Genomic DNA, 128927 nt, shown 5'->3' with positions numbered 1-128927 from the left:
CTTTTATCTCTCTGATTCACTCTGGGACTTTACTCTGTCTGATTCACTCTGGGACTTTTCTCTCTCTGATTCACTCTGGGACTTTACTCTGTCTGATTCACTCTGGGACTTTTCTCTCTCTGATTCACTCTGGGACTTTACTCTCTCTGTTTCACTCTGGGACTTTCGGTGATTCACTCTGGGACTTTCGCTGATTCACTCTGAGACTTTACTCTCTCTTATTCACTCTGGGACTTTTCTCTCTCTGATTCACTCTGGGACTTTTCTCTCTCTGATTCACTCTGGGACTTTCTCTGATTCACTCTGGGACTTTTCTCTCTATCATTCACTCTGAGACTTTTCTCTCTCTGATTCACTCTGGGACTTTTCTCTCTCTCATTCACTCTGGGACTTTTCTCTCTCTGATTCACTCTGGGACTTTTCTCTGATTCACTCTGGGACTTTACTCTCTCTGATTTACTCTGGGACTTTTCTCTCTCTGATTCACTCTGGGACTTTCCTCTCTCTGATTCACTCTGAGACTTTACTCTCTCTGATTCACTCTGGGACTTTACTCTCTCTGATTCACTCTGGGACTTTTCTCTCTCTGATTCACTCTGGGACTTTTCTCTCTCTGATTCACTCTGGGACTTTTCTCTCTCTGATTCACTCTGGGACCTTTCTCTCTCTGATTCACTCTGGGACTTTCTCTGATTCATTCTGGGACTTTTCTCTCTCTGATTCACTCTGGGACTTTTCTCTCTCTGATTCACTCTGGGACTTTTCTCTCTCTCATTCACTCTGGGACTTTTCTCTCTCTGATTCACTCTGGGACTTTTCTCTGATTCACTCTGGGACTTTACTCTCTCTGATTTACTCTGGGACTTTTCTCTCTCTGATTCACTCTGGGACTTTCCTCTCTCTGATTCACTCTGGGACTTTACTCTCTCTGATTCACTCTGGGACTTTACTCTCTCTGATTCACTCTGGGACTTTTCTCTCTCTGATTCACTCTGGGACTTTTCTCTCTCTGATTCACTCTGGGACTTTACTCTCTCTGATTCACTCTGGGACTTTTCTCTCTCTGATTCACTCTGGGACTTTTCTCTCTCTGATTCACTCTGGGACTTTTCTCTCTCTAATTCACTCTGGGACTTTGCTCTCTCTGATTCACTCTGGGACTTTTCTCTCTCTCATTCACTCTGGGACTTTACTCTCTCTGATTCACTCTGGGACTTTTCTCTCTCTGATTCACTCTGGGACTTTACTCTCTCTGATTCACTCTGGGACTTTACTCTCTGATTCACTCTGGGACTTTTCTCTCTCTCTTTCACTCTGGGACTTTACTCTCTCTGATTCACTCTGGGACTTTACTCTCTCTGATTCACTCTGGGACTTTTCTCTCTCTCATTCACTCTGGGACTTTTCTCTCTCTGATTCACTCTGGGACTTTTCTCTCTCTGATTCACTCTGGGACTTTACTCCCTCTGATTCACTCTGTGACTTTTCTCTCTCTCATTCACTCTGGGACTTTTCTCTCTCTTTCACTCTGGGACTTTTCTCTCTCTGATTCACTCTGGGACTTTTCTCTCTCTGTTTCACTCTGGGACTTTCGCTGATTCACTCAGGGACTTTTCTCTCTCTGATTCACTCTGGGACTTTTCTCTCTCTGATTCACTCTGGGACTTTTCTCTGATTCACTCTGGGACTTTACTCTCTCTGATTTACTCTGGGACTTTTCTCTCTCTGATTCACTCTGGGACTTTCCTCTCTCTGATTCACTCTGGGACTTTTCTCTCTCTGATTCACTCTGGGACTTTTCTCTCTCTGATTCACTCTGGGACTTCACTCTCTCTGATTCACTCTGGGACTTTTCTCTCTCTGATTCACTCTGGGACTTTTCTCTCTCTGATTCACTCTGGGACTTTTCTCTCTCTGATTCACTCTGGGACTTTACTCTCTCTGATTCACTCTGGGACTTTTCTCTCTCTGATTCACTCTGGGACTTTTCTCTCTCTGATTCACTCTGGGACTTTTCTCTCTCTAATTCACTCTGGGACTTTGCTCTCTCTGATTCACTCTGGGACTTTTCTCTCTCTCATTCACTCTGGGACTTTACTCTCTCTGATTCACTCTGGGACTTTTCTCTCTCTGATTCACTCTGGGACTTTACTCTCTCTGATTCACTCTGGGACTTTACTCTCTGATTCACTCTGGGACTTTTCTCTCTCTCTTTCACTCTGGGACTTTACTCTCTCTGATTCACTCTGGGACTTTACTCTCTCTGATTCACTCTGGGACTTTTCTCTCTCTCATTCACTCTGGGACTTTTCTCTCTCTGATTCACTCTGGGACTTTTCTCTCTCTGATTCACTCTGGGACTTTACTCCCTCTGATTCACTCTGTGACTTTTCTCTCTCTCATTCACTCTGGGACTTTTCTCTCTCTTTCACTCTGGGACTTTTCTCTCTCTGATTCACTCTGGGACTTTTCTCTCTCTGTTTCACTCTGGGACTTTCGCTGATTCACTCAGGGACTTTTCTCTCTCTGATTCACTCTGGGACTTTTCTCTCTCTGATTCACTCTGGGACTTTTCTCTGATTCACTCTGGGACTTTACTCTCTCTGATTTACTCTGGGACTTTTCTCTCTCTGATTCACTCTGGGACTTTCCTCTCTCTGATTCACTCTGGGACTTTTCTCTCTCTCATTCACTCTGGGACTTTTCTCTCTCTGATTCACTCTGGGACTTTACTCTCTCTGATTCACTCTGGGACTTTTCTCTCTCTGATTCACTCTGGGACTTCACTCTCTCTGATTCACTCTGGGACTTTTCTCTCTCTGATTCACTCTTTGACTTTTCTCTCTCTCATTCACTCTGGGACTTTTCTCTCTCTCATTCACTCTGGGACTTTATTCTCTCTGATTCACTCTGGGACTTTTCTCTCTCTGATTCATTCTGGGACTTTACTCTCTTTGTTTCACTCTGGGACTTTCGGTGATTCACTCTGGGACTTTACTCTCTCTGATTCACTCTGGGACTTTTCTCTCTCTGATTCACTCTGTGACCTTCGCTGATTCACTCTGGGAATTTCGGTGATTCACTCTGGGACCTTACTCTCTCTGATTTACTCTGGGACTTTTCTCTCTCTGATTCACTATGTGACTTTTCTCTCTCTGATTCACTCTGGGACTTTACTCTCTCTGATTCACTCTGGGACTTTACTCTCTCTGATTCACTCTGGGACTTTTCTCTCTCTGATTCACTCTGGGACTTTTCTCTCTCTGATTCACTCTGGGACTTTTCTCTCTCTGATTCACTCTGGGACCTTTCTCTCTCTGATTCACTCTGGGACTTTCTCTGATTCATTCTGGGACTTTTCTCTCTCTGATTCACTCTGGGACTTTTCTCTCTCTGATTCACTCTGGGACTTTTCTCTCTCTCATTCACTCTGGGACTTTTCTCTCTCTGATTCACTCTGGGACTTTTCTCTGATTCACTCTGGGACTTTACTCTCTCTGATTTACTCTGGGACTTTTCTCTCTCTGATTCACTCTGGGACTTTCCTCTCTCTGATTCACTCTGGGACTTTACTCTCTCTGATTCACTCTGGGACTTTACTCTCTCTGATTCACTCTGGGACTTTTCTCTCTCTGATTCACTCTGGGACTTTTCTCTCTCTGATTCACTCTGGGACTTTACTCTCTCTGATTCACTCTGGGACTTTTCTCTCTCTGATTCACTCTGGGACTTTTCTCTCTCTGATTCACTCTGGGACTTTTCTCTCTCTAATTCACTCTGGGACTTTGCTCTCTCTGATTCACTCTGGGACTTTTCTCTCTCTCATTCACTCTGGGACTTTACTCTCTCTGATTCACTCTGGGACTTTTCTCTCTCTGATTCACTCTGGGACTTTACTCTCTCTGATTCACTCTGGGACTTTACTCTCTGATTCACTCTGGGACTTTTCTCTCTCTCTTTCACTCTGGGACTTTACTCTCTCTGATTCACTCTGGGACTTTACTCTCTCTGATTCACTCTGGGACTTTTCTCTCTCTCATTCACTCTGGGACTTTTCTCTCTCTGATTCACTCTGGGACTTTTCTCTCTCTGATTCACTCTGGGACTTTACTCCCTCTGATTCACTCTGTGACTTTTCTCTCTCTCATTCACTCTGGGACTTTTCTCTCTCTTTCACTCTGGGACTTTTCTCTCTCTGATTCACTCTGGGACTTTTCTCTCTCTGTTTCACTCTGGGACTTTCGCTGATTCACTCAGGGACTTTTCTCTCTCTGATTCACTCTGGGACTTTTCTCTCTCTGATTCACTCTGGGACTTTTCTCTGATTCACTCTGGGACTTTACTCTCTCTGATTTACTCTGGGACTTTTCTCTCTCTGATTCACTCTGGGACTTTCCTCTCTCTGATTCACTCTGGGACTTTTCTCTCTCTGATTCACTCTGGGACTTTTCTCTCTCTGATTCACTCTGGGACTTCACTCTCTCTGATTCACTCTGGGACTTTTCTCTCTCTGATTCACTCTGGGACTTTTCTCTCTCTGATTCACTCTGGGACTTTTCTCTCTCTGATTCACTCTGGGACTTTACTCTCTCTGATTCACTCTGGGACTTTTCTCTCTCTGATTCACTCTGGGACTTTTCTCTCTCTGATTCACTCTGGGACTTTTCTCTCTCTAATTCACTCTGGGACTTTGCTCTCTCTGATTCACTCTGGGACTTTTCTCTCTCTCATTCACTCTGGGACTTTACTCTCTCTGATTCACTCTGGGACTTTTCTCTCTCTGATTCACTCTGGGACTTTACTCTCTCTGATTCACTCTGGGACTTTACTCTCTGATTCACTCTGGGACTTTTCTCTCTCTCTTTCACTCTGGGACTTTACTCTCTCTGATTCACTCTGGGACTTTACTCTCTCTGATTCACTCTGGGACTTTTCTCTCTCTCATTCACTCTGGGACTTTTCTCTCTCTGATTCACTCTGGGACTTTTCTCTCTCTGATTCACTCTGGGACTTTACTCCCTCTGATTCACTCTGTGACTTTTCTCTCTCTCATTCACTCTGGGACTTTTCTCTCTCTTTCACTCTGGGACTTTTCTCTCTCTGATTCACTCTGGGACTTTTCTCTCTCTGTTTCACTCTGGGACTTTCGCTGATTCACTCAGGGACTTTTCTCTCTCTGATTCACTCTGGGACTTTTCTCTCTCTGATTCACTCTGGGACTTTTCTCTGATTCACTCTGGGACTTTACTCTCTCTGATTTACTCTGGGACTTTTCTCTCTCTGATTCACTCTGGGACTTTCCTCTCTCTGATTCACTCTGGGACTTTTCTCTCTCTCATTCACTCTGGGACTTTTCTCTCTCTGATTCACTCTGGGACTTTACTCTCTCTGATTCACTCTGGGACTTTTCTCTCTCTGATTCACTCTGGGACTTCACTCTCTCTGATTCACTCTGGGACTTTTCTCTCTCTGATTCACTCTGGGACTTTTCTCTCTCTCATTCACTCTGGGACTTTTCTCTCTCTCATTCACTCTGGGACTTTATTCTCTCTGATTCACTCTGGGACTTTTCTCTCTCTGATTCATTCTGGGACTTTACTCTCTTTGTTTCACTCTGGGACTTTCGGTGATTCACTCTGGGACTTTACTCTCTCTGATTCACTCTGGGACTTTTCTCTCTCTGATTCACTCTGTGACCTTCGCTGATTCACTCTGGGAATTTCGGTGATTCACTCTGGGACCTTACTCTCTCTGATTTACTCTGGGACTTTTCTCTCTCTGATTCACTATGTGACTTTTCTCTCTCTGATTCACTCTGGGACTTTACTCTCTCTGATTCACTCTGGGACTTTTCTCTCTCTGATTCACTCTGGGACTTTACTCTCTCTGATTCACTCTGGGACTTTTCTCTCTCTGATTCACTCTGGGACTTTACTCTGTCTGATTCACTCTGGGACTTTTCTCTCTCTGATTCACTCTGGGACTTTTCTCTCTCTGATTCACTCTGGGACTTTTCTCTCTATGATTCACTCTGGGACTTTACTCTCTCTGAATCGCTCTGGGACTTTTCTCTCTCTGATTCACTCTGGGACTTTCACTGATTCACTCTGGGACTTTGCTCTCTCTGATTCACTCTGGGACTTTTCTCTCTCTGATTCACTCTGGGACCTTTCTCTCTCTGATTCACTCTGGGACTTTTCTCTCTCTCATTCACTCTGGGACTTTCGCTGATTCACTCTGGGACTTTCCTCTCTCTGATTCACTCTGGGACTTTCCTCTCTCTGATTCACTCTGGGACTTTCTCTGATTCACTCTGGGACTTTTCTCTCTCTCATTCACTCTGGGACTTTTCTCTCTCTCATTCACTCTGGGACTTTATTCTCTCTGATTCACTCTGGGACTTTTCTCTCTCTGATTCACTCTGGGACTTTCTCTGATTCACTCTGGGACTTTTCTCTCTCTCATTCACTCTGGGACTTTTCTCTCTCTCATTCACTCTGGGACTTTATTCTCTCTGATTCACTCTGGGACTTTTCTCTCTCTGATTCACTCTGGGACTTTCTCTGATTCACTCTGGGACTTTTCTCTCTCTCATTCACTCTGGGACTTTTCTCTCTCTCATTCACTCTGGGACTTTTCTCTCTCTGATTCACTCTGGGACTTTACTCTCTCTGATTCACTCTGGGACTTTTCTCTCTCTGATTCACTCTGGGACTTCACTCTCTCTGATTCACTCTGGGACTTTTCTCTCTCTGATTCACTCTGGGACTTTTCTCTCTCTCATTCACTCTGGGACTTTTCTCTCTCTCATTCACTCTGGGACTTTATTCTCTCTGATTCACTCTGGGACTTTTCTCTCTCTGATTCATTCTGGGACTTTACTCTCTTTGTTTCACTCTGGGACTTTCGGTGATTCACTCTGGGACTTTTCTCTCTCTGATTCACTCTGGGACTTTTCTCTCTCTGATTCACTCTGTGACCTTCGCTGATTCACTCTGGGAATTTCGGTGATTCACTCTGGGACCTTACTCTCTCTGATTTACTCTGGGACTTTTCTCTCTCTGATTCACTATGTGACTTTTCTCTCTCTGATTCACTCTGGGACTTTACTCTCTCTGATTCACTCTGGGACTTTTCTCTCTCTGATTCACTCTGGGACTTTACTCTCTCTGATTCACTCTGGGACTTTTCTCTCTCTGATTCACTCTGGGACTTTACTCTGTCTGATTCACTCTGGGACTTTTCTCTCTCTGATTCACTCTGGGACTTTTCTCTCTCTGATTCACTCTGGGACTTTTCTCTCTATGATTCACTCTGGGACTTTACTCTCTCTGAATCGCTCTGGGACTTTTCTCTCTCTGATTCACTCTGGGACTTTCACTGATTCACTCTGGGACTTTGCTCTCTCTGATTCACTCTGGGACTTTTCTCTCTCTGATTCACTCTGGGACCTTTCTCTCTCTGATTCACTCTGGGACTTTTCTCTCTCTCATTCACTCTGGGACTTTCGCTGATTCACTCTGGGACTTTCCTCTCTCTGATTCACTCTGGGACTTTCCTCTCTCTGATTCACTCTGGGACTTTCTCTGATTCACTCTGGGACTCTACTCTCTCTGATTCACTCTGGGACTTTTCTCTCTCTGATTCACTCTGGGACTTTACTCTCTCTGATTCACTCTGGGACTTTTCTCTCTCTGATTCACTCTGGGACTTTTCTCTCTATGATTCACTCTGGGACTTTTCCCTTTCTGATTCACTCTGGGACTTTCGCTGATTCACTCTGGGACTTTTCTCTCTCTGATTCACTCTTAATCTTTTCTGTCTGTGATTCACAATGGAACTTTTCTCCTTCTGTTGTTCACACTCGGCCTTTCTCTCTGATTCACTCTGGGACTTTCTCCCTCTGATTCGCTGGATTTTTTCTCCTTCCGTGATTCACTGTGCCACTATTCTCCAGCCACAGTTTGAGTGTTTTATGTCCTCTTTCATGATTGAGCAGCAGCAATTTTCATCTGCAAATAAGGAGAAGCAGGAACCTACACCAAAATGCTGTCCTTGTGAATCATGGACTGTTGGCAGTTACACAGTTGACATATTGACCAGTAAGAATTATTGCTTCTCTCTCTCATTCTATCTTTGGTAACCAGAGGGAGCTTTTTGTGCACAATGAATATCATTCATCTCATGTTGGACCTGAATGTGGGACAAAGCTGTGCTTGAAACATTTGGGAAAGGCTGTTTTCTTCATTCCTGAGCTTTCTCCATTGAGCTTTCTTTTAATTAAACTTAAATAGAGTCTCTGCTGTGGCATTTGGGCCAGTGCACAGTGCTGGGTTTCCTTTTCCCAGGACTTGCACCATACCCTTCCCCCAATCTCATTTCAGGATTGATAATCCTTTTACTACAAAAGGTTCATAGAATAATTTAATTTTTAAAATGTTGCTGTTAAATTAAGTTCACCTCTCATGGGATTACGATTATCACAGTGGCCAGGCGATTGGGGGATGTTTATAGTTTATTAAAGCTGGATGGACAAGCTTGTGGAAGGTTATTACTTGGACATCAACGTGACAGTTCAGGTCAATTGTGTCTTCCGGACTCATGTCAAGATTCTCTCATTTATTTTGGGAATAACAGTACACAGTTTTTCAGGGTGGGGGGTAAAGCAGTGGGGGTGGGTTGAGGGGTGCTTTCCAGTTGCCAGTTTAATTGGCAGCCTTACTTGACAACCCCTAGACAGTGGCTAATTTCGTGTGTAAGATTTGTGTTAGTTTTCTTTTTCACAAGAAGGGAACTGAAATTCACTGTATTAAATTGAAATTTGATTATAACTGTGCATTTGCTGTTTACAAAATAAAGTCCTTGATTTTAATCTGAAAGAAGCTTCTGTGCAGTTGTGGTGGAATTGCCTGTGCAAAATCCAGAAGTCAACTCTGTGAGGCGGATTCTGCGAACTCAACTCAATTGTACCAATTAATTTTGAAATCTGGGCTTCAGGTCTCTGAACTGAGCACCTGCTTGACAGGATCGCAGCTGTATTTAAAGGGACAGTCCATAAATATAAATTGGAGGTGTTCAGGATGGATGGTGAACATAGAGCAAGGGCAGCCTCCAGACTCAGAGACACCTCACTGTAATTAATACTCGGTGCAGTCAGCAGAAGGAGGAGGGACATACTTTTCCCTAGCAATGTGAGGAAGTAACCTGCTGCTCTCACCAAGAAGCTGTGGGTCGAGGTAGCTGAGAACGTGAGCAGCAGGAGCGTGGTGCCTAGGTCATGAATGCAGTGTAGGAAATGATTTAATGACCTAACCAGGTCAGGAAAAGTGCCTCGATTAGCTGATTCAACTACATCCAGTGTTTTAAACCCCCAACACCCTACTTTCACTCTGTCTTGCTAAGTGTTCTCCATCACATCACTCCATACACCCACTCAACTTTCAGCAGCACCAACGTTCATCTTCCATGCACTTCATCACTTCCCCACTTATCCGTTTCCACCGTTCCCTTCACCCCAATTCTTGTACAATCTGTTGCGTGTGTCTCATAGTCACCCTCACGGAATACACAGCATCCATCGGGTGAAAACCTCACCTTCACTCAGTCCCAGCTCTGTTTTATTGCTCCTTGTAGAAGAGAGCACAAAATGTGAGGAAGAGGGACAGATCTGGAGGTGGACCACCACGAAAAGTCCGGCTCACAGAGGAGGAGGCCCTGGAGATAAGTGATACATTGCGCCCACCTCAGTCAAAGATGGAGAGACAAGGAGCTCACAGTGAGCTGGTGCCAGAATTACAAATATCTCTAATACACATATTCTGACTTTATTTCATGAATGACTGAACTATAGGAAGACTGAATAGGGTGTTTGCCAAGATTGTGAATTTGCCACAACTCTATCTTATCCCTGTCTTTTGTCTTCCAGGGCCTTCACATATATAGCAAGTGTCGCAGGATGTCCATGAGGATGATTCACCAGAGGACCTCATTCCTTCTGAGGGTGCGCAGGCATAGGACTTACATCCATGTACCAGTGCAGATACTTACATTTGCTGGGTCCACTTAGTTAATTGGGTTTTCTCATTATGATTCACACTTCACAAGCGAGCATGAGCAGACACTGGTGACAGGGAGAGCTATGGTGGCGGGGTTGGCGGGCGGGCACAGATGCTGAACTGCGGGAGCTATCATTGACAAGGAGAGTGCTAGAGGTGCTTCAGCAACTTAGGAGGTACTGATAGGCATGTCACGCACACTCCCTACAATAGCGGAGAGGATGGTGGAGTCCAACTCAATGAATAGCGGATCAGTGGCACAGGGAATTGCAAGAATGTCTGTTATAGAGAGAGTGGCTGTCTCCATGGAGCTATATGCATGACTCTCAGATGAATCCATGCAGATCATGACCACAGCTGTGCAGAATTTGGATGCCAACTTGTTGCTGCCTTAAACAGGAATGACCAATATCTTACCCGTCGCCTTGCAATGCTCATCTGCACCAAGCTGCTTTCCTGCAGAGGGCTAGGTGGGATGTGACACTAGCCCAGGAGGGGGATAGTGGTGAAAGGGGACATAGAAGTTGAACACCATAAAAAGCGCTCCCACTTCCTGTCCATTGCCCCCACCTCAGTCAGTAGCCAACATGCTGCCTCATCTCCTGATGGCTGAGACTGCCCCTGCACAGGTGCTGACGGGGTCCTCAGAGGCTCCAAAACCCAGAGGCCAAGATTACTTCAGCAGTTAGAGTAGGGATGTGAGCAGCCTGCCTCTACCTCTGCTGAAACCACAGGGGATGCACCATGTAGAAGCGGTAGGAAGCGTAAGTTGAAGAAATTGTCATTCACCAAGTATTTGACAAAATGTTATGTTGTTAGGTTCCCTTTTTTTAGAATGGCAAATAAAATGTATTGATTAGTGCCGCTTCCATGTCTTGCCCATTATTGCGTATCGAGTGCCAACTCCCCTTTCGCTTTTCCATGCTGAATGTCAACACAGGCCAGCACCTATTGGATGGATGTGCAACGGGTGGGTGAGTGATTGAAGGATTTTTTAGTGTAAAGTGGGGGCTGGGGTGGGGAGGGGGTGGTGGAGGCAGGGTGGGGATAGGGATGGGTGTTGTTCTAGTAGTGGGAGTGAAATTTTATTTGTTATCTTTCTCACTATGTGAACCTTCATGATATTAAGGCATCCCTGGCATCCTGGGCAGCATTGTAAGTGGCTGTCCTGGCGACAGTGCTCCATCTTCATCCTCCTCCTCCTCATCTAGAAGGACAAGGGCAGCAGATAAATGGGAACACCACCACCTGCAAGTTCCCCTCTAAGTCACACACCATCCTGACTTGGAACTATATCACCGTTCCTTCACTGTTGCTGGGTCAAAATCCTGGAACTCCCTTCCTAACAGCACTGTGTGTGACCCTACCCCAAATGGACTGCAGCAGTTCAAGAAGGCAGCTCACCACCACCTTCACAAGGGCAATTAGAGATGGGCAATAAATGCTGCCCTAGTCAGCGACACCCACATCCCATGAATGAATAAAAAAAAGATGCTCCTTAAAATCTTCCACTTTGATCAAGCTTTTTGGTCTGCTGCCTTAATATCTTCTTAATATCTTAAGTGTCTTGGTGTTAAATTTTGTCTGATAATACTCCTTTGAAGTGTCTTGGGATGTTTTTACTACCTGAAAAATAACCCTTAAAAGGTCTGTATAAATGGAAGTTGCTGTTGTACTCTTGTGGAGATGGACAAGGAACAATTAGAGTCACTGCCTGAGAGCTGCTTACCCACTTGATATGGGGTGATTGACACGAAAAATCACGGAGTGGGTGTGGAATAAGTTTGTGTTCCGCTCTGCTCAGCCTGATCTTGTGGCAATCAGGCGGCAATGCCAGTGGTGTAAGAGCAGCCTCTGTTTCTGCCCTGTCAGCACCAGAGCATGTTATAGATTAACAGTAAATGTTTACCTCTTTGTCCTTGACTTTTGAGCAGTCTTCAGGAGAGCGCAGCCACATAAGTATTAATATAATCATTAGTTCCTAGTGTTTCTCCTCCCTCCTCTCCTGAAGTTGCTTGACTGTTGTCTTGGTGCAATGCACTTGATCAGTCCTAATATCTCGTTATGTGGCTTGGCATCATATCTTGTTTGATAACATTCCTGTGAAGTGTCTTGGGATGTTTACTATGTTAAAGGCTCTATATAAATGCAAGTTGTTATTGTTTGGATGGATTTGATTGAAAGTAGCCTGTACCCTGAGAACATAAGGAATTAGTCTGTAGACTAATACACTGACTCACTTTCTCCTCATATTTCCTCTTTCACTAATTGTCTCCCTAAGGCTTTCCCTGGAATTCATTCTTTGATGTTGGGTGAAAAGATTCTGCCTGGTCAGTGAGTGAGGAAAACTGGTACACTGGAATCCATTGAGAAGGCTGAAGCCAGTGGGGGATTGTACCTTTGGAAAAGAGAGAGCTTGGGAAGGTTGAGGCCAGGGTGAGGAGAAGACCTTCCAACAGATAGAAGAAAGAAATTTTTGCCTTCACTCATCACCTTTCATAACCTCAGGACATCCCAAAGTACTTTACAGCCAATGAAGTACTTTTGAAGTTGTAATGTAGGAAATGCAGCAGCCAATGTGTGTACAGCAACTGGAAATGTGATAATGTGATTGGTCTCTCGCGATGGGTGATTAGCCTCTCAGGATGGGTGATTGGTCTCTCGGGATGGGTGATTAGCCTCTCAGGATGGGTGATTGGTCTCTCAGGATGGGTGATTAGCCTCTCGGGATGGGTGATTAGCCTCTCAGGATGGGTGATTGGTCTCTCGGGATGGGTGATTAGCCTCTCGGGATGGGTGATTAGCCTCTCGGGATGGGTGATTAGCCTCTCGGGATGGGTGATTGGTCTCTCGGGATGGGTGATTAGCCTCTCGGGATGGGTGATTGGTCTCTCGGGATGGGTGATTGGCCTCTCGGGATGGGTGATTGGCCTCTCAGGATGGGTGATTGGTCTCTCGGGATGGGTGATTGGCTTCTCGGGATGGGTGATTGGTCTCTCGGGATGGGTGATTGGCCTCTCGGGATGGGTGATTGGTATCTCGGGATGGGTGATTGGTCACTCGGGATGGGTGACTGGCCTCTCGGGATGGGTGATTGGTCACTCGGGATGGATGACTGGCCTCTCGGGATGGGTGATTGGTCTCTCGGGATGGGTGATTGGCCTCTCAGGATGGGTGATTAGCCTCTCGGGATGGGTGATTGGCCTCTCGGGATGGGTGATTAGCCTCTCGGGATGGGTGATTGGTCACTTGGGAGGGGTGACTGGTCTCTCGGGATGGGTGATTGGTCTCGGGATGGGTGATTGGCCTCTCGGGATGGGTGATTAGCCTCTCGGGATGGGTGATTGGTCACTCGGGATGGGTGATTGGTCACTCGGGATGGGTGATTGATCTCTCGGGATGGGTGATTGGTCTCTCGGGATGGGTGATTGGCCTCTCGGGATGGGTGATTGGCCTCTCGGGATGGGTTATTATCTTCTCGGGATGGATGATTCGTGTCTCGGGATGGGTGATTGGCCTCTCGGGATGGGTGATTGGTGTCTCGGGATGGGTGATTGGCCTCTCGGGATGAGTGATTGGCCTCTCGGGATGGGTGATTGGCCTCTCGGGATGGATTATTATCTTCTCGGGATGGGTGATTGGTCTCTCGGGATGGGTGATTGGCCTCTCGGGATGGGTGATTGGTGTTTCGGGATGGGTGATTGGCCTCTCGGGTTGGGTGATTGGCCTCTCGGGATGGGTTATTATCTTCTCGGGATGGGTGATTGGCCTCTCGGGATGGGTGATTGGTGTCTTGGGATGGGTGATATTTATGTGAAACATTTTGACGACCAGACAAAACTGTAACCCAAAGCAGGAGTCTTCAAATGTTTGGCTCTCATTAAGTTTATTAAGAAAGAAATGAAAGAAATTTCCATAGCAGCGTCTCTTTGTGATGATGGTTAGCTTTATCAAATGGCAGCTCACTAAGTTCCAACAGACTGTCAGTTTCTTACCCTGAGGTCATATGTTCAGACATCACTGCTTGGTGATAAAGGATTCATTCAATAGTCTGTGTTAGAAAACTGACAGTGGGCTGTCCCTATAGCAACGTTGGTCAGCCTGGCTCTGGCTAGCAGTGCATGGTGTCGCCATGTGTACAATGGGCATTGTGTGTCATTCGTCCAAATGTGATTGGTCCCATGGGTAATTGGCACCTTATGATATTGGCATGTGTGCATGAATGGCTCCTTAAATCAGTGGTTCCACATGTGACTGCGTCAATCTGTGTCTACATGCTTTTATTGCATCAATGATCTTGGCTATATGTGTGACTGAGTCTAATAATTTTCATTCTTTAACAGGAATACTATAAGTTGGATCTGCGTGTGTGTTTAATGGACTGTGTTTCATTGGGTTCATGCATAACTGGGGATTCCTGGAGCATGTGTGTGCCTGGAAAGTGCATGTGATGGGAGGGTGTGTGTGACTGGAGTGTGTGTGTGACGGGAGTGTGTGTGACTGGAGTGTGTGTGTGACTGGAGTGTGTGTGTGGCTGGAGTCTGTGTGTGACTGGAGCATGTGTGTGACTGGAGTGTGTGTGTGACGGGAGTGTGTGTGTGGCTGGAGTCTGTGTGTGACTGGAGCATGTGTGTGACTGGAGTGTGTGTGTGATGGGAGTGTGTGTGTGGCTGGAGTCTGTGTGTGACTGGAGTGTGTGTGTGACGGGAGTGTGTGTGTGACTGGAGTGTGTGTGTGACTGGAGTGTGTGTGTGACGGGAGTGTATGTGTGACGGGAGTGTGTGTGACTGGAGTGTGTGTGTGACTGGAGTGTGTGTGTGACTGGAGTGTGTGTGTGACTGGAGTCTGTGTGTGACTGGAGTCTGTGTGACTGGAGTCTGTGTGTGGCTGGAGTGTGTGTCATTGGAATCTGTGACTGGAGTGTGTGTGCCTGGAGTGTGTGTGTGGCTGGAGTGTGTGTGGCTGGAGTGTTGTGTGGCTGGAGTGTTGTGTAACTGGAATCTGTGACTGGAGTATGTGTGTGACTGGAGTGTGTGGGTGACTGGAGTGTGTGCGTGACTGGAGTCTGTGTGTCACTGGAGTGTGTGTGTGTGACTGGAGTATGTGTGTGACTGGAGTGTGTGGGTGACTGGAGTGTGTGGGTGACTGGAGTGTGTGGGTGACTGGAGTGTGTGCGTGACTGGAGTCTGTGTGTCACTGGAGTGTGTGTGTGTGACTGGAGTGTATGTGTGACAGGAGTGTCTGTGTGACGGGAGTGTGTGTGTGACGGGAGTGTGTGTGACTGGAGTGTGTGTGTGGCTGGAGTGTGTGTCACTGGAATCCGTGACTGGAGTGTGTGGGTGACTGGAGAGTGTCTGTGTGACAGGAGTGTGTGTGTGACTGGAGTGTGTGTGTGACTGGAGTGTCTGTGTGACGGGAGTGTGTGTGTGACTGGAGTGTGTGTGTGACTGGAGTGTGTGTGTGGCTGGAGTGTGTGTGTGGCTGGAGTATGTGTCACTGGAATCTGTGACTGGAGTGTGTGGGTGACTGGAGAGTGTCTGTGTGACAGGAGTGTGTGTGTGACTGGAGTGTGTGTGTGACTGGAGTGTCTGTGTGACGGGAGTGTGTGTGTGACTGGAGTGTGTGGGTGACTGGAGTGTGTGTGTGTGACTGGAGTCTGTGTGTGACTGGAGTGTGTGTGACAGGAGTGTGTGTGTGATGGGAGTGTGTGTCTGACTGGAGTGTGTGCGGCTGGAGTGTGTGTCACTGGAATCCGTGACTGGAGTGTGTGGGTGACTGGAGTGTGCGTGTGACTGGAGTCTGTGCGTGACTGGAGTGTGTGTGACAGGAGTCTGTGTGTGACTGGAGTGTGTGTCTGACTGGAGTGTGCGCGGCTGGAGTGTGTGTCACTGGAATCCGTGACTGGAGTGTGTGGGTGACTGGAGTGTGCGTGTGACTGGAGTCTGTACGTGACTGGAGTGTGTGTGACAGGAGTCTGTGTGTGACTGGAGTGTGTGTCTGACTGGAGTGTGTGTGTGGCTGGAGTGTGTGGGTGACTGGAGTGTGTGTGTGACTGGAGTGTGTGTGTGGCTGGAGTGTGTGGGTGACTGGAGTGTGTGTGTGACTGGCGTGTGTATGACTGGAGTGTGTGTGTGGCTGGAGTGTGTGTCACTGGAATCCGTGACTGGAGTGTGTGGGTGACTGGAGTGTGTGTGTGACTGGAGTCTGTGTGACAGGAGTCTGTGTGTGACTGGAGTGTGTGGGTGACTGGAGTGTGTGTGTGACTGGAGTGTGTGTGACAGGAGTCTGTGTGTGACTGGAGTGTGTGTGTGACTGGAGTGTGTGTGTGGCTGGAGTGTGTGGGTGACAGGAGTGTGTGTGACAGGAGTGTGTGTGTGACTGGAGTGTGTGTGTGACTGGAGTGTGTGTGACAGGAGTGTGTGTGTGACTGGAGTGTGTGTGTGACTGGAGTGTGTGTGTGACTGGAGTGTGTGTGTGGCTGGAGTGTGTGTGTGACTGGAGTGTGTGTGTGACTGGAGTGTGTGTGACAGGAGTGTGTGTGTGACTGGAGTGTGTGTGTGGCTGGAGTGTGTGTGTGACTGGAGTGTGTGTGTGGCTGGAGTGTGTGTGTGACAGGAGTCTGTGTGTGACTGGAGTGTGTGTGTGGCTGGAGTGTGTGTGTGACTGGAGTGTGTGTGTGACTGGAGTGTGTGTGTGGCTGGAGTGTGTGGGTGACAGGAGTGTGTGTGACAGGAGTGTGTGTGTGACTGGAGTGTGTGTGTGACTGGAGTGTGTGTGACAGGAGTGTGTGTGTGACTGGAGTGTGTGTGTGACAGGAGTGTGTGTGTGACTGGAGTGTGTGTGTGACTGGAGTCTGTGTGTGACTGGAGTGTGTGTGTGGCTGGAGTGTGTGTCACTGGAATCCGTGACTGGAGTGTGTGGGTGACTGGAGTGTGTGTGTGACAGGAGTGTGTGTGTGACTGGAGTGTGTGTGTGGCTGGAGTGTGTGTGTGACAGGAGTGTGTGTGTGGCTGGAGTGTGTGTGTGACTGGAGTGTGTGTGTGGCTGGAGTGTGTGTGTGACTGGAGTGTGTGTGTGACTGGAGTGTGTGTGTGACTGGAGTGTGTGTGACAGGAGTCTGTGTGTGACTGGAGTGTGTGTGTGACTGGAGTGTGTGTGTGGCTGGAGTGTGTGTGTGACTGGAGTGTGTGTGTGACTGGAGTGTGTGTGTGACTGGAGTGTGTGTGTGACTGGAGTGTGTGTGACAGGAGTCTGTGTGTGACTGGAGTGTGTGTGTGACAGGAGTGTGTGTGTGACTGGAGTGTGTGTGTGGCTGGAGTGTGTGGGTGACAGGAACATCTCTTATCCAGTGAAACAATAACCTGGAAAATACCTATAGTGCTCCCCTTGTCTCTATTGCTCCTACCTGCTTCAGTCCCCTCTATATACACACATTTTGTTGATAAGAGCTATTCTGTGTGCAATGCTAGACACAGTGTTAGCTTTCATTTCCAGCTTGTGTCTCAGTGTCCTTGTCTTTGTTCGGTGTGAGTAGTGCAGTGTCCACTTGGACATCCTCCTCGTCAGACTGGACAATCGGGGTCTCGTCCCCGTTACTTGACTCCAGACTGTTGGGGTCTGTGGAATTCGAGGAAGTGGATGACATCCTGGATTTTATTTCTGCAGAATTTGGAACCTTAAGAGTGATCTCACTATTGTAAAACTGTTCATCTGTGTGAAGAAACAAAACCAGTTAGTACAGGAGCTGGAGGGATTAGTAAACACTTAACAAGAAATAAAGATTAGGGCACTTTTCATTTGTTCCCTCTAGTCCAAAATAGACAATATCCACCCACCTGGGGTTATTGGCAATGGGCAAAGCTGCTTCTAAGACAGACTAGACCCTGGGTGACAGTTGCCAGTTCACAGATGGAGCCAGACTCCCTGTATAATGGAGGACTGAGGTTTCTCCCACCTTTCCCAGAATGTGATATTGGGAATTCTATCTGCCTTAAATGCTGAAATGTTGGGATTCCTGTTTAATTCATGCCATAGCCGAATGCTCTAGGCATGTTGGTACAGGATTCCTGAGGCACCCTGACCTATGGTGTGGCATGGAGTGTACCCAAGTTTTTACTGCTGTAGCCTGTTTTCTGCTTACCTGGCAGTGTTGATGCCTCAGAGCCATCCATGCTGGAGTTGAGAAACACATCGAGTGCCTCTTGGTCGGACATGTCCATGAGGTCCACCTGGTCCAACATATCCACATTGACTTCCATGGAGGAGATGCTCCCGATTGGTGCTGAGGGAAGCAGAAAAACCTTCAGCCACGGATTATGGAGATTGCCAAGCTCCCTATCCCTGCCCAGAGCCATGAGTTCACTCACTCTCTCTCGAGTTCTGATTTGATTCAGACACTCTGTTTGCCCTTTACCCCGCTCCTCCCCTGAAAACCTAGGCTAGGATACAGTTTTGTGGGTGCCATTAGCTCTCCGATAACTCACCCCAATGACCTTGTCTGACTTGCATAATAACTAAGAAACTTACAACCAAAGCTGAGTGACCTCTTCCACTCCTGATTTCCACATGTTTTCTCTGTTTGAAGATCAGATTTAATATGAAATAGTCAGAAAAGTAAACTCGATTTAGAGTCTTGCTTTGTTTTATTTGCATGTATGTTTGATATGACTCTGTTGGAAAACACTGTGTCCAGTGAATTATTAGCTTGTGGTCACCTCAGTCTGGCATTAATTACCTCTTTGAAGTTAAACATACTTTAATGAACTCCACCTCAGATAGTTTGGAGCTCTGTCTGTGTCGACTGAGCAGAACCATGAAGGTTACTTGTTTCTTTAAATGCCCCAGTAAAGGCAAACTCTGACATTGCTCTTACTGTCAGATGCCTCTTACCTTGAATCAGGTGGGAAAAGGTAAATTGATAAAACCTGAACAGCCGTTCAATGGAAGGATTTGTTTGATAACTGCCTTTCAGCTTAATGATTTAATTGGCAAAGGTAATCAGAGTCACATGAGTTGTAGCTAATTTGGCTTTAAATATAGGAGGAGTTTGCAGTTTCGACCAGACAGCAAATGCCAAGGCGAGATATTTTACAGTGCCCTCCCAGGCCTGGTGATGAGTAAAATCTGATAGTTTATTGGTACAGCTTGTTCCATTATGAATCTTACTATATATCTAGAATGTTGTATAAATATTATATGTGCTTTTTTATAGAATCTCTTAAGTGAAGAATTTGCACTTATTTTATCTTTGAGTTGTATTATTGTTGAATCTGTGTATTAAAAATAAAGCCTGACCCTCAGGAGGATTAAGGTGTGTGAACCATTTTATTAAATGTCTCCAACTAAACTAGAAATAATGTAAGAGCTAATGCCACTGCTGCATTGTCATCTTGCCATTTGTTCATTAACTTTACTTTCAATTTCCACTGTTACGACCAGGTGAGGAAGGGGTCTCAGGCTCCCCTTCGCCCCTTTCCTGGTTTGGCTGTAACAGAGTTTAACTGTTCAAACACAGTGCTTTTAGCTTTACCTCGTGAGTCCTTGCTCACTGCTCTCTAATTGTAATTGTAAATGAACCAAGCAGACTGGCTTAAACAAGAAAGAGGTAAGTTTATTACCCTTAACACTCTAACTCAGTTAAAATTACTAAAAATGCATGAGGCAACCATGCTAGCAAGCATATGATATAAACACACGCACACAAATAGATACAGAGGAGAAAGAATTAAAGGGGGAGGGTTTGGATAGTAGTGTGGTGACCAGAACTGGACAATACTCTAGCTGTGACCTAACCAGAGCTTTATAAAGGTTCAGCATAACCTCCCTGCTTTTGTATTCAATACTTCTATTTATGAAGTCCAAGATCCCATTTGCTTTACTAACCACTCTCTCAGTATATCTTACCACCTTCAAAGATCGATGCACGTGCACCCCAGGTCCCTCTGTCCCTGCACAATCTATAGAACTGTGGTATTAAGTATATATTGCCTCTCCCTCTCCCAAAGTGTATCACTTCACACTTCTCTGGATTAAATTCCATCTGCTACTTGTCTCCTCATTCTGCTGGCCTATGTCCTGTTGCTCCTGCTTTGGCTCTGCCTTGCTCTTGACTTCAGATCCTGGTGGTTTCCCTGCTGTCAATTCCTTTCATGTTGCCTTCCCTCTCTTGATTTTGCTGCTGTCACTCCCCCTACTGCCAGCCCTTCTACAGCTGATTCCTGCTGCAGTTCCTGATTCCAATGTTGTTGTTCCCGCAGTCCAGGGAATCAGCACCTTTCCACACACAGCTGCTGGCTAGTTGGCTACTAGGATTCAATTGCTGATTGGTGGATGACTGCGTTTTGTTGAGAGGCTACTGGTTGTGAATGGTTACCCTCTAAGACTGGTGACTACTCACTGCTAGTTAGTCTGGATCACTGTATTACTCACAAAGAAGCTCACTGTGATTTATTGTGACTTTGGCTGATATAGACACAGCCACATATTACACATCTCTCCCAATTTTAATTGAATTATTCCATTGCACTCTGTAAACTTGAGGTCATCCAAAACTCTGCTGTTTGTATCAAGTCCCAATCACCTCTGTGCTCACTGAGCTACATTGGCCCTGGTCTGACAACACCTCTATTTTAAAGTCCTTAGAGAGAGAGAGAGAGATACAGCACTGAAACAGGCCCTTCAAGTCTGTGCTGACCATTAACCACCCATTTATACTAATCCTACATTAATCCCATATTTCCTACCACATCCCCACCTTCCCTGAATTCTTCTACCACCTACTTACATTAGGGGTAATTTAGAATGGCTAATTTACCCATCAACCTGCAAGTCTTTGGCTGTGGGAGGAAACCAGAGCACCCAGCAGAAACCCACACAGTCACAGGGAGAACTTGCAAAGTCTGCACAGGCAGTACCCAGAATTGAACCTAGGTCACTGGAGCTGTGAGACTGTGGTGCTAACCACTGTGCCACCCCTATCCTTGTTTTAATAGAGGTTTACATAGTATATACAGCTCAGAAACAGGTCATCTGGCCCAACCAGTCGATGCCTGTGTTTATGTCCCACTCGAGCCTCCTCCCATCTTCCCTCATCCAAATCCATCATCGTGACCCTTTATACCCTTCTCCCTCATATGCTTGTCTAGCTTCCCTTTTAATACATCAATAATATTCGCTTCAACCACTCCCTGTAGTAGTGAGTTCCACATTTTCAGATCCCTCCAAGGCATCGCCCCTCCCTATCTCTGTAAACTCCACCAGCCCCACAACCTCCGAGATTTCTGAGCTCCTCTAATTCTGGCCTCTTGAGCATTCCTGATTCTAACTGCTCCGTTATTGGTGGCTGCATCTTCAGCTGCCCAGACCCTAAGCTCTGGAATGCCCTCCCTTCATCTCTTCACTTCTCTATCTCTCCCTCCCTCCTTAGATGCTCCTTAAAACCTAACCCTTTGATCAAGCTTTCGGTCACTTATCCTCATTTCTCCTTCTGTGGCTCTGTGCCATTTATTTTGTCTGATAATATTCCTGTGAAGCACCTTGGGAGGTTTTCTTACATTTAAGTAGTTGTTGTTGAAGTCATCAAGGAAAATGTTTTATGAGTTTTAATTGGATGGTGTGTTTTTGCAATTGTTATATATTATGCACTCACTAAAAGATTCATATGATATATATGCATAAGATTAATAAGTTTACTGTGTTACAACTGAGGTGGGAGGAGTGCACTGTCTTTTCTAGTTCCACTTCTCCACAGGTCCCAACATATATTTAAATGTTTACCCAGTTACCGATACGGTCAATCATAGATTCTACTCTTTATCCCAGAATAAAATACACCAACCAGGTTTTTTAATAAACAATAAAATTATCAGTTTATTATAAAACAAGACTTAACCAGCAATGAAGCAAATAATTAACACACAGATTGAAGTGTGAAAGTTCCCTTTTTACCTTAGCCCCTCACACAAACACACACACACACACACCAGTTAACTGAAAAATCAAGAGATTTTCTCTTTGGAGCTCTGTTACAAAAAAAGACAAAAAAAATACTTTGGCCAAATACTTGTTAATTCTTAAAGAAAATAAAAGATGTGGAAAGATGTCAGTTGCCCCTTTATTCTGGTGTCCCAAATACGCGTAGACAGCTGTCACTGGGATCTTTCTAGAACATTTCTTTTCAGGCGACGTTGAGGATCAGTTTGGCAGGCTTTCCAGGAGAAACATGGCAACAGGGGTTTCTGGCAGGCCTTTCAGGAGGAATGCAGCATCAAAGGTTTTGGTTATCACACTGAATAAGCAAGGGTTTTTTTCACAAAGATGGAAAAGAGATGAAAAAGGCTGAGTTGGGGTTTTGTCCTTGGCAGGTTGATTTTTAAACTCCTTTCAGAACACTGCCAACAACCCAACTAACTGTCCAAAGTGAAACCAAAAACAATATCCCAAGAGTCAAGCCTCCTGCCCCCTATCAATCTTGATCTGTCACTTCTCTGTAAACATCCTCTCCAGGTCAATAAACCCTGCTGGGTACTTATCTGAAGATAGGTGACTACCAGTAAGGGTGTTTACAAACCAAGTCCAAAAGACATTCCAATGATCTCTTTTTTAAAAAAAAACAAAGTCAGGCATCTATAGAATCCTTTTCAGTTTTAAAATCCAAGCCCTCAAAAAAGTTTAACAAAAAATGGAAGCACTTTCATAACAACTGCAAACTCTGGAAAGCAGAGCAGTTGAAACGTAAAAAGTCAATATATTTTGGTGAAAATGCCCCTCCCCGTATCCCCATGCCCAATTTCCCCCAAATAAACCTTCCATATGATCAATAGTATTGCCACTATTGTAATTACTGTAGACCTGTGGCCAGCACAGTCCCCACTGCCAACACTTTCATACACCAGTAATCAGAATAAAAGATCAGTGGTTAAAGAAAAACTTATGCTGTCATCTTGCTTTAGTCTCCATGCAGCCCATCTTTGAAATGGGAGACCCCAGTCATCCCACTTCAGCACAGGGATGATTGCTGCTCTGAAACATAGAATCATAGAATGGCTACAGCATTGAAGCAGGCCATTCGGCCTGTTGTGACCATTCTGGCTCTCTGTGAGAGTAACTCAGCTAATCCCACTCCACTGCCTTTTCCCCATAGCCCAGCAAATCTTTTCTCTTCAGGTACTTACCCAAATCTCTTCTGAAAGCCATGATTGAATCTCCTTCCACTTCACTCTTAGGCAGTGCATTTCAGATCCTAACCGCTGACTGCATAAAAAAGTTTTTCCTCACGTCACCTCTGGTTCTATTGCCAACCACTTAACATTGGTGTCCTCTTGTTCTCGACCCTTTCGCCACGGGGAACAGTTTTTCTCTATCTACTCTATCCAGACCCCACATGATTTTGAGCACTTCTAACAATTCTCCTCTCAGCCTTCTTCTCTAAGAAGAAAAGTTCTAGCTTTGCCAATCTATCCACATAACTGAAATTTCTTATCTCCGCAATCATCTTGGAAATCTTTTCAGCACCCTCTCTAATGTCTTCACATCCTACCTAAAGTGTAGTGCCCAGAATTGAATACAATATTCCAGTTGAAGCTGAACCAGTGTTTTATAAAGGTTCCCTGTAACTTCCTTGCTTTTGTATTCTATGTCTCTATTTATAAAGCCCAGGATCCTGTATGCCTTATTATCTGCTTTCACGACCTGCCCTACCACCTTAAACAATTTGTGCACATATACTCCCATGTCCTCTGTTCCTTCACTCGCTTCAGATTCATATTCTATATTTTATGTTGTGTTTACTCATTCTTCCTACCAAAATGTATATACCAAGTGGGAAGTCAGTCTGGGGTCTGACATTAAACCAGTCCCGTGTTCTAATTGGCATAGATTATTTGGCTACCAAGTTAATATATGGGACTCGCTCTGAACATTCACCAGGTCAATGGAGGAGTTCAGAGTTCCAGCAGTACTGCAGTACTGAGGGAGTGCTGCACTATCAGAGATGCCTTCTTTTGGATGAGATGTTAAATCGAGGCTCTGTGTGCCCTCTGAGGTACACGGAACGATCCCACGACATTATTGGAAGCAGAGCACGGAAGTCCTTTCTGATGTCTTGGTCAATATTTATCCCTCACCCAATGTCACTAAAACAGTTACCTACTCATTATCACATTATTGTTTGTGGGATCTTGCTGTGCACAAATTGGCTCCACTATTTCCTACATTACAACAAAGACTTACACTTCATATGTGCTTCATTGGCTGTAAAGCACTTTAGGCCATCCTGAGGTCATGAAAGGTGCTGTAGAAATGCAAGTCTTTCTTCAGCTGCAAGGTGAGAATGATGAATTTGAACCCCTATCACCTCTATCACTGTTATCTCTCTATCATCAAGTTCAATAATTCAGAGTCTGAATTTTACTTACGCCTCTGGTGCTCAATTTGCAGGTGTGCGGCAGTGAGGTAGAAATCTGCATCAGGCTGAAACACATCTTCAAAAAAGCTCTGCCTGTCTCTGAACTTCATCTGTGGGGTATGATCGGTGTCCAGCGGCTTTGGAGTGTGGTCTGCTTCAGCTGGAAAACACAAGTATAATGGGCACACAACATACATCAGCACTGTGTATATAACAACAACCTTACACTCTAGAACTGGGAGCATGCCATGTCACTGAACCTAGTCAACAGCTGTATGGCAGTGAATGTCCATCTGTAGAGAGATTAGGGACATCAAACTCTGCTGATCATGTTGTCATATCGATGAGATGGCATTGATGTCTCCAGTAACACAGGGTTAACCTAATGTCCTGTGTCACCTGGAATGCATGCTGGTGGTGGCATTCATGTACATTTTATTGAAAGATTAGTGACCTGAGTTAATGTTTAGGGAGTGGAAGAGACTGTGTTAATGTTCAGACAAAAGAGGAAGTACTGACTTAATATTCACAGAGCGGGGACAGAGCGTTAAAGGTCAAAAATGGGTTAATGTTCAGGGAGTGGGAGAGAAAGAGTTAATGTTCAGGGAGTGGGAGAGGGAGTCAGTTCATGTTCGTGGAATGGATTAATCTTCAAAAAGCAGGTTAATGGTCACAGAATGGATTACTGTTCATGGAATTGATTAATATTCACTGAAGGAGTTATTCTTCATAAGAATGGGTCAATGATCATGAAATGGGTTAATCTTGAGGGAGTAGAAAGATTGATGAATGTAATTGGTCCAGGAATGAAATGGTTAATAGTCATTATTTGTACGCATGGGTGTGACCGAGTTAACAAATGCCTGTTGTATTCTGTAATGTGATCATGGGTCATAACTTTTAATTCCGAGAAAAAAAGTGTCTGGAACTAGAGTGGGTTTGCACAAGCTGTTACTGATGGCTGGTTGAGCAGACTGTTTGTGAGGCTGGTGCAATGGATAGTGCAGCATTGTGATGGCAGGGGATTGAGCAGAGTGTCTGAGCTCTCACCCTGTCTCCAGTACACTGATTGATTTGGTGAGGTAAATGAGACACTCGAGCATAGGAACTTAGGACAGCATCGGGCTGCTTGTGCCTAAAAGCACTACGTCAGCAAATGTATGGTTTTCAGACTGTCTGTTGGTCTCTATCAGCGAACTGTTCAAATTTAGTTTGAGGAATTCTCTCTCCACATAATCCAAGAAGGTGTCATGAAGAAGGGCAGTGCTTGGTTTGATTTCACGCTGAATTTGGTGATCTTAGATTTGAAGTAACAGGACGACTAAATTTGGCCAAGACCAATCACTCAGGTTCACAGAAGGGAACTAACATCACTAGCTAATAATTCCTGCCAGGAAGTACCTGGACATCAAGTGAGTACTAGACTGACTATGGCTCCCATTTTTTATGTGCAGTGCTCCTTGTGATCAGATGCCCTGGAAACACTCACTGTCTGGATTCACATGTGAAGACTGGCCACGTTGCTGGTAGAACTGGAAGGTGCTTAATGTCTATAAAGGCACATCCCATAAAGAGCCAACATGTTCAAGAGAGGAGAAAATTGAAGGGATTGAAGGGTGGGTGGGGGTGGGGGTGAGGTGGGTAAGGTGGCAGGAATCATAGACGGTGATATGGCCGAGAAGGGCCAGGGCTGTTAAATTAGGAAAGACTCTCAGAACCAATTTTGTTTTCATTGGAAGAAGATGAGGGAAACCTGATGCAAGTCAGTATAACAGGAGGAGACACAATGTGGATGAGGAAGGCTATTTAATCCATAATAACTTATCCATCTTGAAAGACAGTAAAGTTCCACTCCCATGACAACAGCCAATTCCTTCTTAAATAATTCCAAGGATTTCACCTCCGGTTCTCTATCTGGAAGTCTTTTCCACTTGTTGATCACACATTGGGTGAAGAACGTCCCAATATCAGTTCTCAACTTTCTTTTTGTTAGTTTGAACCTATGTCCCTTGTTCTACTCTCAGTTTAACTCGAGGTTGTGCTTGGCATCTATCCTGTATTGTTGCCTCCCTCATATGACTCTGTAAAGTCACCCATCAGTTCTCAAATGTGAAGACTGATAAGCTCAGGTTTCTGGAGTCTTCCTACAAAATGCAATCCCTCTGACACGAGGAATCAGTTACATAGCTGTTCAGAGGGCTGCTTCCAGGGTTTGAATGTCCCCTTGAGTCTTGGTGACCAGAACTGGATGCAGTGCTGAAAACACTGAGCATGGCTATGTCCGACTTCTGCTTTATAAACTTGAATACTGGATTGCTAGTTGGATTGCTGCTGTTCAGTGATTGGACGAGTTTCATTGATCAGCAACTTAACAGGACCAGCCATATAAATACTGTGGCTGCAAGAGCAGCTCAGAAGCTGGGAATACAACTGCAAACAACTGTGAAAGCCTGTCCTCCATCTACAAGGCACAAGTCAGGAGTGTGATGGGAATACTCTCCACTTGCCTGGATAGGTGCAACTCCAACAACACTCAAGAAGCTCAACACCATCCAGGACAAAGCAGCCTGTTTGATTGGCACCCCATTCACAAACATTCACTCCCTCCACGACGCACAGTGGCAGCAGTGTGTACCATCTACAAGATGCACTGCAGCAACTCACCAAGCCTCCTTCGACAGCACCTTCCAAACCCACAACCTCTACTATCTAAAAGAACAAGAGCAGCAGGCACATGGGAACACGTGCAGGTTCCCCTCCAAGCCACACACTGTCCTGACTTGGATCTATATCGCTGTTCCTTCACTGTCGCTGGGTCAAAATCCTGAAACTCCCTTTCTAACAGCACTGTGGGTGTACCTACACCTCCTGGACTGCAGCGGTTCAAGAAGGCAGCTCACCACCACCTTCTCAAGGGCAATTAGGGATGGGCAATAAATGCTAACCAAGCCTGTGACACCTACATCCCATGATCGAATCAGAAAAACTATTCTGATTGCGAACCTGTTTGTAGATTGTTCATATAGGTACAGACTGAGCTAATCAAATATTTCATCGGACTAAATGGAACAGTTAATGTGATGGTTGAATTGCATCGAGTGCCCAGTGCCTGTAGAATCAGGTCCACAATGCAAGGACAGAGGGAGCTGGGAGTCTGTGTGTGAAATGTAGGATCATTAGGCCCTGACTTGTATTTTATGTAGGCGATATTGTCATAGTGCAGCTAGAATGGCTAATGCTCCAGCCACAGAGTGTGTGTCCTTTGCCTCTACTGCCATCCCTGCTCTTTGGCCTGCTCCCTGTGTCCATTGCCTCATCCTCTATCACTGCTGTCTGACATTGCTCTCTGTGTCCAGAGTCATGTGATTTGGAAGAGCACCAGTATATGCTAACCATGAACTGAACTCAGTGTACCTGGTGTCTTCAGATCATTGTATGTTCACATTGGCACAACAGATCAGTGCCATTATCAGCCTGGTGATTCTTTGTGCTGCCTGCAAGGGGATAGGAGGAATGTTATCTAGAAGGCTTGAATGAAGATAAATTAGGGATGGATGAACATTCTGGGGTTTTGCTTGACATGATTGAAGATAAGGGAATGTTTCTCTAGAACTTTCAAGAGGCTGGAGGGATAATGTACAGCCCATGATGAACCAGATTTCATGGCCAATGAAAGGAGTTAATCTAGTAGGTTTTATTCTGGCTTCAAGAGATTAACATTCTCTGCAAACTGAACGACACAAAAAGTGGTGTTTGTTGGAAGACATGGAATGAGAGCAAGTTTTTGGATTGTAAGTGATACAAATGAACAAAGAGACTGTGAAGAACATTAATTGCTGCTGGGATATAGCTCTGAGCAGTCAGGGTATCATGGATTAGGTGCCTCTGTGCATTTCCAAGGTGCAATGTGAGCCATATCCTGGATAATTACTATTTTATTTTCTATTGTTAGTGGTTTGTAATTTCACAGTAACAGAATTGGTTTCATTCAGTGCATTGCAATAAGAGATGGGAAACTATTCTTCTATCATTTTGTTTTGAATTGTACCCTATTGCCTCGGAATCATGAAGGTTCTGGGTTCAAGTTCTTGACAATGTTATTGGAGCTGGCACTGCCTGGTTTGATTGCATTGCCAGCAGTTCTGTCCTTTAGCTGAAATGTTAAAACAAGATCCTGTTGATTCTGGTAGTTCAGGTGCACATAAAAGACCCCATAGTTTGACTGGAAGAAGAGCAGGAAGTTCTCTAGGCGTCCTGCCCAACATTCTCCCTGCAACTAACACCACTCAAAAATAGCTCAACTGGTCATTCATCTCATTGCTGCTTGTTGGGATCTTGCTGTCCAAATTGGTTGCCATGTTTGCTTATATAACAACCAATGGGCAGTGAAGTGAGTCCGAGCTGGATGTGAACTGTTCTGAAGCACTTCCAGATGCTTCTGAGAGATTTGAGGCATTAGGTAAATGCCAGATTGTTTCGGTGAATTTTGAAGTGAGAGTTACTGGAGACTTACAGGAAAATACCCAGACATCATTAATCTGGTAGCAGTTGGGAAATACTCGGCGATACAAATGTATGCAGGCAGATCTGTTTGAATATTACTCCCAGAACTACTGGCTACAAATAATAATGAAATTGGTGCCATGGGGTGGGCATTGACCCTTTCCTGGGACCTGGCTTTATGTTCTACTCTGTGCTGGCTATGCGGCTCCTAAGAAAGAAACCTGAAATTGGACAGGCTCAATCCAGTCCCTATTCTGGCACTCAGATATGGCCCCCGGGGTTGGGGTGTGGGGGTGGAGGCAGGTGTGGGAAATGGAAAAGTATCAAATACCAGGGGTGCCTTTTCTGAGGTTGGATAAGTCCAGAGAGCTTTACTCTACATCTAACACTGCCCTTACCTAGGAGTGCTTGATAGTGATTTGGAGTGGTTATATGAATGTTCTTCCCAAACACTACCATCTCACTTTGGCAAGTACAAATTTCCCTCCCCATACAAGGGAAAATAAAAATGGACTAACTTACAAGCAGTAGAGAGGAATGCAGATTGTTGGTGAATAATTGCTGGACATGGAAGAATAGGGGACATAGGTTTAAGGTGCGAGGGGCAAAGTTTAGAGGGGATGTGCGAGGCAAGTTCTTTACACAGAGGGTGGTGAGTGCCTGAAACTTGTTGCCGAGGGAGGTGGTGGAAGCAGGTACGATAGTGACGTTTAAGAGGCATCTTGACAAATACATGAATAGGATGGGAATAGAGGGATACGGTCCCCAGAAGTGCAGAAGGTTTTAGTTTAGACAGGCATCAAGATCGGCGCAGGCTTGGAGGGCCGGATGGCCTGTTCCTGTGCTGTACTGTTCTTTGTTCTTTGTTCTTGCTGTGAAAGTATCTCTCAGGCTAGGGTTGACAAACTAAAATGCACACAGTGTGTGACTCTGTGGGAGAGCTTCTGTTCTTTATAGAATTTGAGAGACTGGTTTCTGTGTCCTGAAAAGCTGCTTGTCTCATATGATAAAGGATGACAATTCTTCTGATCTCGCCACACATCAGTTCAGTCCAAATCTTCAGCGTCATTCTCATTCTCAAAACAGAAATAGATGCAGAAGAGAGGAAGACTCTCCTGACTTCCGATACACATTTAAGTGAGTGGCATCAGAGGATCAAACAGGAGTTAGGTCCCCTTAAGCTGGCCAGAACTTAGAGTATCTGGGGAAGGTCCCAATCCTCCAGTGGCTCTCCAAACCAGAAGTGATGCATTGACTATGTGCTAGTATGTTGGTGTGGTGCTGAAGTATTGGCTTGTCGTGATGATATGGTGCTAATATGTTTTTTGTTGGTATTGTAATGTGTTGTGTTGATGTGCTGGTATGTTGTTCATTGGTATTGTAGCATGTTGTGTTGACACAATGTCTCTAATGTCACTGTATCACAGATGCAGCACACAGCACACAAACTCACCAATACACCAGTGCATGTTACTGATTTGCTTCAGGAATGTTTGGAGTTGGAATCACAGAAATGGTCATCATAGAAATATAGAAGCACAGAAACATGGAAACATACAGCACAGAAGCAGGCCATTCAGCCCTTTGGTGTCTGTGTTGGCCGAAAAAAAAATCCAGCCTAATTCCACTGTCCAGCTCTTGGTCAATAGCCTTGTAGGTTACAGCAACTTTAATTACACATATAAGTGTTTTTTAAATGTGATGAGGGTTTCCGGCTCGACCATTCTTTCAGGCAATAAGTTCCAGATCCCCATCACCCTGAAAAAATTCTCAACTCTCCTCCAACCCTTCAGCCAATTATTCAAAATCTCTGTCTCGGTTATTGTGCTCTCTGATAACGGAAATAGGTCCTTCCTATCCACTCTATCTAGGCCCCTCATAAGTTTATACATCTCAATTAAATCTCCTGTCAGCCTCCTCTGTTCTAAAGAAAAATAATCCAGCCTATCCAATCTTTCCTCATAGCTGAAGTTCTCCATTCCCAATATCCTTGTAAATCTCCTGTGTACCCCTCTAGTGGGATCCATGCTTCGTGTAATTCAGTGACAGTCATAGCTGAGCTCAGGAACTAGGACAGGACCAAGGCCATTGATCTGCAGTTTCCATGGAAAGGTGAGCATAATTGCAGAATAAGGTCACCCAAACCTTAGATAATCCCATTTGATAATAACAGTTACCGTGAATCAGTGGCCCTTATTATTAATTGAGAGATTAATATGATCCACAAGACACTGATAAGAATCTTGGAATTCCATGTAATAAAAGTGAATTTGATTTATTCAGTTGTGGTAAAACAGCCTCCCTGATCTACAAGTCAGCGTTAGGGGCTAAGCAGATGGTACTGTCTGATAGAGGTTATAGGAGCAGCAGAGGGAATGAAACCTTTCTGCTGTGGGTTGTTGATGGTCTGGCCTGTACACTCCTGCCGTGGGTTGTTGATGGTCTGGCCTGTACACTCCTGCCGTGGGTTGTTGATGGTCTGGCCTGTACACTCCTGCTGTGGGTTGTTGATGGTCTGGCCTGTACACTCCTGCCGTGGGTTGTTGATGGTCTGGCCTGTACACTCCTGCTGTGGGTTGTTGATGGTCTGGCCTGTACACTCCTGCCGTGGGTTGTTGATGGTCTGGCCTGTACACTCCTGCTGTGGGTTGTTGATGGTCTGGTCTGTACACTCCTGCTGTGGGTTGTTGATAGTCTGGCCTGTACACTCCTGCCGTGGGTTGTTGATGGTCTGGCCTGTACACTCCTGCCGTGGGTTGTTGATGGTCTGGCCTGTACACTCCTGCTGTGGTTTGTTGATGGAGCCAGGCCTGTGTGCTGTGCTTTGAATACTCCCTGATTTCAGAAGCAAGGAATGTACTTGAGCTCATTGTTTACTTTACTGGGCTGTCTGAGATTGTACAGAATTGGTGCCAAACATGAGCAGGAACAGCAGTTAGTGAGAGAGTTGAGCTGACTCACATTCCACCCTTACACATGGGTGGTTGGGGGCTGTTTAGAACCTGCCTCACCCTCCTCTATAGGGTTTGAAGTCTGTTGCTGTCTCCTACAGGAGTCTGGAGTTTGATCAGGTGCCTGGAGCCTGGTCCCTCTGTATGTGAATGGAGTGCCCTGTTCTTGGATGAGCTGATTATCTGATTTAGGTATATGTACCCTGTTAAAAGTTCCCAAAGATTAATAATTTTGACACTGGGCCAGTCCAGTGCTATTCTGTGACATAGCATGAGCAAACAGTATCACCCTCCCTGGAGCAACACAGATATTTATCAGGTCATGCCAGAGACAGTGTTGTTTTCACAGCAGTCCAGGACACCCTTGAAACAGGGACTCTTCACTCTTGTCACCCAGCGGAGAGCGGTCAGCTGTGGCTCAGTGGTAGCACTCTCACAGGTTTAAGTCCCATTCCAAAGACTTGGGCATATAATTTAGGCTGACACTCCATGGAGTACTGAGGGAGTGCTGCACTGTTGGAGGTGCTGTCTTTCAGGTGAAACATTGAACTGAGGTCCCATCAGCCTCTCAGGTTGATGCAAAAGATCCCATGGCACTATTTCAAAGAAGAGCAGGGGAGTTATTCCTCAACCAACATCACAAAAACAGATTATCTAATCATTTTCACATTGCCGCTCGTGGGAGCTTGCTGTGTGAAAATTGGCTGCTGCATTTCCTACAACAATGACTACACTTTAAGAGGACCTCATTGGCTTTAAAGTGCTTTGAATCATCCTGAGGTTGTGAATGGGGTTTTAGAATTGTAAATCTTTTTTTCTTTTTGAGTATGTCACCATGAGCACCGTCCCGGCACATCAGTGCATAATGGCATGCTGAAGCTGGAGGAAGATCAAAGAATTTTAGCGTATGAGGAGGGTGTCATTTTGCGAATAAGAAAAAAGCCTTCTATCTGAGTCAGCTTCACCTTCTCACCAGCTCTTCAGTTTTTCTCTCGAGGGACCCAGCAATAACTCTTTTTGTATTGGATTAATTGCCATTGCCAGGGCTGCTACCTCCTGACCTTCTGATGTCATGCAGACAGCAGCAACACCAAAGGCCAGGTTTAACTGCTGACCTCAATGAATCTGACAAATCACATTGGTGTTGCTGCTGACCGGGTGAGATCTACACGTTGGGAACTTGGCACTACAGGGATATAAAAGCAGCTTCATACCTCTTTGACCTGTTGTATACTTCAATGTCCTTCTCTGGTAACTCATTTTACAACTTGTTTGGATAAAAAGTACACCCTGATTACCCCTCTCACTATTATTTTTCTAATTTTTAACTTGTGTTTGCTGATACTGAACTTTTCACTGCTGTGAAAGACATGCTTGAGGCAGTTTTAGAATTCCCCTCCATAATCTTTAACAGATTATGAAGCTGTTTTTATACCGGAGACCAGATTCCAGCAGAGCTTTTAAAACTCTCACCCTTATTTTCAAATCCCTCCATAACCTCACCCCTCCCCAACATCCTCCCTCCCCACACTCCTCCGATTTTAATTGCTGCATCATTATAATCCTGCTTACAGTTGCCTGGACCCTGAACTCTGGAATTCTCTTCCTAAACCTCTTTAAAGACACACTTTAAAACCTGCCTGTTTGACCAAGTTTTTAGTCATCTGCCCTAATATTGCCTTATGTGGCTCAGTGTCAAATTTTGTTTGATTGTGCTCTTGAGAAGCACCATGAGACGCTTTACTATGGTAAAGATGCGATATAAATGCAAGTTGTTGTTGTAAATGCTGCTCTCCCCTGCTCCCTCTTGTAATGTATTGACCCTCCTGTAAACCAGCTGCATTGCCAGAGCCCATCATTCTACTCCTGAAACGATTGACTGCAGTATTTTGTCCAATGAAGGTACACAGTGTAGTGATGTTATGACATTGCAATGACAGAAATTAAGTATTTTCGTTTTATTTTAGCTCAGAAGAGTTTATTTTAACTCAACCACAAGTGATAAGAAGGAATTTAAACACCAGCTACAGTTATAATCCATGTGCCAGAGTAATACAATACAAATGCTGCAGGAGCTGTCTGCTGTTGTGTTCTAACTGAAAGACTGGAGGGAGAGACCAAGCTACATTCAAACAAACCAGTGCTGTATCTCTAAAAAAAAACCCATACTGTGATTGGCTGTATTACATGTCTCACTCACAATTACTTTTTAAATAGTCGTTTGGTAGTACAGAACTTGACTATTGTGAAAACAGACATTTTGTCAAAGCTTTTCATCTTGCACTCATCAGGACAATTCGTAAGAATACCAATGTAAGGGAAAGCAACAAATTAATACTATATGAGAAGAGAGTGCTGATTGGTTGGCAAGTGGACTCTGATTGGTAGAGGCATTGCCATGGAGAATGCACCAGTTTATGGTGATTGACAGTTAACTGTCAAGCTTTGTTTAAAATTTAAACCAGGCAGCTTGACTCTGATTGGTCAAGGCATTCCCTGTGGAATGAACCGGCGAATCGCTGTCACTTATTTTGTTTAGCTGAAACAGGTGCAATGTGCGCACATGTTCTTTCTGTCTGCAAAGAACAGGGCCCTGTGTATTAATATATGTAGCTTCCAGTACGCGCAAATGTGCCACACTGCGAGCCCGACTGACAACCTTAAATTGGTTGTCAGCGTAATTCTTAATACACTGAGGATTATTTAGCAAATGTTGTCCAATCGCGGAATCACATCTAATGTTGGACACTGTGTTTTGAGTTTTGCAAGCACGGGCTGGTTGGGTATGGTCTGTACTTTGCGAACAGTGGAAAGGACATGTTGTTTGATGTGATCCGCCAGTCTTTGGGACACACGGCCTATATACCTAGCATCACACAGCATTGACATTCATTTGTGTGATAGGCAGGACATCTTTTTGGCTTGATGGCAGCATTCTGTTAGTAGCGAGCACCACACGTGTTGCTACTGCATAGTAGCAGTGTGAAACAGCTAGCTTCACCTGTCGCTCAAATTTTTGTGATACCTTACCCTGACAGGGTAATCTGAGATAGAGTGGGCACTTTTCAGGGCCAAAAATGACGGCCTTAGGCTCGTTCATATGTTTGCGCGATATACAGTGAGAAATGATCTGATCAGGGTCGCCATTGTCATGCAGGATGCCTTTGATTCGCCCTATTTCAGCATCAAGCTTGCATGGTGAACAAATGGCTTGTGCCCTATTTACAAGGCTGCAATAAGGCCAATCTTATAGCGCGCGGAATTGTAAGAATCCCAATGCGTGTATTGATCATTGAAGGTAGGTTTGCGGTCTACCATCCTTTACATGGAAATGTTCGCTAATTTCTCTCCTGAATGGCCTGGCTCTAATTTTAAGGTTACGTCCCCTTGTGCTAGACTCTCATCACCAGCAGAAAAGGTTTCTCTCTACCCTTTCAAAATCCTAAAACCCTCAATAAATGAAATCTCCTGTTAACCCTCTATATCTTAGGGAATAAGCGCCTATTTTTCATAATCTCTCCTAATCTAACCCTTGGAGCCCTAGTAACATGCTGGTGAATCTGTGCTGCAGTCCTAAGGCCACTATATCCTTTGTAAGGTACAGAGTGTCCAATAAAAGGGCTCACATAGAAATAAAGCAAGTACAAGAGGGATGCTAATTCCTGTGAGATCAAACGCCAGTTAGAGTCTCTGCCTTCAGGAAATGAGAGTTTACAAATCTGGGGCAGGAGAAGAAATAATGAATAGTTGAGGCTCAGCACAGATCCTTTTGGGACACCGTCAGTCACTACCTTCCAATTTGAATGTGATGGCATCTGTTTGTCTCTGGAGATGATGGACTGCGTCTGGGGTGTATGTCACTTCTGGATTGAACATTGCCTGTTGTGGCTGTAGAGGCCAACATGTAAGTGGCAATCCCTTCCACAGCTGGCACAGATGAATACCGTTGGCCCGAGCTTGACTGATGTTTATTCCTTCCTCTGGGCTCTCTTTTTTGCCATTAGGTTGTTTCTTTTGTCCTCTGCTTTTTCAACACCCCTATTGACTGCCGTTCTCCACGAACTCCAGTCAGCAGCAAGAGGTTCCTATGCATCGATACTGATCCTCTAATCCTGGTCAACTTGAGGTCTTGCTTGCAGACATTGTTGTATCACAGACATGTGTGACCTGTTGCTCTCGTGCTGATAGCAAGCTCGCCGTGGAGCATGTCTTTGGGGATGCGACCGTCATCCATTCAGCTCACATGACCCAGCCAACAGAGTCGCCGCTGACTCAAGAAGGCAAACATGTTGGGGATCCCTGCACGCTGGTGTACTTCCGTATTTGACACTTTCCTGGCAGGACATAGAATCATAGAAGGTTTAAGGCACAGAAAGTGGCCACTTGGCCCATCCTGTCTGTGCTGGCCAAAAAACGATCCACCTATTCCAATCCCACCTTCCAGCATTTGGTCTGTAGCCCCTGCAGATTACGGCACTTGAGGTGCATATCCAGACTCCTTTTGAATGAGTTGATGGTTTCTGCCTCAATTACCCTTTCAGGCAGTGAGTTCCAGACCCCCACCACCCTTGGGTGAAAAAGTTTTTCCTCATTTCCTGTCTAATCTTTCCACCAATCACTTTAAATCTATGCCCCCTTGTCACTGACCTCTGTGCTAAGGTGAATAGACCCGTCACCTCCACTTTATCCAGGCTGTTCAAAATTTTGTATATTTCAATCAGATTCTCTATTGGAAAGGAGGGTGCTGAGAACACTTGCCTGGTACAAGCAGAGCTTTGTATTTTGGTTCTTCTCAACTTTGACATGACAGCTGTAGCCTTGGCAATCCTGGTGCTGATTTTAGCATCAAGGGACAGGTTGCTGGTGATTGCTGATCCAAGGTATGTGATGTCCCCTAGAGATCAAACACAAACCCTGCCTCCTAAGACTGTATTGAAACAAGAGGTTAGGATTCAGTTGCAATAAATTTGCAGACTCAGAGCTGAACAAGTAGCAATTTGAATCTAAGAATATAGGAACATGAACAATAGGAGCTGGAGTAGGCCACTGGGCCCCTCGAGCCTCTTCCACCATTCAGTAAGATTATTGTTTGGGATAGAAATGCAATACTGTACCATTGTGCCTCCTGGCTTACTGTAGTCATGTGACCTCTACCATGAGGGACTCTGACTGGGGGCAGTCATTACAGTCAGTTTCATTAAAGACAGGAGTCCACACCAGACTGGTGTCCTGTGAGCTCCTAACATGGTGTCAGAGTGGAGCTGAGATTGAGTGTTGAAGAGCTGTTTACAAGCACAGCTATGGAATAAAGGCCACAGGAATGGTCACAACTGCTAAAAGCTGCTAAAAGCTATAGGAAGCGACAGAAAAGGAACAAGGAAACAGCTGAAAGTATAGGGTAAGACAATGGCTGCAAATTTTCCTCTGCCTGTGCCAGTCGAAATGAAAGGTGAAATGAAACAGAACTGGCAGTTTTTCCACTCACAATGGCAACATTATGAAATTGCGACAGATTTAATTAACAAACCAGAGTGATTGCGAGTAGCTACACTTTTATCATTGTTGGGGAGAGACTATTACAGAATCTTTGGCTGATGTGTCTGCAGGAGAAAAAGGCATGTCCAGCATGGGGAAAGCAGTGTTCTCACTGCACGAAGCTGAATCATTTTGCACGCAAGTGTTTGGCTAGAAGGAAGCACAACAAGCAGGTACAGATAGCCACTGGAGAGACATCAGCTGAAGATTCTGACGAATCACTATAGAACATACAACGGGTTACTTCAGATAGGTCGATTATATCGATTATATAAATGGTTTGTGACAATTGGAATGATGACTGCAGAAGGAGAATATCAAGTCAACATAAAGTGCCAGATAGACACTGGTGTGTCATGCAACATCATGACCTTCACAGACCTGTGCAAAGTGGCTCAACATAGCAATCCAAAAATAAAGCCCTTGAAAGTAAGGTTGAGGCTATATGATGGCACCATACTAGTGACAAGAGGGCAAGTTACTCTGAGAGCCCATTGCAATGACAAGAACGAAGATCTGGAGTTCCAGATCATAGACAGCAAGCAAAAGCCACTCATCTCAGCAGAAGCAAGTCTAAAACTTGGACTGGTATCCCCGAACGTGCAAAAAGAGAAAACCCAGGAGATGGCCTACAGGAGCGGGCACCGGCGCTGGAATGAAAACGCCTTTGCCAGTCGCAAGGTGATGTGAGTCAAACAGGCAGCGAGGAAGAGGAAGATCTGGTAGTCGTCTGCTCAGGCGCCCAAGGTGGAGGCTGTGGGGAAGAAACGCTCAGATTCCGCAGAGCAGGCAGACAAAATCAAGGTGAAATGCTAGAAAGCCAAATTTCATTTTGGTAAAACTGCCGAGCCATAGCCAGTCAGGGTACCAACCTTCAACATGCTCAACAAGAGTCAGCTCAAGTGGCAACTTGGGACCTGCATAGAGCAGTTGTCACCTCGATCGTATGCGGTGCAAGTGAAGGACCAGAGATACAATCACAGCCGCAGGCACACACGCATAACTGGAGAAGCTGGCTGTTCCTTCATGGCAGGCGGCCAACCAGGAAGGTGAAAACTGCACAGACCACAAAATAACCATCAGCCCCAGAGGTCCATAACACCCCAACAACGGAAGAGGAACAACAACAGTTACCTTGGCAACAAGTGACAAGGGAACGACACTCGCCAGAGAAAGAAAATTAATCAGATGAATAACCAACGACAACACGCATGTGCACGACTAAGAGACCGGCACGATTTAATGACTATGTGTGCAATGCACGTGCAGAGACGGACAAGAATGACAATGCATGAGAACAGATGTGTGCATTGTGGGTAATTTGGGCAACTCACAGTGTAAATGATAATACATGCAAATTAGTTTTGTGTTTTTTTGTATGAAAAGGGGGTTTCATTAAAGACAGAGTCCACACCAGACTGGTGTCCTTTGAACTCATAACAGTTATGGCTGATATTCTACATCAACTGCACTTTCCTGGTCAATCCCCAAATCTCTTGATTTCCTTAATGTCCAAAAATCTAGCGGTGTCAGTCTTAATATATAAAGTTATTATTGAATCTGCTTCCTCCGCCCTTTCAGGCAATGCATTCTAGATCATCATAATGCACTGCGTAAAAAAAATTCTCCTTATCTCCCCTCTGGTTTGTTTACCTTAAATCTGTGTCTCAGGTTACTGACCCTTCTCCCAGTAGAAACAGTTTCTCTTTATTTACTCTATCACACCCCCACATGGTCTTGAAAGGAAGGCGATACAATGGATTTGATTGAAGACATTTTTACAAAGTTGTTCTCAGGATGTGGGCAGTATGTGCAGTACCTCTGCTATCCTTCTACATATTATCTTTTCACCAAGATTCTCAGCAGTCTGCCAAGTACAAGATGTCTGAGACTCCAAATGTCCAATCCCAAACTGAACTGCTCAAGACCTGTGACTTGGATCCTAAAGTTATAATCCCAATCAGAGCTGATACTCAAATTCAGTCTTTCTGTAGGCACAGTACCAGCTCCTGCAGCCTGGGAAATTGTCGCAAATTGGCAATCCAACAATTCAGATACATAAAAGAAAAATAATGCAGATGTTGGAAATCTGATATAAAATCAGAAATGCTGGAAATACTCAGCAGGTCTGGCCACGCCTCTGGAGAGAGAAACAGAGTTAATGGGCTGGATTTAATAGGCTTCCTGGAGACAGGCTAGAAGGCCAGAGTGGGTGGGGGTGGAGGGCCCATCGCCTTCCCATCGCAATGCAATTAAGTCGGGGGTGGGAAAGGCTGAAGACGGCCTTCCCACACAAAGGCTCAAATTGAAGCCCTTAAGGGCCTCTTTCTGCCACTGCTGAAATTAAGCCAGCAGTGGGGGTCTCCTCTATGTAGGGATGTCGCCCATTGAAACAAGGTGATCTTCCTGTGGGCTTGGGTTTGAGGGCCTCCTCCGTGAGTAATCTGTGGCCCATGGAGAGTTCCTGGCACCATCTCCTGTAACAATGCATCCCTCCCCCTCACCATGCATCGCCTACCTACCCCCACCCCGTCACTGGGGCCTGCCAGAAAGGCCTCATTGACCCCGCCACACTTACCTTGGGTCAGCGATGGGCCTGGTTCCAAGGCTCCTTACAATACCAGCAATGGCCAACCCTCCTGGTGGCGCTGCTGATACAACTGAGCTCCCAGCCCTCTGATTAGCCGGCAGTTCTGGGAGGTGGAATCCCGTCAATTAAGGGAGGTCAGGGTCAAGGTCAGGGCAAATGGCCTGCCTTCCACAGTCGAATAACCTAGCGATACTCATTGTATAGAACAAGGAAGAATTTATACAGTATATTTGTTTTGCACAGGCCACTGAAAGCCCGCAGATATTGACATACTTTTGAGTTGTAGTCGCTATCATTATGGCAAATGCAGCAACCAATTTGCACATAGCGAGTTCCCACAAACAGCAATGAGATACTTGACAATTCATTTGTCTTGGTGGTTCACCATGAGAAGACACCCCACTTAAATGGATTGTTCGTTGCATGTCCATCATCTTTCGTAGATGAAAGGATACTAACCAACCAACCAATCTGTCTTGGTGGTAGCAGTTGAGGGATAAATATTGGCCAGGGCTTCAGCACAGCTCCCCTCCTCTTCTGACAGTGTAACGGAATCTTTTATGTCCCATTGCTGACCCTGACCCAGATCCTGGGAGCTAGGTCATTAGGATAGTCAGGCAGGTATACACAGCTAGAGTTTAACAATAGAGGAGCCCAGTCCATTGAAGAGGTAGAAACCATAATGACATCCAAAACCTGAATTAAATGAAGGAAAACATATATAAAATTGTTAAAATTGCCCTAAGGGATTTTGTTAATGTTCTGTCTGGATAAAGTTGGCAGGAATGGTGAGAGAGTTACTGACCAAATAAATTATACACTGTAGGACCAGGGAAAAAAAAATAATTTTTTGTCCCATGTTTCAGTAACGGCCTTGTCAACAATACACAGAGAGAGTCTTTGTGCTGCAGTGTGACTGAGGAGCAGCCACAGACGAGACATAACTCACTGAGGGCACATGGTGATCCATTCTCTTTGAAATTCACAATGAGATTTTGGTTGAATGAACACAAACATTGCCATCAGTCAGACACAATTGTGGTTGATGAAGGATGTTTTGAGCTTGGTTCTCTCTAAGTTCCTGTCAGTCACCCTTCTGTGTTACATTCACTGTCCAAGACTCATTCTTAAACAAATTGCTGGCTAACCAATTTCTCTACCCACTTGAAGTGACAAGCACTTGACCACATTACTCACTATGTACTGCACTCCCATGTATTCAGAACTACTGCCTGCTCTAGACACTGCTTGTGCAACCCAGATGGACAGCACGAATCATATCACCATCACCTAAACACAGCCCCTCCACCGAGACCTAAACACAACCCTGTCACATCTCAGGCTGAAATGAATCACACTTGAAATCACAGCTTTAACCTTAACAAAGATTTAACAAGTGTTTTATGAAAGACTTCTGTCGAGTTTTGTTCACTGTTTTCACTACAGCAGCATAAGCTTATCTGATCTTACAACAACCCCCAGGTTAGGCATTTTCCCCAAAGCGCAAAGTTATTTTCAGTTTCCCTTCAAAGTACCATGTATCTCTAATACTCAAGCCCACACATACAATCATGACATTCCTCCCTTATCAGACCAAAACATGTCCATGATGTTTGAATGTTATCACAACACACAATCTTCATTTTGTTTTGGTGTCTCCTCTCGTGCCGTGGTCTTCCTCTTGTCTCAGGAACTCTGGTCACGGTGTCAGGGTTAGGAGATGTTGTTGGCCCCTCTGGAACATGGACTATGGAATCATACAACATCCCCTTTCTTTCTAAAGATAAGTCTTATATACTGTAAATAAAAACACATAAAATTGGATAACATCAAAATTAGTTCTACAGGGATAGAGATTATAAAATTTACAAGTATGAGGATAGGGTTTGTGAAATTTAAGAGCGCAGAAGCTTAAGAGTCCATATATCATTTTGGTGGTTTGACAACACTTCCAGATCTTGTTATAGTATAACCTTCTGGGGATGTGGATTTCACCCTTGGCAGTTTTTGTTTGCAGGCATGTTGTCAATGTGTTGGTTGTTGTCCTGTTGTTCCGTCACACCCTCATCGTCAGAGTGTACTGTTTCGAGTCCGCTGTGCACAATTGGAGTATTGCACACTTCTCTTAAATGGCTTCGGTTCCTCTTCAACACTGCTCCGCTAGATGTTGTAACCTCATAGGACCTAGACTCATTGCACACTTTAGATACCTCTGCGGGTAACCATGTTCTCATTGTGGGCTGTATGACCCTGACCTTTTGTCTGACATGTAATTGAGGTAGTTCTGCCCCTGCATGTTGGTCATGCACTGTCTTCATTCTCCCTTGTTTTGCGAGCAGTGTCTCCTGCATCTCAGAAGGTTTGGACAGATGATGACTTGGCAGAATCATTTGCACTTGTCTGCCAACCATGACGTGTAAGCCCATATCCATAGGTGTAGCTCTGAGGTGTAACATGACAACATAAAAATCTTGTTTTATTGCCCTAAGCTTCAGGATAAGTGATTTAACCCTGCAAACCATGCACTTGGCAAAACCATTAGATCTAGGGTAATGTGGTGAGGACGTCACATGGTTTATGCCCCATTTGGCACACATATCCCTGAAAGGTTTGCCCATATACTGTGGCCCATTGTCAGAAATAATTTCTTCAGGTACACCAAATAGACTGAATATGGCACTCAATGTGCCTGCGACGACCACGCTTTTACCTGTCTGACAATTGGAAATTTGTCGAAATAATCAGTGACTAAAATAAAGTCGTCTCCATTCACAGAAGATCGATCAGTGGTGATTTTGGACCAAGGGACTAACAGAATCTCGTGAGTGTGTAGAGGTTCTTTACATTGTTGTGGCTGGTGGCTCTGGAATGCCTCACACATCCTCACTAACCTTTTGATGTCACAGTTGATCGCTGGCCACTAAACAGTGTCTCGTTCCAGTCATCTCGTTTACTCTATGCCCATATGGCCTTGGTGAAGTTGTGACAAGATTTCCTGTCAAACAGCTTCAGACACAATCACTTGTTTTCCTTTGAAGGTGACGCCTCTCGTGATACCGAGTTCATCTCTATAAGGCCAAAAGCACCTGAGGGTTTCTGGTACATCTTTTACCATATCAGGCCAACCTTCTATGATAACTCCACAGTGCCTTCAGTTGTGGGTCATTGGCTGTTTCTGATTGCAGTTGGTCACATTTGTGCTGACTAAAATGCAATAAAGTGCTTTTGAGCACATCTTCCACCTCGATGTCTATGCTGTCTGCTTGTAGATCCAGTGGGACTTCTTCATTCTTGTTCAGGTTTGGCAATCTGCTTAGCATATCCGAGGTGACCATTTTGGTACCAGGTTTGTAGCAGATATCAAAGTTGTACCCCTGTACTTTCACGAAGAGTCACACTGGTTGAGGTAGTGCGCTTGTCAATGGTTTGCACCAGATCGTCTCCAGTGATTTGTGGTCGGTTTCCACAGTGAATTGCTTACCGAACAGGTAGGTGTGGAACCTTGTGATCCTAAACACCAGAGCAAGTGTTTCATGCTCTATGTTTGAGTAATTGTTTTGTATTGCTGAAAACAGAGACATTTTGTCAAAGCTTTTCATCTTGCACTCATCAGGACAATTCGCATGAATACCAATGTAAGGGAAAGCAACAAATTTATACTATATGAGAAGAGGGTGCTGATTGGTTGGCAAGTGGACTGTGATTGATAGAGGCGTTGCTATGGAGAATGCACCAGTTTACGGTAACTGGCAATTAACTGCCAAGCTTTGTTTAAAATTTAAACCAGGCAGCTTGACTCTGATTGGTCAAGGCATTGCCTTGAGGAATGAACCAGCAAATGGCTCTCACTTATTTTGTTTAGCTGCAACAAGCGCAATGTGTGCACATGTTCTTTCTGTCTGCAAAGAACAGGGCCCTGTGTATTAATCTACGTAGCTGCCAGTACTCCCAAATGCGCCACACTGTGAGCTCGACTGACAATCTTAAATTGGTTCTCAGTGTAATTTTTAGCACACTGTGGATTATTTAGCAAATGTTGTCCAATCGCGGAATCACATCTACTGTTGGACACTGAGTTTTGGGTTTTGCAAGCACGGGCTGGTTGGGTACAGTCTGTACCTTGACCGTTGCAAACAGCAGAAGGGACATGTTGTTTGATCCACCAGTCTTTGGGACGTATGGCCTATATACCTAGAATCACACTGGCATTGAAATTCATATATCACATTACTCATTTGTGTGACAGGCAGGACATCTTTTTGGCTTGATGACAGCATCCTGTTAGTAGTGAGCACCACATGTGTTGCAGCGTGAAATAGCTAGCTTCACCAGTTGCTCAAATTGGATTACGCTGAGGATAAACTTTTGGATCCGCATTCAATTGGTTTGCCATCCTGCAGGATGCACACCCCTAGCGCTTTCTGTGAGGCATCGACTTCCAGGATTGTCTTCTTCCTTGGATCATAGTACTGCAGGGTACAGGTTTCTGCTGACAATGCCTGTTTGAGAGACTCAAACACATGCTGATGGTCCACCTGCCATACATATGATACGTCATTCTTTCAGAGTTCTCTCAGTGATGATGCTTTGTCAGAAAAATTTGGATTGTATGGTGCCAAGAAATTGAAAAATCCAAGACATTTCTGTAGATCTTCCTTGTCTTCTGGTATAGGCATACACGTTACATCTTCGACTTAGCTTGGGTCAGGATGGATTCCACAACCTGAATAGATGGAGCCAAAGAAATTGATCTGACTTACATTCACCTGGCACTTCTTGCTGTTAAAAATGAGCCCTTAGTGATGAGCTACTGCCATCAGTGAATGAAGATTTCGATCATGTTCTTCTTTAGTTTTGCCCATTACCGCAATATCATCAGCAATGCATATACATTCAGGCACGCTTTCTATAATTCTGTCCATATGTTGCTGAAACAGATCTTGACTGACAGATAAGCCGAAGGGTAGTCTCTGGAAGCAATATCTTCCAAATGGTATCCTGTAGGTGGTGACTTCTTGAGATTCCTTAGCTAGGTGTACCGACCAATATCCATGTTTAGCATCCAACTTGGAGAAGAATTTGGCTCCTGTGAACTTGGGATTCAATTCCTCTAAGTCTAAATCTTGTGGGGGCATCTCTTTAGAGAGAGGTTTAGACGCCTCGGATCTAGACATACCTGGATTTCTCCATCCTTCTTTAGAACACCAGTCTGTGAGATGATGTACACGACGGATGATGCCATTGCGTTCCATGTCATCTAACCCTTGCTTAAGCTTTTCTTGTACGTGCGCGCTACACTTTCTAGGAGGGTCAATTGATGGAATTGCATCCTCTCTGAGGTGCAGCACGCATTGCCTTTGAAATCTCTTATGGTGTCAAACCTGTCTGGGTACATTTGTGGTAGGTCATGGACTGACTCAATGTAGATATCCTTGGTCTCTTCTGCTCTAGTGTGTACCTTGGTGACTTCGTGAATAGCTATGATGTTGAGGCCCTTACACGTTGGTAGCCCTGCCACTGCTGGACCACTCATGTCTACCAGGTAAAATATTTGTGGTTTCCATACCGACTTGTCATAGCTGCATTGCATTGTTAATGTGCCACTGCAAGGGATGGGTGACCCATTGTATGCAGTTAGCTTTGTAGTTGTTGGTTGTATCATTAATTTCCAATGACTCTGGTACATATCTTCAGGATTCGGACTGGTAGAATATTTGCACTAGCTCCGGTGTCAATCTTAGTCCTGAGTGTGTGCTTGCCAACTTTCTTTGGGCACATGATACTGATATTAGCAGAAGCTTCCAGTTGTTTGACTTCATCAATCACAATGTGTCAGGTTCACAATGTGAAATGCCTGATCATCTCCTGGCTGAGAATCACTCCACTCTGAGTCTTGTCTCAGGTCTATTTTGCTGTGGACTTTGTGTATCGGTTTGTGTTTACACAGGTCTCTGGTGCTCTCCTTGCTGTTGCCATGTTGCTGTGCCTGTCTCCTGTTTGTTTGGTCCTATTGTGACTTCTGGCTGATTGTTTGGAGCCAGATTTCTTGGATAGGCGGGCCCAGTGTTCTTTTGCACCACACACCTTGAAATGCAGGACAACTTTGCGGTGAGTGGGACAAACCACACTTAAAAAGTAAGCAAGCTGTGCTGTGTGACCTGGTTACCATGCCGATACTGTTGGCTGCACCTAGTGCTTGCAGGTGCTGTTGTCCAGCTACAATGGCTTCATATATCCTGCCATCTTCTAGCAGTGCATCAGTGTTGTGACCTTTCTTTTTCCCCAAGAGGTCTTTTGGAAATGCTTCAATAGGTGTTGTGACAATCACCAGCTCTATTATTGGCTCTGACAGCTCAGTTTCCGAAAAATCACATTCGTTGCCCCCACTATGGCATCTACTGATGAACTGATCGATTGATTCCTGTGCCTATTGCCAGTAGGACATCAATTCCAGGTGATGAATTTTAAAATGCACTCTTACCTGAAGCTGATCTTCTAGCACTTTCCATATCTTTGTGGGATCTTTCTGGTCCTCTTCAGATAAGCCACAGGTATTGATTCTGTATAACCCCTCATTTTCAACTGCTATTAGTATTTTCACAGCTTGCTTGTCTGGTTCTACAACTGCTTGGTTTGTGAAGCATAACTGCATTCTTTGTTTAAAAAGTTTGAACTTGGATAGGATACCAATGGCCTTCCAGTTCATGCTGGGAAATTTGATATCCATCTTTCTGCTTTTCTTTTGCTTTCTGTTCTATATTTAACTTTGTTCAGCTCTGTGTTTGACTGCAGCACTGTATTTGTTATGACTTTTCTACTTGTGGTTTGAAACTGGTTTTAAAACTTGTTCTACTAACTCTGCACTGTTTCCCCTTTAAGAAATTCTCTTTTATTTACACTAGCTTCTTTGATGGAGAGTAACAGGTGCTTGATAGTGTTCTCTGTTTATTTTGCTTTCAGCACTTCAGCATGTATGTGTGCACAGCTATCTGATAGGATGGTCAAGGGTTTTCCCCTTTGCTTTTTTTGCTAGAGTTTATTTATCATCTTCATGGTTGAGTAGTTTAATGATTTTTTTCAGCTTGACTGCTTCAATTGATACTTTGCAGCTTCAGGGGTTTCCTGTGCTTTTTTTTTGAATGCCTCCTGTAGTGGTGCCAACTTCAATCAACCTAAAGGAGGAATTAGGTTTTTCCCATTTTTTTTCTCTCTCCCACGGTGGCTTTAAAAAAAATCAATTTTTATGCACTTCAAAGCTTTTTTTTTTAAAACGAGATTCCTCAACTGTCAGCACAATGACTCACCAGATCACAGGAATTTGTTTGCAGCCTGTCATTCAGTGCTCTGTCTCCCACAGCTGGAGGTTACGTTTTTTCTTCTTTCCACTGTTTGGGCCAGTATTTCTTTCACACCTTTCAGGTACTTATTTATAAATTTCTTCACCTGTTTGCTGTTTTGCTCATGGTCTTCAAGGTTATAGTTAGTCTTTTCACCACAGCTGCCACCATGGCATGTGTTCTTTGTGTGATGTTAAGCAACACAATGAGGTACGTGGATTCCAGTGCCTTGAAGATCTCTAACAGGTTTATTAACAGCTAAACTAGTATATACAATCTAGAGCAAACTATGTACAGAACCTTTGTTTAGGGTGTTGCAGTTGCAGAGTGAGTTTGGCTTCTAGTCACATGACTATGTCCTGGCACTTAGCTCATTAGCATACTGAGTTCTTAAAGGAATGTCACTCTTGAAGCGATCATACAACAGAACCAATGTTTCTCCCTCTGGATAGCAAGCTGCCAACAGCATCACTGGCTTGGACATCCGAATTGTTGGATGCAGCTTCACCTCAGCTCCTACATCTAGTTCATCTGCTGTTGTTTCTTTATCACTATGATACTTTTTAATGCATGAAGAATTTCTGTCATACCCTACTCCTTCTGGCGACTGCACAGTCACTCTGTTTCCCTTCTTGGCAATAACAGTGTACGGCTTGGGATAATATGGTGTATCCATCTTACTCGGACTCTCCTGTCTCAGAAATACTTTATCACCTGGCATCACATCAGACTGTCTCGCTCTCCTTCTGTAGTCTGCATAAAACTTTGCAGCACCCTTTTTCTCAGCATCATGATCTTGAACTGCCTGATCAACTATAATGTCCCTCAGCTCGGGTATCTTGGTGCATATTTTGCATCCAAATAACAACTCAGCTGGGCTCTTTCCCATCATCATGTGTGTAGTTGCTCTATATTTGACCACATATGACACCAACACCTCCTTCCAGTCTTTACCCTCAGCCTGAGCAATCCTCATCCGTTTCTCTAAGGATTGGTTTTGTCTTTCCACTTCCCCATTTTCCTGTGGCCATTTAGGTGTTACTGTGTGATGATGAATGCACGTGACTTGCATGTACTCTGCAAAGGTCTGTGAAATGAATCGTGGTCCATTGTCTGCATACAAAGTGACTGGCAGACCATGCCTTGCAAATATGTCAGTTGTTAAGACTGAGGTGGGAGGAGTGCACTGTCTTTTCCAGTACCACTTTTCCACAGGTCACAACATATATTTAAATGTTTACCCAGTTACCGATGCAGTCAATCATATACTCTACACTTTATCCCAGAATAAAATACACCAACCAGGTTTTTTTAATAAACAACAAAATTATCAGTTTATTATAAAACAAGACTTAATCAGTAATGAAGCAAAGCGTAAACACACAGATTGAAATATGAAAATTTTCTTGCACCTTAGCCCTTCATTCACAACACGCTCAAACACACACACACACCCATTAACCGAGAAAAAGAGATTTTCTTTTTAGAGCTCTTTTACAAAAAGAGACAAAAAAGAATACTTTGGCCAAATACTTGCCAATTCTTGGAAAAAGAAGAGACGATATGGAAAGATGTCAGTTGTCCCTTTTTTGGTTTGGCGTCCCAAATACGTGTAGACGGCTGTCACTCGGATCTTTCTAGAATAGTTCTTTCAGGTGACATTGAAGATCAGATTGGCAGGTTTTCCAGGCAAAATGTGCCATCAGGGGTTTCTGGCAGGCTTTTCAGGAGAAATGCAGCATCAGTTTCTCTATTTCTTACACTTGATTCTCAGGAAGTTCTCAGAGATGGAAGAGGGTGCTGATGCTGACTACTCTTTTGGCTGGTTTTCTCCAACTGCCTTCAAAACAGTTCACACTCCAACACACTGTCCAAAGCGAAACCAAAAACAATATCTCAAGAGTTAAGCCTCCTGACCCCCATAAATCCTGACTCTGTAAACATCTTCTCCAAGTCAAAAGACTCCCGCTGGGTATTTATCTGAAGACAGGTGACTTCCAGTAAGGGTTGTTTACAAACCAAGTCCCCTCAGTGTCCTTTCAATGACCCCAGCGAAAAAAACATCCATGGAATCCTTTTCAATGTTCCCAAATAAAACAATGTCCATAATTCTAAAATACATGAGCACTCAAAAAAAAACTTAACAAAAAATGGAAGCACTTTCGTAACAGTCAATCCAAACATTGTTTTCTCTGTCATAGTAGATTTCATTACCACATACTCATAACAGCTGTAATAGTCAATCACCACAAGTATAGACTCTCCAGATGGAAATGGAGCTAAGAAGTCAACTGCTATATCCTGCCATGGTCCAACCAGTAACAGTGTACTGCACACTGATTCTGGTGGATTGGGTCTACTGACAAGTTGACATCCATGACATGTTTTGACAAACTATTCCACATTTCTGTTTCCATCCCTGGCCACCATACTTTGGTTTGTTAGTTTTGCCTAGTACCAACCACTCCCAAGTGACCCTCATGAGCTAGCATCATCAGTCTAGGCCTAAGCTTTTGTGGCACCATAAGTCTGTTACCTCTGAGAATACAATTCCCAATTGTGCACAGTTCATCTTGTATAACAATGTATGCTCTGAATGGGTAATTCTCCCAATTTCCAGTGTGGATTCTTTGTCTGATGTCATTCAATTCTGGATCTTTGTCTGACTCTCTTTCAATCTCTCTAGTTGTGATTGCTCTGGGTGTAGCATGAACTGCCACAAACCGCACGAATGATTCAGCTTCCTTCTCTAGTGAAGATCTGTGTGCTTGTCCTTCAGCTGGCTCTATGATGTCTTGGTCAGTCAGTCCCTTGATCTTTGCCTCAACTTTCCCTCTCGGACCAAAAGTGTTCTGCATGTAGGCTGAGCTACTGGCTTCACGTTCTCGTCAATTGTTAATCTCACTTGGTGGTTGTGCAACTGCTCAATTCCTTGAAACACTGGTCCAAACTCTCCTTGAAGCTCCACATAGGATTTCACAGAATTCACTTTCAATCCAATGTGTAGCACCCCCAAGGCTTGGCCAGTTTCTCTACTCAGAAGAGGCTCACCATCCTCCTCAATTATTACGAATTCTGCCTCCATACTCTGATCCCCAGCTCTCACATTTGCTGTGAAACATCCAACAATTTGAAGCGGAGTTTTAGATGTGTAAGGATAAAGCTTTTTGACACATTTTCACGATGTGCACTTGATTCTCTTTGTTTTCAGTTCCTCCCACAGTGCACTGCTGATGACATCACTGTCACTGTCCGAATCTACAATAATGTTCACTTCAACACCCCCAACCCCCCAACAATCACTGCAACTTTCTCATGGTTGCTTCCTTTGACAGAAAACATGTATCCAGGATTGCTATTTGTGTCCTCACTCTCTGCATCTTCTCACAGTTGTACTACTTCCATCTCTCTTTCCTTTACATGGTTTCCCAGGCTTGCCTCTCTGTTCAGCTTTGCTTCTGCACTTCTTGACAAATGGTCTCTGTCTCCACATTTTCTACATATCTTTCCCTTGGCAGGTCAGAAATCTTTAGTGCCCCAAGTTGCCACATCTGAAACACTCTCCTTCAGACTTTTGTTCCTTACATTCTGGATTCCATTGTGTCACTCGATTAACCTCAGAATTTGTCATGCCGATGGCTGAAATGGGACCAAGTTTCATGCTGTGAACTTGTCTGCCCATTGCTTCTAATGCAGCTGCTATTTTCAAAGTGTCATCCAATGTTACGTCACCTCCTCTTTCCAGCAACCTGCGCCTCAACTTATCTGACTTGCAATGTTGAATCCATTATCGTTATTCAGATCCATCACAACATAATTGCATCCATCCGATGCCTACCCCAAACGAGTCACAAATTGGGCTATTGTTTCCCCCTCTTTCTGTCTCATTTGACAGAAAACATGCCTTTGGAATGTGGCATTTGGCGTCACCACATAATGGTCCGTCAAAGCTTTCACTGCACGTTTATAATCTGCCTTTTCTCCCATGTCACATAACGTTTTAAAGTCTCCCTCACCGAAACACCTGCATTAAACAGCAATAAGGCCCATCGCTGTGTTTTCTGCACCTCCGTCACCCCTTCCAAAGACAGACCACAACTTTCAGCATATGCTTCAAAATCCTTCAGCCACACTTACCATTTCACACTGATGGTACTGGCATCACCCGTTGGATTAAATGGTTCAATTCCCTGAACTGCAGACATATCAGCTCCAGCAAATGCCATGACACAATCCTAAGTATCTCTGAATTTACCTCATTGCCATCGTCACATCTCAGGCTGAAATGAATCACACTTGAAATCACAGCTTTAGCTTTATCTTTAACAAAGATTCAACAAGTGTTTTATTAAAGACTTCTGTATAGTTCGGTTCTCACTAGAGCAGCATAAACTTATCAGACCTTTCAACAACCCCAGTCAGATGTTTTCCCCAAACCACAAAGCTACTTTCAGTTTCCCTTCAAAGTACCATATATTCTCTAATACTCAAGCCCACACATACAATCATGACAAGCCCCTCTCCCAAAACCTAAACACAGCCCCTCCCTGAAACCTAAACACAGCTCCCCCTGAAACCTAAACACAGCCCCTCCCTGAAACCTAAACACAGCCCCTCCTCCAAAACCTAAACACAAGCCCTTCATCAAACCTAAACACAGCTCTCCCTGAAACCTAAACACAGCCCCTCCCTGAAACCTAAACACAGCCCCTCTCCAATACCTAAATACAGTCCCTCTCCATCACCTAAACACAGACCCTTCCCATCACCTAAACACAGACCCTCCCCATCACCTAAACACAAACCCTCCCCATCACCTAAACACAAACCCTCCCTGAAACCTAAACACAGTCCCTTTTCATCACCTAAACACAGACCCTTCCCATCACCTAACACAGACCCTCTCCATCACCTAAACACAGCCCCTTTCCATCACCTAAACACAGACCCTTTCCATCACCTAAACACAGACCCTTCCCATCACCTAAACACAGACTCTTTCCATCACCTAAACACAGCCCCTTTCCATCACCTAAACACAGACCCTTCCCATCACCTAAACACAGCCCCTTTCCATCACCTAAACACAGACCCTTCCCATCACCTAAACACAGACCCTTCCCATCACCTAAACATAGCACCTTTCCATCACCTAAACACAACCCCTTTCCATCACCTAAACACAGACTCTTCCCACCACCTAACACAGCCCCTTTCCATCACCTAAACACAGCCCCTTTCCATCACCTAAACACAGCCCCTTTCCATCACCTAAACACAACCCCTTTCCATCACCTAAACACAGACCCTTCCCATCACCTAAACACAGACCCTTCCCATCACCTAAACACAGCCCCTTTCCATCACCTAAACACAGCCCCTTTCCATCACCTAAACACAGTCCTTCTCTATCACCTACGTATAGACCCTCTCCATCCCCCAAGCCCAGTTACTGCAACACTCACTGCAGCTGTTATGAGGAAAATTGTACTTAGTTAATTTGTTTACCATGAAGCAAAGGCCCAGGGTTGAGTGGCAAATTTGATTTCTATTGTATGCACAGAGGAGCGACTGATCAGATACAGCTACAACTGAGTAAACCAATCAGGCCAATGATATCATTAGAAAGGCCTAAAGACATTCACATAAGTCACAGGATAATGACAGGGTCAGTTAGTTTCCTTTAAGTTTGGATCCATTGATGTAATCAGAGGCTGGAAGCTGGGAGAGAATATATATAGACTTTCACCTGAAATAGAACTTTTGATGCAGTATGTGACCATGTTGAAAGGCTGCTACATCTGATTTTACTTTTGTCAGTTTTGAGTAACAAAAATGGGCTGTGTTGTGAGGGGCTCAAAATTGGGCATCCATGAGGCGCTATGGGTCATCAGCAGCAGCAAAATTGTACTCAACCACAATCAGTGGGCATATCCCCCACTCTACCATTACCATCAAGCTGGGGGAACCAACCCTGGTTCAATGAAGAGTGCAGGAGGGCATGCCAGGAGCAGCACCAGGCATACCTCAAAATGAGGTGTCTTCCTGGTGAAGCTACAATACAGGACTACATGCATACCAAACAGCGGAAGCAGCGTTCGATAGAGCTAAGCGATCCCACAACCAACAGATCAGATCTAAGCTCTGCGGTCCTGCCTCATCCGGTCATGAATGCTAGTGTAGAATTAAACAACTAACTGGAGGACCTGGCTCCACAAATATCCCCATTCTCAATGATGGGGCAGCCCAACACATCAGTGCGAAAGACAAGGCTGAAGCATTTGCAACAATCTCCAGCCAGAAGTGCCAAGTGTCTCAGCCGCCTCCTGAGATCCCCAATTGCGATATCAAAAAACGACTGAAGGCACTGGATACTGCAAAGGCTATGGGCCTTGACAACATTCTGACAATTTAGTGAAGACTTGTACTCTAGAACTAGCTGCACCCCAAGCCAAGCTGTTCCAGTACAGCTACAACACTGGCATCTATCCGGCAATGTGGAAAATTGCCCAGGTATGTCCTGTACACAAAATAAAAGCAGGACAAATGCAACCCAACCAAATACCACCCATCAGTCTCCTCTGGTCTACTTGGCAAAGTGATGGAAGGGTTCATCAACAGTGCGATCTAGCGGCACTTACTTAGTAATAACCTGCTCAGTGATGCTCAGTTTGGGTTCCACCAGGGCCACTCAGCTCCAGACCTCATTACAGCCTTGGTCCAAACATGGACAAAAGAGCTGAATTCAAGAGGTGGGGTGAGAGTGACTGCCCTTGACATCAAGGCAGCATTTGACCGAGAGTGACATCAAGGAGCCCCAGCAAAACTGGAGTCAATGGGAATCAGGGAGAAAACTCTCCACTGGTTGGAGTCATACCTAGCATGAAGGAAGATGGTTGTGGTTATTGGAGGTCAATCATTTCAGTCCTAGGACATCACTGCAGGAATTCCTCAGGGTAGTATCCTAGGCCCAACCATCTTCAGCAGGTTTATCAATGACCTTCCCTCCCTCCATCATAAGGTCATAGGGGGGAGGTTCACTGATGATTGCACAATGTTCAGCACCATTCGCAACTCCTCAGATACTGAAGCAGCAGTGTCCAGATGTAGAAGGACCTGGACAGCATTTAAGCTTGGGGCTGATAAGTGGCAAGTTACATTCGCGCCACAAAAGTGCCAGGCAATGACCATCTCCAACAACAGCGAATCCAGCCATCTCCCCTTGGCATTCAATGGCATCACCAGCGCTGAATCCCCCACTATCACCATCCTGGGGGTTATCACTGGCCAGAAGCTGAACTGAAGTAGCCATATAAATACTGTGGTTTTAAGCGCAGGTCAGTGGCTGGGAATTCTGTGGTGAGTAACTCACCTCCTGACTCCCCAATGCCTGTCCACCATCTACAAGGCACAAGTCAGGAGTGTGATGGAATACTCTCCACTTGCCTGGATGGGTGCAGCTCCAACAGCATTTCAAGAAACTCGACATCATCCAGGACAAAAGAACCCGCTTGATTGGAACCCCATCGACCACCTTCAACATTCATTTTCTCCACCACCGATGTATAGTGGCAGCAGTGTGTACCATCTACAAGATGCACTGCAGCAACTCACCAAGGTTCCTTCGACAGCACCTTCCAAACCTGTGACCTCTACCAACTGGAAGGACAAAGGCAGCAGATGCATGGGAACATCACCACCAGCAAGTTCCCCTCCAAGTCACACACCATCCTGACTTGGAACTACATTGCCATTCCTTCACTGTCGCTGGGTCAAAATCCTGGAACTCCCTTCCTAACAGCACTGTGGGTATACCTACACCACAGCAGTTCATGAAGGCAGCTCACCACCACCTTCTCAAGGGCAATTAGGGATGGGCAATAAATGCTGGCCTAGCCAGTGACGCCCACATCCCATGAATGAATAAAAAAAATATCAATCCTGATGCTGAAACAGTTAAAGAGCCGTGAGTGACAGTACAGAGACTGAAAATGAAGTAAACACTTGTTGTGTGCATCAACTACACTCGATTGCTGAATAATTCAGAAGGACGAATTGCAGCTCATGATATTCCAGAATTGAAGGCTTTAGAGGGGATGTGTGAGGTGAATGAGCCACTACTACACCTGGCCTGACCCCAGTCACATGGCGACTCCTATTAAGAGAAGCGCCAGCAGTTGTTGGAACTTTCGATATGGTTTTGACAGCGTGGTTTTGTGAAGGGGAGGTCGTGTCTTAAGAATTTGATTGAGTTTTTTGAGGAAGTGACGAAGATGATTGATGAAGGTAGGGCAGTGGATGTTATCTGTATGGACTTCAGTAAAGCCTTTGACAAGGTCCCTCATGGCAGACTGGTACAAAAGGTGAAGTCACACGGGATCAGAGGTGAGCTGGCAAGATGGATACAGAACTGGCTCGGTCATAGAAGACAGAGGGTAGCAGTGGATGGGTGTTTTTCTGAATGGAGGGATGTGACTAGTGGTCTTCCGCAGGGATCAGTGCTGTTTGTAGTATATATAAATGATTTGGAGGAAAATGTAGCTGGTCTGATTAGTAAGTTTGCGGATGACACAAAGGTTGGTGGAGTTGCGGATAATGATGAGGATTGTCAGCGGATACAGCAGGATATAGATTGGTTGGAGACTTGGGCGGAGAAATGGCAGATGGAGTTTAATCCGGACAAATGTGAGGTAATGCATTTTGGAAGGTCTAATCCATGTGTGAGGTATACAGTAAATGGAAGAACCCTTAGGAGCATTGACAGGCAGAGAGATCTGGGCGTACAGGTCCACAGGTCACTGAAAGTGGCAACGCAGGTGGATAAGGTAGTCAAGAAGGCATACGGCATGCTTGCCTTCATTGGTCGGGGCATAGAGTATAAAAATTGACAAGTCATGTTGCAGCTGTACAGAACTTTAGTTAGGCCACACATAGAATATTGTGTGCAATTCTGGTCGCCACACTACCAGAAGGACGTGGAGGTTTTGGAGAGGGTACAGAGGAGGTTTACCAGGATGTTGCCTGGTCTGGAGGGCATTAGCTATGAGGAGGGGTTGGAAAAACTCGGATTGTTTTCACTGGAACGACGGAGGTGGAGGGGCGACATGATAGAGGTTTACAAAGTTATGAGCGGCATGGACAGAGTGGATAGTCAGAAGCTTTTTCCCAGGGTGGAAGAGTCAGTTACTAGGGGACATAGGTTTAAGGTGCTTGGGGCAAAGTTTAGAGGGGATATGCGAGGCAAGTTTTTTACACAGAGGGTGGTGAGTGCCTGGAACTTGCTGCCAGGGGAGGTGGCGGAAGCAGATACGATAGCGACGTTTAAGAGACATCTTGACAAATATATGAATAGGAAGGGAATAGAGGGATACGGACCCCGAAAGTGCAGAAGGTTTTAGTTTCGGCAGGCATCAAGATCGGCGCAGGCTTGGAGGGCCGAATGGCCTGTTCCTGTGCTGTACTGTTCTTTGTTCTTTGTTCTTTGAGCTGGGTGAGCAAGACATCGCAATTGCAATGAGCCTGCATCAAAAAATGCGAAAGCTGGTACAAAATATCAAATGCTACCTTTCCCCACATGTGCCAACCTCCCTCACTCAGAAGGAGCTGCCGACCCTAAAACATTCAGCCCTCCTTAAAACAGGGCAGACCACCCTAAACATTCAGCCCTACCTCAAACATATGAGCCACTCCAAAACAGGTCAACCCCCTTCTAAAACAGGTCAGGTGAAAATGGGTGCGGGGATCTGCACACTTAAACCGTGCCCATTCTCTCTGATGCGGGCAGCAAACAAACTGTGTGTTGCCTGTTAATTACAATGATTGTTGCATGCAGCACAGCGCTGAATGTGCTGCTGAGAGGCTGTCCGCCTCAGCAGGGGCACAAGTTCCTTTCGAGACTAGCTCCACATAAAGCTAGCCTGCACTTTGTGTGCAGTTCTGGTCACCTCATTACAGAAAGGATATAATTGCACTGGGGAGGGTACAGAGGAGATTTACCAGGATGTTGCACGGACTGGAAAATTGCAGCTATAAGGAAAGATTAGATTGGCTGGTGTTATTCTCTTTGGAACAGAGGAGGCTGAGGGCAAATGTACAAAATTGTGAGGGACCTAGTTAGAGTGGATGTGAAGGGCCTATTTACCTTAGCAGAGGGGTCAGTGACTAGGGGACATAGATTTAAAGTGATTGGTAGAAGGATTAGAGGGGAGATGAGAAAAAAAAAATCACCTAGAGGGTGATGGGGTGTGGAACTCACTGCCTGAAAGAATGATAGAGGTAGAAACCCTCATCTCATTTAAAAGGTGTCTGGATGTGCAACTGAAGTGCCATAACCTCAATCAGAGAATCACAGAATTGTAACAGCGCAGAATGAGGCCATTCAGCCCATTGTGTCTGCACCAGCTCTCATAACGAGCATTTCACCTAATGCCATTTCCCCGCCTTTTCCCTGTAACCCTGCAGGGTTTTCCTTCTCATTTAACTTGCAAATTCTCTTTTGAATGCTTCAGTTGAACCTGCCTCCACCACATTCTCAGGCAGCGCAATCCAGACATTAACCACTCTCTGTATGAAAAAACATATCACTTTTGCTTCCTGCAGGGCTATGGACCAAATGCTGAAAAGTGGGATTAGGCTGGGTTTTTTTTTCTGCCAGCACAGACACGATGGGCCAAGTGGCTTCTTTCTGTGCCATAAATATTCTATGATTCTACTACTTAAAGCCAGACTGCACCTCCTAAAGTGGGGCTATAAGTGGCTGGGAAGACATTTGAACAGGAAGAACACTGACTAATGTGCAACAGGGCAGAGAGCATGCTGCAAGGTTCTCAGATGCAGCACCGAAAGCCTTGCAGGATGTGCAAAGACATCCTTTATCCACAGTGAGCCGGGGGCCCTCTGGACAGATACTGAGAAGATAGTGGGAGCAGATAGCCATTGCAGTCAATACCAGCAGCGTAGCCCTGAGGATCTAGATGTAGTGCAGGCAGAAAGAAGTTCAATGACCTCACACAAACAGTCAAGGTCAGTAAATGCATCTTCAAATGGCATTTCCTTCCAACTGAACTGTTATCCTCAGACCTTACCTACCAACAATCTCTATCAGTCACGGTTCATACCTCACATTTACAGCCTCACCTAACCCACACACACTTAGATGTGCAACCCACATCTCACATCTCACACACACTGCCAGCTATTGAACCATAACAGCCACATCACCCAAACTCATTGCGGCACTCTCACTGACATACTTCCCTCTCTCTTGCAGGACAAGGTGCTGCATAACCAGAAGCAGCAGCACCGAACTGGCAAGAGACAGGTATGGCTGCGTGTCCTTACCCCCATGGAGGAGATGGTGCTCACTATCATTGGAGTGGCCAAGACTGAGGCTGGAGTCAGGGGCGGGGCTGAAAACATCGAAGATAACGATACCTTCATAACCAATCTTCCTTCTTACATCCAACTTCCCCCTCATCCCACAATCTCTTCAGACATACAAGCTGCAGATGGTGTAAGCATGCACCTCCTGCTTCTCCCACCTCTCCCTCACCACAAACATGTCCTTGTGCCTTTCTCCTTTCAGATATTCATACACAAGAGCTGTAACCTGGCCAGGCAGTGGTTGAAGAGCACGAGATGGAAGTGTAGGAAGACAGTGATGATGAAGAAACACTGTCACTCACTCTCACACTCACAGCCACCAGCTCAGATACTGACACTGTGTGTAGTTTAGCGGATTGCTCAGAGATGGGATCACCACGTGGTGAGACACTGGGCATGAGTGGCCTGCAGTCAGGGAAGGGGGAAAGGATAGCACAAGTTACAGCTCCCCAGTGGGTGAGGTCACACATGAGTCTGCTGCACAGGAGTCAGATGAGGACATTGATGGGATGATATAAAGAAAAAGACTGGTGAGTATTACACTGAAATTCTTGATTCATTGGCAGGTCTGCCAGAAAGCCTCATTTTACTGTCCAGGAGCATGGAGAAGTCCAGCTCCAATTTGGTACAAGGCTTCGGACAGAGGTTGGAACTCCTCTCCAGCATGGAAATGGCAGCCAATTACATGAGAACACTTGCAAACTCGACCATGATGCAGCATCTGGTGGCTGCTGTCTCTGCTTCCACTGTCGAACAAGCACAAGCAGAAGCCACCTAACGCCTGAGTGCTGCAGTGGAAATTCCGACTGAGGTCATAAAGTCTCAGCTTGCTGCCATGTAGGTTCGGATTGTCGCCATCATGGCTGCAGATACGTGCTCCAAGAGGCTTGAAGGGTCTCATAGCAGTCCAATCTATCCTGCAACACATTGCTAGGATTAGTGAGGCACCATCATGTGGGAGTGACAGTGGCTTTATGGAGCACAAACCTTCTGTCCTCAGGATGACAGTATTTGTGCTCCCACTGCTGTCACTCAGCCAGTGCGCTTTCAGCCAGCCAACCCAGACTGCTGCCACCCAAGATGCCCGAGGTCATCCTGCAGTCTCCCCCAGTGAAAGTCAGCAGCCTTCCACCAGCCTTGCTGCATCCACTTGGGTAGCACTGTGTAGGAGCACTAGGACAGGGAAAGGCATCCGCAAGACAGTCACTAAGGGTGAATAATTGACTTTCCTGTGGAATATTGGAGAGTTTGTTGGATAAAGTTGGTATACAATGGTTGTTTTGTGGTGGATTTTATTTCAGGATTGTGGCCAAGAGGATGTTGTGATGGTCAGTGACAGAGGGATGTTAAGGTGTGGGCCTGTTGTCCAATGGGGATTTGGGATTGTATTCACAGGAACCAGAGTTGAATGAGGCACTCATGGACAGCCCGACTGGAATGTGGATGTGCCCTGCTACCTCCTCCCGTCTTCCTCCTCCTCCTCCTTGCTGAATCCCTGGTGGCTGGGGCTGTGCCCGCATCATGTCGAGGTTGTGGAGGATACAACAGACCACCAAGAACCGGGACCCTCGCTCTGGTGAGTACTGCAGGGTTCCTCCAGAACGGCCCAGGCAGGAGAACTGTTGCTTCAGCACTCCAATGGTCATCTCGATGATGTTTCACGGGGCAGCATAGCTCTCATTGGACGGATGCTGGCCATGTGTGGTTGGGTTTGGAGGACAGTGATCACTCAGGTGTAGAGTGGATAGTCCTTTTCATCCAGTAGCCACCCTCTGGTTTGATATGGTTTCTAAAAGATTGATGGGACACCAGACTGGTGCAGAATGAACACCTCATGACTGCTGCCAGGGTAGTGGGCATTCACCAGTATGATGTGCTGAGTGTGGTCACACACCAACTGCACATTCCGTGAGTGGTAATCTTTACAGTTGCTGTACATCTCAGCATTGAGATGGTGCCCACGTGTATCCAGTCATTGGCTCCCTGCACCATGGGGAAGCTCGTTATCCTGGCAAAGCCACATGCAGGTTCCGCCTGCTTCTCTCATTCAGAGAGAACACAATGAACTCCCCTCTCCTGGTATAAAGAGCATCTTTCACCTCTCTGATGCAGCAGTGAACAGTGAACTGGGAGATGTTAAATAGGCCGCCTGTTCCAACCTGGAAGGATCCTGACATGAAGAAATTCAGGGTCACAGCCACTGCCATCCTGGCCTTGCTCTGAGGCTGCAGGTCTGGTTGTAAGAGGTGACAGAGTTTTGTGAGCAGCTCCTTCATGAAGCACAGGCAACATACACACTGCTCCTGGCTGAGGTGGAGGTAAGAGAAGTGCTCCTGGAAGACCCTGGGTGGATATGGTCTCCTGCTGAGAACTCTCTTCCTCCTTCTCTTCCTCCTTCTCCTCCTCCTCCTCTTACTCCTACTCCTTCTCCCTCTGCAGGCAGCTTATCATCTTCTGCTGTGCCTCCGCTCAATCTCACTATCATGCTGCAGGCTAATGGGGTTGGTAACAGCACCATGACCGGGAGCAAATGGTCTGAGCAGAACCATTGAAGTCAGAACCAAGGCCTTCTCCATGGGCAACACCACTCCCTGCCGATTTCACCAACTTTAAACAACTCTGCAAACCACCAAACACTTCTACAAACTCAGAGCCAGTAGAAATTAATCAGCAACTAACCTGAAAATAGTTAATGATCTCTTTAATTGGTGCTATAGAGGGATCTTCTTCTTAGTGAATGCATGTTCTGCTGTGCATGTGAAAGAGTGGGTGTGAGCTGGAGTGGTGAGCTCGAAAATGGCAGCCCTGGCATCAAATCAGCGATAGGCATTGACTGACATCAGGACCTACCCACTCTGCATACTTCCAGCGCATGCTCCGAACGCACGCACTAACTCCCCCACCAAGATGGCGTCTGGCCAGGGTGGCACCGGAGGAGTGCACGTGGTGTGAATGCCGTTTTGGAATCAAAGCAACACCTTTTGCGCTGAAACAACGTGCGTTACTGAGCCGAATTTTGCACCTGTCAGCTCCTCCTAAAAACTGCCAGCCCTTCGTAAAACATCTCAGCCCTTACTAAAACACAAACCTGTCAGACTTCCTAAAACATGTCAGACTTCTTAAAATATATCATCTTGCAAAATCATATCAGCTCCCCTTGTAAAACATGTTAGCCCAGCCCTTGAAACATGTCAACACCAAAACATGTCAACCCATCGAAATCATGTCAGCTCTTCTACAAACATGCTGGTCCCTTGCAGCATATCAGCCCCTGCTGAGGCATCAGATTGTCTTAATTTCTCCTGCTCTGATCTTAGTATCCAAACAAAGCTGCAGAAAAGTGCTGGGTCCAGTGTGTGAGCAGTTCAGCTCTGCTGCCACTGAACACACCTTCAGTCTAATGCGGTAACACCCTTGTAAACTGGCCACTGGCAGTAACTGAGGTCAAGCAGTCTGTTCTGTCCCTGAATCACGAGACAAAATTGCTTATTGAGCATAATCTCAGTGCACAGGATAACATCACAGCGTTAATGAGCCTCATTGGCAGGAGCCAAAGCTGAGTTAATATTTTAACTTCATGTAGGATCAAGGGCTAAATGACCAACTCCAGTTACTATGTGCCTAACAAAGCCGATCACTATCAAACAAGCGCTATTCTGAATAATGCAATCCACTACTTTCACACACTGCATGACTCCGAACTTAACAGGGGTCACAGACAATTTTTATTTTTTACTTGTTTTTATTTTGAGATACAGCACTGAAACAGGCCCTTCGGTCCAGCGAGTCTGTGCCGACCAACAACCACCCATTTATACTAACCCTGCAGTAATCCCATATTCCCGACCACCGACCTACACTAGGGGGAATTTACAATGGCCAATTTACCTATCACCTGCAAGTCTTTGACTGTGGGAGGAAACCGGAGCACCCAGTGAAAACACACGCGGTCAAAGGGAGAACCTGCAAACTCCACACAGGCAGTACCCAGAATTGAACCCAGGTCCCTGGAGCTCTAAGGCTGCGGTGCTACCACACATTACATGATCCTGCCCAAATTCACTGACTACCTTCCACAACATGGTCATATCATTCCCCATTGTAAAACACAATCACTGTCGCTTACAGCACTGTCCTTCCCCATTGTAAAACCCAATCACTGTCACAGAGAGCAATGTCCTTCCCCATTGTAAAACCCAATCACTGTCACACAGAGCACTGTCCTTCCCCATTGTAAAACCCAATCACTGTCACACAGAGCAATGTCCTTCCCCATTGTAAAACCCAATCACTGTCACACAGAGCACTGTCCTTCCCCATTGTAAAACCCAATCACTGTCACACAGAGCACTGTCCTTCCCCATTGTAAAACCCAATCACTGTCACACAGAGCACTGTCCTTCCCCATTGTAAAACCCAATCACTGTCACACAGAGCACTGTCCTTCCCCATTGTAAAACCCAATCACTGTCACACAGAGCACTGTCCTTCCCCATTGTAAAACCCAATCACTGTCACACAGAGCACTGTCCTTCCCCATTGTAAAACCCAATCACTGTCACACAGAGCACTGTCCTTCCCCAGTGTAAAATCCAATCACTGTCACACAGAGCACTGTCCTTCCCCATTGTAAAACCCAATCACTGTCACACAGAGCACTGTCCTTCCCCATTGTAAAACCCAATCACTGTCACACAGAGCACTGCCCTTCCCCGTTGTAAAATCCAATCACTGTCACACAGAGCACTGTCCTTCCACAGTGTAAAACCCAATCACTGTCACACAGAGCACTGTCCTTCCCCATTGTAAACCCAATCACTGTCACACAGAACACTGCCCTTCCCCATTGCAAAACCCAATCACTGTCACACAGAGCACTGTCCTTCCCAAGTGTAAAACCCAATCACTGTCACACAGAGCACTGTCCTTCCCCATTGTAAAACCCAATCACTGTCACACAGAGCACTATCCTTCCCCAGTGAAAAACCCAATCATTGTCACACAGAGCACTGTCCTTCCCCATTGTAAAACACAATCACTGTCACACAGAGCACTGTCCTTCCCCAGTGTAAAACACAATCACTGTCACACAGAGCACTGTCCTTCCCCAGTGCAAAATCCCAACACTGTCACACAGAGCACTGTCCTTCCCCATTGTAAAACCCAATCACTGTCACACAGAACACTGTCCTTCCCCGGTGTAAACTCCAATCACTGTCAAACAGAGCACTGTCCTTCCCCAGTGTAAAACCCAATCACTGTCACACAGAGCACTGTCCTTCCCCATTGTAAAACCCAATCACTGTCACACACAGCACTGTCCTTCCCCATTGTAAAACCCAATCACTGTCACACAGAGCACTGTCCTTCCCCATTGTAAAACCCAATCACTGTCACACAGAGCAATGTCCTTCCCCAGTGTAAAACCCAATCAATGTCACACAGAGCACTGTCCTCCCACTTTGTAAAACCCAATCACTGTCACACAGAGCACAGTCCTTCCCCATTGTAAAACCCAATCACTGTCACACAGAGCACTGTCCTTCCCCAGTGTAAAACCCAATCACTGTCACACAGAGCACTGTCCTTCCCCAGTGTAAAACCCAATCACTGTCACACAGAGCACTGTCCTTCCCCAGTGAAAAACCCAATCAATGCCACTGAGAGCACTGCCCTTCCCAGTGAAAAACCCAATCACTGTCACACAGAGCACTGTCCTTGCACATTGTAAAACCCAATCACTGTCACACAGAGCACTGTCCTTCCCCAGTGTAAAACCCAATCATTGTCACACACAGCACTGTCCTTCCCCAGTGAAAAACCCAATCAATGCCACTGAGAGCACTGCCCTTCCCAGTGAAAAACCCAATCACTGTCACACAGAGCACTGTCCTTGCACATTGTAAAACCCAATCACTGTCACACAGAGCACTGTCCTTCCCCAGTGAAAAACCCAATCATTGTCACACACAGCAATGTCCTTCCCCAGTGTAAAACCCAATCACTGTCACACAGAGCACTGTCCTTCCCCAGTGCAAAATCCCAACACTGTCACACAGAGCACTGTCCTTCCCCATTGTAAAACCCAATCACTGTCACACAGAGCACTGTCCTTCCCCGGTGTAAACTCCAATCACTGTCAAACAGAGCACTGTCCTTCCCCAGTGTAAAACCCAATCACTGTCACACAGAGCACTGTCCTTCCCCATTGTAAAACCCAATCACTGTCACACACAGCACTGTCCTTCCCCATTGTAAAACCCAATCACTGTCACACAGAGCACTGTCCTTCCCCATTGTAAAACCCAATCACTGTCACACAGAGCAATGTCCTTCCCCAGTGTAAAACCCAATCAATGTCACACAGAGCACTGTCCTCCCACTTTGTAAAACCCAATCACTGTCACACAGAGCACAGTCCTTCCCCATTGTAAAACCCAATCACTGTCACACAGAGCACTGTCCTTCCCCAGTGTAAAACCCAATCACTGTCACACAGAGCACTGTCCTTCCCCATAGTAAAACCCAATCATTGTCACACAGAGCACTGCCCTTCCCCAGTGTAAAACCCAATCAGTGTCACACAGTGCACTGCCTTTCCACATTGTCAAACCCAATCACTGTCATACAGAGCACTGCTCTTCCCCTGTGAAAAACCCAATTAAAGTCACACAGAGCTATGTCCTCCCCCATTGTAAAACCCAATCACTGTCACACAGAGCACTGCCCTTCCTCAGTGTAAAATCCCAATCACTGTCATACAGAGCACTGTTCTTCTCCAGTGTAAAACCCAATTACTGTCACATAGAGCACTGCCCTTCCCCAGTGTAAAATCCGAACACTGCCACACAGAACACTTTCGTTGCCCAGTTTAAAACCCAATAACTGCCACACAGATCACTGTCCTTCTCTAGTGGCAAACCCAATCACTGTCACACAGAGCACTGTCCTTCCCCAGTGTAAAATACTCACACTGCCACACATAACACCTTTGTTCCCCAGTGGAAAACCCAATCACTGCCACACAGAACACAGCCCATCCCCAGTCTGAAACCCAATCACTGTCACACAGAACACTGTCCTTCTCTAGTGTGAAACCCATTCACTGTCACACAGAGCACTGTCCTTCCCCAGTGTAAAACCTTCACACTTTCCCACAGCGAACTGCATTTCCCCAGAGTAAAACACAATCGCTGTCACGCAGAGCACTGTCCTTCCCCAGTGTAAATCCCAATCACTGTCACACGGAGCACTGTCCTTCCCCAGTGTAAATCCCAATCACTGTCACACAGAGCACTGTCCTTCCCCAGTGTAAAACACAATCACTGTCACACAGAGCACTGTCCTTCCCCACTTTAAAGCCCAATCACTGTCACACAGAGCACAGTCCTTCCCCAGTGGAAAGCCCAATCACTGTCACACAGAACACTGCACTTCCCCAGTGTAATATCCAATAACTGCCACACAGATCACTGCCCATCCCCAGTGTAAAACACAATCACAGTCACACAGAACACTGCACTTCCCCAGTGTAATACCCAATCACTGTCACAAAGAGCATTGTCCTTTCTATTGTAAAGCCCTGATACTGCCACAAAGAACACTGTCCTTCCCCAGTGTAAAACCCAATCAGTGTCACACAGAGCACTGCCTTTCCCCATTGTAAACCCCAATCACTGTCACACAGAGCACTGCACTTCCCCAGTGTAAAACACAATCACTGTCACACAGAGCACTGCCTTTCCCCATTGTAAAACCCAATCACTGTCACACAGAGCACTGCACTTCCCAAGTGTAAAACACAATCACTGTCACACAGAGCACTGTCCTTCCCCAGTGTAAAACCCTATCACTGTCACACAGAGCACTGTCCTTCCCCAGTGTAAAACCCTATCACTATCACACAGAGCACTGTCCTTCCGCAGTGTAATATCCAATCACTGCCACACAGATCACTGCCCATCCCCAGTGTAAAATCCTATCACTGTCACACAGAGCACTGTCCTTCCGCAGTGTAATATCCAATCACTGCCACACAGAATACTGCCCATCCCCAGTGTAAAACCAAATAACTGCACAACAGATCACTGCCCATCCCCAGTGTAAAACCCTATCACTGTCACACAGAGCACTGTCCTTCCCCAGTGTAAAACCCAATCAGTGTCACACAGAGCACTGCCTTTCCCCATTGTAAAACCCAATCACTGTCACACAGAGCACTGTCCTTCCCCATTGTAAAACCCAATCACTGTCACACAGAGCACTGCCCTTCCCCGTTGTAAAATCCAATCACTGTCACACAGAGCACTGTCCTTCCACAGTGTAAAACCCAATCACTGTCACACAGAGCACTGTCCTTCCCCATTGTAAACCCAATCACTGTCACACAGAACACTGCCCTTCCCCATTGCAAAACCCAATCACTGTCACACAGAGCACTGTCCTTCCCAAGTGTAAAACCCAATCACTGTCACACAGAGCACTGTCCTTCCCCATTGTAAAACCCAATCACTGTCACACAGAGCACTATCCTTCCCCAGTGAAAAACCCAATCATTGTCACACAGAGCACTGTCCTTCCCCATTGTAAAACACAATCACTGTCACACAGAGCACTGTCCTTCCCCAGTGTAAAACACAATCACTGTCACACAGAGCACTGTCCTTCCCCAGTGCAAAATCCCAACACTGTCACACAGAGCACTGTCCTTCCCCATTGTAAAACCCAATCACTGTCACACAGAACACTGTCCTTCCCCGGTGTAAACTCCAATCACTGTCAAACAGAGCACTGTCCTTCCCCAGTGTAAAACCCAATCACTGTCACACAGAGCACTGTCCTTCCCCATTGTAAAACCCAATCACTGTCACACACAGCACTGTCCTTCCCCATTGTAAAACCCAATCACTGTCACACAGAGCACTGTCCTTCCCCATTGTAAAACCCAATCACTGTCACACAGAGCAATGTCCTTCCCCAGTGTAAAACCCAATCAATGTCACACAGAGCACTGTCCTCCCACTTTGTAAAACCCAATCACTGTCACACAGAGCACAGTCCTTCCCCATTGTAAAACCCAATCACTGTCACACAGAGCACTGTCCTTCCCCAGTGTAAAACCCAATCACTGTCACACAGAGCACTGTCCTTCCCCAGTGTAAAACCCAATCACTGTCACACAGAGCACTGTCCTTCCCCAGTGAAAAACCCAATCAATGCCACTGAGAGCACTGCCCTTCCCAGTGAAAAACCCAATCACTGTCACACAGAGCACTGTCCTTGCACATTGTAAAACCCAATCACTGTCACACAGAGCACTGTCCTTCCCCAGTGTAAAACCCAATCATTGTCACACACAGCACTGTCCTTCCCCAGTGAAAAACCCAATCAATGCCACTGAGAGCACTGCCCTTCCCAGTGAAAAACCCAATCACTGTCACACAGAGCACTGTCCTTGCACATTGTAAAACCCAATCACTGTCACACAGAGCACTGTCCTTCCCCAGTGAAAAACCCAATCATTGTCACACACAGCAATGTCCTTCCCCAGTGTAAAACCCAATCACTGTCACACAGAGCACTGTCCTTCCCCAGTGCAAAATCCCAACACTGTCACACAGAGCACTGTCCTTCCCCATTGTAAAACCCAATCACTGTCACACAGAGCACTGTCCTTCCCCGGTGTAAACTCCAATCACTGTCAAACAGAGCACTGTCCTTCCCCAGTGTAAAACCCAATCACTGTCACACAGAGCACTGTCCTTCCCCATTGTAAAACCCAATCACTGTCACACACAGCACTGTCCTTCCCCATTGTAAAACCCAATCACTGTCACACAGAGCACTGTCCTTCCCCATTGTAAAACCCAATCACTGTCACACAGAGCAATGTCCTTCCCCAGTGTAAAACCCAATCAATGTCACACAGAGCACTGTCCTCCCACTTTGTAAAACCCAATCACTGTCACACAGAGCACAGTCCTTCCCCATTGTAAAACCCAATCACTGTCACACAGAGCACTGTCCTTCCCCAGTGTAAAACCCAATCACTGTCACACAGAGCACTGTCCTTCCCCATAGTAAAACCCAATCATTGTCACACAGAGCACTGCCCTTCCCCAGTGTAAAACCCAATCAGTGTCACACAGTGCACTGCCTTTCCACATTGTCAAACCCAATCACTGTCATACAGAGCACTGCTCTTCCCCTGTGAAAAACCCAATTAAAGTCACACAGAGCTATGTCCTCCCCCATTGTAAAACCCAATCACTGTCACACAGAGCACTGCCCTTCCTCAGTGTAAAATCCCAATCACTGTCATACAGAGCACTGTTCTTCTCCAGTGTAAAACCCAATTACTGTCACATAGAGCACTGCCCTTCCCCAGTGTAAAATCCGAACACTGCCACACAGAACACTTTCGTTGCCCAGTTTAAAACCCAATAACTGCCACACAGATCACTGTCCTTCTCTAGTGGCAAACCCAATCACTGTCACACAGAGCACTGTCCTTCCCCAGTGTAAAATACTCACACTGCCACACATAACACCTTTGTTCCCCAGTGGAAAACCCAATCACTGCCACACAGAACACAGCCCATCCCCAGTCTGAAACCCAATCACTGTCACACAGAACACTGTCCTTCTCTAGTGTGAAACCCATTCACTGTCACACAGAGCACTGTCCTTCCCCAGTGTAAAACCTTCACACTTTCCCACAGCGAACTGCATTTCCCCAGAGTAAAACACAATCGCTGTCACGCAGAGCACTGTCCTTCCCCAGTGTAAATCCCAATCACTGTCACACGGAGCACTGTCCTTCCCCAGTGTAAATCCCAATCACTGTCACACAGAGCACTGTCCTTCCCCAGTGTAAAACACAATCACTGTCACACAGAGCACTGTCCTTCCCCACTTTAAAGCCCAATCACTGTCACACAGAGCACAGTCCTTCCCCAGTGGAAAGCCCAATCACTGTCACACAGAACACTGCACTTCCCCAGTGTAATATCCAATAACTGCCACACAGATCACTGCCCATCCCCAGTGTAAAACACAATCACAGTCACACAGAACACTGCACTTCCCCAGTGTAATACCCAATCACTGTCACAAAGAGCATTGTCCTTTCTATTGTAAAGCCCTGATACTGCCACAAAGAACACTGTCCTTCCCCAGTGTAAAACCCAATCAGTGTCACACAGAGCACTGCCTTTCCCCATTGTAAACCCCAATCACTGTCACACAGAGCACTGCACTTCCCCAGTGTAAAACACAATCACTGTCACACAGAGCACTGCCTTTCCCCATTGTAAAACCCAATCACTGTCACACAGAGCACTGCACTTCCCAAGTGTAAAACACAATCACTGTCACACAGAGCACTGTCCTTCCCCAGTGTAAAACCCTATCACTGTCACACAGAGCACTGTCCTTCCCCAGTGTAAAACCCTATCACTATCACACAGAGCACTGTCCTTCCGCAGTGTAATATCCAATCACTGCCACACAGATCACTGCCCATCCCCAGTGTAAAACCCTATCACTGTCACACAGAGCACTGTCCTTCCGCAGTGTAATATCCAATCACTGCCACACAGAATACTGCCCATCCCCAGTGTAAAACCAAATAACTGCACAACAGATCACTGCCCATCCCCAGTGTAAAACCCTATCACTGTCACACAGAGCACTGTCCTTCCCCAGTGTAAAACCCAATCAGTGTCACACAGAGCACTGCCTTTCCCCATTGTAAAACCCAATCACTGTCAGACAGAGCACTGCACTTCCCCAGTGTAAAACCCTATCACTGTCACACAGAGCTCTGTCCTTCCCCAGTGTAAAACCCAATCACTGTCACACAGAACGCTCCCCTTCCCCAATGTAAAACCCAATCACTGTCACACAGAGCACTGCCTTTCCCCATTGCGAAATCCAATCAATGCCACATAGAGAACTGTTCTTCTCCAGTGAATAACCCAATCACTGTCAGACAGAGCAATGCCTTTCCCCATTGTAAAACGAAATCACTGTCATACAGAGCACTGCTCTTCCGCAGTGAAAAACCCAATCACTGTCACACAGAGCACTGTCCTTCTCCATTGAAAAACCCAATCACTGTCACACAGAGCACTGCCTTTCCCCATTGTAAAACCCAATCACTGTCATACAGAGCACTGCTCTTCCGCAGTGAAAAACCCAATCACTGTCACACAGAGCACTGTCCTACCCCATTGTAAAACCCAATCACTGTCACACAGAGCATTGTCCTTTCTATTGTAAAGCCCTGATACTGCCACAAAGAACACTGTCCTTCCCCAGTGTAAAACCCAATCACGGCCACACAGAGCACTGTCCTTCCCCAGTGTAAAACCCTGTCACTGTCACACCGAGCACTGTCCTTCCCCAGTGGAAAACCCAATCACTGTCACACAGAGCACTGCCTTTCCCCATTGTAAAATGCAATCACTGTCACACAGAGCACTGCACTTCCCCAGTGTAAAACCCTATCACGGTCACACAGAGCACTGTCCTTCCCCAGTGTAAAACCCAATCAGTGTCACACAGAGCACTGTCCTTCCGCAGTGTAATATCCAATCACTGCCACCCAGAATACTGCCCATCCCCAGTTTAAAACCCAATAACTGCACAACAGATCACTGCCCATCCCCAGTGTAAAACCCTATCACTGTCACACAGAGCACTGTCCTTCCGCAGTGTAATATCCAATCACTGCCACCCAGAATACTGCCCATCCCCAGTTTAAAACCCAATAACTGCACAACAGATCACTGCCCATCCCCAGTGTAAAACCCTATCACTGTCACACAGAGCACTGTCCTTCCCCAGTGTAAAACCCAATCAGTGTCACACAGAGCACTGCCTTTCCCCATTGTAAAACCCAATCACTGTCACACAGAGCACTGCCTTTCCCCATTGTAAAACCCAATCACTGTCAGACAGAGCACTGCTCTTCCGCAGTGAAAAACCCAATCAAAGACACACAGAGCTATGTCCTACCCCATTGTAAAACCCAATCACTGTCACACACAGCATTGTCCTTCCTCAGTGTAAAATCCAAACACTGCCACACAGAACACTTTCGTTTCCCAGTTTAAAACCCAATCACTGTCACACAGATCACTGTCCTTCCCCAGTGCAAAACCCAATCACGGCCACACAGAGCACTGCATTTCCCAGTGTAATACCCAATAACGGTCACACAGATCACTGCCCATCCCCAGTGTAAAACCCAATCCCTGTCACACAGAGCACTGCACTTCCCCAGTGTAATACCCAATCACTGTCACACAGAGCATTGCCCTTTCTATTGTAAAGCCCTGATACTGCCACAACGATCACTGTCCTTCCCCAGTGTAAAACCCAATCACGGCCACACAGAGCACTGTCCTTCCCCAGTGTAAAACCCTGTCACTGTCACACAGAGCACTGTCCTTCCCCAGTGTAAAACCCAATCACTGTCACATGGAGCACTGCCTTTCCCCATTGGAAACCCAATCACTGTCATACAGAGCACTGCTCTTCCGCAGTGAAAAACCCAATCAAAGTCACACAGAGCTATGTCCTACCCCATTGTAAAACCCAATCACTGTCACACACAGCATTGTCCTTCCTCAGTGTAAAATCCAAACACTGCCACACAGAACACTTTCGTTTCCCAGTTTAAAACCCAATCACTGTCACACAGATCACTGCCCTTCCCCAGTGTAAAACCCAATCACGGCCACACAGAGCACTGCACTTCCCCAGTGTAATACCCAATCACTGTCACCCAGAGGATTGTCCTTTCTATTGTAAAGCCCTGATACTGCCACAAAGAACACTGTCCTTCCCCAGTGTAAAACCCAATCACGGCCACACAGAGCACTGTCCTTCCCCAGTGTAAAACCCTGTCACTGTCACACAGAGCACTGTCCTTCCCCAGTGTAAAACCCAATCACTGTCACACAGAGCACTGCCTTTCCCCATTGTAAAATGCAATCACTGTCACACAGAGCACTGTCCTTCCCCAGTGTAAAACTCTATCACTGTCACACAGAGCACTGCACTTCCCCATTGTAAAACCCTATCACGGTCACACAGAGCACTGTCCTTCCCCAGTGTAAAACTCTATCACTGTCACACAGAGCACTGTCCTTCCCCAGTGTAAAACTCAATCACGGCCACACAGAGCACTGCACTTCCCCGGTGTAATACCCAATAACTGTCACACAGATCACTGCCCATCCCCAGTGTAAAACCCAATTCCTGTCACACAGAGCACTGTCCTTCCGCAGTGTAATATCCAATCACTGCCAGACAGATCACTGCCCATCCCCAGTGTTAAACCCTATCACTGTCACACAGAGCACTGTCCTTCCGCAGTGTAATATCCAATCACTGCCACACAGAATACTGCCCATCCCCAGTTTAAAACCCAATAACTGCACAACAGATCACTGCCCATCCCCAGTGTAAAACCCTATCACTGTCACACAGAGCACTGTCCTTCCCCAGTGTAAAACCCAATCAGTGTCACACAGAGCACTGCCTTTCCCCATTGTAAAACCCAATCACTGTCAGACAGAGCACTGCACTTCCCCAGTGTAAAACCCTATCACTGTCACACAGAGCACTGTCCTTCCCCAGTGTAAAACCCAATCACTGTCATACAGAGCACTGCTCCTCCGCAGTGAAAAACCCAATCACTGTCACACAGAGCACTGTCCTTCTCCATTGAAAAACCCAATCACTGTCACACAGAGCACTGCCTTTCCCCATTGTAAAACCCAATCACTGTCAGACAGAGCACTGCACTTCCCCAGTGTAAAACCCTATCACTGTCACACAGAGCTCTGTCCTTCCCCAGTGTAAAACCCAATCACTGTCACACAGAACGCTCCCCTTCCCCAATGTAAAACCCAATCACTGTCACACAGAGCAATGCCTTTCCCCATTGTAAAACGAAATCACTGTCATACAGAGCACTGCTCTTCCGCAGTGAAAAACCCAATCACTGTCACACAGAGCACTGTCCTTCTCCATTGAAAAACCCAATCACTGTCACACAGAGCACTGCCTTTCCCCATTGTAAAACGAAATCACTGTCATACAGAGCACTGCTCTTCCGCAGTGAAAAACCCAATCACTGTCACACAGAGAACTGTTCTTCTCCAGTGAAAAACCCAATCACTGTCACACAGAGCAATGCCTTTCCCCATTGTAAAACGAAATTACTGTCATACAGAGCACTGCTCTTCCGCAGTGAAAAACCCAATCACTGTCACACAGAGCACTGTCCTTCTCCATTGAAAAACCCAATCACTGTCACACAGAGCACTGCCTTTCCCCATTGTAAAACCCAATCACTGTCATACAGAGCACTGCTCTTCCGCAGTGAAAAACCCAATCACTGTCACACAGAGCATTGTCCTTTCTATTGTAAAGCCCTGATACTGCCACAAAGAACACTGTCCTTCCCCAGTGTAAAACCCAATCACGGCCACACAGAGCACTGTCCTTCCCCAGTGTGAAACCCTGTCACTGTCACACAGAGCACTGTCCTTCCCCAGTGGAAAACCCAATCACTGTCACACAGAGCACTGCCTTTCCCCATTGTAAAATGCAATCACTGTCACACAGAGCACTGCACTTCCCCAGTGTAAAACCCTATCACGGTCACACAGAGCACTGTCCTTCCCCAGTGTAAAACCCAATCAGTGTCACACAGAGCACTGCCCATCCCCAGTGTAAAACCCAATCCCTGTCACACAGAGCACTGCACTTCCCCAGTGTAAAACCCAATCACTGTCACACAGAGCACTGCCTTTCCCCATTGTAAAACCCAATCACTGTCATACAGAGCACTGCTCTTCCGCAGTGAAAAACCCAATCAAAGTCACACAGAGCTATGTCCTACCCCATTGTAAAACCCAATCACTGTCACACACAGCATTGTCGTTTCCCAGTGTAAAACCCAATAACTGCCACACAGAACACTTTCGTTGCCCAGTGTAAAACCCAATTGCTGTCACACAGAACACTGCACTTCCCCCATGTAAATCCCAATCACGCCACTCAGAGCACTGTCATTTCCCAGTGTAAAATCCAATAACTGCCACACAGAACACTGCCCATCCCCAGTTTAAAACCCAATAACTGCACAACAGATCACTGCCCATCCCCAGTGTAAAACCCTATCACTGTCACACAGAGAACTGTCCTTCCCCAGTGTAAAACCCAATCAGTGTCACACAGAGCACTGCCTTTCCCCATTGTAAAACCCAATCACTGTCAGACAGAGTACTGCACTTCCCCAGTGTAAAACCCAATCAGTGTCACACAGAGCACTGCCTTTCCCCATTGCGAAATCCAATCAAAGCCACATAGAGAACTGTTCTTCTCCAGTGAAAAACCCAATCACTGTCACACAGAGCACTGCCTTTCCCCATTGCAAAACCCAATCACTGTCAGACAGAGCACTGCACTTCCCCAGTGCAAAACCCTATCACTGTCACACAGAGCACTGTCCTTCCCCAGTGTAAAACCCAATCACTGTCACACAGAGCACTGCCTTTCCCCATTGTAAAACCCAATCACTGTCACACAGAGCACTGCACTTCCCCAGTGTAAAACACAACCACTGTCACACAGAGCACTGTCCTTCCCAGTGTAAAGCCCTATCACTGTCACACAGAGCACTGTCCTTCCCCAGTGTAAAACCCAATCACGGCCACACAGAGCACTGCACTTCCCCAGTGTAATGCCCAATAACTGTCACACAGAGCACTGCACTTCCCCAGTGTAATACCCAATCACTGTCACACAGAGCATTGTTCTTTCCATTGTAAAGCACTGATACTGCCACAAAGAACACTGTCCTTCCCCAGTGCAAAAACCCAATCACGGCCACACAGAGCACTGTCCTTCCCCAGTGTAAAACCCTGTCACTGTCACACAGAGCACAGTCCTTCCCCAGTGGAAAACCCAATCACTGTCACACAGAGCACTGCCTTTCCCCATTGTAAAACCCAATCACTGTCACACAGAGCACTGCACTTCCCCAGTGTAAAACCCTATCACGGTCACACAGAGAACTGTCCTTCCCCAGTGTAAAACCCTATCACTGTCACACAGAGCACTGTCCTTCTCCAGTGTAAAACCCAATCACGGCCACACAGAGCACTGCACTTCCCCGGTGTAATACCCAATAACTGTCACACAGAACACTGCCCATCCCCAGTGTAAAACCCAATCCCTGTCACACAGAGCACTGACTTTTCCCATTGAAAAATCCAGTCACTGTCACACAAAGCACTGTCCTTCCCCAGTGTAATACCCAATAACTGCCACACAGATCACTGCCTTTCCCCATTGTAAAACCCAATCACTGTCACACAGAGCACTGCTCTTCCGCAGTGAAAAACCCAATCAAAGTCACACAGAGCTATGTCCTACCCCATTGTAAAACCCAATCACTGTCACACGGAGCACTGCCTTTCCCCATTGAAAAATCCAGTCACTGTCACACAGAGCACTGTCCTTCCGCAGTGTAATATCCAATCACTGACATACAGAATACTGCCCATCCCCAGTGTAAAACCCAATAACTGCACAACAGATCACTGCCCATCCCCAGTGTAAAACCCTATCACTGTCACACAGAGCACTGTCCTTCCCTAGTGTAAAACCCAATCAGTGTCACACAGAGCACTGTCCTTCTCCATTGAAAAACCCAATCACTGTCACACAGAGCACTGCCTTTCCCCATTGTAAAACCCAATCACTGTCATACAGAGCACTGCTCTTCCGCAGTGAAAAACCCAATCAAAGTCACACAGAGCTATGTCCTACCCCATTGTAAAACCCAATCACTGTCACACACAGCATTGTCCTTCCTCAGTGTAAAATCCAAACACTGCCACACAGAACACTTTCGTTTCCCAGTTTAAAACCCAATCACTGTCACACAGAGCATTGTCCTTCTCTAGTGACAAACCCAATCACTGTCACACAGAGCACTGTCCTTCCCCAGTGTAAAATACTCACACTGCCACACATAACACCTTTGTTCCCCAGTGGAAAACCCAATCACTGCCAAACAGAACACGGCCCATCCCCAGTCTAAAACCCTATCACTGTCACACAGAGCACGGCACTTCCCCAGTGTAAAACCCTATCACTGTCACACAGAGCACTGCCCATCGCCAGAGTAAAACCCAATCAATGTCACGCAGAGCACTGTCCTTCCCCAGTGTAAATCCCAATCACTGTCTCACAGAGCACTGTCCCTACCCAGTGTAAAACACAATCACTGTCACACAGAGCACTGTCCTTCCCCACTTTAAAGCCAACTCACTGTCACACAGAGCACAGTCCTTCCCCAGTGTAAAGCCCAATCACTGTCACACGGATCACTGTCCTTCCCCAGTGTAATACCCAATAACTGCCACACAGATCACTGCCCATCCCCAGTGTAAAACCCAATCACTGTCACACAGAGCACTGCACTTCCAAAGTGTAATACCCAATCACTGTCACACAGAGCATTGTCTTTTCTATTGTAAAGCCCTGATACTGCCACAAAGAACACTGTCCTTCCCCAGTGTAAAACCCAATCACATCCAAACAGAGCACTGTCCTTCCCCAGTGTAAAACCCTATCACGGTCACACAGAGCACTGCACTTCCCCAGTGTAAAACCCTATCACGGTCACACAGAGCACTGCCCATCCCCAGTGTAAAACCCTATCACTGTCACACAGAGCACTGCACTTCCCCAGTGTAAAACCCTATCACGGTCACACAGAGCACTGCCCATCCCCAGTGTAAAACCCAATCACTGTCACACAGAGCACTGCCCATCCCCAGTGTAAAACCCTATCACTGTCACACAGAGCACTGCACTTCCCCAGTGTAAAACCCTATCACGGTCACACAGAGCACTGCCCATCCCCAGTGTAAAACCCTATCACTGTCACACAGAGCACTGCACTTCCCCAGTGTAAAACCCTATCACGGTCACACAGAGCACTGCCCATCCCCAGTGTAAAACCCAATCACTGTCACACAATGCACTGTCCTTCCCCATTGTAAAACCCGATCACTATCACACGGAGCACTGTCCTTGCCCATTATAAAACCCGATCACCTCCACTTGGAGCCCTGTCCTTCCCCAGTGTAAAACCCTATCACTGTCACACAGAGCACTGCACTTCCCCAGTGTAATACCCAATAACTGCCACACAGATCACTGCCCATCCCCAGTGTAAAACCCAATCCCTGTCACACGGAGCACTGCCTTTCCCCATTGAAAAATCCAGTCACTGTCACACAGAGCACTGTCCTTCCGCAGTGTAATATCCAATCACTGCCACACAGAATACTGCCCATCCCCAGTGTAAAACCCAATCACTGTCACACAGAGCATTGTCCTTTCTATTATAAAGCCCCGATACTGCCAAAAAGAACACTGTCCTTCCCCAGTGTAAAACCCAATCACGGCCACACAGAGCACTGTCCTTCCCCAGTGTAAAGCCCTATCACTGTCACACAGAGCACTGCCTTTCCCCATTGTAAAATCCTAACACTGCCATACAGAACACTTTCGTTGCCCAGTGTAAAACCCAATTACTGTCACACAGAACACTGCACTTCCCCCATGTAAATCCCAATCACGTCACTCAGAGCACTGTCGTTTCCCAGTGTAAAACCCAATAACTGCCACACAGAACACTGCCCATCCCCAGTTTAAAACCCAATAACTGCACAACAGATCACTGCCCATCTCCAGTGTAAAACCCTATCACTGTCACAAGGAGCACTGTCCTTCCCCAGTGTAAAACCCAATCAGCGTCACACAGAGCACTGCCTTTCCCCATTGTAAAACCCTATCACTGTCAGACAGAGCACTGCACTTCCCCAGTGTAAAACCCAATCAGTGTCACACAGAGCACTGCCTTTCCCCATTGTAAAACCCAATCACTGTCAGACAGAGCACTGCACTTCTCCAGTGTAAAACCCAATCAGAGTCACACAGAGCACTGCCTTTCCCCATTGCGAAATCCAATCAATGCCACATAGAGAACTGTTCTTCTCCAGTGAAAAAACCAATCACTGTCACACAGAGCACTGCCTTTCCCCATTGTAAAACCCAATCACTGTCAGACAGAGCACTGCACTTCCCCAGTGTAAAACCCTATCACTGTCACACAGAGCACTGTCCTTCCCCAGTGTAAAACCCAATCAGTGTCACACAGAACGCTCTCGTTCCCCAGTGTAAAACCCAATCACTGTCACACAGAGCACTGCCTTTCCCCATTGCGAAATCGAATCAATGCCACATAGAGAACTGTTCTTCTCCAGTGAAAAACCCAATCACTGTCATACAGAGCACTGCTCTTCCGCAGTGAAAAGCCCAATCACTGTCACACAGTGCACTGTCCTTCTCCATTGAAAAACCCAATCACTGTCACACAGAGCACTGCCTTTCCCCATTGTAAAACCCAATCACTGTCATACAGAGCACTGCTCTTCCGCAGTGAAAAACCCAATCAAAGTCACACAGAGCTATGTCCTACCCCATTGTAAAACCCAATCACTGTCACACACAGCATTGTCCTTCCTCAGTGTAAAATCCAAACACTGCCACACAGAACACTTTCGTTTCCCAGTTTAAAACCCAATCACAGTCACACAGATCACTGTCCTTCTCTAGTGTAAAACCCAATCCCTGTCACACAGAACACTGTCCTTCTCTAGTGGCAAACCCAATCACTGTCACACAGAGCACTGTCCTTCCCCAGTGTAAAATACTCACACTGCCACACATAACACCTTTGTTCCCCAGTGGAAAACCCAATCACTGCCACACAGAACACGGCCCATCCCCAGTCTAAAACCCAATCACTGTCACACAGAACACTGTCCTTACCCAGTGTAAAACACAATCACTGTCACACAGAGCACTGTCCTTCCCCACTTTAAAGCCAACTCACTGTCACACAGAGCACAGTCCTTCCCCAGTGTAAAGCCCAATCACTGTCACACGGATCACTGCACTTCCCCAGTGTAAAACCCTATCACGGTCACACAGAGAACTGTCCTTCCCCAGTGTAAAACCCTATCACTGTCACACAGAGCACTGTCCTTCTCCAGTGTAAAACCCAATCACGGCCACACAGAGCACTGCACTTCCCCGGTGTAATACCCAATAACTGTCACACAGAACACTGCCCATCCCCAGTGTAAAACCCAATCCCTGTCACACAGAGCACTGCACTTCCCCAGTGTAAAACCCAATCACTGTCACACGGAGCACTGACTTTTCCCATTGAAAAATCCAGTCACTGTCACACAAAGCACTGTCCTTCCCCAGTGTAATACCCAATAACTGCCACACAGATCACTGCCTTTCCCCATTGTAAAACCCAATCACTGTCATACAGAGCACTGCTCTTCCGCAGTGAAAAACCCAATCAAAGTCACACAGAGCTATGTCCTACCCCATTGTAAAACCCAATCACTGTCACACGGAGCACTGCCTTTCCCCATTGAAAAATCCAGTCACTGTCACACAGAGCACTGTCCTTCCGCAGTGTAATATCCAATCACTGACATACAGAATACTGCCCATCCCCAGTGTAAAACCCAATAACTGCACAACAGATCACTGCCCATCCCCAGTGTAAAACCCTATCACTGTCGCACAGAGCACTGTCCTTCCCTAGTGTAAAACCCAATCAGTGTCACACAGAGCACTGCCTTTCCCCATTGTAAAACCCAATCACTGTCACACAGAGCACTGTCCTTCTCCATTGAAAAACCCAATCACTGTCACACAGAGCACTGCCTTTCCCCATTGTAAAACCCAATCACTGTCATACAGAGCACTGCTCTTCCGCAGTGAAAAACCCAATCAAAGTCACACAGAGCTATGTCCTACCCCATTGTAAAACCCAATCACTGTCACACACAGCATTGTCCTTCCTCAGTGTAAAATCCAAACACTGCCACACAGAACACTTTCGTTTCCCAGTTTAAAACCCAATCACTGTCACACAGAGCATTGTCCTTCTCTAGTGACAAACCCAATCACTGTCACACAGAGCACTGTCCTTCCCCAGTGTAAAATACTCACACTGCCACACATAACACCTTTGTTCCCCAGTGGAAAACCCAATCACTGCCAAACAGAACACGGCCCATCCCCAGTCTAAAACCCTATCACTGTCACACAGAGCACGGCACTTCCCCAGTGTAAAACCCTATCACTGTCACACAGAGCACTGCCCATCGCCAGAGTAAAACCCAATCAATGTCACGCAGAGCACTGTCCCTACCCAGTGTAAAACACAATCACTGTCACACAGAGCACTGTCCTTCCCCACTTTAAAGCCAACTCACTGTCACACAGAGCACAGTCCTTCCCCAGTGTAAAGCCCAATCACTGTCACACGGATCACTGTCCTTCCCCAGTGTAATACCCAATAACTGCCACACAGATCACTGCCCATCCCCAGTGTAAAACCCAATCACTGTCACACAGAGCACTGCACTTCCCCAGTGTAATACCCAATCACTGTCACACAGAGCATTGTCTTTTCTATTGTAAAGCCCTGATACTGCCACAAAGAACACTGTCCTTCCCCAGTGTAAAACCCAATCACATCCAAACAGAGCACTGTCCTTCCCCAGTGTAAAACCCTATCACGGTCACACAGAGCACTGCCCATCCCCAGTGTAAAACCCAATCACTGTCACACGGAGCACTGCCTTTCCCCATTGAAAAACCCAATCACTGTCACACAGAGCACTGCACTTCCCCAGTGTAATACCCAATCACTGTCACACAGAGCATTGTCTTTTCTATTGTAAAGCCCTGATACTGCCACAAAGAACACTGTCCTTCCCCAGTGTAAAACCCAATCACATCCAAACAGAACACTGTCCTTCCCCAGTGTAAAACCCAATCACATCCAAACAGATCACTGCCCATCCCCAGTGTAAAACCCAATCACTGTCACACAGAGCACTGCACTTCCCCAGTGTAATACCCAATCACTGTCACACAGAGCATTGTCTTTTCTATTGTAAAGCCCTGATACTGCCACAAAGAACACTGTCCTTCCCCAGTGTAAAACCCAATCACATCCAAACAGAGCACTGTCCTTCCCCAGTGTAAAACCCTATCACGGTCACACAATGCACTGTCCTTCCCCAGTGTAAAACCCAATCACTGTCACACAGAGCTCTGTCCTTCCCCATTGTAAAACCCGATCACTATCACACGGAGCACTGTCCTTGCCCATTATAAAACACGATCACCTCCACTTGGAGCCCTGTCCTTCCCCAGTGTAATACCCAATAACTGCCACACAGATCACTGCCCATCCCCAGTGTAAAACCCAATCCCTGTCACACAGAGCACTGCACTTCCCCAGTGTAAAACCCAATCACTGTCACACGGAGCACTGCCTTTCCCCATTGAAAAATCCAGTCACTGTCACACAGAGCACTGTCCTTCCGCAGTGTAATATCCAATCACTGCCACACAGAATACTGCCCATCCCCAGTGTAAAACCCAATCACTGTCACACAGAGCATTGTTCTTTCTATTATAAAGCCCTGATACTGCCAAAAAGAACACTGTCCTTCCCCAGTGTAAAACCCAATCACGGCCACACAGAGCACTGTCCTTCCCCAGTGTAAAGCCCTATCACTGTCACACAGAGCACTGCCCATCCGCTGTGTAAAACCCAATCACTGTCACACAGAGCACTGCCTTTCCCCATTGTAAAATCCTAACACTGCCATACAGAACACTTTCGTTGCCCAGTGTAAAACCCAATTACTGTCACACAGAACACTGCACTTCCCCCATGTAAATCCCAATCACGTCACTCAGAGCACTGTCGTTTCCCAGTGTAAAACCCAATAACTGCCACACAGAACACTGCCCATCCCCAGTTTAAAACCCAATAACTGCACAACAGATCACTGCCCATCTCCAGTGTAAAACCTTACACTGTCACAAGGAGCACTGTCCTTCCCCAGTGTAAAACCCAATCAGCGTCACACAGAGCACTGCCTTTCCCCATTGTAAAACCCTATCACTGTCAGACAGAGCACTGCACTTCCCCAGTGTAAAACCCAATCAGTGTCACACAGAGCACTGTCCTTACCCAGTGTAAAACACAATCACTGTCACACAGAGCACTGTCCTTCCCCACTTTAAAGCCAACTCACTGTCACACAGAGCACAGTCCTTCCCCAGTGTAAATCCCAATCACTGTCACACGGATCACTGTCCTTCCCCAGTGTAAAACCCAATCACTGTCACACAGAGCACTGTCCTTCCCCAGTGTAAAATACTCACACTGCCACACATAACACCTTTGTTCCCCAGTGTAAAACCCAATCACTGTCACACAGAGCACTGCCCATACCCAGTGTAAAACCCAATCACTGTCACACGGAGCACTGCCTTTCCCCATTGAAAAATCCACTCACTGTCACACAAAGCACTGTCCTTCCCCAGTGTAATACCCAATAACTGCCACACAGATTACTGCCCATCCCCAGTGTAAAACCCTATCACTGTCACACAGAGCACTGTCCTTCCGCAGTGTAATATCCAATCACTGTCACACAGAATACTGCCCATCCCCAGTGTAAAACCCAATCACTGTCACACAGAGCATTGTCCTTTCTATTATAAAGCCCTGATACTGCCAAAAAGAACACTGTCCTTCCCCAGTGTAAAACCCAATCACGGCCACACAGAGCACTGTCCTTCCCCAGTGTAAAGCCCTATCACTGTCACACAGAGCACTGTCCTTCCCCCAAACAGGGTTAAGGAAAATCCCAAAGCCTTTTATTCATATATCAGGAGAAAGAGGGTAACTCGAGAAAGGATTGGCCCATTAAAGGACAAAGGAGGAATGTTATGCTTGGACTCAGAGAAAATGGGTGAGATTCTAAACGAGTACTTGCATCGGTATTCACCGAGGAGAGGGACATGACGGATGTTGAGGTTAGGAACAGATGTTTGATTACTCTAGGTCAAGTCGGCATAAGGAGGGAGGAAGTGTTGGGTATTCTAAAGGGCATTAAGGTGGACAAGTCCCTAGGTCCGGATGGGATCTATCCCAGGTTACTGAGGGAAGCGAGAGAGGAAATAGCTGGGGCCTTAACAGATATCTTTGCAGCATCCTTAAACACGGGTGAGGTCCCGGAGGACTGGAGAATTGCTAATGTTGTCCCCTTGTTTAAGAAGGGTAGCAGGGATAATCCAGGTAATTATAGACCGGTGAGCCTGACGTCAGTGGTAGGGAAGCTGCTGGAGAAGATACTGAGGGATAGGATCTATTCCCATTTGGAAGAAAATGGGCTCATCAGTGATAGGCAACATGGTTTTGTGCAGGGAAGGTCATGTCTTACCAACTTAATAGAATTCTTTGAGGAAGTGACAAAGTTGATTGATGAGGGAAGGGCTGTCGATGTCATATACATGGACTTCAGTAAGGCGTTTGATAAGGTTCCCCATGGCAGGCTGATGGAGAAAGTGAAGGCGCTTGGGGTCCAAGGTGTACTCGCTAGATGGATAAAGAACTGGCTGGGCAACAGGAGACAGAGAGTAGCAGTAGAAGGGAGTTTCTCAAAATGGAGACGTGTGACCAGTGGTGTTCCACAGGGATCCGTGCTGGGACCACTGTTGTTTGTGATATACATAAATGATTTGGAGGAAAGTATAGGTGGACTGATTAGCAAGTTTGCAGACGACACTAAGATTGGTGGAGTAGCAGATAGTGAAGGGGACTGTCAGAGAATACAGCAGAATATAGATAGATTGGAGAGTTGGGCAGAGAAATGGCAGATGGAGTTCAATCAGGGCAAATGCGAGGTGATGCATTTTGGAAGATCCAATTCAAGAGTGAACTATACAGTAAATGGAAAAGTCCTGGGGAAAATTGACGTCCAGAGAGATTTGGGTGTTCAGGTCCACTGTTCCCTGAAGGTGGCAACGCAGGTAAATAGAGTGGTCAAGAAGGCATACGGCATGCTTTCCTTCATCGGACGGGGCATTGAGTACAAGAGTTGGCAGGTCATGTTACAGTTGTATAGGACTTTGGTTCGGCCACATTTGGAATACTGCGTGCAGTTCTGGTCGCCACATTATCAAAAGGATGTGGATGCTTTGGAGAGGGTGCAGAGGAGGTTCACCAGGATGTTGCCTGGTATGGAGGGCACTAGCTATGAAGAGAGGTTGAGTAGATTAGGATTATTTTCATTAGAAAGACGGAGGTTGAGGGGGGACCTGATTGAGGTGTACAAAATCATGAGAGGTATAGACAGGGTGGATAGCAAGAGGCTTTTTCCCTGAGTGGGGGTTTCAATTACTAGAGGACACGAGTTCAAAGTGAAAGGGGAAAAGTTTAGGGGGGATATGCGTGGAAAGTTCTTTACGCAGAGGGTGGTGGGCACCTGGAACGCATTGCCAGCGGAGGTGGTAGATGCGGGCACGATGGAGTCTTTTAAGATGTATCTAGACAGATACATGAATGGGCAGGAAGAAAAGAGATACAGAACCTTAGAAAATAGGCGACATGTTTAGAGAGAGGATCTGGATCGGCGCAGGCTTGGAGGGCCGAAGGGCCTGTTCCTGTGCTGTAATTATCTTTGTTCTTTGTTCTTTAAAACCCAATCACTGTCACACAGAGCATTGTCCTTTCTATTATAAAGCCCTGATACTGCCAAAAAGAACACTGTCCTTCCCCAGTGTAAAACTCAATCACGGCCACACAGAGCACTGTCCTTCCCCAGTGTAAAATACTCACACTGCCACACATAACACCTTTGTTCCCCAGTGTAAAACCCAATCACTGTCACACAGAGCACTGCACTTCCCCAGTGTAAAACCCAATCACTGTCACACGGAGCACTGCCTTTCACCATTGAAAAATCCAGTCACTGTCACACAAAGCACTGTCCTTCCCCAGTGTAATACCCAATAACTGCCACACAGATCACTGCCCATCCCCAGTGTAAAACCCTATCACTGTCACACAGAGCACTGTCCTTCCGCAGTGTAATATCCAATCACTGCCACACAGAATACTGCCCATCCCCAGTGTAAAACACAATCACTGTCACACAGAGCATTGTCCTTTCTATTATAAAGCCCTGATACTGCCAAAATGAACACTGTCCTTCCCCAGTGTAAAACCCAATCACGGCCACACAGAGCACTGTCCTTCCCCAGTGTAAAACCCAATCACTGTCACATGGAGCACTGCCTTTCCCCATTGAAAAATCCAGTCACTGTCACACAAAGCACTGTCCTTCCCCAGTGTAATACCCAATAACTGCCACGCAGATCACTGCCCATCCCCAGTGTAAAACCCTATCACTGTCACACAGAGCACTGTCCTTCCGCAGTGTAATATCCAATCACTGCCACACAGAATACTGCCCATCCCCAGTGTAAAACCCAATCACTGCCAAAAAGAACACTGTCCTTCCCCAGTGTAAAACCCAATCACGGCCACACAGAGCACTGTCCTTCCCCAGTGTAAAGCCCTATCACTGTCACACAGAGCACTGTCCTTCCTCAGTGTAAAACCCAATCTATGTCACACAGAGCACTGCCTCTCCCCATTGTAAAACCCAAGCACTGTCACACAGAGCACTGCACTTACCCAGAGTAAAACACTATCACGGTCACACAGAGCACTGTCCTTCCCGAGTGTAAAACCCTATCACTGTCACAAAGAGCACTGCCTTTCCCCAGTGTAAAACCCAATAACTGCCACAAAGATCACTGCCCATCCCCAGTTTAAAACCCAATAACTGCACAACAGATCACTGCCCATCCCCAGTGTAAAACCCAATCACTGTCACACGGAGCACTGCCTTTCCCCATTGAAAAATCCAAACACTGTCACACAAAGCACTGTTCTTCCCCAGTGTAATACCCAATAACTGCCACACAGATCACTGCCCATCCCCAGTGTAAAACCCTATCACTGTCACACAGAGCACTGTCCTTCCGCAGTGTAATATCCAATCACTGCCACACAGAATACTGCCCATCCCCAGTGTAAAACCCAATCACTGTCACACAGAACATTGTCCTTTCTATTATAAAGCCCCGATACTGCCAAAAAGAACACTGTCCTTTCCAGTGTAAAACCCAATCAGTGTCACACAGAGCACTGCATTTCCCCATTGTAAAACTCAATCACTGTCAGACAGAGCACTGCACTTCCCCAGTGTAAAACCCTATCACTGTCACACAGAGCACTGTCCTTCCCCAGTGTAAAACCCAATCAGTGTCACACAGAACGCTCCCCTTCCCCAGTGTAAAACCCAATCACTGTCACACAGAGCACTGCCTTTCCCCATTGCGAAATCCAATCAATGCCACATGGAGAACTGTTCTTCTCCAGTGAAAAACCCAATCACTGTCACACAGAGCACTGCTCTTCCGCAGTGAAAAACCCAATCAAAGTCACACAGAGCTATGTCCTACCCCATTGTAAAACCCAATCACTGTCACACACAGCATTGTCCTTCCTCAGTGTAAAATCCAAACACTGCCACACAGAACACTTTCGTTTCCCAGTTTAAAACCCAATCACTGTCACACAGATCACTGTCCTTCTCCAGTGTAAAACCCAATCACTGTCACACAGAGCACTGTCCTTCCCCAGTGTAAAATAATCACACTGCCACACATAACACCTTTGTTCCCCAGTGGAAAACCCAATCACTGCCACACAAAACACGGCCCATCCCCAGTCTAAAACCCAATCCCACTGTCACACAGAACACTGTCCTTCTCCAGTGTGAAACCCATTCACTGTCAGAGAGTGCACTGTCCTTCCCCAGTGTAAAACCTTCACACTTTCCCACAGCGAACTGCATTTCCCCAGTGTAAAACCCAATCACTGTCACACAGAACATTGTCCTTTCTATTATAAAGCCCTGATACTGCCAAAAAGAACACTGTCCTTTCCAGTGTAAAACCCAATCACGGCCACACAGAGCACTGTCCTTCCCCAGTTTAAAGCCCTATCACTGTCACACAGAGCACTGTCCTTCCCCAGTGTAAAACCTTCACACTTTCCCACAGCGAACTGCATTTCCCCAGAGTAAAACACAATCACTGTCACGCAGAGCACTGTCCTTCCCCAGTGTAAATCCCAATCACTGTCTCACAGAGCACTGTCCTTACCCAGTGTAAAACACAATCACTGTCACACAGAGCACTGTCGTTCCCCACTTTAAAGCCAACTCACTGTCACACAGAGCACAGTCCTTCCCCAGTGTAAAGCCCAATCACTGTCACACGGATCACTGCCCTTCCCCAGTGTAATACCCAATAACTGCCACACAGATCACTGCCCATCCCCAGTGTAAAACCCAATCACTGTCACACAGAGCACTGCACTTTCCCAGTGTAATACCCAATCACTGTCACACAGAGCATCGTCCTTTCTATTGTAAAGCCCTGATACTGCCACAAAGAACACTGTCCTTCCCCAGTGTAAAACCCAATCACGGCCACACAGAGCACTGTCCTTCCCCAGTGTAAAACCCGATCACTGTCACACAGAGCACTGTCCTTCCCCAGTGTAAAACCCAATCAGTGTCACACAGAGCACTGCCTTTCCCCATTGTAAAACCCAATCACTGTCACACAGAGCACTGCACTTCCCCAGTGTAAAACCCTATCACGGTCACACAGAGCACTGTCCTTCCCCAGTGTAAAACCCTATCACGGTCACACAGAGCACTGTCCTTCCCCAGTGTAATACGCAATAACTGTCACACAGATCACTGCCCATCCCCAGTGTAAAACCCAATCACGGCCACACAGAGCACTGTCCTTCCCCAGTGTAAAACCCGATCACTGTCACACAGAGCACTGTCCTTCCCCAGTGTAAAACCCAATCAGTGTCACACAGAGCACTGCCTTTCCCCATTGTAAAACCCAATCACTGTCACACAGAGCACTGCACTTCCCCAGTGTAAAACCCTATCACGGTCACACAGAGCACTGTCCTTCCCCAGTGTAATACGCAATAACTGTCACACAGATCACTGCCCATCCCCAGTGTAAAACCCAATCACTGTCACATAGAGCACTGCACTTCCCCAGTGTAAAACCCAATCATTGTCACACGGAGCACTGCCTTTCCCCATTGAAAAATCCAGTCACTGTCACACAAAGCACTGTCCTTCCCCAGTGTAATACCCAATAACTGCCACACAGAGCACTGCCCATCCCCAGTGTAAAACCCAATCACTATCATGCAGAGCAGTGCTCTTCCCCAGTGAAAAACCCAATCAAAGTCACACAGAGCTATGTCCTACCCCAGTGTAAAACCCAATCACAGTCACACAGAGCATTGTCCTTCCTCAGTGTAAAATCCTAACACTGCCACACAGAACACTTTTGTTGCCCAGTGTAAAACCCAATCACTGTCACACAGAACAATGCACTTCCCCCGTGTTAATCCCAATCACGGTCACTCAGAGCACTGTTGTTTCCCAGTGTAAAACCCAATAACTGCCACACAGAACACTGCTCATCCCCAGTTTAAAACCCAATCACTGTCACACAGAGCACTGCCTTTCCCCATTGTCAAACCCTTTCACTGTCACACAGATCACTGCACTTCCCCAGTGTAAAACCCTATCACGGTCACACAGAGCACTGTCCTTCCCCAGTGTAAAACCCAATCACGGCTCACAGAGCACTTTCCTTCCCCAGTGTAAAACCCTATCACTGTCACACAGAGCACTGTCCTTCCCCAGTGTAAAACACAATCAGTGTCACACAGAGCACTGCGTTTCCCCATTGTAAAACCCAATCACTGTCACACAGAGCACTGTCCTTCCCCAGTGTAAAACCCAATCAGTGTCACACAGAACACTCCCCTTCCCCAGTGTAAAACCCAATCACTGTCACACAGAGCACTGCCTTTCCCCATTGTAAAACCCAATCACTGTCATACAGAGCACTGCTCTTCCGCAGTGAAAAACCCAATCTCTATCACACAGAGCACTGTCCTTCCCCATTGTAAAACCCAATCACTGTCACACAGAGCACTGTCCTTCCCCATTATAAAACCCGATCACCGCCACTTGGAGCCCTGTCCTTTTCCAGTGAAAAACCCAATCACAGTCACACAGAGCACTGCCCTTCCTTCGTGTAAAACCCAATCACTGTCACACAGAGCACTGCCCTTCCTTAGTGTAAAACCCAATCACTGTCACACAGAGCGTTGTAAAACCCGATCACTGCCACTTGGAGCACTGTCCCTCTCCAGTGAAAAACCCAATCACTGTCACACAGAGCACTGTCCTTCTCCAGTGAAAAACCCAATCACTGTCACACAGAGCACTGCCCTTCCTCAGTGTAAAACCCAATCACTGTCACACAGAGCTCTGTCCTTCCCCATTGTAAAACCCGATCACTATCACACGGAGCACTGTCCTTGCCCATTATAAAACCCGATCACCGCCACTTGGAGCCCTGTCCTTCTCCAGTGAAAAACCCAATCACTGTCACACAGAGCTCTGTACTTCCCCATTGTAAAACCCGATCACCGCCACTTGGAGCCCTGTCCTTCTCCAGTGAAAAACCCTATCACTGTCACACAGAGCACTACCTTTCCTCAGTGTAAAACCCAATCACTGTCACACAGAGCTCTGTCCTTCCCCAGTGTAAAATCCTAACACTGTCACACAGAGCTCTGTCCTTCCCCAGTGTAAAATCCTAACACTGTCACACAGAGCACTGCCCTTCCCCATTGTAAAACCCAATCACTGTCACACAGAGCACTGTCCTTCCCCATTATAAAACCCGATCACCGCCACTTGGAGCCCTGTCCTTCCCCAGCGTAAAACCCTATCACTGTCACACAGAGCACTGTCCTTCCCCATTGTAAAACCTGGTCACTGCCACTTAGAGCACTCTCCCGCTCCAGTGAAAAACCCAATCACTGTCACACAGAGCACTGTCCTTCTCCAGTGAAAAATCCAATCACTGTCACACAGAGCACTGTCCTTCCCCAGTATAATACCCAATCACTGCCACACAGTATACTGCCCAGTGCCAGTGTAAATCCCAATCACTGTCACACAGAGCACTGTCCTTCCCCAGTGTAAAACCCAATCACTGTCACACAGAGCACTGTCCTTCCCCAGTGTTAAACCCAATCACTGTCACACAGAGCACTGTCCTTCCCCAGTACAAAACACAATCACTGTCAAACAGAGCACTGTCCTTCTCCAGTGAAAAACTCAATCACTGTCACACAGAGTACTGCAATTCCCCAGTGTAAAACCCTATCACTGTCACACAGAGCACTGTCCTACCCCATTGTAAAACCCAATCACTTTCACACAGAGCACTGCCTTTCCCCATTGTGAAACCCAATCACTGTCACACAGAGCACTGCCCTTCCTCAGTGTAAAACCCAATCACTGTCACACAGAGCTCTGTCCTTCCCCATTGTAAAACCCGATCACTGCCACTTAGAGCACTGTCCTTCTCCAGTGAAAAACCCAATCACTGTCACACAGAGCACTGCCTTTCCCCATTGTAAAACCCAATCACTGTCACACAGAGCACTGCCCTTCCTCAGTGTAAAACCCAATCACTGTCACACAGAGCTCTGTCCTTCCCCATTGTAAAACCCGATCACTGCCACTTCGAGCACTGTCCTTCCCCATTGTAAAACCCGGTCACTGCCACTTAGAGCACTCTCCCGCTCCAGTGAAAAACCCAATCACTGTCACACAGAGCACTGTCCTTCTCCAGTGAAAAATCCAATCACTGTCACACAGGGCACTGTTCTTCCCCAGTGTAATACCCAATCACTGCCACACAGTATACTGCCCAGTGCCAGTGTAAATCCCAATCACTGTCACACGGAGCACTGTCCTTCCCCAGTGTAAAACCCAATCACTGTCACACAGAGCCCTGTCCTTCCCCAGTGTAAATCCCTACAGTGGCACACGGAGCACTGTCCTTCCCCAGTGTAAAATCCAATCACTGTCACTCAGAGTGCACTGTCCTTCCCCAGTGTAAAACCGAATCACTGTCACAAAGAGCACTGTCCTTCCCCAGTGCAAAACACAATCACTGTCAAACAGAGCACTGTCCTCCTCCAGTGAAAAACCCTATCACTGTCACACAGAGCACTGCCTTTCCCAGTGTAAAACCCAATCACTGTCACACAGAGCACTGTTCTTCTCCAGTGTAAAACTCAATCACTGTCACACGGAGCACTGTCCTTGCCCATTCTAAAACCCGATCACCGCCACTTGGAGCACTGTCTTTTTCCAATGAAATACCCAATCACTGTCACACAGAGCACTGCCCTTCCCCATTGTAAAACCCAATCACTGTCACACAGAGCACTGTCCTTCCCCATTATAAAACCCGATCACTGCCACTTGGAGCCCTGACCTTTTCCAGTGAAAAACCCAATCACTGTCACACAGAGCACTGTCCTTCCCATTATAAAACCCGATCACCGCCACTTGGAGCCCTGTCCTTCCCCAGCGTAAAACCCTATCACTGTCACACGGAGCACTGTCCTTGCCCATTATAAAACCCGATCACCGCTACTTGGAGCACTGTCCTTTTCCAATGAAGAACCCAATCACTGTCACAGAGCACTGTCCTTCCCCTTTGTAAAACCCGATCACTGCTACTTAGAGCACTGTCCTCCTCCAGTGAAAAACCCAATCAGTGTCACACAGAGCACTGTCCTTTTTATTCTAAAGCCCTGACACTGCCACAAAGAGCACTGACCTTCCCCAGTGTAAAATCTTAACACTACCGCAAAGAACACTGTCCTTCCCCAGTCTCATACCCAATCACAGCCACACTGAACACTGCCCATCCCCAGTGCAAAACCCAATCACTGCCATACAGAACACTGCCCATCTGCTGTGTAAAACCGAATCACTGTCACACAGAGCACTGTTCTTCTCCAGTGAAAAACCCAATCGCTGTCACACAGAGCACTGTCCTACCCCATTGTAAAACCCAATGACTTTCACACAGAGCACTGTCCTTCCACGGTGAAAAGCCCAATCACTTTCACATAGAGCACTGCCTTTCCCCATTGTAAAACCCAATCACTGTCACACAAAGCACTGTCCTTCCCCTGTGTTAAACCCAATCACTGTCACACAGAGCACTGTCCTTCTCCAGTGTAAAACCCAATCACTGTCACACGGAGCACTCTCCGTCCCCAGTGTAAAACCCAATCACTGTCACACAGAGCACTGTTCTTCTCCAGTGAAAAACCCAATCGCTGTCACACAGAGCACTGTCCTACCCCATTGTAAAACCCAATGACTTTCACACAGAGCACTGTCCTTCCACGGTGAAAAGCCCAATCACTTTCACATAGAGCACTGCCTTTCCCCATTGTAAAACCCAATCACTGTCACACAGAGCACTGTCCTTCCCCTGTGTTAAACCCAATCACTGTCACACAGAGCACTGTCCTTCTCCAGTGTAAAACCCAATCACTGTCACACAGAGCACTCTCCGTCCCCAGTGTAAAACCCAATCACTGTCACACAGAGCACTGTTCTTCTCCAGTAAAAAACCCAATCGCTGTCACACAGAGCACTGTCCTACCCCATTGTAAAACCCAATCACTGTCACACAGAGCACTGTCCTTCCCCATTATAAAACCCGATCACCGCCACTTGGAGCCCTGTCCTTCCCCAGCGTAAAACCCTATCACTGTCACACAGAGCACTGTCCTTCCCCATTGTAAAACCTGGTCACTGCCACTTAGAGCACTCTCCCGCTCCAGTGAAAAACCCAATCACTGTCACACAGAGCACTGTCCTTCTCCAGTGAAAAATCCAATCACTGTCACACAGAGCACTGTCCTTCCCCAGTGTAATACCCAATCACTGCCACACAGTATACTGCCCAGTGCCAGTGTAAATCCCAATCACTGTCACACGGAGCACTGTCCTTCCCCAGTGTAAAACCCAATCACTGTCACACAGAGCACTGTCCTTCCCCAGTGTTAAACCCAATCACTGTCACACAGAGCACTGTCCTTCCCCAGTACAAAACAGAATCACTGTCAAACAGAGCACTGTCCTTCTCCAGTGAAAAACTCAATCACTGTCACACAGAGTACTGCAATTCCCCAGTGTAAAACCCTATCACTGTCACACAGAGCACTGTCCTACCCCATTGTAAAACCCAATCACTTTCACACAGAGCACTGCCTTTCCCCATTGTAAAACCCAATCACTGTCACACAGAGCACTGTCCTTCCCCATTGTAAAACCCGATCACTGCCACTTAGAGCACTGTCCTTCTCCAGTGAAAAACCCAATCACTGTCACACAGAGCACTGCCTTTCCCCATTGTAAAACCCAATCACTGTCACACAGAGCACTGCCCTTCCTCAGTGTAAAACCCAATCACTGTCACACAGAGCTCTGTCCTTCCCCATTGTAAAACCCGATCACTGCCACTTCGAGCACTGTCCTTCCCCATTGTAAAACCCGGTCACTGCCACTTAGAGCACTCTCCCGCTCCAGTGAAAAACCCAATCACTGTCACACAGAGCACTGTCCTTCTCCAGTGAAAAATCCAATCACTGTCACACAGGGCACTGTCCTTCCCCAGTGTAATACCCAATCACTGCCACACAGTATACTGCCCAGTGCCAGTGTAAATCCCAATCACTGTCACACGGAGCACTGTCCTTCCCCAGTGTAAAACCCAATCACTGTCACACAGAGCCCTGTCCTTCCCCAGTGTAAATCCCTACAGTGGCACACGGAGCACTGTCCTTCCCCAGTGTAAAATCCAATCACTGTCACTCAGAGTGCACTGTCCTTCCCCAGTGTAAAACCGAATCACTGTCACAAAGAGCACTGTCCTTCCCCAGTGCAAAACACAATCACTGTCAAACAGAGCACTGTCCTCCTCCAGTGAAAAACCCTATCACTGTCACACAGAGCACTGCCTTTCCCAGTGTAAAACCCAATCACTGTCACACAGAGCACTGTTCTTCTCCAGTGTAAAACTCAATCACTGTCACACGGAGCACTGTCCTTGCCCATTCTAAAACCCGATCACCGCCACTTGGAGCACTGTCTTTTTCCAATGAAATACCCAATCACTGTCACACAGAGCACTGCCCTTCCCCATTGTAAAACCCAATCACTGTCACACAGAGCACTGTCCTTCCCCATTATAAAACCCGATCACTGCCACTTGGAGCCCTGACCTTTTCCAGTGAAAAACCCAATCACTGTCACACAGAGCACTGTCCTTCCCATTATAAAACCCGATCACCGCCACTTGGAGCCCTGTCCTTCCCCAGCGTAAAACCCTATCACTGTCACACGGAGCACTGTCCTTGCCCATTATAAAACCCGATCACCGCTACTTGGAGCACTGTCCTTTTCCAATGAAGAACCCAATCACTGTCACAGAGCACTGTCCTTCCCCTTTGTAAAACCCGATCACTGCTACTTAGAGCACTGTCCTCCTCCAGTGAAAAACCCAATCAGTGTCACACAGAGCACTGTCCTTTTTATTCTAAAGCCCTGACACTGCCACAAAGAGCACTGACCTTCCCCAGTGTAAAATCTTAACACTACCGCAAAGAACACTGTCCTTCCCCAGTCTCATACCCAATCACAGCCACACTGAACACTGCCCATCCCCAGTGCAAAACCCAATCACTGCCATACAGAACACTGCCCATCTGCTGTGTAAAACCGAATCACTGTCACACAGAGCACTGTTCTTCTCCAGTGAAAAACCCAATCGCTGTCACACAGAGCACTGTCCTACCCCATTGTAAAACCCAATGACTTTCACACAGAGCACTGTCCTTCCACGGTGAAAAGCCCAATCACTTTCACATAGAGCACTGCCTTTCCCCATTGTAAAACCCAATCACTGTCACACAAAGCACTGTCCTTCCCCTGTGTTAAACCCAATCACTGTCACACAGAGCACTGTCCTTCTCCAGTGTAAAACCCAATCACTGTCACACGGAGCACTCTCCGTCCCCAGTGTAAAACCCAATCACTGTCACACAGAGCACTGTTCTTCTCCAGTGAAAAACCCAATCGCTGTCACACAGAGCACTGTCCTACCCCATTGTAAAACCCAATGACTTTCACACAGAGCACTGTCCTTCCACGGTGAAAAGCCCAATCACTTTCACATAGAGCACTGCCTTTCCCCATTGTAAAACCCAATCACTGTCACACAGAGCACTGTCCTTCCCCTGTGTTAAACCCAATCACTGTCACACAGAGCACTGTCCTTCTCCAGTGTAAAACCCAATCACTGTCACACAGAGCACTCTCCGTCCCCAGTGTAAAACCCAATCACTGTCACACAGAGCACTGTTCTTCTCCAGTAAAAAACCCAATCGCTGTCACACAGAGCACTGTCCTACCCCATTGTAAAACCCAATCACTGTCACACAGAGCACTGTCCTTCCCCAGTGTAAAACCCAATCAGTGTCACACAGAACACTCCCCTTCCCCAGTGTAAAACCCAATCACTGTCACACAGAGCACTGTCTTTCCCCATTGTAAAACCCAATCACTGTCATACAGAGCACTGCTCTTCCGCAGTGAAAAACCCAATTTCTATCACACAGAGCACTGCTCTTCTGCAGTGAAAAACCCAATCAAAGTCACACAGAGCATTGTCCTTCCTCAGTGTAAAATCTCAATTCTGCCACACAGAACATTGCCCATCCGCTGTGTAAAACCCAATCACTGTCACATAGAGCACTGCCCTTCCCCAGTGTAAAACCCAATCACTGTCATACAGAGCACTGTTCTTCTCCAGTGTAAAACCCAATCACTGTCACACGGAGCACTGTGCTTGCCCATTATAAAACCCGATCACCGCCACTTGGAGCACTGTCTTTTTCCAATGAAAAACCCAATCACTGTCACACGGAGCACTGTCCTTCCCCATTGTAAAACCCAATCACTATCACACAGAGCACTGTCCTTCCACTTTGTAAGTCCCGATCACTGTCACACAGAGCACTGTCCTTCCCCATTGTAACACCCGATCACGGCCATTTAGAGCACTGTCCTTCTCCAGTGAAAAACCCAATCACTGTCACACAGAGCTCTGTCCTTCTCCAGTGAAAAACCCAATCCCTGTCACACAGAGCACTGTCCTTCCCCATTGTAAATCCCGATCACTGCCACTTCGAGCACTGTACTTCTCCAGTGAAAAACCGAATCACTGTCACACAGAGCACTGTCCTTCCCAAGTGTAAAAGCTTACATTTCTACAGAGAACACTGTCCTTTCTATTTAAAGCCCTAACACTGCGACAAAGAACACTGTTCTTGCGCAGTGTAAAGCCTTACAGTTCCACACAGAACACTGTCCTTCCCCAGTGTAAAGCCCTACACTGTCACACCGAGCATTGTCCTTCCCCAGTGTAAAAGCATACACTGTCACACAGAGCGCTGTCCTTCCCCATTGTAAAACCCAATCACTGTCACACAGAGCACTGCACTTCCCCAGTGCAAAACCCAATCACTGTCACACGGAGCACTGTCCTTGCCCATTATAAAACCCGATCACCGCCACTTGGAGCACTGTCTTTTTCCAATGAAAAACCCAATCACTGTCACACAGAGCACTGTCCTTCCCCATTGTAAAACCCAATCACTGTCACACAGAGCACTGTCCTTCCCCATTGTAAAACCCAATCACTGTCACACAGAGCACTGCCTTTCCCCATTGGAAAACCCAATCACTGTCACACGGAGCACTGCCCTTCCTTAGTGTAAAACCCAATCACTGTCACACAGAGCACTGTCCTTCCCCATTGTAAAACCCAATCACTGTCACACAGAGCACTGTCCTTCCCCATTGTAAAACCCAATCACTGTCACACAGAGCACTGTCCTTCCCCATTGTAAAACCCAATCACTGTCACACAGAGCACTGCCTTTCCCCATTGTAAAACCCAATCACTGTCACAAGGAGCACTGCCCTTCCTTAGTGTAAAACCCAATCACTGTCACACAGAGCGTTGTAAAACCCGATCACTGCCACTTAGAGCACTGTCCTTCCCCATTGTAAAACACGCTCACTGCCACTTGGAGCACTGTCCCTCTCCAGTGAAAAACCCAATCACTGTCACACAGAGCACTGTCCTTCTCCAGTGAAAAACCCAATCACTGTCACACAGAGCACTGCCCTTCCTCAGTGTAAAACCCAATCACTGTCACAAAGAGCACTGTCCTTCTCCATTGTAAAACCCAATCACTGTCACACAGAGCACTGCCCTTCCTCAGTGTAAAACCCAATCACTGTCACACAGAGCTCTGTCCTTCCCCATTGTAAAACCCGATCACTGCCACTTAGAGCACTGTCCTTCCCCATTGTAAAACACGCTCACTGCCACTTGGAGCACTGTCCCTCTCCAGTGAAAAACCCAATCACTGTCACACAGAGCACTGTCCTTCTCCAGTGAAAAACCCAATCACTGTCACACAGAGCACTGCCCTTCCTCAGTGTAAAACCCAATCACTGTCACAAAGAGCACTGTCCTTCTCCAGTGTAAAACCCAATCACTGTCACACAGAGCACTGCCCTTCCTCAGTGTAAAACCCAATCACTGTCACACAGAGCTCTGTCCTTCCCCATTGTAAAACCCGATCACTGCCACTTAGAGCACTGTCCTTCCCCATTGTAAAACACGCTCACTGCCACTTGGAGCACTGTCCCTCTCCAGTGAAAAACCCAATCACTGTCACACAGAGCACTGTCCTTCTCCAGTGAAAAACCCAATCACTGTCACACAGAGCACTGCCCTTCCTCAGTGTAAAACCCAATCACTGTCACAAAGAGCACTGTCCTTCTCCAGTGTAAAACCCAATCACTGTCACACAGAGCACTGCCCTTCCTCAGTGTAAATCCCAATCACTGTCACACAGAGCTCTGTCCTTCCCCATTGTAAAACCCGATCACTGCCACTTAGAGCACTGTCCTTCCCCATTGTAAAACACGCTCACTGCCACTTGGAGCACTGTCCCTCTCCAGTGAAAAACCCAATCACTGTCACACAGAGCACTGTCCTTCCCCAGTGTAAAACCCAATCACTGTCACAAAGAGCACTGTCCTTCTCCAGTGAAAAACCCAATCACTGTCACACAGAGCACTGCCCTTCCTCAGTGTTAAACCCAATCACTGTCACACAGAGCTCTGTCCTTCCCCATTGTAAAACCCGATCACTATCACCCGGAGCACTGTCCTTGCCCATTATAAAACCCGATCACCGCCACTTGGAGCCCTGTCCTTCTCCAGTGAAAAACCCAATCACTGTCACACAGAGCTCTGTACTTCCCCATTGTAAAACCCGATCACTGCCACTTAGAGCACTGTCCTTCCCCATTGTAAAACCCGCTCACTGCCACTTAGAGCTCTGTCCTTCCCCATTGTAAAACCCGCTCACTGCCACTTAGAGCACTGTCCCTCTCCAGTGAAAAACCCAATCACTGTCACACAGAGCACTGTCCTTCTCCAGTGAAAAATCCAATCACTGTCACACAGAGCACTGTCCTTCCCCATTATAAAACCCGATCACCGCCACTTGGAGCCCTGACCTTTTCCAGTGAAAACCCCAATCACTGTCACACAGAGCACTGTCCTTCCCCTTTGTAACACCCGATCACTGTCACACAGAGCACTGTCCTTCCCCATTGTAACACCCGATCACTGCCACTTAGAGCACTGTCCTTCTCCAGTGAAAATCCCAATCACTGTCACACAGAGCTCTGTCCTTCTCCAGTGAAAAACCCAATCCCTGTCACACAGAGCACTGTCCGTCCCCAGTGTAAATCCCGATCACTGCCACTTCGAGCACTGTACTTCTCCAGTGAAAAACCCAATCACTGTCACACAGAGCACTGTCCTTCCCCAGTGTAAAACCTTACACTTCTACAGAGAACACTGTCCTTTCTATTTAAAGCCCTAACACTGCCACAAAGAACACTGTCCTTGTCCAGTGTAAAACCGTACAGTTCCACACAGAACACTGTCCTTCCCCAGTGTAAAACCCTACATTGTCACACCGAGCATTGTCCTTCCCCAGTGTAAACGCCTACACTGTCACACAGAGCGCTGTCCTTCCCCATTGTAAAACCCTATCACTGTCACACGGAGCAATGTCCTTGCCCATTATAAAACCCGATCACCGCTACTTGGAGCACTGTCCTTTTCCAATGAAGAACCCAATCATTGTCAGACAGAGCACTGTCCTTCCCCAGTGTAAAACCTTACACTTCTACAGAGAACACTGTCCTTTCTATTTAAAGCCCTAACACTGCCACAAAGAACACTGTCCTTGTCCAGTGTAAAACCGTACAGTTCCACACAGAACACTGTCCTTCCCCAGTGTAAAACCCTACACTGTCACACCGAGCATTGTTCTTCCCCAGTGTAAAAGCCTACACTGTCACACAGAGCGCTGTCCTTCCCCAGTGTAAAACCCAATCACTGTCACACGGAGCAATGTCCTTGCCCATTATAAAACCCGATCACCGCTACTTGGAGCACTGTCCTTTTCCAATGAAGAACCCAATCACTGTCACAGAGCACTGTCCTTCTCCAGTGAAAAACCCAATCACTGTCACACAGAACACTGCCCATCCCCAGTGTAAATCCCAATCACGGTCACACAGAGCACTGTCCTTCCCCCATGTAAAATCCTAACTCTGCCACATAGAACACTGTCCTTCCCCATTGTAAAACCCGATCACTGCTACTTAGATCACTGTCCTTCTCCAGTGAAAAACCAAATCACTGTCACACAGAGCACTGTCCTTCCCCAGTATAAAACCCAATCAGTGCCACACAGAGCACTGTCCTAACCCATTGTAAAGCCCTGACACTGCCACAAAGAGCACTGACCTTCCCCAGTGTAAAATCTTAACACTACCACAAAGAACACTGTCCTTCCCCAGTGTAATACCCAATCACAGCCACACTGAACACTGCCCATCCCCAGTGCAAAACCCAATCACTGTCACACAGAGCAATGTCCTTCCCCAGTGTAAAATCCTAACACTGCCACACAGAACACTTTCGTTCCCCAGTGTAAAACCCAATCACTGCCATACAGAAAACTGCCCATTCGCTGTGTAAAACCGAATCACTGTCACACAGAGCACTGTCCTTCCCCAGTGTAAAACCCAATCACTGTCACACAGAGCACTGTCCTTCTCCAGTGAAAAACACAATCACTGTCACACAGAGCACTGCAATTCCCCAGTGTAAAACCCAATCACTGTCACACAGAGTGCACTGTCCTTCCCCAGTGTAAAACCCAATCACTGTCACACAGTGCACTGTCCTTCCCCAGTGTAAAACCCAATCACTGTCACACAGAGCCCTGTCCTTCCCCAGTGTAAAACCCAATCACTGTCACACAGAGCACTGTCCTTCTCCAGTGAAAAACACAATCACTGTCACACAGAGCACTGCAATTCCCCAGTGTAAAACCCAATCACTGTCACACAGAGTGCACTGTCCTTCCCCAGTGTAAAACCCAATCACTGTCACACAGTGCACTGTCCTTCCCCAGTGTAAAACCCAATCACTGTCACACAGAGCCCTGTCCTTCCCCAGTACAAAACACAATCACTGTCAAACAGAGCACTGTCCTTCTCCAGTGAAAAACTCAATCACAGTCACACAGAGTACTGCAATTCCCCAGTGTAAAACCCTATCACTGTCACACAGAGCACTGTCCTACCCCATTGTAAAACCCAATCACTTTCACACAGAGCACTGCCTTTCCCCATTGTAAAACCCAATCACTGTCACACAGAGCACTGTCCTTCCCCATTGTAAAACCCGATCACTGCCACTTAGAGCGCTGTCCTTCTCCAGTGAAAAACCCAATCACTGTCACACAGAGCACTGCCTTTCCCCATTGTAAAACCCAATCACTGTCACACAGAGCACTGCCCTTCCTCAGTGTAAAACCCAATCACTGTCACACAGAGCTCTGTCCTTCCCCATTGTAAAACCCGATCACTGCCACTTCGAGCACTGTCCTTCCCCATTGTAAAACCCGGTCACTGCCACTTAGAGCACTCTCCCGCTCCAGTGTAAATCCCAATCACTGTCACACGGAGCACTGTCCTTCCCCAGTGTAAAACCCAATCACTGTCACACAGAGCACTGTCCTTCCCCAGTGTTAAACCCAATCACTGTCACACAGAGCCCTGTCCTTCCCCAGTGTAAATCCCTACAGTGGCACACGGAGCACTGTCCTTACCCAGTGTAAAACCCAATCACTGTCACTCAGAGTGCACTGTCCTTCCCCAGTGTAAAACTCAATCACTGTCAAACAGAGCACTGTCCTTCTCCAGTGAAAAACCCTATCACTGTCACACAGAGCACTGCCTTTCCCCATTGTAAAACCCAATCACTTTCACACAGAGCACTGCCTTTCCCCATTGTAAAACCCAATCACTGTCACACAGAGCACTGTTCTTCTCCAGTGTAAAACTCAATCACTGTCACACGGAGCACTGTTCTTCTCCAGTGTAAAACCCAATCACTGTCACACAGAGCTCTGTCCTTCCCCAGTGTAAAATCCTAACACTGTCACACAGAGCACTGCACTTTCCCAGTGTAAAACCCAATCACTGTCACACAGAGCACTGCCCTTCCCCATTGTAAAACCCAATCACTGTCACACAGAGCACTGTCCTTCCCCATTATAAAACCCGATCACCGCCACTTGGAGCCCTGACCTTTTCCAGTGAAAACCCCAATCACTGTCACACAGAGCACTGTCCTTCCCCATTATAAAACCCGATCACCGCCACTTGGAGCCCTGTCCTTCCCCAGCGTAAAACCCTATCACTGTCACACAGAGCACTGTCCCTCCCCATTGTAAAACCTGGTCACTGCCACACAGAGCACTCTCCCGCTCCAGTGAAAAACCCAATCACTGTCACACAGAGCACTGTCCTTCTCCAGTGAAAAATCCAATCACTGTCACACAGAGCACTGTCCTTCCCCAGTGTAATACCCAATCACTGCCACACAGTATACTGCCCAGTGCCAGTGTAAATCCCAATCACTGTCACACGGAGCACTGTCCTTCCCCAGTGTAAAACCCAATCACTGTCACACAGAGCACTGTCCTTCCCCAGTGTTAAACCCAATCACTGTCACACAGAGCACTGTCCTTCCCCAGTACAAAACACAATCACTGTCAAACAGAGCACTGTCCTTCTCCAGTGAAAAACTCAATCACTGTCACACAGAGTACTGCAATTCCCCAGCGTAAAACCCTATCACTGTCACACAGAGCACTGTCCTACCCCATTGTAAAACCCAATCACTTTCACACAGAGCACTGCCTTTCCCCATTGTAAAACCCAATCACTGTCACACAGAGCACTGTCCTTCCCCATTGTAAAACCCGATCACTGCCACTTAGAGCACTGTCCTTCTCCAGTGAAAAACCCAATCACTGTCACACAGAGCACTGCCTTTCCCCATTGTAAAACCCAATCACTGTCACACAGAGCACTGCCCTTCCTCAGTGTAAAACCCAATCACTGTCACACAGAGCTCTGTTCTTCCCCATTGTAAAAGCCGATCACTGTCACTTCGAGCACTGTCCTTCCCCATTGTAAAACCCGGTCACTGCCACTTAGAGCACTCTCCTGCTCCAGTGAAAAATCTAATCACTGTCACACAGAGCACTGTCCTTCCCCAGTGTAATACCCAATCACTGCCACACAGTATACTGCCCAGTGCCAGTGTAAATCCCAATTACTGTCACACGGAGCACTGTCCTTCCCCAGTGTAAAACCCAATCACTGTCACACAGAGCACTGTCCTTCCCCAGTGTTAAACCCAATCACTGTCACACAGAGCCCTGTCCTTCCCCAGTGTAAATCCCTACAGTGGCACACGGAGCACTGTCCTTCCCCAGTGTAAAATCCAATCACTGTCACTCAGAGTGCACTGTCCTTCCCCAGTGTAAAACCGAATCACTGTCACAAAGAGCACTGTCCTTCCCCAGTGCAAAACACAATCACTGTCAAACAGAGCACTGTCCTTCTCCAGTGAAAAACCCTATCACTGTCACACAGAGCACTGCCTTTCCCCATTGTAAAACCCAATCACTTTCACACAGATCACTGCCTTTCCCCATTGTAAAACCCAATCACTGTCACACAGAGCACTGTCCTTCCCCATTGTAAAACCCAATCACGGCCACTTAGAGCACTGTCCTTCTCCGGTGAAAAACCCAATCACTGTCACACAGAGCACTACCTTTCCTCAGTGTAAAACCCAATCACTGTCACACAGAGCTCTGTCCTTCCCCAGTGTAAAATCCTAACACTGTCACACAGAGCACTGCACTTTCCCAGTGTAAAACCCAATCACTGTCACACAGAGCACTGTTCTTCTCCAGTGTAAAACTCAATCACTGTCACACGGAGCACTGTCCTTGCCCATTCTAAAACCCGATCACCGCCACTTGGAGCACTGTCTTTTTCCAATGAAAAACCCAATCACTGTCACACAGAGCACTGCCCTTCCCCATTGTAAAACCCAATCACTGTCACACAGAGCACTGTCCTTCCCCATTATAAAACCCGATCACCGCCACTTGGAGCCCTGACCTTTTCCAGTGAAAAACCCAATCACTGTCACACAGAGCACTGTCCTTCCCCATTATAAAACCCGATCACCGCCACTTGGAGCCCTGTCCTTCCCCAGCGTAAAACCCTATCACTGTCACACAGAGCAGTGCCCTTCCCCAGTGTAAAATCCTAACACTGCCACACAGAACACTTTCGTTCCCCAGTGTAAAACCCAATCACTGCCATACAGAAAACTGCCCATTCGCTGTGTAAAACCGAATCACTGTCACACAGAGCACTGTCCTTCCCCAGTGTAAAACCCAATCACTGTCACACAGAGCACTGTCCTTCTCCAGTGAAAAACACAATCACTGTCACACAGAGCACTGCAATTCCCCAGTGTAAAACCCAATCACTGTCACACAGAGTGCACTGTCCTTCCCCAGTGTAAAACCCAATCACTGTCACACAGTGCACTGTCCTTCCCCAGTGTAAAACCCAATCACTGTCACACAGAGCCCTGTCCTTCCCCAGTGTAAAACCCAATCACTGTCACACAGAGCACTGTCCTTCTCCAGTGAAAAACACAATCACTGTCACACAGAGCACTGCAATTCCCCAGTGTAAAACCCAATCACTGTCACACAGAGTGCACTGTCCTTCCCCAGTGTAAAACCCAATCACTGTCACACAGTGCACTGTCCTTCCCCAGTGTAAAACCCAATCACTGTCACACAGAGCCCTGTCCTTCCCCAGTACAAAACACAATCACTGTCAAACAGAGCACTGTCCTTCTCCAGTGAAAAACTCAATCACTGTCACACAGAGTACTGCAATTCCCCAGTGTAAAACCCTATCACTGTCACACAGAGCACTGTCCTACCCCATTGTAAAACCCAATCACTTTCACACAGAGCACTGCCTTTCCCCATTGTAAAACCCAATCACTGTCACACAGAGCACTGTCCTTCCCCATTGTAAAACCCGATCACTGCCACTTAGAGCGCTGTCCTTCTCCAGTGAAAAACCCAATCACTGTCACACAGAGCACTGCCTTTCCCCATTGTAAAACCCAATCACTGTCACACAGAGCACTGCCCTTCCTCAGTGTAAAACCCAATCACTGTCACACAGAGCTCTGTCCTTCCCCATTGTAAAACCCGATCACTGCCACTTCGAGCACTGTCCTTCCCCATTGTAAAACCCGGTCACTGCCACTTAGAGCACTCTCCCGCTCCAGTGTAAATCCCAATCACTGTCACACGGAGCACTGTCCTTCCCCAGTGTAAAACCCAATCACTGTCACACAGAGCACTGTCCTTCCCCAGTGTTAAACCCAATCACTGTCACACAGAGCCCTGTCCTTCCCCAGTGTAAATCCCTACAGTGGCACACGGAGCACTGTCCTTACCCAGTGTAAAACCCAATCACTGTCACTCAGAGTGCACTGTCCTTCCCCAGTGTAAAACTCAATCACTGTCAAACAGAGCACTGTCCTTCTCCAGTGAAAAACCCTATCACTGTCACACAGAGCACTGTCCTTCCCCATTATAAAACCCGATCACCGCCACTTGGAGCCCTGTCCTTCCCCAGCGTAAAACCCTATCACTGTCACACAGAGCACTGTCCCTCCCCATTGTAAAACCTGGTCACTGCCACACAGAGCACTCTCCCGCTCCAGTGAAAAACCCAATCACTGTCACACAGAGCACTGTCCTTCTCCAGTGAAAAATCCAATCACTGTCACACAGAGCACTGTCCTTCCCCAGTGTAATACCCAATCACTGCCACACAGTATACTGCCCAGTGCCAGTGTAAATCCCAATCACTGTCACACGGAGCACTGTCCTTCCCCAGTGTAAAACCCAATCACTGTCACACAGAGCACTGTCCTTCCCCAGTGTTAAACCCAATCACTGTCACACAGAGCACTGTCCTTCCCCAGTACAAAACACAATCACTGTCAAACAGAGCACTGTCCTTCTCCAGTGAAAAACTCAATCACTGTCACACAGAGTACTGCAATTCCCCAGCGTAAAACCCTATCACTGTCACACAGAGCACTGTCCTACCCCATTGTAAAACCCAATCACTTTCACACAGAGCACTGCCTTTCCCCATTGTAAAACCCAATCACTGTCACACAGAGCACTGTCCTTCCCCATTGTAAAACCCGATCACTGCCACTTAGAGCAGTGTCCTTCTCCAGTGAAAAACCCAATCACTGTCACACAGAGCACTGCCTTTCCCCATTGTAAAACCCAATCACTGTCACACAGAGCACTGCCCTTCCTCAGTGTAAAACCCAATCACTGTCACACAGAGCTCTGTTCTTCCCCATTGTAAAAGCCGATCACTGTCACTTCGAGCACTGTCCTTCCCCATTGTAAAACCCGGTCACTGCCACTTAGAGCACTCTCCTGCTCCAGTGAAAAACCCAATCACTGTCACACAGAGCACTGTCCTTCTCCAGTGAAAAATCTAATCACTGTCACACAGAGCACTGTCCTTCCCCAGTGTAATACCCAATCACTGCCACACAGTATACTGCCCAGTGCCAGTGTAAATCCCAATTACTGTCACACGGAGCACTGTCCTTCCCCAGTGTAAAACCCAATCACTGTCACACAGAGCACTGTCCTTCCCCAGTGTTAAACCCAATCACTGTCACACAGAGCCCTGTCCTTCCCCAGTGTAAATCCCTACAGTGGCACACGGAGCACTGTCCTTCCCCAGTGTAAAATCCAATCACTGTCACTCAGAGTGCACTGTCCTTCCCCAGTGTAAAACCGAATCACTGTCACAAAGAGCACTGTCCTTCCCCAGTGCAAAACACAATCACTGTCAAACAGAGCACTGTCCTTCTCCAGTGAAAAACCCTATCACTGTCACACAGAGCACTGCCTTTCCCCATTGTAAAACCCAATCACTTTCACACAGATCACTGCCTTTCCCCATTGTAAAACCCAATCACTGTCACACAGAGCACTGTCCTTCCCCATTGTAAAACCCAATCACGGCCACTTAGAGCACTGTCCTTCTCCGGTGAAAAACCCAATCACTGTCACACAGAGCACTACCTTTCCTCAGTGTAAAACCCAATCACTGTCACACAGAGCTCTGTCCTTCCCCAGTGTAAAATCCTAACACTGTCACACAGAGCACTGCACTTTCCCAGTGTAAAACCCAATCACTGTCACACAGAGCACTGTTCTTCTCCAGTGTAAAACTCAATCACTGTCACACGGAGCACTGTCCTTGCCCATTCTAAAACCCGATCACCGCCACTTGGAGCACTGTCTTTTTCCAATGAAAAACCCAATCACTGTCACACAGAGCACTGCCCTTCCCCATTGTAAAACCCAATCACTGTCACACAGAGCACTGTCCTTCCCCATTATAAAACCCGATCACCGCCACTTGGAGCCCTGACCTTTTCCAGTGAAAAACCCAATCACTGTCACACAGAGCACTGTCCTTCCCCATTATAAAACCCGATCACCGCCACTTGGAGCCCTGTCCTTCCCCAGCGTAAAACCCTATCACTGTCACACAGAGCAGTGCCCTTCCCCAGTGTAAAACCCAATCACTGTCACACGGAGCACTGTCCTTGCCCATTATAAAACCCGATCACCGCTACTTGGAGCACTGTCCTTTTCCAATGAAGAACCCAATCACTGTCACAGAGCACTGTCCTTCCCCATTGTAAAACCCGATCACTGCTACTTAGAGCACTGTCCTTCTCCAGTGAAAAACCCAATCAGTGTCACACAGAGCACTGTCCTTTTTATTCTCAAGCCATGACACTGCCACAAAGAGCACTGACCTTCTCCAGTGTAAAATCTTAACACTACCGCAAAGAACACTGTCCTTCCCCAGTGTAATACCCAATCACAGCCACACTGAACACTGCCCATCCCCAGTGCAAAACCCAATCACTGTCACACAGAGCAATGTCCTTCCCCAGTGTAAAATCCTAACACTGCCACACAGAACACTTTCATTCCCCAGTGTAAAACCCAATCACTGCCATACAGAACACTGCCCATCTGCTGTGTAAAACCGAATCACTGTCACACAGAGCACTGTCCTTCCCCAGTGTAAAACCCAATCACTGTCACACAGAGCACTGTTCTTCTCCAGTGTAAAACCCAATCGCTGTCACACAGAGCACTGTCCTACCCCATTGTAAAACCCAATGACTTTCACACAGAGCACTGTCCTTCCACGGTGAAAAGCCCAATCACTTTCACACAGAGCACTGCCTTTCCCCATTGTAAAACCCAATCACCGTCACACAGAGCACTGTCCTTCCCCTGTGTTAAACCCAATCACTGTCACACAGAGCACTGTCCTTCTCCAGTATAAAACCCAATCACTGTCACACGGAGCACTCTCCGTCCCCAGTTTAAAACCCAATCACTGTCACACAGAGCACTGTTCTTCTCCAGTGAAAAACCCAATCGCTGTCACACAGAGCACTGTCCTACCCCATTGTAAAACCCAATGACTTTCACACAGAGCACTGTCCTTCTCCAGTGTAAAACCCAATCACTGTCACACGGAGCACTCTCCGTCCCCAGTGTAAAACCCAATCACTGTCACACAGAGCACTGTCCTTCCCCACTGTTAAACCCAATCACTGTCACACAGAGCACTGTCCTTCCCCAGTGTAAAACCCTACAGTGCCGCACGGAGCACTGTCCTTCCCCCGTGTAAAACCCAATCACTGTCACACAAAGTGCACTGTCCTTCCCCAGTGTAAAACCCAATCACTGTCACACAGAGCACTGTCCTTCCCCAGTGTAAAACCCAATCACTCTCACACAGAGCACTGTCCTTCCCCAGTGTAAAACCCTACAGTGCCGCACGGAGCACTGTCCTTCCCCAGTGTAAAACCCAATCACTGTCACACAGAGCACTGTCCTTCCCCAGTGTTAAACCCAATCACTGTCACACAGAGCACTATCCTTCCCCAGTGTAAAACCCTACAGTGCCGCACGGAACACTGTCCTTCCCCAGTGTAAAACCCAATCACTGTCACACAGAGCACTGTCCTTCCCCAGTGTAAAACCCAATCACTCTCACATAGAGCACTGTCCTTCCCCAGTGTGAAACCCAATCACTGTCACACAGAGCACTGTCCTTCTCCATCGTAAAACCCAATCACTGTCACACAGAGCTCTGTCCTTCGCCAGTGTAAAACGCAATCACTGTCACACAGAGCACTGTCCTACCCCATTGTAAAACCCAATGACTTTCACACAGAGCACTGTCCTTCCACGGTGACAAGCCCAATCACTTTCACATAGAGCACTGCCTTTCCCCATTGTAAAACCCAATCACTGTCACACAGAGCACTGTCCTTCCCCAGTGTTAAACCCAATCACTGTCACACAGAGCACTGTCCTTCTCCAGTGTAAAACCCAATCACTGTCACACGGAGCACTCTCCGTCCCCAGTGTAAAACCCAATCACTGTCACACAGAGCACTGTCCTTCCCCAGTGTTAAACCCAATCACTGTCACACAGAGCACTGTCCTTCCCCAGTGTAAAACCCTACAGTGCCGCACGGAGCACTGTCCTTCCCCCGTGTAAAACCCAATCACTGTCACACAAAGTGCACTGTCCTTCCCCAGTTTAAAACCCAATCACTGTCACACAGAGCATTGTCCTTCCCCAGTGTAAAACCCTACAGTGCCGCACGGAGCACTGTCCTTCCCCAGTGTAAAACCCAATCACTGTCACACAGAGCACTGTCCTTCCCCAGTGTTAAACCCAATCACTGTCACACAGAGCACTATCCTTCCCCAGTGTAAATCCCTACAATGCCGCACGGACCACTGTCCTTCCCCAGTGTAAAACCCAATCACTGTCACACAGAGCACTGTCCTTCCCCAGTGTAAAACCCAATCACTCTCACATAGAGCACTGTCCTTCCCCAGTGTGAAACCCAATCACTGTCACACAGAGCACTGTCCTTCTCCATTGTAAAACCCAATCACTGTCACACAGAGCTCTGTCCTTCTCCAGTGTAAAACCCAATCACTGTCTCACAGAGCACTGTCCTTCCCCAGTGTGAAACCCAATCACTGTCACACAGAGCACTGTCCTTCTCCATTGTAAAACCCAATCACTGTCACACAGAGCTCTGTCCTTCGCCAGTGTAAAACCCAATCACTGTCTCACAGAGTGCACTGTCCTTCCCCAGTGAAAAACCCAATCACTGTCACACAGAGCAATGTCCTACCCCAGTGTAAAACCCAATTCCTGCTATGGATACATTACAATAATCATATCTTGTCTTGGTGAACTTGCATGAATGGGATGAGTTGTGAAGTTTAACTGTCTGATTATATCTGTGCCACGCTGTGATAATGTTTGTCTCTCACACTCTAACGCAGCCTGATTTCTATATTTTTTGCAAGCAGCCAAGGCTGTCAACCATGTAGACACTGCCTCAGCACCAGTCTCTGCTCTAAAATGTATCAAATGCATGATGGATTGCCGGGGGTTAATAGCTGCATCAGCCTCAGCCTCTCTGTTATGAGCCTTAAGCCTCGTTATCTTGACACATTCCTTTCCAGTGATCCAGCCTTTCTCTGGCAACCTGCAATCTGAGAAAGTAGAATCGAAAGGGAGGTTGTTGTTACTTACAGGGAGTCCTCTTGCTGGCTGGCCCCTGAGCTGACATCTCCAAAAAGCAATAGGGAAGTGCTGAAATCCACAGGGGCAGGTTAGCAGGTTTCTGTGGTGATTGGCATCTCTAGACCCAGGCGGCTGAGCTGAGATCTCTGGAGGTTGTAACTGTGCTGTCTGCTGCCCGCTATCTGACACACACTGGCAATGGCAGGACATAAACCACAGGCTCAACATCACCGTAGCTAATGTGGCATCAACCATTCCAACTCCACTGCAGAGGGGGTGATGACTGTACTAAACTGCCGTCTAGTGCATTAACCAAACACTCAGCATTCAACACTACTTTAGCCTGTTTAATGCCTTTCAATCTGACTGTAAACCCACTTAACTGAGCATGCCTGGGGTCAGATTTGAGAATTACCTTTCCTCATCCTCTGTGCCCTCACCCCTGCTGCTACAGTGTGTGAGCTGGGACTATCAGCCAGCTCCTTAAATCACTTGATTCTGCAGATGCTCTCCACAAGCTTCTGTTAACTCTTGTGAGTTATCTCTAACTGTAGACTGTATGATGTGAAGCCCACAGACAGCAGCCTCCCAGTCCTTCCTGTCATCCATCATGGAGGCCTTAGACGACAGTACGTGGGAGGGTCTGGACAAACTGCTAACTCTGGACAAGATAATAAAGGCTGTCAGTTCCTTCAAGATTATTAAAACTCCAGGAAGTGACGGCTTACTGGCTGTGTTGTATTCGACTTTGTGGCACCGGATCTGCCCAGACCTGTTGGGAGTGTATGAGAGTATGCTTCTGGCCGGCAGCATGTCAGAATCCATGAGGAAAGACATCATCACCCTCATCTACAAGCGGAAGGGAGAGAGGGCAGAAATCAGAAATCAGTGGCCCATTTCACTACTTAACGTGGACTACAAAATTCTGTCCAAGGTCATCACCAAACTGACCTCACTGCTCTACACAAACATCTGTGGCACACTTTCAATCACTGGGTGGGATCGGGAAGCTTTCCGATTAAATCTGGGGTGGGATCTTATGAGTGTCACTGATTTCCTGATGGCAGGACTGGAAAGTTGTTGTCACTTCCACTCCTGCCACAAATCCTGTTTCCTAAGTGATTTTGTGTTTAAATTAGCCATGCAGCGGTGGGCATAGGGAACACATGGGATCATGCAGTGGGGGCGGTCTTTGATTGGTGGAACCCGCCTTTACTGCCCCGAGCACCATGATCACCGCAGATATAAAACGTTCTGTGCTTACAGCCTCAAGGATAAGCAGCCTTCTTTTCATGTAAGTATCTTCAGACTAACTTAAATTGAAGCTTTCACTTAAATCAAAATGTTTTTGCCCTCCTTATTTTGTGAAAGTTACCACCAACGTCATATCATTTATTTTCCTTTTGGCCAAAGTGAATGACATGGCAGCCAGCAGGCAGTGTCCTGCCTTCGGTTCAGTGATGCCTCCCTGCAGGTTCTCCTCCAGGCCCCAGGGAAAGGCAGGAGCTCCTCTTCCCGGCAGATGGATTGCAAAGACTCTCCCGCCTCACCAAGGCAGCCTGGATGGAGGTAGCGGAGGAGGTCTCGTACCATGGGGTAACTCTTAGAACATGGGTGCAGTGCCGCAAGTGAATCAATGATTTGCTTAGATCAGTGAGGGTAAGTGGTCCTGGTGATGCTGCTCCATTGATTTCTTCCAAGGCTCTGTGTCTTTAAGGTGGAGGGTACACAAGGAATGCAGTGGAATGCGTGAGCAGCCCTGGTGCCGCTTACTAAATGATGAAGATTGGTATTGTTTATGTGATTGAACGTGTCGTGCAAATGCCAATGCAGAATGAGTGATGTTGATGCCTGTATGCAATGGTTGTGATGCATCATTTGCCATGTCATTAAATCTGCACTGTCTGCTGCAGAATAAAGGAAGCCACAACCCAGCACGAGTATGCTAAGACGGGAAGACGGGTCCCTGACATCAGGCTGCTGATCACGGCCGAGGAGGAGGCTTCGGAGATCACGAAAGAAGAAGGAGGTTGGGGTAGCACCTAGACATAGAGGCAGGAAAAGAAAATTGAAACAGTTTTGAGCACGAAGGTGGCATGGGTGATGTAGAAATGTCATGATTGCAAAGATGTATTAAAACATTTTTATTTCATGCAAAATTTGATCTACTCTCAGTAATGTTTTGCTTTGGATACATTACAGATGGATACAAAGAAGCTTTTTGGAGGCCCACGGCAGGAATGCAATGATGCTTCCAAAGCATCTCAGGAAATGTCCAGTGTCCATATCTCATTGGAATCTGAAATTTACTCTTCAATGATGGCTGTTTCCCTATTGATGATTAATAACTTTTTCCATGCCTTACTTTTGTTTTCTCCAGTCATAACATAACACTGCTTGCAGTGGTGTGTAGTCACATTCATCATAGCCCATGGATGACTTCAAATGCCAATCACATGAAAGTCCAGTCATGCTTCGTTAAGATTGCAGAGATGAATAAGAGACCTGCAAAAAGGAATTTCTGTGGGGAATTGTTATGTTTCTCTTCCCAACATTCCTTACTGTTGATTGAAATGTTCATAAATTTGATTTTCCCTGATGTCTATAGGAACAGAGAAGCAGGAGTAGGTCATTCAGCCCTTTGAGCCTGCTCCGCCATTCTAGATCATGGCTGATCATCTACCTCAATGCCATATTCCTGCACTATCCCCATATCGTTTGATGTCTTTAGCAACTAGAAATCTATCGATCTCTGTCTTGAACTTACTCAGTGACTCAGCTTCCACCACCCCCGGGGTAGAGAATTCCAAAGATTCACCACCCTCTGAGTGAAGAAGTTCCTCCTCATCTCAATCCTAAATGGCTTGCCCTTCATTCTGAGATTGTGTCCCCTGTTTCTAGATCCCACAGCCAAGGGAAACATCCTTTCTGTCTATCACTTTAAGAATTTAGTAAGTTTCTATGAGATCACCTCTTATTCTTCTAAACTCCAGAGAATAAAGGCCCAGTCTCCTCAATCTCTCCTCATAGGACAATCCCACCATCCCAGGAATCAGTCTGGTGAACCTCCGCTGCACTCCCTCGATGGCAAGTATATCCTTCCTCAGGCAATGGGACCAGAACTGCATGTAATATTCCATGTGCGGCCTCACCAAAGACTTATTTGGTCCTGTACTCAAATCGTCTTGCAATAAAGGCTAACATACTGTTTGCCTTCCTAATTGCATGCTGCACCTGTATGCTAGCTTTCAGTAACTTATGAACAAGGACACCTAGGTCCCTTTGGACATCAACACTTTGCAATCTCTCACCTTTTAAGAAACACTCTGCACATCCGTTCTTCCTACCAAAGTGGATAACCTCACACCTGTCTACATTATATTCCATCTGCCATGTTCTTGCCCACTCACTTAGCCTGTCCAAATCCCCTTGAAGCACCTTTGCATCCTCTTCAGAACTCACATTCTCACCAAGTTTTGTGTCATCTGCTCACTTAGAAATATTACACTTGGCCCCTACATCCAAATCATTGATATAGATTGTGAACAGAGGGGGCCCAAGTGCTGATCCTTGCGGTACCTCCCTGATCACAGCCTGCCAACTTGAGAATGACCCATTTATTCCTACTCTCTGTTTTCTGCCTATTACCCAATCCTCAATCCATGCTATTACCCCCATTCTCCTGCATTTTAATTTTGCTTACTAACCTCTTTTTCTTAGCCCCTGGTTTTAACTCCAATGCCAACTTTTCTGTCAATTCCTTTCGCCTAACCTTGGTGAAGTTTCTCAAATCACTCAGGGATAAATCCTCCCTCCCCAGAAAGGTCATAGCAACTGACAAAGATATTCTGGTAATGCAAACTTTACTCTAATACACACTTGTTTTTTCCTTTTCCTCCTTTCAATTACTATTACCCCACTTATTTATTTATTTCGAGATACAGCACTGAAACAGGCCCTTCGGCCCACCGAGTCTGTGCCGACCAAGAACCACCCATTTATACTAACCCTACAGTAATCCCATATTCCCTACCAACTACCTACACTAGGGGCAATTTACAATGGCCAATTTACCTATCACCTGCAAGTCTTTGGCGGTGGGAGGAAACCAGAGCACCCGACAGAATCCAACGTGGTCACAGGGAGAACTTGCAAACTCCGCACAGGCAGTACCCAGAATTGAACCCGGGTTCCTGGAGCTGTGAGGCTGCGGTGTTAACCACTGTGCCACTGTGCCGCCCAAAACACATTGGAGAATGCAGGCAACGATCCTGCTACCTCTCACAATTGCGCGTTGTCGGCTTTTGGATTATCCCGCACAGAGCCCCCAATTATATGTTATGACTGAGGTGGGAGGAGTGCACTGTCTTTTCTAGTTCCACTTCTCCACAAGTCACAACATATATTTAAATGTTTACCCAGTTACCGATGCAGTCAATCATAGACTCTACTCTTTATCCCAGAATAAACTACACCAACGAGGTTTCTTTAATAAATAACAAAATTGTCAGTTTATTATAAAACAAGTCTTAACCAGTAATGAAGCAAAGTATTAACACACAGATTGAAACATGAAAGTTCCCTCCAAGTCACACACCATCCTGACTTGGAACTATATCACTGTTCCTTCAATGTCACTGGGTCAAAATCCTGGAACTCCCTTCCTAACAGCATTGTGGGTGTACCTACCTCACATGGACTGCAGCGGTTCAAGAAGGCAGCTCACCACCACCTTCTCAAGAGCAATTAGGGATGGGTAATAAATAATAGCCAGCGACGCCCACATCCCATGAAAGAATATAAAAAATAATCCCCCAAACACAAACTCCCACACACACACTGAAAGAAATACAGAAATTCTCTCTGTCGAGGTCTGTTACAAGAAAAAGACAAAAAAATACTTAGGCCAAGCACATGCTAATTCTTGAAGTAAAAAAGAGAAGATATGGAAGGATGTCAGTTGTCCCTTTTGGTCTGGCGTCCGGGTATATGGTGATGGGTCACTGGGAATTTTTCAGAAGCAGTTTGTTCCAGTGGTATAAAAAATTAATCTGGTAGGCTTTCCAGGAGAAATGTGGCACCAGGGGTTTCCACTATCACACTCTGGTTTTGCAGGGTTTTTTCAAAGACAGGAGAAAAAAAGGAGCTGACACATTGGACCTCTCAGGATCTCTTACAGAGGTGCAGGAAAGAGGAGCTGGGGTATCTTTCTTAGCAGGCTGATCTCCAACTGCTTTTCAAACACTGTCCACACCCCAACTGAATCGAAAACAAATGAATCCAAAACAGAAAGTCAACCTCTTGCCCTCCATAAACCTTGACATGTAGCTTCTCTGTAAATATCTCCAGTTAGTCCAAGGTTCCTGTTGATTATTTATCTTAAGGCTGGTTGTTTTTAGCATTCCTTGATTCTTCCAGTAAGTGTTTTCAGTCAAGCGTCCTTTCAATGACCCCAGTGCAAAAAACAAAGTCCCGCATTTCTTCAGGCTTCCAAATGAATCCATTTCCAAAAATATAAATATGAGTCCTTAAAAACATATATTTTTTAAAGAAATAGAAGAACTCTCATGACACCTCCTATGTGGGACTTTATCAAAAACCTTCTGAAAGTCCAAATATACCACATCCACTGGTTCCCCTTTATCCACTCTTTATCTCTTTATCCACATCCTCAAAAACGTCTTAACAAGTTTGTCAAACATGATTTACCCTTCATAAATCCATGTTGACTCTGCTCAATCATACCAATATTTTCTAAGTGTCCAGCAATCACATCCTTTGTAATACATTCTAGTATTTCCCCCACTACTGATGTCAGGCTAATAGGTCTGTAGTTCCCCGTTTTCTCTCTCCTGCCTTTCTTAAACAGTGAGGTTACATTTGCAACCTTCCAATCTGCAGTCACCATTGCAGAATTTATAGAATTTTGAAAGATCATCACCAATTCATCCATTATTTCTAACCATCTCTTTCAACACTCTAGGGTGAAGATCATTGGGTCTGGGGGAATTGTCAGCTTTCAGTCCTATTAATTTCTCCAATACTTTTTACTGATCCTAATTTCTTTCAGGTCCTCATTCTCACTAGACCCTTGGATCTCAACTATTTCAGGGAACTTCTTGTATCTACCTCCATGAAGACAGACACAAAATAATTATTTAGCTTTTCTGCCATTTCTCTATTTCCCATTATAAATTCTCCTTTCTCTGCCTGTAATGTACCCACATTTGTCTTTGCTAATATTTTCCTTTTTAGATACCTATAGAAGCTTTTACAATCTGCATTTATATTTCTTGCTAGTTTACTTTCATATTCTATTCTTTCTTTATCAATTTCTTGGTCCTCCTTTGCTGGATTCTAAAATTCTCCCAATCCTCCGGCTTATGACTTTTTTTGGGCAACTTTATAAGCCTCCCATTTGATCTAATACTATCTTTAACTTCCTTTGGTAGCAACAGCTGACTCACTTATGTTTTTTGAAAACCATGCATTAATTCTTTAAATACTAGCCATTGCCTATTTACCGTCAAAATTTTAATACATTTTTCTAATCCACCATGGCCAACTTGCTCCTCATACCTTCATAATTGCCCTTGTTTAGATTTAACACCCTCATTTCAGAATGAACAATATCCCTTTCAAACTTCATATAGAATTCTATCATATTGTGCTCACAATTTCCTAAGGCTCCTTTACGGCAAGATTATTACTTAGCCCTTTCTCATTGTATAATACTAAATCTAAAATAGCCCAATCCCTAGTTGGTTCTTCACCATATGCTCCAGAAACCCATCTTATACACCCTCCAGGAATTCATCCTCCACAGCATTAGTGCTAATTAGGTTTACCCAATCTGTATGTAAATTGAAGCCGCCTGTAATTTGTATATTCCCCATGCTACATGCAGCTCTAAGTTCCTGATTTATACCGTGCCCAACATTACCACTACAGTTTGGTGGTCTATAAACAACTCACACCAATGTTTTCTGCCTTTTGCTGTTTCTTAGCTCCACCCAAACTGATTCTACATCTTGCTCCTTCGATCTAAGATTCTCTCACTAATGTACTCATCCCGTCCTTTATTAACAGTGCTCCCCCACCTCCTTTTCCCCTCCACCTATCCCTCCTAATTGACGAATATCCCTGAATATTCAGTTCCCAGTCCTCGTCACCCTGTAGCCAAGTCGTTGTAATGACAATTAAATCATACCCATTTACTTCTTTTTGTGCCTTCAAATCATCTACCTTGTTGCGAATGCTGCGTGTCCTTAACTTTGTCTTAACATTATTCCTCATTCCAATCCTGTTTGATGTTTGCCTTCATCTCGTCTGCCTTCCAATTTCGCTTACTTCTCTACTTCCCGTTACTAGTTTTGCTTCCCTCCAATCTGAGCTCCCTCTTAGGTTCCCAACCCCCTGACAATTTAGTTTAAACCCTCCCCAACAGCACTAGCAAATCTCCCTGCGAGGATGTTAGTCCGGGTCCTGCTAAGGTGCAACCTGTCCATTTTGTACAGGTCCCATATACCACAGAACAGATCCCAAGGCCTCAGAAATCTGATGCCCTCCCTCCTGCACCAATTCTCCAGCCACATTTTAAATTGCTTAATCCTCCTATTTCTATGCTCACTTGCACGTGGCACTGGGAGTAATCCTGAGATTACTGCTTTTGAGGTCATGCTTTTTAATTTCTATCCTAACTCCTTAAACACTGCTTTCAGGACTCCTCTGCCATCGATCCTGGGGGTGAGACCGTGACAGAGGTGAGACCAACTGGCATGGCTGGTACGATCACCCCACAATATGTGGTAGGTGTGTCAGCCACTAGCGGTGACTACCCGGAGGAGGATGGAGACTCGGTGTGGGGTATGGAGGACGATATTGAATCAATCACCAGCGAGGTGGTGGACTCCCTAGTGCCTCCTACTGAGTCTCCTCTCATCCCTATTGCAGAACTCCGGCACTTTGCTGCCTGCAGGGGTGGCTGCAATAACGTTCAGTTGGCCCTCAACCGATGGTCGAATTTGGCGTTGATCAGGTCTGTCCGTGCTGCCTTGAAGAAGTTGAGAAAGGTCATGCAGTGCTGATTCCATGCGTTCCTTTCTGGGTTGCTGGGGGAGTGGTAGGCGAGGAGCAATTCTGCTCCCTCCTTACAGTAATGTGTCGATGAAGGGATTATAGTACTTTTTACATGAAGATAGGTATAACCAGTTTCAATATCAACGGCAGCAGGGAGTCTCTCTGCAGATTTCACAATCTCTCAGTACTCTGGGAAGGGAAGTCTCCGGTGAGCTTTCTGCAGGAAACCCATGCCTTTCTGGGAGACAAAGCCACTTGGTTCCTGGAGTGGCTGGGTGGGGTCTACTTGAGTCACCCCACCCCTATTTCTAGTGGCTATCTCGTTGGCCCCAACTTTTCAGTTAGAGATCTTGGGGGTTAAGGAGCTTGTGCCAGACTGCTTGCTCCACCTCACCATTTGCCTGGGTGGAGTGCTGCTCCACTTTGTGAATGTGTATATACCCAGGCCCGGCGTGTTGCAAGCGGGCTTCTTTAAAGAAGTGCCTTCTCTCTTGAGCTCCTTCGATAGCGGTGAATGCATCATCCTCGGGGGGGATTTCAACTGTACCCTCGGTGAGGGATCACTGGTCTCCAGCATGGCCAAACATTGTGGAGAAGTTGAGGGAACTGATCAGCTCCATCGACTTGGTGGACATCTGGTGGAATCTCCATCCCAACTCCAGTGCCTTCAGCTGGAGGTGTTTGTATATTTATAAATGTATGTTTAACTCCATGTTGATATGGAGTATGCAAGGTTGCAGCCCCTCTTTGAGTATTGAAGGGGCTGCTTCTCAAGTTTTGGTTCACTTCAGTCCTACACTCCTGATCTTTGGGCACCCGGTGCGGAGGGGTTGGGCTGTGAAGAGGATCTCCTCGTCAGTCTGCTCCCGAGCCTTGCCAAGGTGTCAATTCACAGGTCCAGGCACTGGGGTGCGGCCCTGATTGCCTGCCCCTCTTCTGAGGTTACATTTCAGCCCAAGTGTCCCTGGATAAGCAGCATGTGGTGTCTGCCAGCTCATTGAGGCCTTCTGCAACTGGTGAGTACCTCAGGGGCTAGAGCGCATCATAGATGCTGAAAATGGCATTTTAATTTGAGGTTTGTTTTATTTACCTGTTTTTAATAATTTATTTAAAATGCATATCAAGGGGATCTAAGGAATGAAGGCATCTTTGAGAAAAATAAAAGGGGCCTGGGGTATAAAGGCCACCTTCAAAATAAAAGGGAAGTAAAGAATGGGTTGGATACAGAGTAAAGCCATCTCTTACACTGTCCCACCAAACGCTCCCAGGAAAAAAAATGGAATTGGTTGCTGCTTGACTGAGGACTGCTGAGTGCACAATGAGGTTGAGCTGACTCTGGGCTGTGTGCTGATGCTGGAGGCTGTGTAACTGCTGCAAGAGGGAGAGATAGACTGAAAGTAAGGTTCTTCCACTCATTTAGACAACAAAGGAAGGCAACAGTAAGGCATAGAACTGAAAACTCTTCTGTGTGTTTGGTTTAACAAAGTCTTTTTCATTGATTGTTTGGGTGAGGGGGGGGGGGTTTGAGGGGAAGAGGCCAGAAGACCTGGGGTTGCTTGGCTCAATAGGGGGCTCATGTGTTTGATGCCACTGAATAGGGAGCTCCCTCCTTACCTCAACTACCTAGCTGGTGCTGCCTGGGTGCAGAGACTTTTTCTCTCAACATTGGAAGAGGAGTTTGCCTGGGCAACTTACAGCTGTGCCAGGTGAAGACATTCCCTCCCTTCCCAACTGGAAGATCAGTGAAATATATACCAACAAAGACAGATTCTCCCTTGCCTTCCTCTGTCTCAATCTCTCCCCGTTTGCCATAACCTCCACCAAAAGTATTTGAGTGACAAATTTATTATTTTTACAAATTTCTTTGGTTCAAAGATCAGTGGGTGCAACTCTTCTGCCCCATGGCCGCTAAGTCCTCTCTGGTGGTGGGGCCTTCCTATGATGCGGCAGCTGCTGCAGCCACTCCTGTGGTCCTGTCACCATTCAAGCTTTTAACAACAAAACATGGGGTGAAGAGTTATGCCCACCTGAATATGACAATTGAGGTTTGCGTATAGGCAACGGCCGAGGTTGTTGGCCTGAAAAAGTGTATGGCAAAGCTGTATTTTTCCTAAAGACCGAGCAGGCGTTGGCCCTGGCCCTGACCAAGGGGCTTACTGTGGGCGGGACTTTCCTGCCAGAGGACCCCCTAGGGGCCACTGCGCAGCACATATTTTTATCCAATGTTCTGCCCTTTATTCTCGGTGAGCACCTCCTCCCCGACTTGCACCATCTGGGGGAGGTGAGGTCAGGGATCACCCCAGTTCCACTTGGACCTCAGGAAAACAGCCTCCAGCATGTCCACTCCTTCCACCACCAACTGTCTATGCAGCTGGTGTGGGAAGAGTTCTCTTAGGGCCGCTTCAATGTTGAGTTCCAGGGGGGCAGCCGACCATATTTTCTGGACCTCAGACAGGGTGTGGTGCCAAGCCTGCAAGGGGGTGGGGCATGTTCGGAAGAGCTGCCCCACCTTTTGGGCCATCAACTCCACCCAGCAGCCCAGGGTGGCACCAACGTGGTGGCCTTTGGCATGGGACGGGGGGCCCGTCTGAGTGGAAGGAAGGCACAGTGCAAAACAAACGCATGTCCCCTGGACACAAAAACAACCTGGGCCTGAGCTCAGCCCAGAGCCTGGCTCTGGGGAGCCTACCTGCCCATGGCTGAACTTGGGCCTGAAACATCAGGGTTGAAGGACGGTGCAGGGGTTGGGATGGAGACAGCTACAGCCATGGAGAACACGGAGTCTCAGCACCCCTCCTGGAACAACAGGAAATGCCCCTCCACTGATGAGGACGCTGAATTAGGGGCTCCATCTCCTGGTGTGGTTCCTCGGGCCCCCCCCCCCCCCCCCCCCCCCACCAACAACATCAGGGTCTCGAGCCCTGGGAGGGTACCCTCTATCCCTCAGGAACAAGTGCAGAGAGAAGCCCCTGTAAATTTGGCAACTCCTGAGGAATGGTCCCACCTGCAGTGGGGGAATCTGAGGACCCACTGGGAGAAAACACACAAAGCCTGCCGCTGGGTCAGGTGTCCTAGATGGGGGCAAGACCTGTGAGGGTCAACCCGCCCAGCAGCGTGTTGCTGCCACCTGGGATGTACCAACACGGGACAATTTCCTTAATGCCCCATCTGCTGGGCCTGTGGGTGCTGGCAGGGCGGGTGATGGCCACCTCATTCCATCTCTGGTCCTGGCTTGGGTTGGATTTCCGGGGCAGGGAACAACCGTCTCCCTGGGCCATTCACTGGCCTGCGGAAGGAGGTGGAGGGGTGTCCTGAACCGCTGGTGCCCATAGCCCAGGTTTCCCTAGAAGGACCCAGAGAGGATTCATCCATTATCGATCCTGGGGGTGAGATCATGATGGAGGTGGGACCAGCCATCGCGGCCAGGCCGTCTGCCCCACAGTGTGTGGTGGGTGTCAGCTTCTAGCGGTGACTACCCGGAGGAGCATGGGGACTCGGTGTGGGGCACAGAGGACGATATTGCATCCATAGCCAGTGAGGCAGGGGTCTCCCTCTTGTCTCCCACCGAGTCTCTTCTCATCCCCATTGCAGAACTCCAGGACTTCCTCGCAGCTTGCAGGGATTGTCGCAATAAAGTTCATCTGGCCCTTGACTGGTGGTCGAATTTGGCGCTGATCATCAGGTCTGTCAGTGCCGCCCTCAAGAAAAGGGGCAAGGGCGCGGACGTGAAAAATGTTGTGCACTGCCGATTCTATGCATTTCTCTTTGGGTTGCTGGGGGAGTGGAAGGTGAGGAGCAATTCCAATCTCTTCACAATAAGGTGTTGATGGTGGGATCATGGTACATTTGACATGAAGATATCCATAGTCAGCTTCAACATCAACGGCAGCAAGGGGTCTCTGCAGACTGCACAATCGCTCAATCCTCTGGGAAGGGAGATACGCAGTGAGCTTTCTGCAGGAAACCCACACCGTTCTGGGAGACAAAGCCACTTGGCTCCTGGAGTGGCAGGGTGGCAGTCAACTCACCCCTATTTCTAGTGGGGTGGCTATCTTGTTGGCCCTTCAGCTGGAGATCTTGGGGGTCAAGGAGCCTGTGCCAGGCTTCTCGCTCCACCTCGTCGTTTGCCTGGGTAGCGTGCCGCTCCACTTTGTGAATGTGTATGCACCCAGGCCTTGCACATTGTAAGTGCGCTCCTTTAAAGAAGTGTCCACTCTCTTGAGCTTCATCAATAGTGGCGAGTGCATCATCCTTGAGGGGGGGTGGGGGTGGGTGGGGGAAGAAGGGGGCGATTTCAACCGTACCCTCAAGGTGAGGGATCGCTCTGGTCCCCAGCGTGGCCGAGCGTCAGTGGAGATGTTGAGGAAACTGATCAGCTGCCTCAACTTGGTGGACGTCCGGAATCTCCATCCCGACTCCAGTGTCTTCACCTGGAGGTCTGGAGGAGGAGGGTCATGAATCAACTGCCTCTACATTTTGCAGATGTACATCTCCTGTGTCTCGGTGACCTCCATGTGGCTGGTGCCATGTTCAGGCCACCACCTGGTGTGGGCAGAATTCATACCATACACGGGTGGGGTCCGCGTCTTGGCACTTTAACAATCGGCTGCTGGAGGACGAGCGATTCCAGGACTCATTCCGTCGACAATGGGTTGACGAGAAGAAAGCAAGGGGGCATCCCCTCCTTGAGGCTGTGGTGGGATGTGGGCAAGACTCACATCCGTGTCTTCTATCAGGGTATGCGAAGGAATCGAGGTCGGGTGCCCAGCGAGGGAAGTGCTCAAGTTGGAGTCCCAGACCTGGCCCTTGGCAGACTTACACAGAGTAGGGTGCGCTAAGGGACCTGCAGCTTGTAGGACCCGAGGCACAAATGTGAGGTTGCTGATCCAGATTATGGAAGGTTTGGACCGCACCTCACCCTTCTACTCACTGGAAAAATGGCAGAGTACCCATAAGCAGCTCGTTGAGCTACTGGCCGATGATGGATCCTCCATCACGGATCTGGAGGGATTGGGCCTCTTGGTCTGTACCTATTATGGCACACTGTTCTCTCTGGACCTGTCCAGCAAGGTCGTGCACAGCGTTTTGTGGGAGGACCTGCTGAAGGTTAGCTGGAGGGTGCCGAAGGACTGTAGGCTCTGCTGTCATTGGTGGAGCTGACCAGCGCCCTCCACCAGCTCACGAGGGGCAAATCACCAGGACTGGACAGGCTGACCATGGAGTTCCTCAGGGCATTCTGGGATTCCTGGGGGCGACTGTGTGGGTCCTGGGGGAAAGCCTGGCGATCAGGGTGATGCCCCTCTCATGGCACAGGGCAGTTGTGGTCTTGCTGCTGAGAAGGGGTGATCTCCGCTTGCTTAAGACCTGGCGTCCGGTCTCCCTCAGCACGGATTATAAGATCTTTTCCCAGGCTATGTCTGTCGGCCTGGGCTCTGTGCTGGCCCACAAGATCCACCCCGATCTGTCCTACGTGGTCCTGGGCCAGTCTCTCCAGGACAACATCTACCTGGTCTGGGACATGATCCATCTTTCCCAGAAAACTAGTCTGTTGACTGCCTTTCTCTCCCTCGATCAGGAAAGGTGTTTGACAAGATGGATTATGAATATCTTTTCAGAACTCTGTGTGTGTTTGGATACGGGTCGCATTTGTGGCCTGGGTCCAACTTTACGATGCCGCAGAGTGTCTGGACAAAGTAAACGGGTCCTTGATGACTCCACTTAGCTTTGGGAGAGGGGTACGTCAAAGATGCCCCATGTCCACTGACTGCGGAGGTGGGTAAGTCGGGAGGTTCTCCTCATTGGTCTGCTCCGGGACTGGCCAAGATGGCAATTCACAGGTCCAGGCAGTGGGCCATTGGATGGTTATTTCCCACTATTGCCTGCCCTTCCTCCGAGGTTACGTTCGCTCCCGGGTGTCCCTGGAGAAGGAGCATGCGGTGTCCGCTGGTTCGCTTGAGGCCTTCCGTGACCGGTGGGCACCGTACGGGCTGGAGTGCACCATAGATACCGAAAATGATATTTTAATTTGAGTTTTGTTTTATTTACCTGTTTTTAATAAAGTAATTTATTTAATATATATTTAAAGGGGGCCTGAGAAATAAAGGCACCGCCTGCAGAGGTGAGAGTTCTGGCTGTCTGGGCAGCCAGATTTAGGGATGGACCATAAGGTGGAGGAGTAGCCAAAGCCTACAGGCTACCCCTCACTGTGGGTGTCAAAGGGGCTTGGGAGTGTGGAGCTAATTCTGGCAAGGCTCTGTCATGACCAAAATTGATCATCCTGCCTCGTACCTTCAGACTCACATACAGTTCATTCGATGTCTTCAGTCTGGGTACTAAGATGTTCCATGTTGTCACCATGAGACAGACTCCACAAACACAGGACTCCACCACAACCAGTCTACATTCATGAATACAAAAGAAATAAAGCAACAGCACCATTCATGATTCCTCAGATTCTGAAGCAGTCCGTTTTGGTGTGCAGGAAGATCTGGACACGATTTAGGGTTGGGCTGATAAGTGGCAAGATAGATTTGTGCCACACAAGTGGCAATAACCATCTCCAAAAAGAGAAAAAAAAAACACCTCCCCTTGACATTTAATGGTATTACCATCACTGAATCTCCCACTATCAACATCCTGATGTATGAGGAGAGATTGAGTCGGTTAGGATTATATTTGCCGGAGTTCAGAAGAGTGGGGGGGGGGGGATCTCATAGAAACCTATAAAATTCTACCAGGACTTGACAGGGTAGATGCAGGAAGGATGTTCCCGATGGTGGGGGAGTCCAGAAGCAGGGGTCAAAGTCTAAGGATACGGGGTAAATCTTTCAGGACTGAGATGAGGAGAAATTTCTTCACCCAGAGAGTGGTGAACCTGTGGAATTCGCTATCGCAGAAAGCAGTTGAGGCCAAAACATTGTATGTTTTCAAGAAGGAGTTAGATATTGCTCTTGGGGTGAAAGGGATCAAAAGATATGGGGCGAAAGCGGGAACAGGTTACTGAGTTGGATGATCAGCCATGATCATAATGAATGGCAGAGCAGGCTCGAAGGGCTGAATGGCCTACTCCTCCTATTTTCTATTTTTTTTTATCCTGGGGGTTAACATTGACCAGAAACTGACTGGACCAGCCATATAAATACTATGGCTACAAGAGCAGGTCAGAGACTGGGAATTTTGCGGCGAGTAACTCACCTCCTGACTCCCCAAAGCCTGTCCACCATCTACAAGGCAGAAGTCATGATTGTGATGGAGTGGTCTCCACTTAGCTGGATGGGTGCAGCTCCAACAACACTCAAGCAATTTGACACCTTCCAGGAAAAGGCAGGCACTTGACTGGTGCCCCATTCACCATCTTCAACATTCACTCGCTCCAAGACGGACGTGCAGTAAATCAGCTCCTCCACCTGTGGAAATCCAGCAGAGAAACAGACTGTTCTCCAATTCCAGTATAACACAGCAACAGTCAGAGACCAATTGCAGAAAAACAGTTAACAGTCAAGAACAATCACAGTAAACCAATTAGAGTATAACACAGTAACAGTCAGAGGTCAATTACAGAATGACACAGTAACAATCAGATCTAATAACAAAATTATTTTGATTATCAAACAAAATTTGACATTGAGCCACATAAGGAGATTTTAGGGAAGATGAGATAGGTTTTAATGAATGTCTTAAAGGAGACAGAGGTAGCAAGGCAGAAAGGTTTAGGGAGGCAATTCCAGAGCTTAGGGCCTAGGCAGCTGAAGGCACGGCTGCCGATGGCGGAGCCACGAAAATTGGGGATATGCAGGAGGCCAGAATTGGAGAAGCACAGAGATCTTGGAAGGTTGTAGGGCTGGAGATGGTTGCAGAGATAGGAAAAAATACTGTGAAAAATTCCTGTCCAACCATCTCAGGCAATTCAAACGCGTCCAGGAGTTCACATGGACCCAGTGTTACCCTCTATATGGTGCGAACACTGCCTCAGTCAGGAACTGATCCAGTTCCCTTAGGAAGGTGTCGAGAATCAGCACCCACTACACCAGCTGGATATTGATGCCATGCTGTTAGTATTAACTCTATCGGGCTATCTAAAATAAGTATATTAAAAGTCTTGTGACTGTTACAATCAGGATAACAGAAATTGTGTCATGCTTGTGACTGTAATATCTGATAATGCCAAGGCAGTGCCTGCTCATGAGATTTAAAATTTTACTCATCTTTCAGTCCTCCAACCAACAGGTGACACTGCACGCTAGTATACCTGCACCTCCCACACCCATTGCAGCAGGTTGCATTTCATTTGAAATTCTTTGTCTTAACCTTCTTTTGAAAAGAAATTTAAAGTGACCTTATTTCCATTTCTTTCTCCTTGCTGGATACTCAGTCCTGGCTTTTCCTCCAGCCACTTTGCTGCTGTCTGTGGTGACCCTGTTATATTGTAAATGATAGGCTGGTTTGTCTCGCACATCAATCACAGCCAGCTTTCCAGTCAGCCTGGGAATCTACCTCCACCTCTTTCTCTGGAGACCAATCTACCTGTCCCAAACTAGCTCTTCCCAGACTACCTGTCCTTGCTGCTGCCAGGAACCCATTTGAGCCCCACCCCCCAACCATCAATCCACACGTCTCACCTTCGCAGGCCTTCCTGTGCATTGGTCCATTGGGTCTGTTTTTCCCACTACTGTCTTTTATCCTCATATATCCCCTTCATTAGTCCCACCAGCTCACCAGCCCCATGAGTCCACCAGTCCGCCTGTCCAACATCCTACCAGTCTCGTTACCAGAAACGTTAACTCTGCTTCTCTTTCCACAGATGCTGCCAGACCTGCTGAGTGAATCCAGCATTTCTTGTTTTTGTTTCAGATTTCCAGCATCCGCAGTATTTTGCTTTTATCCTACCAGTCTCACTAGTTCACCACACATTCAGTTCTGATGGGGGGGGGGGGGGGGGGGGGGGGGGGGGTGGTCGCTGGTCGGGGGCATTGGCTTTGTTTCTGTCTCCACAGATGCTCCCGGACCTGCTGAGTATTTCCAGCACTATTTGGTTTTGTTTCAGATTTCCGGCACCTGCAATGTTTTGCTTTTATTCCACTAGTTCACCAGTTCTGCTAGTCCTCCAGTAGATCCATCCCACCAGTCCAACAGTTCACCAATCCACCTGTTCTACCAGTCAGTGGTCAATTACAGTATAACACAGTAACAGATCCCTCCCACCAGTCTAGCTTCACTCGTATTCAAACAGCTGTCATTGAAAATGCTTAGTGTTAGTGGCATAATCAGCTGTTTAAAACCTAGTTTGCTTATTTTGCAGAACCAATTGCAGCCTAATACTAAGAGATAGATGCCATCTATTTGAAGATTTCTTTCTGTTTAACTGTGTCTTGTGCTGGGTCTCTGTTCAGAGCAGTTTACATGATTTCAGTGGTGTAGTTACACACAAGGATTCTTACACTTCCACAGGCCCATTTTAATTTTTGAATAAAATAAACATTCCCACAGAATTTTCCACACCTTCTGATGGGGCAGAGTGGATTGCTGATGCTCACTGAAACTGATACTCACCAAGCGAGGAATGGTTTCAGCTACAAAGACATTGTCATAATCTTTATTAAACAGTACATGATACAGTTGGTAATTGGTGGAAATATACAAGTGTGTGAATATACAAGAGTAAGTAATGCCATAATGTACGATTAACACACACTGAAACATTGCGTGAGTTATTACTATAATGAATACACTTAGAATGGCTTTCCATACAACCAGTGCTT

At 46.7% G+C, this 128927-nt stretch overlaps 2 protein-coding genes across 4 annotated transcripts in view; both read right to left on the bottom strand.

The window, feature by feature from the left end:
- Nucleotides 1-13924: 13924 nt before the first annotated feature.
- Nucleotides 13925-111282, bottom strand: si:ch211-253b8.5 (dysbindin). The gene is made up of 4 exons (XM_068048034.1): nucleotides 111100-111282; nucleotides 24470-24619; nucleotides 18196-18336; nucleotides 13925-17765 (listed from the first exon to the last, which is right to left on the bottom strand). Exons 1-4 carry the CDS (start codon nucleotides 111134-111136, stop codon nucleotides 17533-17535), a joined length of 561 nt encoding a protein of 186 aa, XP_067904135.1. The 5' UTR covers nucleotides 111137-111282; the 3' UTR covers nucleotides 13925-17532.
- Nucleotides 111283-128747: 17465 nt separating this feature from the next.
- Nucleotides 128748-128927, bottom strand: part of pltp (phospholipid transfer protein) — a 698920-nt gene continuing 698740 nt past the window's right edge. For all 3 annotated transcript variants that reach the window (XM_068048032.1, XM_068048031.1, XM_068048033.1), the window contains exon 16: nucleotides 128748-128927. This exon is cut by the window's right edge and continues 1599 nt beyond it. The gene's annotated coding sequence lies outside the window, so the exon portion shown is untranslated.

Source organism: Heterodontus francisci, chromosome 16 (assembly GCF_036365525.1).
Source record: "Heterodontus francisci isolate sHetFra1 chromosome 16, sHetFra1.hap1, whole genome shotgun sequence".
Classification (NCBI taxonomy): Eukaryota; Metazoa; Chordata; class Chondrichthyes; order Heterodontiformes; family Heterodontidae; genus Heterodontus; species Heterodontus francisci.
The sequence above is the reverse complement of the archived record's forward strand: the minus strand, read 5'-3'. Positions and strand labels throughout refer to the sequence as shown.

Bases quoted from the DNA above. Each gene is read 5' to 3' on its own strand.
- si:ch211-253b8.5 (XM_068048034.1), bottom strand. From the start codon at position 111,136: ATGTCAGCTCAGGGGCCAGCCAGCAAGAGGACTCCCT. The intron at 24,620-111,099 runs GTAAGTAACAAC...TGTGTTTTCCAG, and splicing joins AGCCAGCAAGAGGACTCCCT to CTGAAGCAGACCACACTCCA. The intron at 18,337-24,469 runs GTAAGTAAAATT...TGCTTCCCTCAG, and splicing joins GCAAATTGAGCACCAGAGGC to CACCAATCGGGAGCATCTCC.